Genomic DNA, 139,765 nt, shown 5'->3' with positions numbered 1-139,765 from the left:
CACTGCCCCACCAAAAAAAAAAAAAAAGATACTGAATGAGACATTTCATCAACTACAAAATAAGGATAAAACCAGTAGTACCTTCACAGGACTGCTATGAGGTTCAAATGAGATAATGTATATAAGGGCTTTATTTATCTAATAACAAAACATAAGTATGAATTCTTATTCCTATACTTAAGGAGCTGATAAGCAATTCTTTTTTCTACTAATATCTTTTTTTCCGTGTAAGTTGGGCTTCACATTGGTTTTATCTATATTCTGTCTCTTCTAAGAAGTCATCTGTGAACTCCCCAAAAGGAGGAGGACTGTCTAATAATATTGACTTTTCTCCTTCTATGTCACTAATGATTAGGCCAGGATACTGGATTCCTGAGTCAGTATGTATGGGGTGATAGAGCTGACTCATTGAGAAAAAGTTCATTCTATATGTTTTGAGTCACTTGAAGAATATATGACTGGCCACGTTCAGGGTGCCAACTATCAGCCTTGGAGACCCTCAGGTAACTGAGCCCGGCCACATCAGGTTCTGATCTGATCACCTAAATGACATCCTGAGGCAATTGTCTATTACCTGGGTATTTGTTGATTCTGTATTATCTATAAAACAAAAACAGCTGTCTCTAAATGGGAAAAAAACACCTTATTACCTCAGGATACTGTGAAGGAGGCTGATGAATATGAGTACTGTTAGAGTTAGGGAAACATCTCTCTAGAGAAAGTAACCTCAGAGCACAAAAAACAGAGCTAAGTTGTACAAATACGAACCTTTAAGCTATACTTTTTTTATATCCCTCCCTCTTTTCCTGGTAACCAGAATAAGCTTGACTAATTTTATCTTGAAGGAGGCCTTCACTATCGTAGAGATTTACTACCAATGTGGGATATTCTGATTAAGACTAGACCATAGAGAAAAACACTGTTCCACAGCAACAAACCTGGCATTTAGCAATTTCTATAACCTCCAAGGTTTGAATACTTCCCCATTTTCTTTTCTGCTGAGGACTGCTGCTGATTGACTTTGTACTCAAAGCAAGTCTAAAAAACTATAAAAACTCAATCTGTACCAAAAGAAGTTGAAACTGCTACTGGCCCAAGCAGTTTTCCTTAGTATACTAATAAATTTCTTTTCATTTTGGTCTGGTTTCTCACCTTTTGACCCTCCAAGTCATGGTGGATAAGATACTCCCTAGGGGGACCAACTTCATGTGGATAAGATACTCCCTAGTGATGTAGGAGGTGAAAACCTAAGACCCAGATAGATAATTCAGATATGAGCTCTAAGAGGGATTCAGATCCCATAATGGGAACAAAGGGAGCCAGGCCATGAAGACCTTAAATAAAATGACAGGCTATAGAAATTTAGACTAGAAATAAATGACAAATGAAGACGTTTTGAAACTAAGCCTGAGAATCAGAAAGAGACATGCATAGAAAAGGCTAAATTTGTCCCCATATTCATCTTATGACGTGTAAATCCCCAAAACACACCTCCACAGAAAAAGGTACCTGCTTCGGGGATTGGCTTAGGACCCCAGGAGCTCCAAATTAGGATAGGCCCTCCCCTGTACCTCCCTAAGGTGGAGATTATTATAATGAGACCGATAATCAATTTATCCATACTATAAATATAACTATCTTTTCTTTCACTATTCGAGAGATACCTTTCCACTATTCTGTTTCTCTCCCTGTGGTCACCCACAGTATTGCAATAAAACTTGGGAAACTGAGTCACTGAGTCTTATAATTCTTTTGGGATGACTCACGATCAATCTGACCCTAATTCCATCCCACATCACTAGGATCTCATGGAATCCAGGCTGGGAAGTTTCTCCAGTGGTACTGTTACTACATATATGCATGAGAACGATGGGTCATATACTGCAAAGATTAGGGGAAATAGCATTTATTAATAAGAAATAATAAGCAAGAAACTAGGGTGAAGCTAAACTAAGCCATTCCCCCATCAACTGGAGAGTGGCTGAGCAAATTATCAGTTTATGAATGTAATAGAATATTACTGTAAGAAATAATGAAAAGGAAAGGTTCAGAGAAATCTGAGAAAACTGATAAGAACTCATTCAGAAAGTGAAGAGAGGCAGAACAATTTATATAATAACAAATGACTATAAAAACAAACAACTTTGAAAGACTTAAGAATGCTGATCAATAACCAATTATGATTTTATAAAACTTATGTGAAACACACTACCTACCTTCTGAGGAGCAATTAGCTCCTGATATAGAATAAGATATGTGTGTGTTTAAATGTACACACATATAGAGAAATGCATATAGAGATATAGCTAGATAGATAGATATATATACAGAAACACAGATATCTATATATGTATATCTACCTAAACAGATATAGATATAGGTATATGTAAATAGATATACATAGCTCATGGTCAATTTTAGAATTTGTTTTGCTACGGGGCAGCTAGATGGTGAAGTGGATAAAACACTGACCCTGGATTCAGGAGGAGCTGAATTCAAATCTGGCCTCAGACACTTGACGCTTACTAGCTGTGTGACCCTGGGCAAGTCACTTAACCCTCATTGCCACCCCCCCCCAAAAAAAGAATGTTTTGCTAGATTATGCATATTTGTTACAAGGGTTTGGGGGATTTTATAAGAGGAAGGAGAAAATAAATTTTACTTTTAAAATTTAATATAATCTTTAAAAAATATAAATCTTAAAAAAAAAAAAAAGGAAATCTGGGAAGGCCTGAAAGATTTGGGTCATTCTCGTATAGAGAATCATGGGAAAGGAAACTACTTCTCCAAACCTGTGGCCAGAATCTAATATAAGGAGGCCAGTATCACAGGAAAAAGTATTCATCTGAGAATGACAAATAATTTACCACAGGGTTCCCATACCCATACTAATTATGGTTGAAGAAACACAATCTAGAAGGATAATATACCAGATAACTTAGTCAAGTCAAATCCATGAGAAAGAAACCTAGAATTGTTCTATCATGCAATCAATCCATGTAGAAGACTAGCTGACTCTGAGAAAAAAGAACTCAGGCAGGCAGGCCAGTCACAGGAATTAAAAACATTGGGGACTAGTTTCCTTTATTTTGCATCTAAAACCAGAATTAACACAATAATACTTGTAAACTTACCTTCTGTTACTGAAATCCCTCTATATTACCCTTGAAGCTTTGTAGAAAAATCCTTAAAAACACCCAGTGTTGTGTGCTGTTTTCAAGGAGGATATTGATGAATAAAAGAAAAGGCCTCCCTTCTTTCCCGTAGACTGTCAACTTGGATAAAGGGAACCTGGCCTAGAGAGGGGAGGGAGTGGGAGTGAAAAAGCAGAAAGGACAATACCCATTCCACTTTCTAGAGATTACTGGTTTAAAAAAAAAAAAAAAAGGTTGTGAATTAATGGTCCTCCATCCTACACAATACCATTGCTTTGCCCATAATGCTTCCCACTAGGGACCAGAGATCTTGCATTCTTGAAATTATAGAAATTTAGTGTCCAAAAAATATCTGAAAATAAAATCCAAAACTCATGAAACACATAAAACATGGCTAAGCCACTTTTTTTTTGGGGGGGGGGGGTCGCATTGCTGGGCAATGGGGGTTAAGTGACTTGCCCAGGGTCACACAGCTAGTAAGTGTCAAGTGTCTGAGGTCAGACTTGAACTCAGAGACTCCTGAATCCAGGGCTGATACTTTATCCACTTTCTTAATAAACATAAAATTAATTAGTAGAAGAGTTTAGTTCAGAATCCAGATGTAGTGGCTGAGATAGAATGAAAACCAATTACAAAACAAAGTTAGTTTGGTGTGGGATTCCAAGACCCAAATAGATTCTATCTCTTGAATTCTGACTCCATCTTACGCTGCCACATGTATTCTCCTCCACCTAGTTTTTCTATTATTTATCCATGGAAAACCAGATGGTTTTAGCCATCTATTGTTTCACAAATGCAGGTCCATTCCATGAATAAAAGGACAATGAAACCTACTTATCCCCTTCCCAACTGGACTGAAACTCATTCTTTCCCCCACCCAATTTGGAAAGTCCCTAATCTTTCTCCAATTAGAAATTAGATTACCTAATTTTGTAACCTGGTTTGTAACCTGGTTCTTATAATTGTTTTTAATACATAAAAATTTGTCTCACACTGTATTCAGGGTCTTTGGACTGACTGGGTAGCCTACTGACCCATTTACTATGCCTGTTTTGCTAATAAAAAACATAGCTTGGGTTGTTTCCCTTAGTTATTATCAACCACCACATGATTCCTATGTTGCTACTCCTTCCACTACAATGAAAATTTTAACCACCAGTCAATATTTCTGCAAAGCTAATCCAAACAAAATAATCATCTTTCCAAAAGTCAATATAATATACTACCAAAGATCAAAACCTATCTCTGACTTCTCATTTGGTATTGTGAGAAATGGGTAGTTGTCTCCTCTCAATGTGGATATAAGTCAGTTATACTCCTCCTGACCAGTTTGTAGGACAAAGGTCTCAGATCCCCTCCTCCCCTTCAGGCTAGCAAGGTCACATGGTTCAAGGAGCCCTGGTCTCAATAAAGTGCGCTCCAGAGTTGTGTACATATAAGGAAGTATAAAATCCACTCCTGAGTTATGCCCATACAAGGAAGAGGGGTGGGAATACTGCATTCAGATTAGCTAATTTTTGCACATAGATTGTAACCCTTGAGTAATCGGATCAATGATGAAAGAGGGGAGGGTCCATTCACATTAGGAACTACAGTATAAAACAGGGCCTGCAAGCCCCCTTTCTTGGCACCCACTAGCTGCACAGTAGGGTGCCTCCTTCTCATGAGAAGGAAATAAAGAGCCACTGCTGAGTTCCTGAGAATTATTGATAAAAGGATTGATTTTCCCTCACAGTATAATTCTTGTTTATCTTTCCATACATCGTCTTTAGAGTAGCTACTTGAAAGCTTTCTAGGGTTTTTCTAGCCCTCCTATGGTTCTTCTAAAACAAGATGTTCCAAAGGTTTTGGTGCCTTTTTAAGCTACTAGGACAAACCTTGCACTGTCCATCAGTTAATCCTCACTCTTACTACATGATACATCTACTTCCTTTTCCATTGTGAGAAATGATTATTTGTAACTGTTATGGGCCCAGAGCACCCCAGAAGTTCTCTGAGGTACATTAAGGAACCTTCTCCTTGAGAAGGTAAACCAAAGGACAGACACACCTAAAGAGATAGATGGAACCAGATTGGACTGAGCTAGCTTCAGGACCTCCACCCTTCATTCTAGTCTCCCTTACCCCAGGGGAGATAAATTTGGGTGTGGTTGCTTCCTTTGTATCCTAAGAGATGGCTTCAGCCACCCCTCACCCAATTCCCCCAGCCACCACCAGTCAGGGATGGTCCTCCCTCACTAAAGGAACTTTCCAGTCAGATGGTCACCCCCATCAGTCCTCTATAAAAGTACCTGCCTGTCTCCTGCTTGAGATTAGTATCTCAGAGAGACACTCTGCCATGCCTTTCTCCCCATGAGAAGTCCAAGGATTTCTTTCATAGTTTCCCTTCCCTTTCCTCTTCCTTAAACTACTTATTCTAACTGCTTTTGTGTGCGAGAGGGTGTAATTCTTTAAAGAGGAATTCCTAGGGACCCCAAACCTCTACCCCTACTCAAACCCCCTACCCCATTTTCCCCATGACATAACCAATATCTTGGGGGTTCAGTCCTGACTCCCTCCCCTACAACATTCTTTCAAAGTCCTGACTTCCCCTGTTCCAAAGTCCTTCTTAATAGGATAGAATTGACTCTCCTTAATCCTGGTCAGGCCCACAAACCTCTAGGAATTTGGTCTGGGGTGCTCTGCTAGGGAGAGAGATCTTTTGTTTAGGGAGGATTAAGCTCTCCTATTGAAGAGGCTATGCATTCTTTGAATACTTATCCCAAGGTTGGCGGTGGTCTGGTGTATCCCTTCATTTTATCATAGCCTACCTCCAAATTAGGTTGACCAATCAGATTTGACTGCTGCTCAATGGACCTCCTCTTGTCCAAAGAGCACAAAAACCTGAAGAAGTAGTCATACAGTCTCTTCTCTTTTTTCTTTTTGAACTACAAGAGGACAAAGAGAAATCTTTGTCAATCTCTTACTGGGTGTGCTTGATAAACTGATTATAATTTACCCAGAATTTTGCCTCTCATAATTATTTTATTCATCATATCATTTATACATGTAATCGATGGCACCTTTTTTTTAACCACTTCTCAGAAAACTAACAGTAGAAACACCCAGAATTTCACAGGATATAAAATCCAAACAAGGACAGATAAAACTCATGGCCTCTGATGTCCCATTCACAAATACACAAAAGTGCATTAGAGGGGCAGCTAGGTGGCGCAGTGGATAGAGCACCAGCCCTGGAGTCAGGAGTACCTGAGTTCAAATCCAGCCTCAGACACTTAACACTTACTAACTGTGTGACCCTGGGCAAGTCACTTAACCCCAATTGCCTCACCAAAAAATAATTTTTTTTTTTAAAGTGCATTAGAGATCCCAACACAAGAAAGCAAATTAGAACTCAACGCTATCACAGAGCTTTTGTTAGATAATACTCAGAACTGGAATATGCCTCTGAAAGAATATATCTCATTCAAATGGAACATGGTTAAAAGAGGGGAGGCACATAGGGTAGCACTAAAAAAGCATGTGAGCTAGTTGTGTGACCCTGGGCAAGTCACTTAACCCTCATTGCCCCACCAAAAAAAAAAAAAGCATGTGAGAAAATTGAGGAACCATAATGTTTTGACAAAATTCACTTTCCGCCCATTCCTTTGTTGAGCTATACTCAGACAACTTCATAACCTGACTTCAACCTACCTTTTCTCCTTTCTATGGCCCAGGTAATCTGGCCTATTTGCTGGTTCTCAAACATGACATTCCATCTTCCATCTCTGCTCCCATGCCTGAGTTGACTCCTGTACTTATTGTCTGACCTATGCCCCTTAGAATTCCTCACTTCCTTCAAAGTTCAGCTCATGTGCCACTTCCTGAATGAGGCCTTTCCTGATCCTCCCCATTGTTAACATCTCCCCACTGAAATTACCTATCCATTTACTTTGCATATATTTATAGGTATATAAATTGTTTTCCCCAATATAATTTTAGTTCCTTGAGGAAATGGACTACTTCATTTTTATCTCTGTATCCCTAGCACAGTACCCGGCACATAGCAGGTGTTTGATGCCATGTTCATATCGGATGATAAAGACCAAATCTAGAAAGGTATCAATGGGCTAGAAGAATGGGATGGATTCAATAATTTGAAATTTAACAGAAACAGATATAATGTTCTAGCCTTGATAACAATAACATGATAGGTTTTTTTAAATGAATGGTATACTAGACTGCATTAAGATGCAAAGTATTTGGGGGCAGCTAGGTGGCACAGAGGATAAAGCAGAGGCCCCAGATTCAGGAGGACTTGAGTTCAAAGCTAGCCTCAGACACTTGACACTTATTAGCTGTGTGACCCTGGGCAAGTCACTTAACCCTTACTGCCCCACCCCACCCCCCAAAAGAGTACAGGGAAACTTTCTAGTAGTTGAATAAATAGGAAGGTATGAAGACTGGAAAATAACCAGACAAGGACTGGTTAAAGGAACTAGGCACATATAGTCAGGGGAAATTAAGACATAGAAGGAATATAACTGTCCTAATTTTTGACAGGTTATCATAAAGATGAAGCATTCAAGTTGCTCTGCCTGGCCCCATCTGGCAGAACTGAGAGAAACGGGTGGACACTGCAGAGAGCCAGGTTTAAACTTGGTGGACATAAAAAATTCTTAATGAGGAAAGCTAACAAAAAGTGGAACGAGCTACCTTGGGAGACAGTGGGTTCACTCTTATTAAGGGTTTTCATGAAGATGGAAAACCCACTTGTTTGGGATGCTGCAGAAGGGATGCCTGGTTAGGTAGACAGGACTGGGAGTCTTTAAAGTGGTGTCTAGCTCTTTAGTTCTGTAGTTTTGTTATAAAGCTTGTTCTGCTTGGCCTTATACAACAGAACTAATAATAATCAGTAATTCTGAAAAGGACAAGAAATCTGAATAAAAATCACGAGTTATTATATTGACAAGGCTTCTCTTCATTACACTTTCTTTTATGCTGATTAAGATGCGCTCTCAGATTGAAATCTTTCTGACCATCAATACTTTCTTTTGTTGTTGTTGTTGTTGTTGTTGTTGTTTGGGGGTGGGGGGTTGGTTTTTTGCAGGGCAATGGGGGTTTAGTGACTTGCCCAGGGTCACACAGCTAGTAAGTGTCAAGTGTCCGAGGCCAGATTTGAACTCAGGTCCTCCTGAATCCAGAGCTGGTGCTTTATCCACTGCGCCACCTAGCCACCCCTACCATCAATACTTTCAACAATGTTTCTTTCTAATATGAATTCTCTGATGTTGAGTAACATGTGCCCTCTGAGTGAATGCTTTGCCACAGTCATTACATTTATAGGGTTTCTCTCCAGAATGAATTCTATGATGTCGAGTCAGGTTTGCCTGCTTGGCAAATGCTTTGTGACACTCATTACATTTGTATGGTTTCTCTCCAGAGTGAATTTTCTGGTGTTCATTTAAGTTTGCCCGCTTGGTAAAGGCTTTTTCACACTCGCTACATTTAAAAGGCTTCTCTCCAGAATGAATTCTTTGATGAAGATTAAGTTGTGAAAGGTAGCTATAGTTTTTTCCACATTCATTACACTTAAATGGTTTCAATCCAATGTGAGTATGCTGATGCTGAGTAAGGTTTGACCTCTTGGTAAAGGCTTTTCCACACTCATTACATTTATAAGGTTTCTCTCCAGAATGAATTCTCAGGTGTTCAGTAAGATTTGCCCACTTGATGAAGGCTTTCCCACATTCATTACACTTAAAGGGTTTCTCTCCAAAATGAGTTTGCTGATGTTGAGTAAGGTTTGGCTTCTTACTAAAGACTTTACTACATTCATTACATTTATAATGATCTGAACTCTCTTCAGAATGAATTATCTGATGTTCAGCAATGTTTACCCATTTGGTAAAAGTTTTCCTACATTCATTACATGTACAGGGTTTCTCTCCAGAATGATGGTCATGATGAAGAAGATTAAGTTGTGAAATGTGACTAAAGGCTTTCCCAAATTCATTATATATAAAAGGTTTCTTTCCTATGCAGGTTTTTTGACACTTAACTAGCCCTAAATTATCTTTGAAGTTCTTTCTATATATATCATATTTATAGATGTTTTTTACTATAGGAACCTGTTCTGTATCTAGGATTTGTCTCAGGCTGAAACTTCTCCCAAATTCATTAATCTTTTCAAAGCCTTCTTCATTACTGGAAATTTCCTCATGTTTGACAGTTTCTTGCTTCAAATGTTCATGATGGCCTGGCTGCCTTAATAATGTGCCATAACAGTGAAAGGCTTCTCTCAGTCTGAAGTTCCAGGAATTTTGTTTTTTGGGTCTTTCCATTATTGTTTGCTGAGGTGATCCTTCCACAGATGTTTCCCACTTTGCAACTGATGCTGAGGCTTTAGGATTGATGTCGGAATCTGAAAGAAGTTTAAAAATATAAATGTTCCCTGTGTAGAAGGAAACTGTTGCAGTGAGACTGGAATAATAAAATGAGAAAATAGCTGATTTAAGGTTAGCGATGCATTTTTCTCACAACAACCCTGTAAAATCACCATTTTTTAGAGCCTAGCTTCTTAAACTGTGTGTTGTGAGCCCATATGGGGGTCACATCTGTAAGGGCCTAAAATTCTAGCTGTGATGTCTAAAATCTAATGAGTAGTTGCCTTAAATTAGAAAATGTACAGCACCAATCTTTGCGCATTAATTATTTATTAAAGTATATTAGGGGTTAGTAAAGAGATAGATAAAGTATCCCAATTCTGCCTGTCCCTGCTGCTTCTGCCACCAAGCCCAAGTCAGGAACTGAAAAGGCCTCGCTCCTCCCTCCTTCTCCCAGAAGCCTCCTGTGAAACCGGAAACAGGGTCGTCCACACATATACAGTTCCAAGCTAATTGGTTGGCAGCTCTGATTGACAGGACTCACGGGGCAGCAAATATCACTTCCTGACACCAAGAAACCCCAGAAAAGGTCACTTCTGGACACTAAAGTGACATGCTTTCTTCTCATGGCCAGAGCTCATAATGTCCCTCCCAGCAGGGGGTGTCATTCCAATTCTCACACATAACTAAATGTGGGGGTTACAAAAAATTTGGCAATAGTAAAAGGTTACGTATAACTATTTTATATACCTATATACCCGGGGTCACATAAAAAGTTCTTGGGCAAAAAGGTGTCGCAAGTGAAAAAAGTTTAAGAAGCCCTGCTCTAGATGAGCAGTCTAAGATTCTCTTAGCCCCTGTTAAAAGGTCCTAAAGGTTTTGAAGAGAGCTTTTTCAATCAACATTTCCAAGGTGTTTTCTTCCTATATGAAAAAAAATGAGCTGCTGCTTACAAAAAATTCCTATCTCCTAGTTTTCCATTTCTTCAAATAAACAAGTACCTTTTGAGGCTTTACTCTCTAGCATCCATGGCACTTCCCCATGTTCCAACTGGGAGACCACATCTGGTTTGGAAGTTGAAAGCCCTGTTCATGGAAAAGAAGTGAAATGGATATTTGTGCAGTAGAAAAATCATTCCAAAATACAATCCAAGACTACATATTTAGAGAGGAGAGATTGTGCTAATTAGCCACAATTTAAAGGACTTCAAGGATACCCATGAAATACAGGAGGATGGGCCATAGGGCTGAGGAGAACACAAATCTCCCACCTGTGAAAACACTGCAGTGAGTTCTTGGCAAAAAAAAAATCTGGACACAAAAGGGCAAAGGAAGAGAAAAGGACAGTATCCAGGTGAGCAATGGGGGAAAGAAACTGCCCCGTTTTCAGTTCTATAATACAAAAGGATCAAGATTCTCTGGCTTCTACACTAAAAAATAAATTCAGTTTAATACTTTTGAAAGCCCATTATCTTTAAAAATGAATGATTCTGAGTCATAAGGAGGAAATTTACCAAGAAAAACCAAGTTCCTATAGTTCTCCAGCAACACATCTCTGTATAGGTCCTGCTCAGCAGGGTGCAGCTGTAACAGTTCTTCCCAAGTGAAGTCTGGAACCACATCCTTGAATGTCACTGATTCCTGAAACACAAACAAATTTCTGCTCGCCCAGGACCAGCTAGCTCCCTACATTACTCACAGGAGTGAGGTTGGCAGCTTTGAAAAAATGAATAAGGTGTAAGACATTGATCAAACATTGATCAAAGGTGTAATCCTTGATCATTTGTAATCTACTATATGTAGTTACCATATGCATTACTTATATCAGAATTGGGGTGGGGGTGGGGAATACAACAGAAGAATGTGATATGCCTCCTGCTTTTATGGAACTTAAAATATTATTGAGAAGCACTAAATCCCATGGGGGCAGCTAGGTGGTGCAGTGGATAGAGCACCAGCCCTGGATTCAGGAGGACCTGAGTTCAAATCCGGCCTCAGGCACTTGACACTTACTGGCTGTGTGACCCTGGGCAAGTCACTTAACCCTCATTGCCCCACAAAACAAAAAAACAAATGAGAACCACTAAATCCTGTTAGATAGCGGGAACTTACCTCTTATAATTAGTCTCACAATTCCTGTTGCTATTCAAGAATTCCCTTGGGACATACAGCATCCTATTAATTTGCTCAAATCCATCCTTATTATTTGTCTTCTAAGGAAAGAGGGTGAATTTTAAATGAGACATTCACCTTCTCTAAAATCCAAAGAATGAATGAATCCTAAGATGGATATGTTTAACACTAACATCAATCTCACTCCAAATATTCATTTCCAATTAAATACAACATAGCTACAACCCTCAAATCCTAATCGAAGATTATTTCTTATCCAATAGAATCATTTATCTCCAATGTAATTAGTATTTCCAATGTTTTCTACTTACAAAATATACTCTATGGTGATTAAAACAACTTCTTATCCATAATTCCCCTATCAGGAAGATGCTTTTCTCAAATTTTCCCATTTCTGTCAGAGTTAATACATAACAGGAAGAGGAACCCTCATCCCTACCCCTCTGAAATCGAAGTGTTGTATCAAAAAGTATGACTCCTCTCCGACTAAGATTAAAAGTTACTCTCGACTCATTTCCTTCTTTCTGAACACTCCTCAAATTCTGATTATTCCCAGTACAAATATATTCCTCAGTTGCCTCCACCTAAATCCTTGTTCTATCCAACTCACCTAAAACAAAGGATGAATATGTACTCTGCTCTAGCCTTCCTTCTGCTGCTACCTTCCTCTGTGCCCTGTGCCCTCTCCACTAATAGGAATTCTGACCAACCATGACCTTTTTCCTCATCTTTCCATATCATCTCAATGGAAGCTTGGTTGTCCCCAAACCATACCACATTTTTTAATGCCTTCTCCAGGGCAAACCTTAATTTTTTTCCACTCCAACAAATATAATGGAAAAATAAATCTGTTCTTCGTTGTCCAATACCAGGTCTAGACCACTTCAGAAAACTTCAAAGAGCCAAAATGCCATCAATGTACCCCTTACATAAGAGCAGATTGCAACTACTGCATGCAATTTTTGTCCAAAGATTTTCTTACATCCTCCAAAAAGGATCTATGCAACATGTTGAAGGATTTCCATTGTGAATTAAGATTTCATGGAAACAGCAAAACTTGGGATATCTCAGAATAATGCTTCCCCTGTTACACAAAGGAATGTGTACCAAATTAAATAAAGACACTCCAAAATCTGGGGGTTAAGTCAGAAAATGTCAATTATAGAATAACAGAAACTAGCCTCTTCCCTGTTAAATCAGTAAGTAAACATTTATTAAGTGACTTTTATGTGCCAGGATGAGGGTAGCTAGGTGACACGGTGAATAGAGTGCTCGACCTAGAGTCAGAAAGACTCACCTTTGAGTTCAAATCTGGACTCAGACACTTACTATCTATGTAACCCTAGGCAAGTCGCTTAACCCTGTTTGTCTCAGTTCCTCATCTGTAAAATGAGCTGAAGCAGCAAACCACTCCAGTATCTTTGAGACTCCAAAATGGGGTCACAAAGAATCAGACGCAACTGAACAACAAATGTGCCTCACCTCAATGGAAGTCTGGCTCTCCCTAAATCATGTCTTTGCCGTGGAAGAGCCCCAAATTCTCCTAACTCCCCCCAGACCCAATGGCATCTTTGGCAACCATGTCACCATGTACTAAGGAGATCAAGTATTTCCTGGCTGAAAAACCTTATGGAAACCTTTGGCTTCCTCATTATAGAAATTATTATATCAGTTAAACTTTTCAAGAAATGGTGAGATACAGAATCAATACCTTCACTTTATTATTCAATTTTCAGTTTCTTCAGATAAGTTGGTTGAGAGTTGCTGTATCAGGGGCAGCTAGGTGGCGCAGTGGATAGAGCACCGGCCCTAGATTCAGGAGGACCTGAGTTCAAATCTGACTTCAGACTCTTGGCATTTACTGGCTATGTAGCCCTGGGCAAGTCACTTAACCCCAATTGCCTTGCAAAAAAAAAAAAAAGAAAAGAAAAGGAAAAAAAAAAGAGAGTGTTGCTGTATCTCCAAGTAGTATCTTCTTATCTCGGTTCTAGTTTGGCTTTGATTTTTAACAGTTCTCTCCCTTCTAGCTAGAAAAACTCAACAAATCCTCGTTGACAATACATATGACATCATAACTTTATAGTTCCTCAACTTTACTAATTTCCTTTTCTTTCTTTTTTTTTAATTTTTTTTTTTTACTAATGTCCTTTTCAAAGAAAAAAATGCTATAATTTGTGGTGTGATGTAATTTACACAGTTACACAGTAAAATACAATGGAAAGGGGCAGCTATGTGGTGCAGTGGATAGAGTACCAGCCCTGGAGTCAGGAGGACCTGAGTTCAAATCGGGCCTCAGACACTTAACACTTAATAGCTATGTGACCCTGGGCAAGTCACTTAACCCCAATTGCCTCACCAAAAAAAAAAAAAAAAAAAGAATACAATGGAAAGAGCACTGGATTGGATTGGTAGTCAGGTGAGCTAGGTTCTAGGTTTCAGTTCTGCTACTAATTATTCGAGTGACCTGGCATTACTTACTTCTTTCCTCTGGATTCTGGATCTGTTTCCTCATCCATAAAATTATAGTGTTGGACTCGATGATTCCCTAAAGCCTCTACCAGTTCAAAAAGCCTAACAATCAAAATTAAAAATATGTATCAATGACCCCTGATAGAAAAAATGCTTCTTAACTTTGGCCTAACTCACTAGCTGGACAAGCTCATACCCTTTTACTATCAACTATAAGCAAGTGAATTACCTTATACACCTGAAACCTGGAGAAATATCAACCACTAAGTCTTTATTTAGCTCTTAAAAGATATAGGGTCGGGGCAGCTAGACGGCACAGTGGTAAAGCACCGGCCCTGGATTCAGGAGGACCTGAGTTCAAATCCGGCCTTAGACACTTGACACTTACTAGCTGCGTGACCCTGGGCAAGTCACTTAACCCTCATTGCCCTGCAAAAAAAAAAAAAAAAGATATAGGGTCACAGATTTTAAAAAGGAAGGAACATTAGAAATCACCTAGTCCACTGCATTATTTTGCAGTTGTGGAAACTGAGTCACAGAATAGTTAAGCAACTTGACCAAGATTACATAGATAACAACAGAGCCTGGAAGAACCCAGGTCCTCTAACTCAAAATCCTGCCCTTCTTCCTACTGTACAATGCTAGAGAGCCTCCGAGTCCTAAATATGTGTGTATGTATGTGTATATGTATGTATATAAATGTATAAGTATGTATATGCCTAATTGGAGAATAAGTAAAAATTTTCTATCTCCTATTTCTGTCCATATAGCACCTCTACTTAGATATCCCAACACTGAGAGACCATATAACTTCTCTAGGGTTAGACAGATAGGAAGTATCACAAACAGGACTCAAACTCAAAGCTTTTAACTCAAAAAATCAGAGCTCCTCCTATAGCAAACTGAAGTTAGGAGAAATCTGCAATGACAGAAGGGTCACGTGTGTGTGTGTGTGTGTGTGTGTGTGTGTGTGTGTGTGTGTGTGTGTGACTGAATATCTATAGCAACACAGTTTGCTCAAATAGCTCTGTGATTTCACGAATTTATAACTCCAGCTGTGAAGATTCCCAACCCATCCAAGCTTACCCATCCTTTGCTCCTACTATTCACATCATAGAATCTGAAAGTCGGAAGAAACCTCAGCAACCATATGTTCCAATCTATATGTGAAAGGAATCCCACTCTAACACACCTGACAAGTGGTTATCCAGTCTCTGCTTGAAACCCTCTAGGGAGGGGACAGTGCATCCCATTCTTGGGTGGCAGTAATTGTTAAGGAGTTTTTCCTGACTTCAAGACTAAATCTGCCTCTTTTGAATTCGTCTTCACATTGGTCAAAGGCTGTTCACCATCCTGGTTGCCCTCCTCTGGACCCTCTCCAGCTTTTCCTTCTTAAGTTGTAGCACTTGTGTCAGATGAGGTCTGAGAAGGGCAGGGGGCAATGGGACTATCTTTAAAAAGATTTTTTTTTTTTTTTGCGGGGCAATGAGGGCTAAGTGACTTGACCAGGGTAATGTAGCTAGTAAGTGTCAAGTGTCTGAGGCCGGATTTGAACTCAGGTCCTCCTGAATCCAGTGCCAGTGCTTTATCTACTGTGCCACCTAGCTGCCCCCTAAAAAGATTTTTTTCAAAGAAGAGAGCAGAAATCTCCAATATCATTTCCCTTTGGAAATTAGTACCAGGATGGAAAGATAAACTTCATTCAAAGTAATTGTAGTTATATTAATTACTGACCACACCAAGAGTTAAAACCAAAGAGTTTCTACTAAGAGAAATACATTTTTTTAAGAGAAATACTTTCACAATGATCTGGTTATATAATATGCACAGTTAAGTGTTTGATTTTTTTTCTTGTTTTATTTTATTTATTTATTTTATTTTGGTGAGGCAGTTGGGGTTAAGTGACTTGCCCAGGGTCACACAGCTAGTAAGTGTTAAGTGTCTGAGGCCGGATTTGAACTCAGGTACTCCTGAATCCAGGGCCGGTGCCTTATCCAATGTGCCATCTAGCTGCCCCTCTTGTTTTATTTTTTAATAAAGTTTATTTTGTAAACAAAGAAGTAAAATTTAATAAACTTACACTCTTTAGATGGACAAAACTTTAAAAACAGTAGCAGTTTGTGGAAAAAAAAACCAAAACAAACCAAGAATAAGCTTTATGTTTAAGTCGTGGAACACAGCACCTCAAATTTACACCAGCCCTACACTCCTGAGATTGTGAAACCCACATGTTGTGATAATCAAGTCACAGTTTAGAGATGCTGTTTCCAACATCTGACTTTAGCATCTCCTATCAAGTGAGAGATTCCTATTACAGAAGATTATTATTGCCCTAATCCAGGAGCTAGGTTCCTCAATGCAGCCTATGGATACATTAGCTTTTTTTGACTACCACATCAAACTGCTGACTTACTTTAAGCTTGTAGTCCACTAAAACCACCAAATACTTTTCAGAACTACTGTCTAACTAATCATACTTTCCCCATCTTATACTTTTTTTTTTTTTTAGTGAGGCAATTGGGGTTAAGTGACTTGCCCAGGGTCACACAGCTAGCAAGTGTTAAGTGTCTGAGGCCGGATTCGAACTCAGGCACCCCTGACCCCAGGGCCGGTGCTCTATCCACTGCACCATCTAGCTGCCCCCATCTTATACTTTTGAAGTTGACTTGTTTATACCCAAGAATAAGATTTTACATTTGTTTATATTGAATTTCATTTATTATATTGAGCCTAATTTTCTAGCCTGGCTATCCATTTGGATTCAGTGTTGTTAGCATTTTCAATTTAGTACCATATGCTAGTTTAATGAGTATGCCATTATATATGCCATCTATACCATTATATAAGTCATTGATAAAAATGTTCAATATTAAGGGACCAGAACAGACTAGTGGGGTGCTCCATTCCTGTCATAATGACAATAAACTATTAACTATTACTGTTAAGTGAGGCCATAAAACTAGTTCTGAATCCATTTGATTGTATTAACATCAAATTCATCTCTTCATCTTCTCAAGAACAATGAGACACTTGATCAAAAGCTTTGTTAAAATTAAAATTGTCTCTGTTGGAATCCAACTGTTTTATTAATATAGCTGATCTTAACTGGAAATCAAAGGAATGCTCATCAATTGGGGAACGGCTAAACAAACTGTGGTACATGATGGTGATGGAATATTATTGTGCTATAAAAAATGATAAGCAGGATGACTTTAGAAAGGCCTGGAAACACGTATGAAATAATGTATTGTGAAGTGAGCAGAACCAAGAGAACATTGTATACAGAGACAGCAATATTGTTTGATGAAGAACTATGAATGACTTGACTGTTCTCAACAATACAATGAATCCAAGGCAACCCCAAAGGACTACTGATGAAATACACTATCCACCTCCAAAGAAAAAACTAATATTGATGGAACAGACTGAAGCATGCTATTTTTCACTTTCTTTCATTTTTTTCCTTTTAATCAAGTTTCCTTGTACAAAATGACAAATATGGTAATGTTTTACATAATCATACATGTATAACCCATATATGATCGTTTGCTGCCTCAGGGAGGGGTAAAGGGAGGGAGGGAAAGAGAGGAAAAAATGGGAACCCAAAATTATAAATAAAAAATGTTTATTATTTTTAAAAAAGAAAAAAAGAGAAAAAATATAGCTGATCTTAGACTGTTTCAAAGACATACTATTCAATTGGTAGATGACTTTGGTGCTTCTTCCTCCCTTATTTTTTTGTTTTGTTTTGTTTTGGTTTTTGGTGAGGCAATTGGGGTTAAGTGACTTGCCCAGGGTCACACAGCTAGTAAGTGTTAAGTGTCTGAGGCCGGATTTGAACTCAGGTACTCCTGAATCCAGGGCCAGTGCTCTATCCACTGCGCCACCTAGCTGCCCCTTCCTCCCTTATTTTTGAGCACTTTACTATTTATAGCAGTCTATTTTTGCTACCTACTAACAATTTTAATAAAAAGATTGGAGAACATCCAGAGAAGGAACTGATGAAGTTCTAATGCAGACTGAAAGCATGCTATTTTCAATTTCTTTTGTGTGTATGATTTTTTTTCCTTTTGTAAACTGTAATTTTTTTTTTCAAACTGTTTCTTCTTTCGCAACATGGGGAAATAGATTTTACATGATTACACAGATATAATCTATATCAAATTGCTTATCATCTTAGGGAAGATGATGGGAGGGAGAAAATTTGTAATTCAAAATATTATAAAACATGAATGATAAAAATTGTCCTTACATGTAATTGGAAAAAATTAAATAACTATTAAAAAATGGGGGGGAAGGTTGGCGACAGAAGATCAATGACAAAAATAAGATTTTGTGGTTATTTATGAATTTGATTTCCCAGATCACCAGTAAAAAGTAAAAGTTGATTGTTACTTCTCAATGTCAAATATAAAAAAACCAGTCGGTCAATCAGTCTAGTCAACAAGAATTTATTAAGCACTATGTGCTAGGCACTGTGCCAAGGAAAAGAGATACAAAGAAAAACAAAAACATAGTCCCTGCTCTCAAGGAGCTCACATTCTAATGGGAGAGAAACCATACAAATAACTAGGTACATAAAAGACATATACAGTGTAAATGGGCCATAACCTCAGAGGGAAGACACTAGTGGCAGGAGGGAACAGAAAAAGTCTCCTACAGAAGGTGGAATTTGAACTGAGTCTTGAAGGAAGCCAGAAAAACCAGGAGGTGGCAGCGAGAACATTTGCAAACATGCAAAACAAATAATGTACAGGTATAACGTCAGGAGATGAGGAGTGTCATATATGTGGAACAGCCAGTAAGTCAATGTGACTAGATCAAAAAATGACTGAAGGGGAGTAAAGTGTAAGAAAACTGGAAAGGTAAGAGGGGACCAGGCTGGGAAGGGCTTTAAATTCTCAACAAAGGATTTTATATTTGATCCTGAGGGAGCCACTGGAGTTTAGTGAGTAGTGAGGTGACACAGTCAAATCTATGCTTTAGGAAAATCACTTTGGCAGCCAGATGAATCTCTAACTAAAACTAGATGCATTTTGGTTGCCCGCTTAAAACCCAAGCAATTTGCACTCATATTCAGAAGATTAATAGATAATGGTTATTCTTGCCAACAAATCATAATAAAAAGTCTCTGAGCCTCATTTTCATCATTTCTAAAATGACAGGGTTAGACTACAACCTCTAATGCTCTTCAAACAATAACTGTTAGCAGAAAGCACTTTAGTCTTAAGTTTGATTCTCTGGCTTTACCATGATCTGGTGAATTCTCTGAAGGGAAAGAAAATCCCCATAGTCCACATATGGCTCAAGGATCTTAAGGAAGAAAGTGGTCCCAAAGACTAAAATATAATTTCTTCAATTGCCTAATCCAGAAAACATGTTTTAAAATCTGTTGGAATTTATAACTATTAACAAGTTATGGGACAATCCTTTTTTCTTCACATATCATGGTTAGGATATCACCAGTGATTTGAAATTATAATTTTAAGACTACCATTTTGAGTATGACAGAGCACTTAGCTAATTTTCACCCTAGTCTTTGTTACCCAAATAACATAACATTTGTTCCAGTCTCAGTGAGTGCTTTTAAATCTGTTCCTTGGGGCAGCTAGGTGGCACAGTGGATAGAGCACCAGCCCTGGAGTCAGGAGGACCTGAGTTCAAATCCAGCCTCAGACACTTAACATTTACTAGTTGTGTGACCCTGGGCAAGTCACTTAACCCCATTTGCCTCACCCCAAAAAAAAAAACCAAAATCTGTTCCTTTCTTTGGCAATTTAGTAAGCTAGGTTTCTTCCTTTAACAGTTAGTTAAATGTCTTGTGTTACATAGCACACATTGTGGCACATATTTGGCACAGACTTCAATTGCTCTTTACTTTCTCAAATGTTGGTCTTATTATTCTAAGAATGACAAAGCATTTGTGATATCAAGAATTGTGGTTCATATTTCTTTTGTATCCCTCAAAAAAACTAGCGCAGTACTGTGTACAAAAATAAAAATAAATGAGGGCAGGTTAAGTAGAGAAGGGAACAGGACATGGAGTGTATTCCCTACTGAATCCATCATCAACCAGGATGAGCCCAGTCTCCTGGGAGAAAATAGATTCAGAACTCTGGACAGGACTTGGTTAGACACAGAAGCACTAGTAAAAAGGGATGAAAAGTGAATATATTAAGAACCAAGATGGCATTTTTGGGAAGAGAGATCCCATTCTACTCACCTGAAATCTTGCTGGTGGAAACACAGCAGGCTTTTCTTCTTTTTCTGTGTTCCTATCTTGGAGAAGGACAGAATCCTGAGAATGCAAAGCTACAGAAGACAAAGGACAGAAACAGGATCAGCCCCCAGGTCCCAGCAAATTCAGAGAGAAGGAGAGTGCTACCTATGGCTCTAGAGTTCTGACAATGTCTTTTTGGTGTAAGCAAGTTTCCAATGACAGAATTCTGGTTTGAATGCACTCATTTCAAAATTGCTTCTAATATTATATATCATATGAAAAGTGTGATTCTAGATATCTGTCATAGTTATCTCCCCATTCCACAAGGAAGTTTTTCTTTTCCTATTTCACAGAATATGAGATGATATCAATTTTTTTTTTTTTGCAGGGCAATGGGGGTTAAGTGACTTGCCCAGGGTCACACAGCTAGTAAGCGTCCGAGGCCGGATTTGAACTCAGGTACTCCTGAATCCAGGGCCGGTGCTCTATCCACTGTACCACCTAGCCGCCCCCCGAGATGAAATCAATTTTACTGAGTTTCTTATACAAGATGGCTTTATAGAAAATGTATGTCTTCTATCAAGGAGGAAATATGGCCTAGATAAAAGAGCATAGGATGATAGTTAAAAGCCCTGGGATCCAAGAGCTTAATTTATTTGTGTAACCCTTATAGCAAGTCAATTAACCATGCATACTATACCTGTTGTCTCAAATCCAAAACTGGGATAATCACATCAATCTTTCTTACCCCAAATAGCTCTTAAAAAATAAAAATTGTTATTGTTAAGCCTAATACCAAGACTGGTTGATAGATGGGCATGCTATAAACCTTGAGAGGAAATCTCTGTGAGAGTTTATGAGGCTTATTACTTTGATTATTTCCCCATCACTACACCAAAATGAACAGTACATGAAGAATTTCTTCCATTTTGTGGCCAATTGTTTGCATAGTCAAGTTATAAGGAAGTGACTAGGCTGGATAACATGAGACAGAAGACCAGAATTGAAAGTGAATGGTAGGGGCAGCTAGGTGGTGCAGTGGATAGAGCACCAGCCCAGGAGTCAGGAGGACCTGAATTCAAATCCAGCCTCAGACACTTAACACTTACTAGCTGTGTGACCCTAGGCAAGTCACTTAACCCCAATTGCCCTCACCAAAAAAAAAGAAAGAAAGAAAGTGAATGGTAGCTGCTTCCTCATTCCCCCCAGTCCTGAGATTTCCTTTCTCCCTAATGTGTTTTTCCATCACTACTGTTTCTCCAGGGCCTCTCTTCCTGGGTTGTTTAATCTTATTTCTCACACTCTAAAGAGATTTTGTTCTCTTATGGTACACTTAATTAACTCACCATCCTCCTTAAGTATTTGGGTCAAATCCTCCACCAGGGTGACCACCTCCTCAATGTTCTCCGGATGCTGTGACTTCACCCAAATCCTGATTTCACTGGGCAAGATGGTCAGGAATTGCTCCAGCACCAGCAGCTCCAGGATCTGTTCCTTTGTGTGAATCTCTGGCCTCAGCCACTGAAGGCAGAGTTTCCAGAGCTGGTTCACAGCCTCACGAGGTCCAGCTTTTTCTGGGTATGGAAAACATCTGAAGGTCTGGCGAAAAGCCTCCAGATTAAGTCTTTCTCTTTCAAAAATATTAACCTGTTCCCTAGGGAAATTTATTCTCAGCAACCTGTGTTGTTTATGTACATCTAGAATCTGGGAACTCAGAGAGACAGTCATCTTATTCAGGGACAATAGCTCTCCATCTGGGATCATCACAGTGGACTTGACATCTGTATCCCCATAAGAGAGCCAGTTTCCTTCAGTTTCAGGCTGAATACCTGCACACATTACTGAGGGATGCTGTGGGCAAAAATACAACATAGTTAACGCTCACAATCATGAAATTTCAGTTACACCATTGGCTTTATAGCTCCTACAAAGATTAAGAGATTTTCAAAATATAAATTAAATGCAAACTGAGTAAGGAATAACACTGAATCAAGTATACAAAATAACATATACATAGTGTATTATGGTTTAGTTCTCTACAGTTTTCTTACACCAACCACATAAGCATGGTATAACAAATATTATCTGGATAGATGAAGAAAACCGAGTAACATAGATATCTCCAGATTCCCAGACCAGTGCTCTATAACTTTTTTCTGAAATAAATACACACGTTGTCACCATTATATAGACATAGACATAGACACAGACATGTAGGGAATCACACAAACTGGATCTGCTTCTCATCACATTCATGTTACTTAATATTGAAAAATAAGTATTTTGGGGCAGCTAGGTGGTACAGTGGATAAAGCACCTGAGTTCAAATCCAGCCTCAGACACTTGACACTTAGTGGCTGTGTGACCCTGGGCAAGTCATTTAACCCCAATTGCTTCATCAAAAAAAAGAAAAAAAAGAAAAAGAAGTATTTTGCTTGGGCTATAAAATTCTATAAGAGACTGTATCTTCTTTCCTGCCATGGTACCTGGTATGATATTATTGGACATTATAGGTACTCAATAAATGTTTAATTTATAAATGTTGGGGCAGCTAGGTGGCACAGTGGATAAAGCACCGGCCTGGGATTCAGGAGTACCTGAGTTCAAATCCGGCCTCAGACACTTGACACTTACTAGCTGTGTGACCCTGGGCAGCTCACTTAACCCTCACTGCCCTGCAAAAAACAAAAACAAAAAACTTTAAGGGGGCGGCTAGGTGGCGCAGTAGATAAAGCACTGGCCCAGGATTCAGGAGGACCTGAGTTCAAATCCGGCCTCAGACACTTAACACTTACTAGCTGTGTGACCCTGGGCAAGTCACTTAACCCCAATTGCCTCACTAAAAAAAAAAAACCACAAATAAATAAATAAATGAATGAATGAATAAATAAATAAATAAATAAATAAATGAGTAAATGAATAAATAAATGAATGTTGAGAAAGAACAGGAGTTTGAGTATAATAATAAATCCAAAGCCATAACAAATCACACTAACCTACAAACAATGAACCATCTGAGTTATTTATAAAAAGAAAAAAATACTTGTTTAATAACAATTCTGGTTGTATAGTCATATATCAAAAACTGTCCTTATCAACAATCAAGAAACCTAATATTGGGGGGAAAATAAATTCTCCTTTACCAAAAATACCTAGATTGTTGGGCATTCCCAAGTAAATAGTCCCATGGCAGGGAAAGGAAATACTTTTTTGTTTAATGTACAATCCAGCAATTTCTAATTAGAATGTTAAAAGGGAACTCTTATTTGTCAGAGGGAAAAGGAGAACTATTTAAAATACTTTATGCACCCATAAAAGAAACAATTATTTCAAGTCACCAAGGAAACAGGAAAAAAGTCCACTTGTCCAATATTAATTCTGAGCCAGAAAACCTGCTTTCATTAAATCCAGTTGTTACAAAGAATTCTATTACAAAATTCGATCCAATTTAACAAACATTTGTTAAGTGCATGCTATGTGAAAGGAACCTAGAAGGTCCCAGAGGTGCAAGGACAGAAATGTAAGTCCTCTTAAGAAGTAACATTCTTGTGAGGCAAAACAATATGTATAAATATATAAATACAAAATTACATATAAAAAAAAGAAAGACAAATTCCTTTCAATTTCTATCTTTTTCTTCTGTTTCCAGAATATCAGGGCAATTTTCCCTCACAATTTCTTGGAAGATGATGTCTAAGTTCTTTCCTTGATCATGGTTTTCAGGTAGACCAATAATTTTCAGATTATCTCTCCTGGACCTATTTTCCAGGTCAGTAGTTTTTCCCAGAAGATATTTCACATTGCCCTCTATTTTTTTATTCATTTGGATTTGCTTTATTGGGTCTTGGTTTCTCATAAAGTCACTAACTTCCATTTGTTCAATCCTAATTCTTAGGCAATTGTTTTCATCAGAGAGCTTTTGTACCTCCTTTTCCATTTGGCCAATCTGACTTTTTAAGCTGTTGACTTTTTTCTCATGTCTTTCCTGAATCACCCTCATTTCTCTTTCCATTTTTTCCTCTACCTCTCTAACTTTATCTTCAAAGTCCTTTTTGAGTACCTCTATGGCCTGAAACCAACTTTGGATGTAGGCACCCTGACATTGACATCTTCCTCTGAGGGTGCACCTCGATCTTCATTGTCACTGAAGAAACTTTCTATGATCCTCACCCTTCTCTGTCTGTTCATCTTGCCTTTCTTTTACTTGACTTTTAGCTCCTTAAAGTGGGGCACTGTTTCCAGGCTGCAGTATCCCAAGCTTCAGAAGTCCCAGGTGGTATGATTTAAGGAAGATCAGGGTCTTCACTTGCCTGGCCTGTTCCCTGGTCCTTAGATGACCCCAGACCAACTTGCTCATCAACCAGCTTTGTGTGTTGTGGTTGCCAGCTCTGACAAGCCTATGCCCCTCCTCCACCTGGGCCACTGCTATTCAAATCTACCTCCTGGTTCCCAGCAGGGGTGAAAAACCCAAGTTCTGCCTCAGCAACAGCATAGACCCCTGTAGTTTCCCCCCTGCCCAGGGCTCAGCCCTCTCACCAGACTGTGAGCTTAGTTTCAGACGACACTGGTGCTTCAGCTGATTCAGAGACTCTGGGGGTCTCCTTCTCTGGTGAGGCCTTCCTGAGACTGGATCTGTGTCAGGGTGACTGTGGGGTTGGGTTCCACTCCTGCCTCAGCACAGCAGCTCCCAGCTCCCTCCTTCTGACCTTCCACGCCGTTCTTGGTTAGAAGATGATTTCAGCACATTCTTCTGTGGGTTTTGCTGCTCCAGGCATTGTCCTATGGCATTATTTGGATGCTTTTTGGAGCAATTGTGTCATGAGTTCAAGAACTCACTGCCTTTCCAGAAATACAAATTCCTTTTAAAAATCCCTAGTGGGGCAGCTAGATGGCGCAGTGGATAAAGCACCAGCCCTGGATTCAGGAGGACCCGAGTTCAAATCTGGTCTCAGACACTTGACATTTACTAGCCGTGTGACCTTGGGCAAGTCATTTACCCTTCATTGCCCTGCCCCCCCCTCCACCGAAATTAATAAAAAATAAAATAAAAATCCCTAGAAACTAGGGAGGGGAGTCAGAAAGGGCCATTGGGCAGGGGGGAGGGGCAGGGGGTGAATTCCAAGAAATCAAAGTATGGAGGAAGAGCACCTTAGACATGATATTCAACCTAAACAAAGTCAAAGAGGTGGAATATCCTGTACAGGAAATAACACGGCCAGTTTGGTTGTAATGTATCATGTGTGGGGTTGCTAATGTGAAACCTGTCTAGGAAGAAAGGTCTGAGCCAAATTGGGACAGAATTTAAGTGACAGAGCAGATTGACTTTTATCCTAAATGAAGTAGGGAGCCACTGAAGCTTATTGAAAAGGTGTGTCGGTGCAGCTAGGTGGCACAGTGGATAAAGCACCAGCCCTGGATTGAGGAGGACCTGAGTTCAAATCAGACCTCAGATACTTACTAGCTATGTGACCCTGGGCAAATCACTGAACCCTCATTGCCCCGAGAAAAGAAAAGAAAAGAAAAGAAAAAAATGTGTGACACTCTAAGAAAGGATTGAGTAAGGGAGAGATTGGAAGCAGAGATTCTAATTAAAAGGTCATTGTAACAGTCTAGGTAAAAGGTAAGGAAGGATTGGACTAGGGTAGTATCCTTATGACTACAATGATGCAGAAAGATCCAAGAGGTGTTATGGGAATAGAATCAATGAGACTTGCCAATTATTTGGTTTGGGGAGGAAGGCAGGAAGAGGGAGAGAGAAGAACTGAGGATGATACTGTTATGAGCCCAGACCACCCCAGAAGTTCTCTGGGGTACATCAAAGAACCTGCTCCTTAAGAAACTAATCCAAAGGACAGACACACCTAAAGAGATAAGTGGACCCGGATCAAAGTGGAGCTAGTTCCAGGACCCCCACTCTTCATTCCAGTCTCCTCACCCCTGGGAAGATAAGTTTGGGTGTGGCTGCTGCCTTTGTGCTGGGAGGAGAGAGAGAGATGGCTTGAGAGATTCGCAGCCACCCCTCACCCAACTTCCCCAGCCACCACCAATGGGGATGTTCCTCCCTCAATAAGGGAACCTTCCACAGTCAGATGATCACCTCATCAGACCACCATTGGACCTCTATAAAAGTACCTGCCTGTCCCCTGCTTGAGGAGATTGATATCTCAGAGCCACCCTCTGTGCCATGCCTTCCCCCCATGAGAAGAAGTCCAAGGATTTCTCTCTTGGTTTCCCTTCCCCGGCTCCTGAATAAACTACTATCTTATTCAATTGGTTTTGTGTGCAAGAGGGTGTAATTCTTTAAAGAGGAATTCCTAAGGACCCCAAACTCCTATCCCAAACCCCCCGTACCCTATTTTCCCTATGACAATACCAAAGTGACAAACCTGGTCTGTTGTGACCAGAAGGATGGCGATGCCCTCAACAAAAATATGGAAATTAAGAAAAAGGATGAGTTTAAAGGAAAATAAGAATATGCTTCCCTTTGGACATGATAAGTTTGAGATGCCCATGGGTCATCTTGCCCAGGCTATGTGGAACTAGAGCTCTGATCTAAGGAACCAAGTCCCAGAGAAAGGAAGATATGGGAATGAAAGCCTAAGTACAAAGGAGTTGACAAATTCTTATCAGACACTGGAGAGAAAATGTTGAGTGGATACAATTGGGGAAAGAAGGGAACATACAATAGAGGGCCTCTAACTTACTCTGTAAAGTATGAAGTGGACCTTTGTCAAGAGAGCTATGTAGAAGGAGCTCTGTTGAGGGGAACAGGGTGGTACCAAGGAAGGAGAAGGCAAGGGAAGAAGCATTTATATATCTCCTACAATATGCCAGGCACCAAACTAGACACTTTACAAATATTATCTCATTTGATTCAAACCTGAAAGGTAGGTATTGTTATTATTCTCACTTCACAGTTGAGGGCACTGAGGCAAATAGAAATTAAGTGTCACAAAGCTCACTCAGGGTCACACAGCTAATAAGAGTCTGAGACTGAATTTGAACTCAGGTCTTACTGAATCCAGGACCAGAATTCTATCGAATGTGGTAAAAATTATTTGTGGTAAAAATTATTGGAGTTTTAGCTGACTCATTTGGGAGGGGCCACACCTGGCCCACCCTGAAGTTACATATGCTACTGAGGTCAGAAGGAGAATTCTCCATAGGGAGTTTCCTCCCCCCTTTTGGGGGAGGAAGATTGACCGCTCCATGAGGGGAAGCTGAGGGACTTACGGAACGTGAGCTCTCTCTCTCTCTGGCTTCTGCCCTTCTGGTGGCACAAGCAACTGTAGACTTTGCAGGTTTTTGGTGAGTGAACACAGAAAACCCTATATTCCTTTGAATTAGCTTAATTGGAAATAATCTGGGGATTGCATAGGTTAAGTTTAGAGTTAAGAGAATTTATCTGTATTTCTTTTTCCTATTTCCTTATCTTTGATTTTTATTAGTTTCACCTTTGTTGTTTAATTAATTCCCAAATAATAAAATCTGATCCTTCTGTGAATTAAAGCTGTAAGGCTCCTTTCTTATTGGCCTGGGAGAAATATCTAAAAAGGCAGTTCAGAGGGGAGGGTGAACCTAAAGGTCCCTCATATTTCTGGGACCCCAGTATTTTGGCAAGTCACCCGATTAACACTCCGTATATCAAATTTTGGCCCTCACACTACCTAGCTGTTCCAACCCTGTGGCTTGAGAAGAAAAGATTTGGAACAGATACGATGAGTTCTACAATAAAAAGGAAAAAGATTACCTTGCAGCAGTAAAAGTACATATGACACTGTGAGAAATAATACTGGTGTGTTTTTCTCAGAGGAACCATATCCTGATTATATATTTTGTTATTTCCCTAGCTCCTAGCTTACATCCTACCACTGTGTAACATCAGGGACATGCAGGCTATACCATAAATCTTGCCCCCCCCCCCAGCTTGAGCTTATGGTTAACTCATGAGCTGAGCGTACTATACATTGTGCCATTCTCTGATTGGGTTAGATGTCACATATAGATCGTAAGTCCTGATGACCAGCCAGTGGGAGTAGGACAGAGATGAGAGGGGGTATCATACATTATACTTTGTTTCTTAACTTGTGGGTGCATTCACCATACGCGGTTGTGTTGCCTCTTTCTTGAGAAATTAATTGGGGTTTTTTGCTTTAACTCTCCTACTCCAGGTATTTATTTTGAGTTGAGTTTTGTCCCACATAACATCAGACAACAAAAATGTGTAGGACACAGGTTCAGCATAGATACTGACTTTTTCCAGTGGTGTTCAGCAGCACAAGAGTAGGTGGATAGCAAGATATAACCCAGGACTAGGGTTTGGTGAGGCAGGTGAGGAAACAGGACAAGAAGACAACAGAACTGCTTAATTAGAGGTTTGAGACTGACAAGGGAGGAAAGGGAGGCCATAGCCAACGTGATGGACTAGAAAAGCAGGGGGAGTAGACAGACTTGAGATGTGAGGATGAAGACAAAAAATGGTTACAGAATAAGGCAGAGGTAGCGATCGAAGGATAAAAAAATGATGGGATTTGTAGTAACAGGATAGCAGAGTAAGGAAAGAACCCTCTGAAACCCTACCAAATTTCCCCTACAAACAACTGGAAACCACCTGAGAATTGTTCCAGGAGCAGAGAAAGCAGTTTACCAGCCCTGAAGGAAAGGTTTGTCTTACTGGGGTGGGGGTGGGGGAGCAAGTCCCAAGTGCAGCAGCAGCAGCCACTGAAGCCAGCCAGCCTCACAGCAGGAGGCCTACAGCAAGGCTCTAAACCCAGGACAATGTACCAACAAGGCCCCACCCTCCAAGCGGGCCCCTAGGCAAGTGAGCAGGCTGAGCTCCACATCAAAGCCCCACTCCAGGACCCTACCAGCAGCACTAGCCACCAGAGAGGCCTCGACCCCACTGCTGACCAGTGAGGCCCTGCCTTAAGGCTGGCCAACAGTGAAGTACTGCCCTGCAGTCTATAAGCAGAAAGACTGTTTCCATAGCAACTCAGCAGCAGGGGGCCCCAATTCTGTCGCAGATCTGCAACACAATTTCTCCTCCAGGGTCGGCTATTAGAGAGACCCTGTTTCCATAGCAACCCAGCAGCAGGGACTAACAGCAACAATATCCCTCCTCCAAAGCCAGCCACCAAAAAGACCCTGCTACTATAGCAACCCAGCCCCACCCCTGCTGCAGGCCAGCAGCTAACTCCCACACCTAGGAGAGACTAACAGAGAGAATCCATCCCCCAATACAAGCAAGGAGGGAAGCTTACCCTACAAAGAAAGCAAGCAGCTAAGCCCTGAAATCCTGTGAAAGCCAACAGTAAAACCCAGAGATCCAGCACAAAAACTAGGGACACTGTAGAACTAGAGTCTAATTCCTAATAAAAACACCAAGTCACCAAAAAGAAAGGCTTAAAAAATTAGCCAAAAAAAGCTTGACTATAGAGATGTAATGGTGGGAAATAGGGTACGGGGTGGTGGGAGTTGGGGTTCTTAGGAATTCCTCTTTAAAGAATTACACCCTCTTGCACACAAAAGTAGTTAGAATAAGGTGATAGTTTATTTAGGAGCAAGGGAAGGGAAGAGTGGGGGGAGGGAAACCATGAAAGAAATCCTTGGACTTTTCATGGGGAGATTTGGCATAAAGCACATGGCTCAGAGGTACCAAATCTCCTCGAACAGGAGACAGGAAAGTACTTTTATAGATGCCTGATGGGGGTGGACCATCTGCCTGTGGAAAGTTCCTTTAGTGAAGGTGGACCATCCCCCACTGGTGGTAGCTGGGGGAATTGGGTGAGCAGTGGAGGACCATCCCCCACTGGTAGTGACTAAAGGAATTGGGTGAGGGGTGGCTACAGATCCCTCTTCAGAACACAAAGGCCGCAGCCACACCCAAACTTATCTCCCCAGGGTAAGGGAGACCAGAATGAAGGGTAGGAATCCCAAGCTAGCTCAGTCTGATTTGGTTCAGTTTATCTCTCTAGGCGTTATCTGTCCTCTGGTTTAGTTTCTCAAGGAGAAGATTCCTCGGTGTGCCCCAGAGAAATTCTGGGGTGCTCTGCGCCCCATGACAGAAAGTTATGGTGAGATACAGTAACAACCTGTTAAAGTAGTGGACTCTTTTCAGTCAGGGAATAGCATGCCCATATAAGGAACAACAAGGCAATATTATCTAGTAAACTAGGTCAACTCAAGAGTTTAAGAAAAGTAATTTTTTTCGGGGTTAGAGGAAGAACTGATAAAAAACCAGTTTGAGCTAACTCTCACCAGTGTTCTAGTAAAAGCAAGTAAAAGTTCAACCCTAGTCACTACTGTGCTTGCTTTATACACTTATTAATATTAACTTCTCCCATGCCTAAAATCTCCACTCCATTTTCCATCATGAGTTGCATGAATGGGAAGGGTAACATATCAAGGAGAATTTAGTTAGAATTCTTGGGGGGCGGGGGCAGCTAGGTGGAGCAGTACATAAAACACTGGCCCTGGATTCAGGAGGACCTGAGTTCAAATCCAGCCTTGGACATTTGACACTAGCTGTGTGACCCTGGGTAAGTCACTTAACCCTCACTGCCCCACAAAAAACAAACAAACAAACAAACAACTCTTCTGGGAAGATTGTGAATCTGAGCCAAGCAACCTATAGAGACTCAGGAGGGACTTACCAAGTCAGAGCTTAGGATAAATACAAGCTGAGCATTCTCAACACTGGCACTCACTAATTGTTTTTATTGTGGGTACCATTTTCATGAGAATGCAATAAAGGCTTTTGTCATCTGAAAGAACTTATTTGAGAAGGTGGTCTGCACCTGTTTCTTACAGTTACTATGGTAATAGGGCAGATCAAAGCATAAACTTAGAGGAGGACAACAGTGCCAAAATGGCTACATGTGAAGCTTCAAAGAAAAATGTAATTTGGTTTCAGGCCCCAAATCAGGTGGGACCCCTGAGTCTGCCAAATTCCATTATTTTATCACATTGGAGAGCTTAAAAAGGACTTTAAAAAGCAAATTAGAAGAAAAACTGTGAAAAGAATTGCGAGTAATGCAAGAGAATCACGAAAAGAGTCAATAGCATGGGAAGAGATATACAAAAATTTACCAAGGAAAATAACTCCCTAAAAATTAGAATGAGTCAAATGGAAAAGGATGTACAAAAGCTCACTGAAGAAAATAATCCTTTAAAAATTAGAATTGAACACATGTAAACTAATGACTATAAAACATCAAGATATGATAAAACAAAATTTTAAAAGTAAAAAATAGAAGAAAATGTGAAATTTCTCATTGGAAAAACAACTATCCTAGAAAATAGATCCTGGAGAGATAATATAAGAATTATTGGACTACCTGAAGTCATGATCTCACACAGGCAAAAAAAAAAAAAAGCCTGCACAATATCTTTCAAGAAATTATCAAAGAAAGCTGCCTGATATATATACATATATTTGAACCAGAGGGCAAAATAGAAATGGAAAGAATCCACTAATCACCACTGAAAGAGATCCCAAAATTAAAACTCCCAGGACCATTATAGTCATTAAAACCTCACAATCAAATGGAAAAAAGCAGAAATAGTAAACACATGCTTTTCAGGTCATAATGTAATAAAAATTACATCCAATAATGGACAATTGAAAGGGAGATTAAAAACTAACTGGAAATTAAATGATCTAATCCTAAAAAATAAGTGAGTCAAAGAACAAATCATAGAAACAATCAATAATTTCATTAAAGGAAATTACAATGAGACAACATATCAAAATTTATGGGATGCTGCCAAAGTGGTACTTTGGGGAAAATTTATATCCCTAACTGCTTACATCAGTAAAATACAGAGGGGGAAAAAAACAGATGAATGACTTGAGCATGCAACTAGAAAACTAGAAAATGAACAAAATAAAAATCACCAATTAAACAACAAACTGGAAATCCTGAAAATCAAAAGAGAGATTAATAATATTGAAAGAAAGAAAACCATTGAGCTAATAAATAAAACTAGAAGCTGTTTTTATGAAAAAAAAATAATAAAATAGATAAACCATTGGTTAATTTGATTTTAAAAAGTAAAAAAGAAAACCAAATTACTAGCATTAAAAATGAAAGGAGTGAACTCACCACCAATGAAGAGGAAATTAAGACAACTGTTAGGAGCTATTTTACACAATTATATGCCGATAAATGTAACAATCTAAATTAAATGTATGAATATCTACAAAAATAACAAATTGCCTAGATTAATAGCAGAAGAAATAAAACATTTAAATAACCCAATCTTAGAAAAAGAAATATTGAACAAATTATCATTGAACTTCCTAAGAAAAAAACCCCAGGACCAGATGTATTCACAAGTGAATTCTACCAAACAATTAAAGAACAATTAATCCCAATACTATATAAACTATTTGGGAAAATGGATGAAGGAAGAGTCCTACCAAATTCCTTTTCCCAACACAAATATGGTGCTGATACCCAAACCAGGAAGAGTCAAAACAAAGAAAACTATAGACCAATTTCCCTATGAATATTGATGCAAAAATTATTTTTTCCTTCTTTTTGGGGGGGGGGGCGGGACAATGAGAGTTAAGTGACTTGCCCAGGGTCACACAGCTAGTATGTTTCAAGTGTCTGAGGCTGGATTTGAACTCAGGTCCTCCTGAATCCAGGGCCAGTGCTCTATCTACTGCACCATCCAGCTGCCCCAATGCAAAAACTTTAAATAAAATACTACCCAAAAGATTACAGCAATATATTACAAAGATCATACACTATGACCATGTGGGATTTATACCAGGAATACAGGACTGGTTCAATATCAGGAAAATTTTCAGCATAATTGACCATATCAATAATAAAACCAATATAAATCATATGATTATCTCAATAGATGCAGAAAGGCCTTTGACAAAATACAGCATCCATTCCTATTAAAAATACTACAGGGGCAGCTAGGTGGCGAAGTGGATAGAGCACTGGCCCTGGATTCAGGAGGACCTGAGTTCAAACCTGGCCTCAGCAGACACTTAACACTTACTAGCTGTGTGACTCTGGGCAAGTCACTTAACCCCAATTGCCTCACACACACACACACACACACACAACATTTTTAATTAAAAAAAAAAAAACACTGGAGACATAGGAATAAATGGAGCTTACCTTAAAGTAAGTAACATTTATCTAAAACCATCAGCAAGCATTATCTTTAATGGAGATAAGCTAAATGCTTTTCTAGTACAATCAGGGGTGAAACAAGGATGCCATTCATTACCTCTATTATTTAACAATGTATTAGAAATGTTAGCTATAATATCTAATTGCTTACCACCTCAAGGAAGGAGGAGGGAAGAGAGGGAGGGAATGAGAGAGGGAAGAATTTGTAACTCAAAACTTTAAAAAAAGAGAAATGTTAGCTATAGCAATAAAAGAAGAAAAAGAAATTAAAGTAATTAAAATAGGTAATGAGGAAACAAAACTATCAGTCTTTGCAGACAATGTTATACTTAGAAAATCCTAGAGAATCAACTAAAAAGCTAGTTGAAATTATTAACAATTTTAGCAAAGTTGCAGGATACAAAATAAACACACACAAATCATCAGCATTTCTATATATTACCAATAAAGTGCAACAACAACAGATAGAAAGAGAAATTCCATTTAAAATAACTGTGGCCAATATAAAATACTTGGGAGTCTACCTGCCAAGACAAACACAGCAACTATATGACCAGAACTACAAAACACTTTTCACAGAAATAGTCAGATCTAAACAATTGGAAAAATGTTAATTGCTCATGGGTATGCAAAGCCAGTATAATAAAAATTACGATCCTACCTAAGTTAAATTTATTTATTTAGTGTTATACCAATCAAACTATCAAAAAAATTTATAGAGCTAGAAAAAATAGTAACAAAATTCATCTGAAAAACCAAAAGTTCAAGGATATCATGGGAATCAATGAAAAAATACAAAAGAAGGTGGTCTAGCAGCATCAGATCTCAAACTGTATTATAAAGAAGTAATTATCAAAACAATCTGGTATTGGCTAAGAATTAGAGTGGTGAATCAGGGGAAATAGAATAGGAACAAATTACACTAGAGTAAATGACTATCTTAATCTAGTATATGATAAACCCAAAGATCCAAGCTTTTAGAAAAAAAAAACTCATTATCTGGCAGAAACTGCAAGAAAAACTGGAAAATAGTATGGCAGAAAGAAGGTATGGACCAACACCTCACATTGTATACAAAGATAAGGTCAAAATGGATACATGATTTACACCTAAAGGGTGATACCTGATAGGAACAGGTGTGTCTGCCTCAGTTGGCAGGATACATTATTCAAGTCCTGGGGCCTTCTTCCCTCCATCTCCACCATTCCTACCTTTTTCCTGCTGAGTTAACAGTTAACCAGTAGAGCATGTTTCTCTCAGATAAGAACAAACTATGAAATCCAAGCCCTAAAAGCTTATTCCCACTCCCCAAAATTTCCCTTCCTTTTCTCTGCTGAGTCAACAGAGGTTTTCTAAAGTTAGAGAACAAAGGATTGTAAAATCTCAAGGTCTAGTGCTCCCACACGGTGGGGGTAGCAGTGGAGCCACATCTGCAGGAGAGTGGGGGTCTTACATGTTTAGAAGTGTCATGAAGAATGTGAACCCAGATGGAGGAGGGACCTTGTGTTAAATCTAGGATAAAAAGGAGGACTTCACTGGGACAAATCGTAGTACTCCTTTGGGGTGCTTGCCCATTCTTGCAAGACCGAGAATAAATGGCCTTCCTTCTTTGCATCAGACTGGGAGTCCTGCCTCAGTTTACCCATTTCTCACAATACCATAAGTAAATTAAGAGAGCATGGAATAGTTTATCTGTAAGATTTATGGCTAGGGGGTGCAGCTAGGTGGTGCAATGGATAGAGCACCAGCCCTGGATTCAGGAGGACGTGAGTTCAAATCTAACCTCAGACACTTAACACTTACTAGCTGTGCGACCATGGGCAAGTCACTTAACCCCAATTGCCTCAGCAAAAAAAAAAAAATTATGGCTAGGGAAAATGAAGATATAGAGATCATTACAAAATGTAAAAAGAGATCATTTTGATGATATAAAATTAAAAAGCTTTTGCACAAACAAAACCAATGCAATACAAATTCTAAGGAAAGCAAAAAACTAGAAAAGGATATTTGTTTGTAACAAATATCTCTGATAAAGGCCTCATTTCTCAAATATATAGAGAACTGAATCAAATTTATAAAAATATAAGTCATTCCCTAATTGATTAATGGTCAAAGGATATGAAGAGGCAGTTTTCAGACAAAGAAATCAAAGCTATCTATAGTTATATTAAAAAATGCTCTAAATCACCATTGATCTGAGAAATACAAATTAAAACAATAAGAGTGGTTGATATAGCAAAAAAGGAAAATGTTAGATGTTGGGTGAAATGTAGGAAAACTGGGACACTAATCCAGTGTTGGTGGAATTGTGAACTGTTCCAACCATTGTGGAGAGCAATCTGGAACTATGCCCAAAGGGATATTAAATTGTGCATACCCTTTGATCCAGCAATACCACTGCTAGATTTATATCCCAAAGACATACCAAAAAAGAGAAAAAGACCGGTTTGTACAAAAATATTTATAGCAGCTCTTTTTGTAGTGGCTAAGAATTGAAAATCAAAGGGATGCCCATCAACTGGGGAATGGCTGAACAAGCTGTGGTATATAATTGTAACGGAATGTTATTATGCTATAAGAAATGACAAGTAGAATGATTCCAGAAAAACCTGTAAAGACTTACATGAACTGAGGGATAATGAAGTAAACTCAAAACTTTAAATAAAAATGTTTATTTTAAAAGGGGGGGGGGGGGAGGAACCACGGCTAGGTGGTGCAGTGGATAAAGCACCGTCCCTGGATTCAGGAGTACCTAAATTCAAATCCGGCCTCAGACGCTTGACATTTACTAGCTGTGTGACCCTGGGCAAGTCACTTAACCCCCACTGCCCCGCAAAAAAAAAAATAACAGGGGGGAAAGTTCTCTTGAGTATGTGGGAAGCCAAAAAGGTAATGGACAAACTAATAAGAAAAGTTCTAGGAACAGCAGTGAGGAGGGTTTCAACAGGCATTCCTAAGCCTCAAAATATAGTTATAATGGCCTTCACACAAGCAGAGAGACAAATATTTATTATATTCTCAACTATGGTTTATGCTTCATTTCTCTACAGGAAAAAAATAAGTTCAGGTTAGTAAAAAAAAATTTTAATTATGATCTGAGAAATATTTCAGAGCTCTAGATCATGGAGGTGGAAATTATTGCTGATGATAAGATCAAGATGAGACCATTTCTGCCTGTGGTTTTTGTAAAGTAAATATGGAATTTCTAGGAACTGAAGATGATAAACTGGGAGACCACGATATATGAGAGGCTCTCAATTGACACAGCAAACATTTATTGAGTACTTAAAAGTGCCACAGTACAAAAATAAATATGCTTAAGTCAAGTGAGGGCGTCGGGGGAGTGAGATAGGACAGATTAGAAGTTTGTCCATCCTTTCATTCTTTCCCTTTCTACCAGCCTTTCTTTCTACCTCTCCTTCTTCCTGTCTCCTCTCTGTAAATCAAAGATTCTTCTGGACCTTTTGTGTGTAGGTGTGTGTCATGGACAAGTTTGGCAAACTAGTCAAACCTATGAAACATTTGTCAGAATATTTTTTAGATGTTCATAATTATAGAAAATGGTAAATTTCAGTTAGAACAGAGGTTCTTGACTTTTTTTGTGTCACAGTCCCCTCTGCCAGTCTGGTGATAGGTATGGACATTTTTAAAGATATTCATAATTAAGGAAAATGCTAAATTTCAGTTAGATCAGGGTTAAATAATCTTTTGCGTGTCGTGGACCTCTTTTCAGAACATTTTTAAATACGCAAAAATAAAATTCATAGGATTACAAAAGAGTGATATATATTAAAATAGTTATCAAAATATTTTTTAAACATCTGAGTTGGAGGTTAATGAATATGAGGATGTAGTTTGGGGGGTTTTCCCCCCATTCAAGTTCACAGACACACGCACACCAAAAAAATTATCCACCGGCCACAGAGTCCTTGCTCGAGACCGCCCCCTTTCCCCCCAAGCCCTCTTCTCCCCAGGGCTAGGTGTAATTGTCAGTCCCGGGGTGGGGGGAGGGGAGGGAAGAGGGAACCAAGTGGAGAAATCTGGAGCAGCGCCAAAGGAGACGCGAAGAGGGAAAGTACGGGAAGCAGATGAGGGCAAAAGTATCCATAACGGAGTTCGCCTCCGTAGCGTCCTCTCTGAGCTCAGGACGGCGTTCACAGTTCCTTGGGTGAACAAGAGTTAACTTTAACTACACTGTGTGGAACGACAGAGCTTCTCTCAGAAGCCCTGCTAGGAGGGTCCGCCGACCTGACCTCCCATCGAGGAGTTGGACGGGGGAAAGGAGGGAAGGGGTGTCGACGGCTGGGTCACCAATACCTGTAGTCTGTGTACTTCTGACTTGTCAGGGAGACTGACCGCACACAGACGCCGCTTCCGATCCGACATTTACGGTAACAGCGACGACAGAGGGCGGCATCCTCAAGTAGACTTCCGTAGTCTGATCCAGGATACGCAGACTCTCTTGGATCTATTTGTCTCACCATCGTCTGGGCACGCCCTTTCCCGGAAGTGAATCGTTTCAGAACCTTGAAATGGTGGGCATAACTGTGGAGATGGAATGGGAAGCCTTGAGTTCCAACCCCAGCACCCATTCTAAATTAATAGTAACATTTTATCCCTTTCAGGGCCTCAGTTTCCTTTTCTGCAAAATAAGGCATTTGGACGGCTTAATTGTTTTTCAGTCGTACCTGACTCTTCGTGACCCCATTTGGATTTTTCTTGGCAATGATATTGAAGTGGTTTGCTATTTCCTTCTCCAACTCATTTTACAGATGAGGAAACTGAGGCAAACAGGGTTAAGTGACTTATCCAGGGTCACACAGCTAGTCTGAGGCCAAATTTGAACTCAGAAAGATGAGCCTTCCTGACTCTAGGCCGGGCTTTCTATCCACTGCTCCACCTAGTGATCTCCAGCGTTGCCAGGATGAAAGTTACTGCAAGTGTTACCCTTGGTTATTTAGTTTATTGTACTGAACCTAGGGCAGCTAGATGGCGCAGTGGATAAAGCACTGGTCCTAGATTCAGGAGGACCTGAGTTCAACACTAACTAGCTGTGTGACTCAGGGCAAGTCACTTAACCCTCATTGCCCCGCAAAAAAAAAAAAAAAAGTAATCTGCTATTGTACTGAACCTGAACAGAAACAGGACTTTTGTATTGGACTTTGTAGGAAAATGTGTGTGTGTGCATCTGAGGCCAGGAGGAAGCTAAGACTTGACCGGGTGGATTACATAACTGGTACCAGTGAAACCTGTGACCACAAACCTATGTCTTATGCCCGTTGAATTTTCCTTTTTTCCATTACAGGTCAACCCATACATCAAACTCATGTGACTATATGTGCCATTAAGACCTTAATCTCAATACCTATGCAAAGAAACAAGTTCAAGTCTTTTTTGTCCCCTGTAAACACATGGAGGAATCAAGGCTGATAGAAGTAGAATGATTTATTTGTCCATGTTCATATGGTATTAGTGCCGGAATGGATACAGTGCTAGGCCTGGAGTCAAAAAAGACCTGAATTCAAATCCAGCCTCAAACACTAGCTGTACAACCCTAGACAAGTCACTTAAACTATGTTTGCCTCAGTTTCCTCTTCTATAAAACAGGATTATAATTGCACCTGCCTCCTGGTAAAGATGAAATATTTTGTAAAGTGCTTAGCACAATGTCTTGGCATATGTAGTAAATGCTTTATAAATACTAACCATCATTATTATTATACAAGTAGTAAATGTCAGAGGTAGGGCTCTTCTGACTCTTAAAATTCATGCTTTTTCTGTTACAAATTGAAGCTAACAAGAATCCACCTACAATAAATGGGAATGGCTTTCATAGGAAACCGCCGAAGTAATTTCTTTTTCCCAGTTAATATTTTGGGAGTTTATTGCTAAGATTAAAATAGCACCATTTATACCCGTACCAATCTAAAATGTTATCAATAAATAATAAATATTAAAATGTAATGTTTGACTTAAGATTTTAAATTTAGGCTCATAGATTCTAATTTCCAAAGATTTTACACTCAAAAGAAATGCACCAATAATGAACATTAGCTGTGTGATGATTAAAAATATGAGAGACAGTTTCTAGATAATTTAAGATTTTTTATTAATAAGGCTAACAAATTATTACTAAGAGGATGGTCAATGGAATTGGACACCTCTGTCAGGCCAAAGACCCAATGGTGGTGCTGCACAGTATTTTTATATCCTTGAAATAATAGGTGGACAATGGGGACCATGAATTGACCCCTGCACAGAGAAATTATCTACAGCCTTGGGCTATCAGTTCAAAGATTGTCAATATGAGGCTGGTCTGGGATGACCTCCCCACCACCACTGACCCCCCTTCCCCACTGTGGGTGGCTAAAATTAGCCTCAGGTGCCCCAGATGGAGCCGCCCCTCCCCTCCGTTTTAGCTGCAGGGGAGTGGGAGCCAGGCTAAACTGCACGGATGAAAACCCCAGGCCCCAGGCACAGCATGGCCCATGGGGAGGCCCCTGGCATGCAGTGGGGGGCACAACCCCCTCGAGCCCTGGACATGGTAGGCACGGCTCCCTCCAGCCCCCCAGCTGAGGCCCTAAGGCTGCCAACCAATTAGCTTGGTGGTTGTGGGCAGCCCAGCCCAAGGGTCCAGTGAGAAAGAAGGGTTTATATTCAGGAGTGGGGAAGAGTGAAAGGGGAATATAGTGAAGACAGAGGAAAAGGAGAAGGTCAGTTAGTATTGAAAACGGGCGTGGTAGGAGAAGAAGTACAGGACAGCTAGAGAGAAAGGAGAGTGGGGGTCATTACAGAGAGAGAAGTTAGAAGAGGGGAGGCTACAAAGAAAGTTAAGTGAAAGGAGGAGGTCTGTAGTGAAAGCAGGGACAGTAGGAGACAAGAGCGCAGGGGAAGAATGAAGGGATTAGCGGAGCAGTGAAAGGAGAGCAAAGAAGACTAGGAAAGATACTACAGAGAGCAGGCGTGGCTGACAATGAAAGGGAAGACTGAGAAAGGGGGCAGTTGCAGAGGACTGAAGGAGAGGCATAGAGTGAGGCATGGCTGCAGCAGCGGAATGGCCAGACACAGGCGAGAGAAGCGCAGGAGGCAGGGAGAAAGTTAAAATGCAGTCAGGTCATATTTCTCTTTGTATTTAACTCTAAGTTTGTTCCACATAAATAAACCCTCGTGCTTTAATTGAAAAAAAAAAGGCTCTTGCTTATCAATCTGGGAGAAGCAGTTGTGGGAAATTTTTTTTTTTTGCAGGGCAATTGGGGTTAAGTGACTTGCCCAGGGTCACACAGCTAGTAAGTGTCAAGTGTCTGAGGCCAGATTTGAACTCAGGTCCTCCTGAATCCAGGGCTGGTGCTCTATCCACTGTGCCACCTAGCTGCCCCCTAAAGGTTAATAATTCCTTTTTTTGGGTGGGGGGCAGGGCAATGAGGGTTAAGTGACATGCCCAGGGTCACACAGCTAATAAGTGTCAAGTGTCTGAGGCCAGATTTGAACTCAGGTCTTCCTGAATCCAGGGCTGGTGCTCTATCCACTGTGCCACCTAGCTGCCCCCTAAAGGTTAAGAATTCTTTTTGGGGGGGGAGGGGGGCAGGGCAATGAGGGTTAAGTGACATGCCCAGGGTCACACAGCTAGTAAGTGTCAAGTGTCTGAGGACAGATTTGAACTCGGGTCCTCCTGAATCCAGGAGGCACTTTATCCACTGTGCCACCTAGCTGCCTTGTGGGAATTTTTAAACGGCCCTTAGAGACTGGCTTAGGCAGCTAATAGCTTGCAGATAGCCAGCCAGCCAGAAATTAACAGATTAGGGCCCCGTTAATATAATTTTTACATGAATGGCAACCATGCCAGGACTTACGGGCCAGTTATAATTTTTCAGCTAGTTATAATTTTTCAGATAGATAAGCAGTTATAAGTTTACAGATTAGTTATAGTTAATAATTTTTTTACACCACCATGGAGAAATCTTCAATTATCTAGATCAGGGCTTCTTAAACTTTTTCCACCCCCAACCCCTCTTTGCCAGAGAAATTTGTATGTGTCCCCAGATATATAGGTATATAAAATAGGTATACATAACCTTTTACTTTTGCCAAATTTTTCCCAATGCCCACATTCAGTTACTTGATCCTATATGGGATCACAACCCACAGTTTAAGAAGCTTTGATCTAGATAATTAAATCTGTTTCCATCCAAGATTCTGTAAGGGCCAAATTTAATATGGGGAGTGTTAATTGTGCGGCTCGTTGTAACATTGGGGTAAGAAAGGAGATTAACAGCCTCTTTAAAAAAAAAGAGGGTTTATTAATGGGAACAAATTTAAAACACAAGTAAGGTTAATAGAACAAGGGACAAAGAAAAAGGGAATAAGAGAAGGAAAAATATACAATCCGCAACTCACCACCACCTAGAAATCAGCCATTCCAAAGAGCATCAGCTGCTCAGCGTTCTAGCATCTCACTTCCTCTACCACTCACACCAGAGTATGTTCTCTTCCCTTCTCTCTCCCAGAAGCCCCCTCTCTCACAGGAAACAGGGAGGCCACACACACACACACACACACACACACACACACACACACAGCCCCATGCTAATTGGCTAGCAGCCCTGATTGACAGAAATAACAAGCGGTTCTACAAATGCCAGCTCCCCCAGCTTCCGGATGCTGAAGCTCACCTGACTGCCCTCACCAGGCTTCCCGTCATTATAATTTGGCCAGGCCCCTGTAGACGTGTGGGTGTCCAGCACAAGCCAGCGCGCATGGGCGCACGCATCGGGGCCTCCAATCCCAGCCAAAGATGGGGTCACAGAAACCCCAAATCACAACCAATTCCTTACATTCTCCCCTTTGCTTCGTTAAGAAACACAGGAGTGTTTCCTTGATGAATCAACTCCTTGTGAGCTTGGTTTGGGCTTGACCAAGATGAAGAAATTCAACATAATCTTAACTTTCAAGGAGAACTGGACCTTGGAGTTGAGGGAAGAAAGGACTAAGAAAGAAGAGGAGAGCACTGGGTTGTCATCCATCCCAAGACATTATTTCTCACAATTGTCATAAAGTTACCACAAAAGTCCACAAATCACAAACATTTAGCTTTTCCATTCACATATATATGTTGTGAGGCCTAACCTGTATCAATAATGGTATTGATCTGCTATGAAGGAGCATGGCCAAAATAGTTCAATGGACTTGATAGAAGTTGAAGTTCTTCCTATTCATGAAAGGGACAAAGCTTTGAGAGGAATCAGGAAAACATGAGACTCTAAGCACAAATAAATAAAGTTCTACCACATAGCTAGGGCCTCACATCCAGAGCTTAGACCAGCTTGCATGGCTCTGATTGTTCTAAAAACAAGAGATGGATGCAGATTTCATGCATGCCTTTTAATTTCATGTAATCAAAAGGATCTCTTTTATCTTTTGCAATCATCTCTATCTCTTCTTTATTTAAGAATTTTTCTCTTAGCCATAGCTATGAAAAGGATCAGGAAGCAGGAGACAAGGAGAGGATTCATCCTAAGGAAGGAACAATGGGGAAGCTGTGTTAACATAGCTATAGTATAAGTGAAGGGAACAAATGTACTGGTATCCCCATTTTGGAAGGGAGGTATAGTGAGGAAAGCTATGGTGATGTTGTGGGAATGTAGCGAAATCCCCCAAAATCCAAAAGATTCAAACCTCCTAAGCCAAAGGGAAAATGACTCTCTCCCACCTCAGGTATGAAGTGTGGTAGGACATGACCCCAGTATGTTGATTAGCAATACTAAGGTCTGCAAGAGAATATGCAGGATTTGGTTGGATGCTGCATATCCTACTAATACCCCCATTATCAAAGATTCCCTCTTAGTTACCTGACCTGTTTTTGCATTTCCCCTTGCTTTGTAACTCCTTTCCCTTTCTTTGTTTTGTTTTGAAATGATACAAAAGACCAGGTATTCTCTTACTCCAGTGGGACAGTCATATTCCTCTCTCCTAATAAATCTCTTTTTATTTTACAAGATTTATGATGAGCCTCCAATTCTTTGGGTGACCTAGCCACCTGATCCAGGTCGCAAGTCCCTGCAACAGTAACATAATACCCAAAAAAAGTATGAAGGTGGGGGCAGCTAGGTGGCATAGTGGATAGAACACCAGCCCTGGAATCAGGACAACCTGAGTTCAAATCTGACCTCACACACTTGACATTTACTAGCTGTGTGACCCATGGCAAGTCACTTAACCCTCATTGCCCCACAAAAAAAAAAAAATGAAGGCTATGCACAACAGACAAACACAGGACCATTTTCATAAGACTTAAATTTTCTATACATAATTTTGTTTTGTTTCAATTGTTTTTCAGTCCAACACTTCATGACCCCATTTGGGATTTTCTTAGCAAAGATACTAGAATGATTTGCAATTTCCTTCTCCAGTTCCCTTTCCAGATGAGAAAACTGAGGCAAACAGGGCAAAGTGACTTTCCCAGAGTCACACAGCTAGTAAGTGTCTGAGGCCAGATTTAAGCTCAGGAAGATGAATCTTCATAACTTCAGGCCCATCACTCTATCCACTGTGCCACCAAGCTGCCCTTCTTTGCATAATAAGAGATTGTCAATTTCATGCACAGCCTACAAAGCTGTTTCCCACTGAAGCTACGGACCCCAGGTGGCAAGTTAACATAGGAGCCCTGCTCTTTTGAATTAGCTGAGCTGGAAGAGAGTTTGGGGATTGTATAGACTTAGGTTAGAGTTAGGGGGATTATCCCTATTTCTTTTTCCCTATTCCCTTGTCTTTGATTTTATTAATTTTACCTTTGCTGTTTATTTTATTCTCATTAATAAAACCTGATTCCTTTGTGGAAAAGAGCCTGTTAGGCTCCTTTCTTATCGGCCTGGGAGAAATATCTAAAAAGGCAGTTCAGAGGGGAGGGAGCTTTGGACCTAGAGGTCCATCATTATCCAGGACCTCAATATTACAGTGAGCCACTCAATTAACTCTCCCTATATTAAATTTGGCCCCCACAACAATCCATACATCAAACTCATGTGACTTTATGTGCCATGTTCTTCACCTACACACAACTGAACAAACCCAAACCTGAGTCAGGAATTTGTAGGGCTCATACCATGAGGGCAATGAACAAACCTCTGAAAGTCACACTTGGAAGCACCAAAAATTTGCAAGCCTCAGACTGAGCTGTGAAAGTAGTGGAAGGACATAAAAAGACAAAAACTGAGGCTACACAGTCTTTCTCCACCCCCTGTCCATAGAAGTGGGAAGAGTCCAACACTAACATCAAGTCCAAAGTCAAGAGGTAGACTGGGAGAGTCAGCAAACAAAAACAGAACCTGACCATAAAGAGTTACTATGGCAACAGGGAAGCTCAACACACAAACATGAAAGACAATGACTTGAAACATTTATAAACAAAGTCTTAAAAATGCAGATTAGTGGATAGAGCACTGGCCCTGGAGTCAGGAGTACCTGAGTTCGGATCTGGCCTTAGACACTTAACACTTACTGGCTGTGTGACCCTGGGCAAGTCACTTAACCCCAATTGCCTAACCAAAAAACAAAACAAAACAAAAATGCAGATTAGACATAAGTCTGACATTCTTAGGAGAGTTAGAGAGATTTTTTTAAAAAGATTTTAAAGCCAAATAAGAACAGTAGTAGAAAAATGGGAAAAGAAATGAGAGCTATGCAAGAAAGTTATGAAAAGAGAATTAACAGGTTTGTAAAAGAGGCACAAAATATTACTGAAGAAAATAACTCCTTAAAAATTAGAATTGGCCAAGTGGTAAAAGAGGTCTAAAACTTTACTGAAGAAAATAATTTCTTAAAGATTAGAATGGGCCAAATGGAAGCTAATGACTCCATGAGACAAGAAAAAATAATAAAAACAAGTCAAATGACTGGAAAAATAGAATATGTGAAATACCTAATAAGAAAAACAACTGACCTGGAAATTAGATGGAAGAATGATAATTTAGGAATCACTTGGGCTACCTGAAAATCATGAACCAAAAGAAAAAAAGGATTTTACACATCATATTTCAAGAAATTATAAAGGAAAACTTCCATGACAACTTAGAACTAGAGAGTAAAATAGAAATTGAAAGAATCTATTTGTCACCTCCTGAAAGAAACCTCAAAATGAAAACTCCAAGGAATATTTTAGTCAAAATCCAGAACTGCCAGGTAAAGGAAAAATATTACAAGTAGCAAGAAAGAAAGAAAGAATTCAAGTACTGTAGGACCACAGTCAAAATTACACAGAATTTAGCAGCCACCACTATCAAGGAATAGAGGGTTTAGAATATTATATTCTATAAGGCAGATGATCTAGGATTACAGCCAAGAATAGCCTATCTAGCAAAACTGAATATAATCCTACAGGGAAGGAATAAATATTTATTGAAATAGAAGACTTTCAAGTATTCCTAAATGAAGAGACTAGAGCTGAGTAGAAAATATGATATTCAAACACAGGACTCAAGAGAAGCATAAAAAGGTAAACATGATGGGGAAATAATAAGGTACTAAACAAAGTTAAACTATTTACATATTTATATGGAGAAAAGATACATGTAATCCTTCAGAACTTTTTCTTCACTAGGATTCTTGGAGGGAGTCTATTTAGACAGGGGTCTGGGTGTGATTCTATTATACAGGGATGATCTCAAAAGAAAAATGGAATGGTGGAGAAAAGGAGAAGGGAAAAAGGGAGAGGAAGGGAGAACATCTCATAAATGGGACATACAAGGAAGAATTTATAGGAAGAATGAGGCAGTGGAGTGGGGGAGTGGGTTATGCTTGATCCTTACTCTCTTCTGAACTAGTTCAAGGAAGGAAAAATATGTATACACACACACAGGCTCAGAAATTCATCTTACCCAACAAAGAAGTAAAAGGAGAAGAAGCTAATAAAAGAGGACTGGTGGGATAAGAGGAGGGTAGATTAAGGGAGATGGTGGTCAGAACTAAAACAGTCTTAAGGATTTTTGGAAAGAAGGGTTGTTGCTAGGCAACATTGTTCCCAATTTCCACCCAATCAGATTGTTCCTCACTCCTGTGTTGCTACAAACTCTGTAATCTATCACAATGTTTTTCCCCATCTGTAATGCTGCCTTCTATTCTGGATCCTCCCTCTGGATGTTGTTCTCCTTGTTCAGAGTCTTAGTAAAAAAGATGATAAATATAAGAAAATAGGATAGAAGGATACACATTTAGCAATAGTAACTGTGAATGGGATGAACTCTTTTATAAAACATAAGACAGCAGGATGGATTAGAAACTAGAATACAACAATGCATAATACAACTAGAATAGAACAATACACAAAAAAGTGTGTTTACAAGAAATACACGTGAAACAGAAACAGTTAAAATTAGGGTCTGCAGCAGGGTCTATTATGCTTCACCTGAAGCAAAACAGGCAAGGGTGGCATTCATAATCCCAGACAAAGCAAAAGCAAAAATAGATTTAATTAAAGAGGTAAATTGTAAAACTACATTCTGTTAAAAGGTTCCATAGACAATGAAGTAAAACCAATACTAAACATATATTCACCAAATGGCATAGTTAAGTGATTCTCAATAAAACTGTAAATTCCTTAAAAGTGGCAACCATCTCACATTCCCGTTTTATATTTCACTGTGCCTGACAAATTGGTAGATTCTCAATAAACAGATGGTTGGATGATTTTGAATCACTGCAGCCTGAACAGTATCAGAATCCCTTTCTATGCAGTGCTGGCAACCTCACTGCTAAGACACTAACTAGTCTTAGACAAGTAGAAATGTGTTTGATGTTTCAGGAATCCACGACATTCAATGATGTAACTTCAGACTTTATCTAGAAAGAATGGACCCAATTAGACTCTGTTCAGCAGGACCTAGATGTACTGCTGAAGAACTATAGGAACTTAGCTTTTCTTCAGAAATTTTTTTATAGCTCAAAATCTTTAGGTGGTTTTTTTTTGGTTGTTTTTGGTTTTTGGTGTGGACCATAGGTATAGAGCTAGAATAGAATTCAATAGCCATATAAGCCTAATCAGTTTGGATTCTGGAGTGACTTCTCCCTGTATGATATGATTATGGATTTGAGTCAGATTAAACTCTGAGGATGGGGTCTGGAAGGTACCCAGCCCTGCCCCAGTATAGTTCGTTTAGAAGTTTATTGCTTTGTCAAATTCTCACTGTCTCCTTTAAGTTTTATTGCCAATTAACAGTATTTTTACTTCTGCTCAGTCTCCCCACTTGTCAGCTACATATTAGTTTTGTCTGCAATCCATCATGTGTCAGAACCCCAGTCAGTAGGTCAGGGAGTTTGCCCACCAATTCAATACTCGGGACTCAAGAAGAAAGGACGGGGCTCGGCACAGGATGCAGCAATTGAGTTGAGACCAGATGTTAAGTGACATGTCTCTTTTTCTCAGAGCAGAATCCCCTTGACCCTAGGGTCCCAACAATGTGTTATTCTTTTATTCTTTATTCTATTTCTTTGACTTCCCAACATAACCGAAGATAAATTTTAACCCTGTCATCCTTAACAATGCTGAAGCACCTGAGTGACTCTTCCTGTTATTCAGGTTGAATATCTTTAGAGACAGGGGCCGGGAGAGGGGAGTCAGTGGGAACTGTGAGATCTGAAACATCTGACTGTCACTCCCCTGTTTCCTCTTCCTTTGGTTTGACCTTGTTCCCCCTCCCCTTTTCCCCCTTGCTCCTGGAACACGTATGCATGTCTCCATACATTGATCATGAGCTGAACAAGCATCCTGGGTGAGACAGGATTGGATGTTAGATTGTGAGCTCGACCTAGTGTGCGTGGGGACTTCCCCTCTGACCAGCATTCCTATATAAGGTTAAGGCATGTATTAGCTGGTGTGGTTCATGCATTGAACTTGCCCATTCCTATGGGAATGTAATAAATCTGTCTCTGCTTGACTTGGTGATCTCCTCGAGTTATTTGGGTAAACTGAGGCAGTTTGCTCCATACATCCCCAACACAAATATACAGGTTTTTCCTTTCCACAGACAGGACTTTCAATTTCTAAACCACATGATATCCCACTAGGAGCATGAGAAAGTACCATGGATTTTGGAAGTCAAAGCCCTAGGAAACCTTATCAATGTGAATAAAGACTAGAAGATGGAAATTTATTATTATTACAGGGAATAGATCAGCAGATCAGTCAGGGAGAAACTGCATCTAAAATGAAGCTGTCTTCAAAACCTTCCACAATGAAGGCCTGAGGCTGACTGTCTTGAATTCTATATATTGTTACAACTAAAATTAAGGTAAATCTGAGGCACAATTTGCCAATAGACAGGGTTTCAGCACCCTCAGAAAAGCTAAGACTCTGAACAAGGGGAACAACATCCAGAGGGAGGATCCAGAATAGAAGGCAGCATTATAGATGGGGAAAAACATTGTGATAGATTACAGAGTTTGTAGCAACACAGGAGTGAGGAACAATCTGATTGGGTGGAAATTGGGAACAATGTTGCCTAGCAACAACCCTTCTTTCCATCCTGTTTCTAAAAATATTCATTGTTTGAGTCTACCTGCAAGGATGGTTTAGTGATAATGGACCAGACTTCCTGGGATAACAGACCAGATTCCCTAATGTGCACCTGCATCCTTTAAAGACAACTGATTTCCTTGAGGCAAGAATAGAACAGTGATTAGCAGGAGAACTGGACTTCTAAACTAAACTCAGAGATAATAAGTGATTTAAAGGAAAATTGAATTTCCAAACTTAACTCTGACACATATGAAACATGATTTGGGAAGTTACAAAAATGTCAGCAATGATACTGAATGAAATCGATAAGAAAAAAAGGAGAGTCAGGGAAACCAATCAGAAGACTACTGACATAGTTTAGTTGTGAAGGAATGAAGATCTGTACAGGATGATGAGAGAAGGGGGTAAAGACAAGAAATGTGGTGAAGGCAGAATTGCAGTACTTGCAAACAATTTGAGGAGAGAATGAGATATCTAGGATGACACCTAGATTGTGAGCCTGGGTGACTTGGAGGATGGTGGTGCCCTCCACAATCACAGGATTGATGTTCATTGGTAGAACAGAAAAATAAGAAATGAATGACTTCACATGTATAATTGATATATTGCTTGCCTTCCCAATGGGGAGGGGAGGGGCAGGAGAGAGGAAGAGAATTGGTAACTCAATTAAAAAAAATTAATGTAAATTGGCTAATATGAAAATGTTTTGCATGACTTCGCAGACATAATCTATCAAATTGCTTGCCTTCTCTCAAAGAGGAGGGGAAGGAATTTGGAACTGAAAATTTTACAAAGAATGATTGTCGGGGAAGCTAGGTGGCACAGTGGATAGAGCACTGGCCCTGGAGTCAGGAGTACCTGAGTTCAAATCCGACCTCAGACACTTAACACTTACTAGCTGTGTGACCCTGGGCAAGTCACTTAACCCCAATTGCCTCACTAAAAAAAAAAAAAAAGAATGATTGTCAAAAAATGTACAGATAATTGGGAAACATTAAACTAAATAAATATATATTAAAATGAATGTAAAAATAAAGATAGAGATAGATAAAGGAATGGATGAATAAATGAATGGGAAAAGAAAAAGAAATGGATTTACATCCCACTTTTCACACTTATTAGCTGTGCCACCCACTGGTAAGTCCCGACTTCTCTGAGACTTAGTTTTTCCCTTTGTAAATCAAATTACTAGTATCAAAAATGAAAGGGGTGAAATCACCAATAATGAAGAGGAAATTAAGACAATTATTAGGAGCTATTTTGTCCAATTATATGCAAATAAGTTTGACAATCTAAATGAAATGGATGAGTATCTACAAAAATATAAATTACCCAGACTATCAGAAGAAATAAAATATTTAAATAACCCAATTTTAGAAAAATAAATTGATCAAGTCATCAATTAACTTCCTAAGAAAAAAATCTCCAGGACCAGATGGATTCACAAGTGAATTCTACCAAATATTTAAAGAACAATTAATCCCAATACTATATAAATTATTTGAAAAAATAAATGAAGGAGGGGCAGCTAGGTGGCGCAGTGGATAGAGCATCGGCCCTGTAGTCAGGAGGACCTGAGTTCAAATCCGGCCTCAGACACTTAACACTTACTAGCTGTGTGACCCTGGGCAAGTCACTTAACCCCAATTGCCTCATCAAAAAAATAATAATAATAAGTGAAGTATTACCAAACTCCTTTTATGAGACAAATATGGTGCAAAAACAGAGAAAGAAAATTATAGACCAATTTTGCTAATGAATATTGATGAAAAAATTTTAAATAAAATACTAGCAAATAGATTACAGAAATATATCACTGTGACCAGATGGGATTTATAACAGGAATGCAGAGCTGGTTCAATATTAGGAAAACTATCGGCATAATTGACCATATCAATAACAGAAGCAATAGAAATCATATGATTATGTCAATAGATGTGGAAAAGGCCTTTGACAAAATACAACACCCATTCCTATTAAAAAAACTAGAGAGTATAGGAATAAAAGGAGCTTACCTTAAAATGATAAGTACTATTTATATGAAATCATTAGCAAGCAAAGTAATGTGGAATGGAATTAAGGTGATCAAATTGATCATGAGGCATCCCAAAGGAATTACAAGACCCAGTGACTCAGCTTCCCAAGTTTTAGTGAAAGACTGTTGACCACAGGGAGAGTACCATAGAAAAGAAGAAAGGTATCTCTCAAATAGGGAAAGAGAAGACGGTTATATTTATAGTATTGATAAATTGATTATCAGTCTCATTATAATAATCTCCACCTTAGGGAGGTACATGGGGGGGGTTCATATCCTAATTTGGACTTCCTGGGGTCCTAAGCCAACCCCCAAGGCTGGTACCTTTTTCTGTGGAGGTGCGTTTTGAGGGTTTACACGTTATAAGGTGAATCTGGGGACAAATTTGGCCTTTGATGTGCATGTTCCTAAAGGCATATTTCAACTTGCCAAGGTCAGAGTCTGTGTTTTTGATCTCTTTTTTCTTAGGCCTGGTAAATATTTACCAGTTAGGATCTCTGTGACCTGTCTCCTTACGCTTATTTTGTGGCTGGTAATTAATGGAAACTGGACCTCTAGGTAACAATTAACAAGAACCTAGGCCCTGGCTTATATTGATGAGGGCCCAAGTCTTATTTATCAATCCCTTTCAGAACTGGGGTCCGCAAATTATCTATTAGCCTCTCAGAGCACAGATCTAAATTAAAGCTCAGGTCTTAGGTTTGTCTGTTAACCCTTTCTTTACCTCCTCCATCAAAAGGATTTAAACAGACAATTTTCAGATAAAGAAATCAAAATGATCAATAATCATACGAAAAAATGCTCTAGATCATTATTGATCAGAGAAATGCAGATTAAAACAATTTGGAGCTATCTCTCACCTTATATCTGTTAGAGTGGCAAATATAACAAAAACAGAAACTATTGGTTGTTGGAGGGTTTGTGGGAAAACTGGGACGCTTATCCACTGTTGGTGGAGTTGTGAAAAGATCCAACCATTCTGGAGAGCAATTTGGAATTCTGGCCAAAGGGCTATAGAATTGTGCATACCCTTCGATCCAGCAATACCACTGCTAGGTTTATATTCCAAAGACATCCCCAAAAAGAGAAAAAGACCTATTTGTACAAAAATATTTAAGGCAGCTCTTTTTGTGGTGGCTAACAATTGGAAATCAAAGGAATGCTTATCAATTGAGGAATGGCTAGACAAGCCGTGGGATATGATGGTGATGGAATATTACTGTGCAATAAGAAATGACAAACAGGATGACTTCAAAAAAGCCTGGAAAGACATCTAGGAAATGATGTATTGGGAAGTGAGCAGAACCAAGAGAACACTGTACACAGAGACAACAATATTGTTCGATGAAGAACTGTGAATGACTTGACGATTCTCAACAATACATTAATACGGGGGCAGCTAGGTGGCGCAGTGGATAAAGCACTGGCCCTGGATTCAGGAGAACCTGAGTTCAAATCTGGCCTCTGACACTTACTAGCTGTGTGACCCTGGGCAAGTCACTTAACCCCCATTGCCCTGAAAATACAAACAAAAGAAAAAACAATACATTAATCCAAAACAATCCCAAAAGAATATTGATGAAACATACTATCCACCTCTAAAGAAAGAACTGATATTGATGGAATAGATTGAAACATTCTCTTGTAATGGGGTGAAATGGGGTATGGGTTGGGTTAGGGGTTGGGGTTCTTAGGAATTCCTCTTTAAAGAATTATACCCTCTTGCACACAAAAGTAGTTAGAATAAGGTGGTAGTTTATTTAGGGGGAAGGGAAGGGGGGAAGGGAAACCATGAAAGAAATCCTTGGACTTCTCATGGGGAGATAGGCACATAGCTCAGAGGTACCAATCTCCTCAAGCAGGAGAATGGCAGGTACTTTTATAGAGGACTGATGGGGGTGGACCATCTGCCTGTGGAAAGTTCCTTTAGTGAGGGAGGACCATCCCCCACTGGTAGTGACTGGAGGAATTGGGTGAGGGGTGGCTACGGATCTCTCTTCAGGACACAAAGGTCGAAGCCACACCCAAACTTATCTCCCCAGGGGTAAGGGAGACCAGAATGAAGGGTGTAGGTCCCAAAGCTAGCTCAGTCCAAACTGGTTCTGCTTATCTCTCTAGGCATATCTGTTCTCTGGTTTAGTCTCTCAAGGACAAGATTCCTCCGTGTGCCCCAGAGAAATTCTGGGGTGCTCTGCACCCCAAGACACTATTTTTCCACATTCTTTCATTAAGTGACAAATAGGATCATGTTTTACATGATCATATATGTATAACCCATATCAGATTGTTTGCTGCCTCATGGAGGGGGGAGGGAAGGGAGGGAAGGAGGGATAGAAATTGGAACAGAAAAATCTAAATAAAAATGTTTAATCTGGAAAAAATAAAAAAATTTAAAGGTGGGGGAGGGGGTGTGCTGGGAAGGGTTCAGGAGGTATATATGTATTTATATACAGCAATATATATGTTGCACATATATGAGTTATTTAGGTCTTATTTATATAATAATTATATTTAAACAAAGTTGTCATATTATTTATATAAACTGATATGTATACATCATTTATAAAACAGTTATTTAAAGATGTAAAATACTAAGTTATATATAGTAGAATATATCTAGATAAATCTAAATGTAATAATGTAGAAATTATACATTATATATGTCATATAAGTGTGTGTGCATATGTTATATCCATGTTTGATATATGTATACAATATAATTATATATCACAAAAATAAAATTTTAAAAACAAACAACAGAAAAACAGGGATAATAATGCTTTCATTCCCACATTAGAGCAGGAAGAGACCTTAGAGATCATCTAGTTTAAGTTAGTCATGAAGAAACTGAAGCTTAGCGGGGTAAAATAGTATTGCTAATTACGAGTGGGAAATAGGAGCTGAATCTGAACTAAAAATTCAAGCTAAACATTTTCAGACTCTGCTTGCCTGTACTTGAAAAGACTGCCGGAAAGGGACTGACCCGGGGCATTCTGGGAATCGTAGTTCTGCAAGCTCACGGATGCGCTACAGCGAGGTTGCGCGCGCATCAGGATCGCCATGACTGACAATCCCCTCAGAAGTGGCTCAGGTTTTGCTTCCGGTGCAGTCGGAGGGACAACCCCCCCCCCCCCCAAACAACAAGTTTTAGAGGTCCAAGCATCTCGCTCCCCGCAGGATTTTCGCCGTGGTTGGACCCAGCAGCTGCGGCTGTGGGAGGAACTGCAGTTCCTCGAGCTTATTGCGACACGGGTATGATGAGAAGGGAAAGTAGAAGATAAACATTTCTATGGCGCTTTCCGGTTTGCAATGCGCATTACATATCCCATTTGACCCCCGCAACAGCCCTGTGTGGTAGGTGCTGTTATCGAAACTGAGGCAAACGGGTTAAGTAACTTGCACAGGGTCACACTGCTAGTAAATGCCTGAATCAGGATTTAAATTCAGGTCTTCCTGATTCTCATCTATCCCCTGGTCAAAAGAGAAGAGGGAAGGAAAAGACGGGATATTTCCCCTGACCCAGATTTGGGGGTAGATTTTATTATGACCGTTGAATTTGATAGAAGTAGATTTGCTTGGCTTAGGGCTGGTGCCTTTTGGCAAGTATGCCTCGTATTGCTTGTTTCCTTGGAGATTTAATTAAGGCCTAGAATTTAACCTGAAATTTTCAGGTTTCTTTAGAGGATACATAGAGTGGGTTTGGAGGGCGTCATGTTACAGATGAGAAAACTGAGACCCAGAGGGGCCTAGGTTCAGAAATATGGTGTCTGAAGAAGGATTTGAACCCAGATTTTCCTGACCATGCCCAGTAGTCTGTCATGGAAACTTCCAGTGAATAAGTCCCATCTACCAGTACGGTTTGTTCTGCAATTTAAAGTTTTAGAGAGTTACCCAGAGCCCTGTCAGGGGAGATTAAAGGAAATTTGCCCATGGTCTTCCATCTTGCTTGTGTCAGAGGCTGAACTTTAACCTGGGTTTTCCTGATTGATTCCAAGGCCAGTTCTATTCCGCCTGCCAGATGTCTCTGTCTGGCACAAAGTAAGCACTTAATAAATCTTTATTGAATTGAATTGGTTTCAGTAGACTCATTGAAAATTGCCATACCATTTACTGACCTTAAAATGATAATCAAAAGAGTGATTCCATTTTTTTTCAAATAACCTTTTACTTAGGAACCACAAAACTTATTGTTTCTGGTAAAGGATACCAGCTTCTCCAGTAGTAGTGGTTTTTAAATTATTGTTAAGAACAGTGTCAAACATATGCCCTCGATCATGTGCGCAGTTATTGAGCAAAACATTTTATATTGGTTTAGTTGATTGTCTAGTAGAGGTTTGCAAGTTGATTCAAGCATCTTTTTTTGTTGTGTTATGTGTGTGTTGTGTGGCATGTCTGTTGCCAACCCCATTTATTCGAAGGACATTTTTGGAGTTTCCACTGTGTACAAGGCATTGTGCCATATGCTGTGGCAGATCCAAAGAAGAAAAACATAAAGTTTCTGTTCTAGTGGAGTTTACAGTCCAGGCAAAACATGTATTTTTTCAGCTGTGAGCTAGGCTAGTGTGTTGAGATGCAGAACCATTTGTCTAGCTATATATGTGTGTTTTTATATAGAGGCAACATGGTTATACTGTAAAGCAGTGGTGTCAGACTCAGAAAGAAGAAAGCCACACATTAACATCTGTTTCGTATTGTATTTTTATATATTTGTTTAAACAGTGCCCAAATACATTTTAATCTGGTTCCAGCAGTGAGGTGAGTTTGACACCTCTGATGTAAAGAACACTGCACTAGGAATCGTGAAATCTATGTCACGGTCCTAGTTCTGCTTACCTGTTACTATATAACTGAGTTTCCCTATATGAAAAGAGGGAGAGAAGCCTATCCTCCTCATCATCAGAACCAGAAACTGCTGACCAACTGCCATACACATGTAGATGGGCACAGGAGCCCCCAGACCATTGATTTTTGCTTCTAGCTCAGTCCTCCTGGCCATCATCTGGAGAGGCAGCTTCTGCAGAGAGAGGTCAACCAGCCTACCCAAATGCTACCTACAGAATAAGCCAGCTAGCCTAACTGAAGGAGCAAGGCATCCCAAGGTGAAGACATGTGCCAGGAGGTCAATGGACTACCATTACCTTAATCACCATCTCCCCTCAAACCCAGGTCATGGAAACTGAGTATATTTTGTCCCAGGGGACCAAATATAGCTTTTGGTCTAACTTCTCACTTCCTCAATATACTCAGTTTCCACAGTCTGAAATATCCCAAATCTTTCTTGCTTTGGAGATAGGCTAGGACAGTAATCAGCCATCATCCTGGGAAGCAACCCCTGTGGTGATACCGCCTGGTAATTGTTCCTGCAGTTTCTAAAACCACAGCTACTGAAGACCCAGAAAAGAAAGTTCTTGTGACCAGAGTCCTTGACACCATCACATAGTTCAGCATCTCAAACTGATAGGATTTTATCAGTGCAAATGACGTTTAAAAAGAAGCATTTACCATTGCTGTGCCACTGTACCTTAAGGACCACAGGACTCTTCCATGTAACTCACAGCTGAAATCTTCCATATATGTTATTTCCCCAGTAAAAATGTGAGCTAAAAAAAAAAATGGGGGCAGCTACGTGGCACAGTGGATAAAGCACCAGCCCTGGATTCAGAAGGACCTGAGTTCAAATCTGGTCTCAGACACTTGACACTTACTAGCTTGTGTGACCCTGGGCAAGTCACTTAACCCTCATTGCCCTGCAAAAACAAAAAAAAAAACAATAAAATTTGAGCTCCTTGAGAGGACAGAGTCTTTTACTCTTCTGTTTATATTTCCAGCACTTAGCATTATGCTTTGTACATTGTAAGCACTTGATAAATGTTTTTTAATTCATTCATTTCCATCCCTGTGCCTTTGCATTGACTGTTCCCAATACTTGAAATTCATTCCTCTTTCTTACCTCAACCTTCTCTTCTTTCAGGATGCCGCTCAGGCACTACCTTCTACTCAAAGCCTTTTCTGATCCCTCTAACTGCTAGTCCCCTCCCTCTCAAACTACCATGTACTTCACATACTTTTGTATTCTCTTTATATTCTCTTCTCTATATATAATTAGATAATGGAATTGTCTCCTCCATGAGGATATAAGCTCCATGCAAATAGGGATTGTTTTATTGATTATATTGTGCCTATAGTACCTGGCAAATAGAAGGAACTTACTAAGTACTTGTTGATTATTGTCCCCACTACTAACCATAATATATTTCTTTCCACAGTACTCCCCATGAATGTATGCAGATGTCCAGCCTGAATCTGAAGGGAATTGATTTCCTCTGGGAATGCAACTCTGAAGCCCAGTGTTTCTGTACTAGATAGAGAGATGCTGGCCCTGAATAAGATGACATCCAGCCCCCTGTCCTCCCATATTCTGGATGTTCATGAACAAGACAGGTTAATAAAAGGAGCTCCTAAGGAAGAGACTACCATTCTAAGAAGAGGGAAATTCAATCCTGAGGCTTCTCGCCGGAACTTCAGATGTTTTCCATACCCAGAGAAAACTGGACCCCGGGAGGCTGTGAACCAGCTCTGGGAACTCTGCCTTCAGTGGCTGAGGCCAGAAAGTCACACAAAGGAGCAGATCCTGGAGCTGCTGGTGCTGGAGCAATTCCTGACCATCTTGCCCAGTGAGATCAGGATTTGGGTGAAGTCACAGCACCCAGAGAACATTGAGGAGGTGGTCACCCTGGTGGAAGATTTGACCCAAATGCTTGAGGAGGAAGGTGAGAGTTACAGAGGGATGGAGGAAGAGAGCAAAGTCTCTTCAGGGTATGAGAAGAATAGAAAACCCAGAGAAAGGGCCCCTGGGAAAAATAATAATGAAAAAGGGAAGATTGGTCAGGATGAGAAAGGAGGTGACATATCCTCTCTGGAGACAGTGAAGAAGAACCTTTTAAATACCACTATTGTTTCTGTGTCTTATGTCATCCAGCCCACTCCATTCCTTGTCGTTTTACTTATGCAAAATATGTGGTCATTTAATAAGAGCCTTCTTCATGGGTTGTTCTTAGGAGGGAGAAGGTATCAGAAGCAGTCAAAATATTCCTTCTTCCTATAAAACTCTCACAAGGGTTTCTTCTTAGGAACTGTGGCAACCCATCCCTAAATCAATACCTGAGCAATGAGCTCAATAATACTATTCTTCCTGTACAATATGTTTTCATTCCATAAGGCCCTTATGAGATAAATAAGGCAGATATAACTATTCCTAGTTTTACATATAAGAAAATTAATGGGGCAGCTAGGTGGCACAGTGGATAAAGCACTGGCCTTGGATTCAGGAAGACCTGAGTTCAAATCTGGCCTCAGACACTTGACACTTAACTAGCTGTGTGACCTTGGGCAAGTCACTTAACCCCAATTGCCTCACCAAAAAACCCCAAAAAACAACAACAAAAAGAAAATTAATGTATAGTGTTGTGGAAATTTATTTTGATTTGGGGACCCTACCTTTGGGCTGAGATTAGAAAGCCTTAGGCCCTCAGGGTCTCTTCTGTGTGGGAGGTGCTGGTTCCCCCCTCCACGCTTCAGCTGAGCCAAAAAGTCCCGGGAGCTGTACAAGACACAAGGTCAGACAGCTGGGGGGGAAAAGTCCCCAGCTCCCTCCGCCCTGAGCAGAGCTATCCGAGAGATCCTGGGCTTGTCCAGGCCGGGCTCTGATGTAGCCTGTGCTGAGGCACGTGAGGCTGGAGCACACACACCCCCACCCCCCACCAGCCACAGCTCTGGCTAGCAGATTAACTTGGTCTGTGGGGGTGCAGGAAGCCCCGAGATTTGAGTGGAGAGAAGAAAAGGTATATATAGACCTGGGAGTTAGACTCAGGGGGGGCGGCTGACGAGATTAGAAAGGTTGGAGCGTGGCAGACTAGAGACGGGGCTACAAGGACGCAGGAGAAGACGAGAAGGACTAGGAGCAGGGAAAAGAGAGGCCGAAGGGCAGACTGACGGAGCAGACAGACAGACAGAAGGTCGGTGAGAGAAACACAGGGGTTCAGTGGTGGCAGTAAGGAGAGGAAAGTTAGAAGCAAGGGGATTTACAAAGTGAAAGGGGCTCAGAGTTAGAATAAAGGACCTGAGTGCCCTAAGGCAAGAGGTGGCTAAGGCCCTTATTATATTAAAAAAGTTCCAGGCGCAGCAGGTGGGAAAGAGACACAGTGGAAAGAGACGCACCGCAGTGCAGTCAGGTTGTGCATTTTATTTCCCTGTATTCTTAATTTTAAATAGTATCTCATAAATAAACTCTGCTTTGATTATTTAGTTAAGAGGCTTCTTAATCCTTTGCTTATCAATTTTGGGAGTGGAGCAGTGTGGTAGAACTTTATAAACGGCCCATATTAAATTAATAGCAATCAGATAGCCAAATAGTCAAAAGTCCCCAGATTAGTCCCCACAAATTAGCCCTAGTCATCAAAAATATTTCTACAGTGTGATCAGTTGACTTGTTCAGGGTCATATAGCTAGAGAGTAGGTAAGCTTGGTTTTGGTCCTGCTTTCCAAAATCCCATCCTCCTACAGACTACATTTTTCTGGCTGATCAATACAAGATACTAACTTTATTATGAAGCCATTTTATGTAAGGAAATTGGTAAATTTGTTCATCCCACATTCTGTATAATTGAGAGTTGTCATTAAATATAGAGGATTCCGTGGCAAAGAAATTGTATTGAAGACAGAATTGTGAAATCATCTGTGTGTCGGCTCCTAAGCAAAATTCTGTCCCTGGAAACCTGCTGTGACCACAGGTCCAAAGTCAGGGTTCCAAGTGATATTGCCATTCTCTCTTAATTTTTCAAAGGTTGTGTCAGTTCTTATTCCTGTCCTTTTTTCTTCCCAGCTCCAAGTTCTCAAGATCCTACTCTTCTCCAAGAAGGAAGCATAGAGAAGGAAAAGTCTGCTGGGTTCCCAGTAGCCAGACTTCAAGTGAGTTGAAGTGTCCTTTCTTTTCCCTAAAATACCTTCTTGGTTCTCAGTGTAATAAAAGCTAGCATTTATATAGCATCTACTGTGTGCCAGGCACTATGCCAAGCACTTACAAATATTATCTCATTTGATAATCACAGAAAAGTGGGAAGTAGGTGCTGTCATTATCCCTTTTTTTACTGAGACAAATAGAGGTTAAGTGACTTGCCCAAGTAAATTGTATGAGGCCAATTTTTTTTTTTTTAGTGAGGCAATTGGGGTTAAATGACTTACCCAGGGTCACACAGTTAGTAAGTGTTAAGTGTCTGAGGTCGGATTTGAACTCAGGTACTCCTGACTCCAGGGCTGGTGCTCTATCCACCGCACCACCTAGCTGCCCCATGAGGCCAAATTTTAACTAAAGTCTTCCTGATTCTATGCCCAGTGCTCTATGGACTGTACCACCCAAGTACCTGAAATATACACATTTTTATTTGATTCCTCATTTTCATCTGTTAAAAGTACAACAGAGGGGGCAGCTAGATGGCGCAGTGGTAAAGCACCGGCCCTGGATTCAGGAGTACCTGAGTTCAAATCCGGCCTCAGACACTTGACACTTACTAGCTGTGTGACCCTGGGCAAGTCACTTAACCCTCGTTGCCCTGCAAAAAACAAAACAAAAACAAACAAACAAACAAAAAAAACCAAAAGTACAACAGAGGCAGCTAAGTGGCACAGTGGATAAAGCACCGGCCCTGGATTCAGGAGGACCTGAGTTCAAATCTGGTCTCAGACACTTGTCACTTACTAGCTGTGTGACCCTGGGCAAGTCATTTAACTCTCATTGCCCCGCCAAAACAACAACAACAACAACAAAAAAAAAAACAAAGTACAACAGTATACTTTCTAAATATTATTGATGCCCTTTAAAGAAAACCTCTCCCTTCTATGCCCTCCTGCTCCAAATAGAATAATTTTTTAAACTCCTGAAACTAAGTATGCATAATACCACAAAACAAATTATCACACTGGCCATGTTCAAATATGTATGTCTGATTCTGGATTTTAAATCTGTCACCTCTCTGGCAGTAGGTGGGTTGTATAATTCATTTTCAGTCCTCTGTACTCATGTTTTATCATTGCATTAATCATAATTCTAAAGTCTCTTTAAGTTGTTTCTCTATAGTGTCATTTTGTACAATTATTCTCCTAGTTCACCTCACTGCACTCTACATTGAATCATAGACGTCTTCCTAATTTCTTCTGAAACGGTTCATTTTGTCATTTCTCATGGCAATATAATATTATTACATGGGGGGGGGCGCGGCTAACGAGCCACCATATTTTCTTCATTACCTCATTGGTGGGCACCCCCCCCAAGTTTGCACTTTTTCACTACTATAAAAGAGCTGTAATGAACATTTCTTTAGATATGGGTCTTTTTCCTCTTTATTTAATTTCCTTAGGGTATAGATCTAGTAGTGGTATAAGTGGATCAAAGTTTGGTAATTTTGATATGCTTTAATAACTTTGATGAACTTAAGATACAGTTTGATAACTTTTGGGACATCGTTTCAAATTGCTTTCCAGAATGACCACAGAATGGCTCTACCAGCGATGTATTAGTGTGCCTGCTTTCTCATAGCCTCTCCAATATTTATCATTTTTGCCAATTTTATGGATGTAAAGTAGAACCTCAGAATTGTTTTAATTTGCATTTTTCTAACTATTAATGATATGAAGCATCTTTTCACCTGGTTAATGATAGTTTGGATTTCTTCCTTTTTAAACTGCCTGTTCATATATTTTGACCATTTGTTTATAATGGTATTTCCCAGTGCCTCTTAGATTTATAAATTTGAATTGATTCTTTATGTATCTTGGATATGAGACCTTTATCAGAGAAAATTACTTCACAGTTTTTTTCTTACCTGCTTTTTCTTCTAATTTTATATTTGTGCTATAATTTTTTACCTCATATAATCAAAATTGTCCATTTCATTTTCTGTGATTCTCCTTATCACTTGTTTAGTGATTATTCCTATACAGATCTGAAAAGTGATTTCTTCCATACTCCTCTAAAATTTGCTTATGTGATAAAATAATGGAATTTGGCAGATGCCCAGGGGTCCCACCTGATTTAGTATTGTTTGAGAAACCCACTAAGTACCTACTTGTGATGATTAGATACAGGCCACACCTGGCCTGCCCTGAGTGAAGTATACTGCTAAAGTCAGCAGGGGGACCACTCTCTCAGCCATCCAGCTTGAAGGACCTCCCTTTTGGGGGAGGGAGAGAAAATGTAGAAAAGAGACCGCTGAGGCTGGGAGCTCCTTTTCCTTTTGGTGAGCTTCCGAGAGCTGACAAGAGAGGGGCTGCACAGCTGACTTCCATAGAGACTACGGACCCCAGGTGGTGAGTTAATAGAAATGAAGCCAGCTCTTGTGAACTAGCTGAGCTGGAAGCAAGCTTGGGGATTGAGTCAGTCTTTGGACCTAGAGGTCCCTCATTTTCTGAACCCCAATATTATGGCAAGCTACAGTTAATAAGTGTCAAGTGTCTGAGGCCAGATTTGAACTCAGGTCCTCCTGAATCCAGGGCTGATGCTTTATCCACTGTGCCACCTAGCTGCCCCCAAATCTCTGTCTCCAGAGAATCTATATTCTAATATTTATTTATTTATTTAATTTTTGCAGGGCAATGAGGGTTAAGTAACTTGCCCAGGCTCACAGAGCTAGTAAGTGTCAAATGTCTGAGGCTGGATTTGAACTCAGGCCCTCCTGAATCCAGGGCTGCTGCTTTATCCACTGCACCACCTAACTGCCCTCTGGCCCAGATGTTTTTGAGGCAGTTGGGTTTAAGTGATTTGCCCAGGGTCACACCGCTAATAAGTATCCAAGGTGAGATTTGAACTCGGGTCCTCTTGACTTCAGGACTAGTGCTCTATCCACTGTACTACCTTGCTGCATATACACATATATACACATATACACTCAAACACATATGTGCAAGTCCATACTATGCTTATTTCCATTTTATTTATGGAGAGATTTGGACAATAATTACACAGATTGAGAAAGCGTATATAGATGGTTTGCAATTTGCATTGTTGTTAGGGAGTGTGATCATTGAAATCACAGGTGCATAAGAGTTTGAAGTATGGTAAACTCCTGTAGTAACATTAAAAAGTAGGAGTAGGGGGGCAGCTAGATGGCGCAGTGGTTAAAGCACTGGCCCTGGATTCAGGAGTACCTGAGTTCAAATCCGGCCTCAGACACTTGACACTTACTAGCTGTGTGACCCTGGGCAAGTCACTTAACCCCCATTGCCTACAAAAACCAAACAAACAAAAAAGTAGGAATAGGATGCAAGTCTTATAAAGGAAGGGAGTAGAGTAGAAAAATGGAGAGCCCCATGCTTAAGTAATCTAATAAACTCAGATTTGTTTTTTAGTGATGATAGCTTGATGTTAGCATTTTGGAGAGACTAATACAACTTTATATCATTTACAGAGAATGAAGGCAAGTGGAGAAAGAGTAATAGGTCAATGGCTTAGACCTAGTACTCAGGGAAAAAAGGCAGAATGACTTTCCCATTCTCTCTGGGGTAGTGGGATAAATTGAGGTTCTTCCAAGAGAAAAGCATTGGAAACAGTAGTAGGGTTAGGGAGAGCCAGGCTTCCCCTGAGGTAGTGAAGATAAGGTTCAGTGTTGAAAGTGTATTTTACCCCTTTTAGACTCGGAATTCCATAAGCACAGTGGAAGGGTATATTAGTAAAGAATGTGGAAGAGACCCTATATTTATTATTTATATCAGGTGATCTAACTAGATCAAGAGTTTGGGTGAAAATTTTTTTAAAAGTACAGGCTATATCTCATTCTTCTTCTTTTTTTTTTTTTTTGGTGAAGCAATTGGGGTTAAGTGACTTGCCCAGACAGCTAGTAAGTGTTAAGTGTCTGAGGCCAGACTTGACCTCAGGTACTCCTGACTCCAGGGCTGGTGCTTTACCACTTCGCCATCTAGCTGTCCCTTCATTCTTTTTTTAAATTTACCACCAAGTCTGACAAAAATGATGTACATGTTGAAATAATAGCAATACCTAACATTTATATAGTTCTTCAGTCAACAAATGATTTGGGGTTCTTTTGTGTCCTGAATAATGGTAGCATCACCCTCTGTATAATTCATTCATTTTCCCAGTGCTACCAACCTCCTGAGCTAAGACTAAGAACCTAGTCTCAGGAAAGTGCAAATGTATTTGATGTTTCAGGAATCAGTGACGTTCAAAGATGTGGATCCAGACTTCACTTGGGAAGAGTGGGCTCAACTGGCTCCTGTTCATCAAGACCTCTACAAGGAAGTGCTTCTGGAGAACTATAGAAATCTGGTTTTTCTTGGTAAATCTTCTCCATTTGACTCAGAATCTTTATTTAAGGGTGTTTTATGTCCTACTTCTCTAAAGAATGTAGAATATGGGGCAGTTAGGTGGCACAGTGGATGAAGCACCAGCCCTGGATTCAGGAGACCCTGAGTTCAAATTCGGGCTCAGACACTTGACACTAGCTGTGTGACCCTGGGCAAGTCACTTAACCCTCATTGCCCTGCTTTAAAAAAAATTTTTTTTAATTCTATAAAATAAAAAAAATTAAAAAGAATGTGGAATATAAGAAGGATTTATCTGAGTTTTGTCTTAAGTTTCAAAACTGGAGATTCTTAATCCCCTTTTGATCTATTTGATTTTTTTCAGCTCTATGTTCCATGGAGTAAAAAATCTTTGCCTTATAGAACTAAAAATGAGGCAATGTCATTACCTTATTGCTATTCCTGATACTGCCATTTTCCCATCCTTTGCTTCCCTGTGTTTAGGATTTTTTCCAAGGTCCCAGTGCAAGCACCTCTGAAAGTAGGGTACTTGTGGCCTTCTAGCAGAAAGGGCAAATGATCTAAGTACCTTTCTGAACCTAAACCAATTTCATGATCTATCCTCTATACATTATGGAAACACAATACCAAATACCATCAGAAGTTATTTGAACTATTCTAGGCCTTCTTAGCTTAGTCTCTTTTCTGACTATGATGAACTTTAAATTGTATTCTGCAATAACTCTTTTCCCTCAGAATAAATATCCATCTAACTTTTCTTCCCCTTGGCAGGGCTTTCAGTTCCCAAACCAGATGTGATCTCCCAGTTGGAACGTGGGGAAATGCCGTGGATGCTGGAGAGTGAAGCCCCAAGAGCCATCTGTCCATGTGAGTTATGAAAAAGGAACAGATGGATATTTACTACAAGCAGTCACTAAGAAAGTCAGGGAGAAAACATCTTTGAAATTTTGATCCAAGAAGCTCTTTTCTAAATGTTTCAGGACAGTGGGAAAGGATTGAGACTAACTGGTTTGATGCCTATATATTTTTGTTGTCATCTTTGTTGTGTGTCTATTGTCTCTGTTTACTCAATTCCCATTCCCTTCTTAATTTCCTTGGATCTAGCTTCAGTTCTCAATACTTGGTCGAAACTGTTTTTATAAGTCATCTGTGATTTTTTAAAAATTAATTTATTTTTGTTGCTGAGGATTAAGTGACTTACCCAGGGTCACACAGCTAGTAAGTGTTAAGTGTCTGAGGCCGGATTTGAACTCAGGTCCTCCTGAATCCAGGGCTGGTGCTCTATCCACCGCGCCACCTAGCTGCCCCTGTGATTTCTTTTACTTAAATGTAGGGGTATTTTCATGGGATTCATATTCAATCTCTCTTGTTCATTTGATGGTGATGAGCAAAATCACAGAATACCAGAGTAGAAAGGGACCCATACACCCTCTAATCCAACACATACTTGAAAAAGAAGGGAGCTAGCTGGCAAAGTGTATACAATACTGGGCCTGGAGTCAGGAAGACCTCAATTCAAACCTAGCCTCAGATACTTTATAGCTATGTGATCCTGAGAAAATCACTTAATCTCTGTTTAACTCTTTTTCCTCATTTGTAAAAATAGAGATAATAATAATACCTAACCTCCCAGGGTTGTTATGAGGATCAAACAAGTATTGATAATATTAATGCTATAATAAGATAAAGTAGAAAGGGCCAGTCATGAAATAAGGAGATTTTGAATTTATGTTGTATCCTACTTCCACCTGTGTCTTCTATTTGATATTTTGTCAGAATTTCCTTTGTTAAGCCCATGTCTTTGTTTTTCCTTTCTTCTTCTAAGCCTCATCATAAATTCCAAGCTTGTACTGAATAGTACAGATGAGGATAACGCATAGCAATTTTAATTTTCTAAAGCTCTTTTTTTTGGGGGGGGGGGCGGGAAGACAGTGCAATGAGGGTTAAGTGATTTTCCCAGGGTCACACAGCTAGTGTCAGGTATGTGAGGCCGGATTTGAACTCGGGTACTCCTGAATCCAGGGCCAGTGCTTTATCCACTGTGCCAACTAGCTGCCCCCAAGCTCTTTCTTTTGAAGTACATAATACAAAATCTATACTCACAGTAGTGGGAAAGAGCTCTAAGGTCAGCTTGGGAGACTTGTATTAAGTCCCAGCTTGTTGGCTTATTGGCCAGGTGACTATCACTTAACCTCTTTGAACCTTGATTTACTCATCTAAAAAATACTGCTAATTTTATTGGTATTACTGCTATCATACTTGTAAGAAATGTGTTTTATCAACCATAGTACATATATAGAAATATGACTTATTTCAGAATAGACATTTTTTCCCCTTCTTATTCCAATAACAATTTTCTTCTAGTAGAGGAGACATTTTTTTTCCATTTATTTCAGATTTTGATGCTGAGCCTGAAGCAAAGGAGCTACTTCCAAAGTTGGAAACTTCTGTAGAAAAAGTATCTCATAGAACAGTAATGGAAAGACCAATAAGACATAGCTCCTGGAACTCCAAATTAGGAGAAGCCTTTAAATTTCAAGGCCCATTAGTGAGGGAGCAGAGCCAACAAGAGAATCATTTAAAACAAGTATTGTTCACACATGAGGAAACTCTAAGTAAGGAAGAAACTTCTGAAAGTAATGAGTTTGGGAAACACTTCAGTCTGAGATCAGTCCTGATTACACAACAGAAAGTTCCCATAGTAAATGGTGTCTATAAATATAATATGCATGAAAAGTGTTTCAAAGATGAACTAACTAAATGCCCAAGAATCTACACAGGACAAAAACCTTTTACATATAATGAATTTAAGAAAACCTTCAGACATATTTCACAGTTGAAACTTCACTATACCCATCATTCTGGAGAGAAATCCTATAAATGTAATGAATGTGGGAAAGCCTTCACCAAATGGGCAAATCTTACTCGACATCAGAGAATTCATTCTGGAGAGAAACCTTATAAATGTGATGAATGTGGGAAAGCTTTTACACAAAGGACACACCTTACACAGCATCAGCTTACTCATATTGGAGAGAAACCGTTTAAATGTAATCAATGTGGAAAAGCCTTTTTCCAAAGGACACACCTTACTCAACATCAGCATACTCATATTGAAGAGAAACCATTTAAGTGTAATGAATGTGGGAAAGCCTACAGTTACATTTCACAACTTAATCTTCATCAAAGAATTCATTCTGGAGAGAAATCCTATAAATGTAATGAATGTGGAAAAGCCTTTACCAAATGGGCAAATCTTACTCGACATCAGAGAATTCATTCTGGAGAGAAACCCTATAAATGTAATGAATGTGAGAAAGCCTTCTCACAGAGAGCACACCTTACTCAGCATCAACTTATTCATATTGGAGAAAAACCATTTAAGTGTAATGAATGTGAGAAAGCTTTCAGCCAGGTTTCACAGCTTAATCTTCATCAAAGAATTCATTCTGGAGAAAAACCTTATAAATGCAACGAATGTGGAAAAGCCTTCACACAACGGACAATTCTTACTCAACATCAGAAAATTCATTCTGGCGAGAAACCCTTTAAATGTAATGAGTGTGGAAAAGCCTTTACTAAGCGGTCAAACCTTACTCAACATCAGCATACACATATTGGAGAGAAACCATTTAAGTGCAATGAATGTGAGAAAGCCTATAGTTATATTTTACAGCTTAATATTCATCAAAGAATTCATTCTGGAGAGAAACCCTATAAATGTAATGAATGTGGGAAAGCCTTCACCAAAAGAGTGATCCTTACCCAACATCAGAAAATTCACTCTGGAGAGAAACCCTATAAGTGTAATGAATGTTGTAAAGCTTTTACCAAGCAAGCAAATCTTACTCGACATCAGAGAATTCATTCTGGAGAGAAACCTTATAAATGTAATGACTGTGGCAAAAGCTTTACTCAAAAACCAAACCTTACTCAACATCAAAAAATTCATACTGGAGATAAGGGCATTGTACATGGTAGATGTGTAATCGATGTTTGTTGAATTGAAGCAAATTAAAATATTTTGCTGAAATCTAAGTAGCTTACATCTATAGCATCACCCTGATCTGCAAGTCGATAGTAAAAAAAAGAAAAGAAAAGAAAAAATTTTAATCTGGCATGACCTGTTTGTGATGAAGATATTTTCATTTTAAATAATGCTTTTTTTTTCAAACCATTCACAAAACATTCCCTAATGATGTTTTCTAGAATTTTGCCAACAATAGAAGTCAGACTTGATAGTTTCTAGACTTTGACCTTTCACCTTTTAAAAACAGTTTTTAAAAATATGGTCTGTTTATGTTTTTTGTCTTTATATCACTGTGATTTCTAGGGGAAAAAAGAATTTCTTGAGATTGGATATTCCCTTGAGAAAAACAATTAAGCACAAATATCCAATACAGTGACTGCTTCTGACAATATAAACAGTATTCTGCCCTGGTAGTTCCCACCTCTCTGCTGTGAAAAAAGAGGCATGTTGCATCATTTGTTCTCCCATTATCTGTTCTCTTTCATTTGTTCAAGGTTCATATTCCTTTTAGTGATTTTTAAAAACATTTGTGTTGTTCTTTTGGTCTTCATCTTAACCTTTCTAAAAATTTGCATGTTTGCCTTCCTTCTGTCCTGATTCTTCTCACATTCTTCAAAATCTTTCAAATTTCATTGATGTGGCTCAGTCAAATCTGTCAGTTCTTTTCATATTCTAGGATGTCATTCATCTGTATCTGGTGACTTGAACCTGTTGAGGGTAACCAGATGTTTATCCTCACTTAACCAGTTTTGTTCTATCCTTCCCAGTCCAAAGATCATTCTTCAGGAAGAAGGGACACAAAGTAAGAACCCAAACCTTATCTGTTACAATCGGCCCTTCATGTAAAGGTACAATCCTTTCTTTTCTTCCTTTGCCCCTAACGTAGCTAAAATAATACTTTTTTGTTTTCCTTAGCTCCAGCCTCAGCTGAAGCCCCAAACTGCCAACCTTAGCTCATTCTTTGCATTATCATTCCTGACATAGTTCTTATAGGATTATGCTACAATTTTATATTCAACTTCCATTACTTGACCTTACTTTCATCATTTATATATGTCTTTATTAAGGCTTTCCATTGATGTGTTCCTTATTCATCCATTTAAGCCTCTTTACCCTTTCCTCAGATTCTTATTCTCAAGAGCACTAACTTTCCCTTTAGTGTATTAGGAAATCAAGTACTATGTATTCTTTCTCTGAATTTTACAAATCTTTTCTCCTGAAATGTAAAATATACATCAGACTGACGTCTCGCTTTCATTTCCATTACAAACTCCTAGATGGAGTGGTCACTCCCAAGGTTCCTGTCATTTCTTTTGTTGCTTCCTGTACTTTTTGAAGGATGGATTGAACGTGAAAATAAGTTATAAATTTGTTGGCTTTTGTCAGAGAATACCAGCAGATGTTCAGTTCCCTGGCATTATTGTATTCTGATAACAGATTGTAAATTTTTCCTTATCTAATTTCTCTCTCTACTGTTATAGTATACATACACCCTTACTTCAGTGGACTTATGATCTCAGTGATACAGATATTCACCTGAGTGATGTAGATTACAACTAATCCATGCCTGCCCATCCTATGGGATTTTTGTCCACACATTCCAACAAGTTTGCCATAGTTTAGCATGCTGGGGGAGGGGGGGTCTTCCTTAAGCTCTCTTGATATCTCAACTATAACAATGGAGTTAGTGGCCTATCGATTGTCTTTTGTTCTTTCTGCATAACGAGACTATCTTTTTAGATGATCTAGTCCTTTGACAACATCCCTCACACTGCTTCTGCATTTGTAATGTGCCTGCTTGTGTCCACCATCTATTCACCATTTGGGCAATCCTTAATTTTAGTTCTTTGCAGACTGTAATGATCCATTACTCACAGCCATAAAATATCACCAGAAGAATATTGGTTTTAAAAAGTTGAGTGTTGGGGGCAGCTAGGTAGCACAGTAGATAAAGCACCGGCCCTGGATTCAGGAGTACCTGAGTTCAAATCCGGCCTCAGACACTTACTAGCTGTGTGACCTTGGGCAAGTCACTTAACCCCCATTGCCCCGCCAAAAAAAAAAAAAAGTTGAGTGTTTTTCCATTGAAAAAGCTTCAGTTTCCCAGCAGCAATCCAACTTTAAAATACTTTATATTTATACTTTAAAATGTCTTTACCTTAATTGATCATGTTCAAGTGCTCACTGCCATTTTTCTCCCCTCAGGATCTTGGATTTCTTTAACAGTATGTTTTCTTAATATATAATCACCCAAGGGGGCAGCTAGGTGGTGCAGTGGATAGAGCACTGGCCCTGGATTCAGGACTACTTGAGTTCAAATCCAACCTCCGACACTTGACACTTACTAGCTGTGTGACCTTGGGCAAGTCACTTAACCCTCATTGCCCAACCAAAAAAAAGCAAAAAAACAAAAGAAAATATATAATCACCCACTTTTAAAATCTTTTTTGTTCCTTTTAGATAAGGCATACCTTTTCAGAGACAAATTTTATGCCATCCCTCTGACTTTGTGAGCTTTATAAGGCAAAATTGTCTCAGTGTATTAACTTATGTGTGTATACACACATACATATATATATATATATACACACACATACATATATATATATACACACACACACACATATATATGGGTTTTGTTACTGACACTCTGTTGTCATTGCTGGCTCAAATATTTTTCCCATTATTTTTACTAATTCTGCTTTTCTTCCTCCTATATAGTACCTGCTTGCTGCTTTCTTTGATACTAGATTTGTCCAAACTATGTGGGTGGTTTTCTCCATTTCTTTTCAGTTTAAATAGTCTTTTGTATTTGATAAGCAGGTAAATGTGTTTTTACTAGTCCTTTTTAGAAGTAGCTTGGTGGTGTAGTACATAGAATGGTGGACTTGGAGTTAGAAAGACTTGAGTTCAGTTATTGTCTCAGATGTACTAGCTGTGTGACCATATGAAAGTTGTTTAGCTGATCTATGTCAATTTGCTCATCTGTAAAATAAGAAGGTTGGAATTAATGTACTCTGAAGTCCCTTCCAGCTATAAATCTATGTATGATCTTTGCCAAGAATTTATCATTCTTATATTTTTAGCCACAGTCTGGCTATCTAAAGTCTTATTAAATGCATCTGAGCTTTTCAGTTTCCAGATCTACTTTTCTCTTTTAAGTGATGCAGTATGTGCTTTTTTCCAATACTTTCAGCTAAAATTCATGCAAATTGCTTTCAAAAACAAAACATAACAAAAAAAACCCATAAAAATACAGAGGTTATATAGAAGTCTTGCCACTTTAAGGATAGTTGGATCACTCTGACCTATGGTAGCTGCTGATCTACTCAGTATTCCAAATTATAGTACAAAGTCTAGTGTCCCATAAAATGATAATCCATCACCATAAACATATATACAATGCAATGTGACCACTTCATCACAGTGAGACTAGAGTATATGATATAGATAAGAGATAGGGGCTAGGAGTTTTAAAATGAAATGTAATTATTTTTTCTACCCATATCAGTTCCTACATTTGGCAGCAAAAGCCTTTCCAAATGGATGATTATTTGGCAACCCGACATCTGTACAACACATACATCTTTGGACTTCAGTTTCCTCAGCTATAAAGGGAAGAGGTTTTATTTTGGTTTTGTGGGGCAATGAGGGTTAAGTGACTTGCCCAGGGTCACACAGCTAGTAAGTTCTAAGTGTCTGTGACTGGATTTGAACTCAGGTCATCCTGAATCCAGGGCCAGTGCTTTATCTACTGTACCACCTAGCTGCTCCCTGTACAACACATATCAAAAAAGAGGTTTATTAGAGGATGTTCTGTACAAATAGCCAAGGCCTTGGGAAAAGTAGCAGGGTGCTGCAGTTATCCAGGTATACATAGAGATTGGGGTGATGATAGAGCTCTTCAAAGATAGCTTCACAGCTTTCCTTTTTTTTTGTTCAGGGAAAGCTTCATCTCTGATATGTTAGGGATATTCCTACCTTTTGTTTTTGTTTTTGTTTTTTGTTTTTTTTTGTAGGCAATGGGGGTTAAGTGACTTGCCCAGGGTCACACAGCTAGTAAGTGTCAAGTGTCTGAGGCCGGATTTGAACCCAGGTACTCCTGAATCCAGGGCCGGTGCTTTAACCACTGCGCCATCTAGCTGCCCCCTTATTCCTACCTTTTAAAGGGTTTCAGGATGTTGGTTGATAGAGAAGAAAGTGTTATCTTCCCTTTTTGGGAATTTTGGATCTTTGATTATAATAATTGGTTGAGGGGGATGAAAATACAGGACTGGAGTGCTTCCCAATTTATTCAAGATTAGTGAGCAAGGGGAATTTGGAAGAACTTGCCTATGATTTTGTGTGCTGTAACAGTTAAAATTAAGGTAAATTGAAGCACAAAGTTCTAAGCATGATCAAAACAAGACACGCATTTCCCAATAAATAGAATCTCTGCTTCCTCAACAAATCCCAAATGAGGGAGATAACATAGTTTGGGGGAGTATAGAACAAAGAACAGGACTTCATTAGTGGGGAACAAGTTATTGGTTAAAGGAGCCTGACATCATGAATGGTGAGATCAGTATGATTGGTTACAGAGCTGAGGCATGGGAGACATAATGATTAGTTGGAAATTGGGAATGAGGATCTAGCAACAACCTCCCTCCCACCTGTGACTAAAATGTTCATTGTTTGAGTCCACCTGCAAGATTAGACGTAGTGAACCAGAATTCTTTGTTTAGCAAACCAGAGGTCCTTAAAGGATGGCTTAGTGGTATAAAGATACTAGACCAGACTCCCTGGTGTCCATCCACATCCCACAAGGATAACAGATTTCCTTTAGGTAAGAATAGAATAGTGATTAGTGGAAGAACTGGATTTCTAAACTTAACTCATTACAGGGCAGCTGAATTTCTGAACTGTTGAAAAACAGAACCATATCTTAGGTAGTCAGAGGACAAAATCAATTAACTATAAATAGGATCAATTCAAAGATCTGATCATTTCAGCACTATGGAGCTATTTGGGCCGAGGTGACTATGAAGTAATTGAAGAAATAGGGAGTTCTTTCTTGGCTGGTTTTAGGAATGAAAACAAAAGGCAAGAAGTAATTAATATTACATAGGCATACAAGGTAATAGCCATTTAATGTGGGTATGAGTATTCCAAAGCAGTTTTGCCTCTAAATTCCCTGGTCATGGCCAGGGTGGTGGCCTTTAGTTCTTTTAGGTGAGGTTTGAATACATGCTGAATGGAAGTACTTACAGCTTTTCCCCTTGGGATTGTACATATGATTGATGTTGCAGATTTTATAGAGGAAGGAGATCAAACTTCTAAAACACAAAAATCCTAACTGGGGAGAAGAGCCTTGGTGATCAATGTAATTATGTGTAAATGTGAATTGATTGCACTCATGTATTCTCTATTTAGAAAGAAGTCCTTGGCTATGTACTCTAAAAAGTCACTGACCCTCAGACCTCAGCAGAGAGCTACATGTAAGGGGAACTGCATAAGGCATCAAGGGAGAAAAGGACTTCCAGGGCTTTGCCAATCACCTTTCTTCCCACCAGAGACTATGCCCTGATGGTTTCATTCCCTTCATCTTCACAACTTCTACTCAAGAGCCCCATTATCCTGACTGGTGACTAACCTGGCCCATTTTTTAGGAAAGCTCTAATCATGCTTTACTCTCTACTTGCTGGCCTGTCTCCACACACAGCCTCATCAACATTCTTGGGGCAGCTTGGTGATGCAGTGGTTAGAACACTGGTCATGGAATCAAGAGGACCTGAGTTGAACTCACACCTCAAACACTTACTAGCTATGTGACCCTTGGTAAGTCACTTAACCCCAATTGCCTTAAACATCCAAGACCATCTCCAGTCGTCCTAATGTATATCTTGCCACTGGACCCAGGTGGCTCTGGAGGAGAGAGGAGGCTGGTGACCTTGCACAGCCCTGCCTCACTTAAATCCAATTCACTGAAAGTCATGGCATCACTCCAATGTCATGGTCCTTTTCAAGAATGAAGGACAAACAACAACATCAACCTTTGTAAGAAGGTTGCCCTGTGCTATCCCCTCCCATCCCCACCATTTTCCTCACCATCTTCAGTTCTGGAACCATGATCAAATAGACTTTGCCATTGTTCCTGAATAGTGTATGTCAATATACTCCCCTATTGCCACACCATCTTTTGTAACTTTCAGTGCCAAAGTACCCCTCTCTGGTCACCTATTAGAATGGAAGATCTTTATGGGCAGGAACTGTTTTGGTTGTGTATTTGTATCTCCAACATTCCACACAGTGCTTGCCACATAGTAAATACATGTATTCATGGATAGAGAAAAATAGGCAAGCCTTACATGGTTCACTGGCAAATTTTGTAAGTCATTTCTCAAAAAAAGGGGGGGGGGTGGAGACAGCTAGGTGGCTCAGTTGATAAAGCACTGGCCCTGGATTCAGGAGGACCTGAGTTCAAATCCAGCCCCAGACACTTAACACTAGCTGTGTGACCCTGGGCAAGTCACTTAACCCTCATTGCCCTGCAAAAAAAAATGTCATTCCTCCCACCACTTCTCCAACTATTGGTTGGTTCATGGAAGTAAGTTACTTCCTATCAGTTTTTATAATAGCAAATAAGATGGGGATGTAAGAGCACAAGATTTGTAGAAGGTAGACTATCCTGCTAACTATGTCAGTTGTAAGGGGACATATATGACCTGTCTTGATTATGTCAATATTTGGCCGGCAGACCCTTGGATACAGAAGAAAAGGGGACCCATGACAGCTTGGTAGTAAATAGGTTTTATTTGGGTTATCTGGGGAAGCTCACTCACAAGAGGGCAGCAGTGAGGGGCTGCAGGACAAAGCAAAATGGATCCCCACACCAACCCCAGGTTGGGCCAGGTATTACATAGAAATAGAACAAAGAAGGCATTGTGCCACGGATGGCCCAGGGTCATGTGCAAGTTCTCCAGTGAGATAGTTGGAGCTTCTTTGGCTGTTTATATTTACTCAGGGTAGTTTTCATTCTCTGGGGTCATGTTCCCAGGCTCTGGCTTCCACCATACACTCTACCCCTTACGACCTGCTCATACAATCTTAAGGGCAGTGTCTTCCACAAGGTTCCCAGAATGGTACACAAGCAGTTTTGTTAACATGGAGAACAAAAAGGAGCCTACCAATGAGTAACATTGGAGACACAATTCACAACAGCAATAAAAGCACAAGTCAGGAAACAACATGACTAATAAAAACATTGACTCCCCTAGGGAGGAAGAATCAATGGCATTTGGTGATTGGTGGGAGAATTGGATTTCTAAACTTATTACAGCTAGCTGAATTTCTGAACTACTTCAGAGAAAAAAGACATTTGGCTTGGGTAATTTTACAATACATTGAGGAAGTGATACAGAATAGAAATCGATTGCAAAATGGAATCAGAATAATTTGATTTTCTCAATTTCCCCCTTTTTGTCAGTGGGACACCTGTCACAATATTCCCTGGCTGCTTAGTGTAAGAACAAGATCAACCAATTACAATGCAAGCCATAGTAAGACTATCTAAAGCCATTGACTAATTGTAGAGAGGAAATTCACATGACATCAAGGTAACTTAGAGAACTCAGTATACAGATACAGTGAAACTAAAAGCCGAAGTAGTACAATTATGACTATCAATATTAACTGATATCAAGTCTTTTTGTATTTTAGTAACCCACTCCCAAGGTGCTTTTTGTGTGTGTGTGTGTGTGTGTGTGTGTGTGTGTGTGTGTGTGTGTGTGTGTGAGGCAATTGGGGTTAAGTGACTTGCCCGGGGTCACACAACTAGTAAGTGTTAAGTGTCTGAGGCCAGATTTGAATTCAGGTACTCCTGAATCCAGGGCCAGTGCTCTTTCTACTGGGCCACTTAGCTGCCCCTCCCAATGTCCATTTAATCCACATTTCTTCTTGGTTGTCCTATGTTTCATATAATCATCTGGTCTCTGGAAACATCTCTTGGGAAGCTCTGAAGGAGTCTCCTCTTTAGGACTACGATTTGCTTATAGAGACTCCTTAGGTGTTCCTGTTAAAATCTTTTGCAAAACAGATCTCAATATAAGTAAGTACAGCCTCTCAAATTTGACTTCTCCATTAACTAGTTCATGTGGCGAAAACTAGCTCAATCTTTTTGGTTCTTATTAATTAGATCTATAAGAAAAACATCAAATTAGGAATCCACAGTTTATTTGAAACTTAAGAGAATTTAGGTTTTTCATGCTCTTGTGGCTTTCTCAAAATTTTCCACTCCAAGTAATACCAATTCTTTTAGGAGGATCAGATGCTATTAATGATCTTGTTGGTTGCTTACTTGTTGTCCTTCATTCCTAAAGAGAACCAAAATGACATCACTTTGTTGGGGTCAAGGTACAGTGACTGTAGCTGATCAGACCAATATAAGCTTAGAAGACTCTACCACAGGTCAGGCACAATATATATGGACTTATTTGTGCCCAAATTGTGGTAAGGATCTAATTCTATAAATGAAAACATAGATAACTTTGCAGGGAGATGCTTTCCACCCCTAGTTTCCATGGTCACACAAATGAATTTACTTAAAAGGAATTGACTTTACTCCAATTGTAACAAAAGACCTGGCATTTGATGTATGAATACATTAATTAATTCCCAATTTTATACAGAAAGCAGTGTGTATCAAATAGGTTGTCTGTAGTAAAACATGTTGAATTAATCACCATATTCAAATGAAATAGATATTACACTAACATTGATTACTACTGTAAGATGATTGATTACAATGAAATTCTGTTCCTTAAAACAGAATAGGGGTGGCTAGGTGGCGCAGTGGATAAAGCACCAGCCCTGGATTCAGGAGTACCTGAGTTCAAATCCGACCTCAGACACTTGACACTTACTAGCTGTGTGACCCTGGGCAAGTCACTTAACCCCCATTGCCCCGTAAAAAAAACAACAACAAAAAAACAGAATAGGTTTCTGACTTTAACTTCACAAATTAATAGATTCAGATCTTTGCTTTACAAGCTTTTTTACCTTTGTCCAATTGTCCCCATATCATTCTGAAAGTGAGATACTGCAGGGATTTGATCTTGTACGTGACTAATGTAAGTATTAGCAAGTAAATAACAAGCCCAAGCACTAATTTATTTAGTTGTTTGGAATATGGAATGACTACACATTCAGATTGAAAACAGTAAACTCTTACACAGTTGCAGCTTCAGTATTGCAATGATGAACTATTGTTTACCAGCCCTCATTTAAAAAATTTGCTTTAAAAGGAAAAAGCAGATGCATGAGCATAACAGCATCAAACTGGTCCTCTGGGCCTAAGCCTAAGGATACAGAATGACTCAACACATGTATACCAGAATAAAGCATCCTTAGTTCTGTTTTATTTTAGGTAAGAGTCACAACTGACATACAATAATAATTGTACCTCATAGCCAGACTCAGATATAATCAGGTAGGAAACACTCCTGATCAAAAGGAAGTAACACAATGAGGGAAATTAGTCAATATGATCTTACCTCTCGCCACACTAACACCATCCTTTTAGGTTTTTCCCAGACACTGACTCTCATACCTGCAATTCAAGATTTCATTCCCTCTGAGTATCTTGGAGCATTTCTCTTGAATGATGGATTATTGAATTAATGACCCATCAGACAACTGTACCTGAATTGGAAACTCAAAATAATATCAATTACAGTCCCAAGAGATTTTACCTCAGATAGCAAGTTTCACTAATCACAGCTTAGGGCTAGATACAATTATTTTTACTCTCGTGGTATTGGAATAAGCAATAAAAGTTAACTAATACTCACACACCCAGAGAAGATTTCCCTTATCATCTTTCACTTGTTTTTCTTTTCCTCTTGAGTTTAAACTCATCCTGGTATAAAGATCAATTATTAGAAATCACTTCTATATTCTAAACTTGTAAATTCTTAGTAACCTATTCCATTACTTAGGAATTCTATAACCCATAACAAGCTCTTTTCCCAGGAATGATATGATGTATGACCTTGTCCCCAACAAATAGTTTCAAGAAACCTGGCAAATTTACAAAGTAAGGGGAGTCTACAAAATATTTTCCTTGTACCTTTTTCCACACAGTAATTACCAGTTTTTTCTTTATCTCCATAATTTTTCCAGTCCTTACCAAGTTTCATCACTCAGTAAGGGACCTAAGTGGCAGGATTTACCCAAGTTATTGTAGCTCATCTCTCCGGAAGTTCTCAGGATAGCTTGGGCTCACTCCTCCTACTTCCTTAAATAAGTTTCTTTTTTTGTAGGGAGGAAGCAAGATAGTTCTTAAATTAAAATTGAACATAACCTATTATAAAAATGAATAGGGGGCAGCTAGGTGGCGCAGTAGATAGAGCACCGGCCCTGGATTCAGGAGGACCTGAGTTCAAATCCAGCCTCAGACACTTGACACTAGCTGTGTGACCCTGGGCAAGTCACTTAACCCTCATTGCCCCCCCCCAAATTGTTTTGTAGGGGGCAGCTAGGTGGTGCAGTGGATAAAGCACTGGCCCTGGATTCAGGAGGACCTGAGTTCAAATCCAGCCTCAGACACTTGACACTTACTAGCTGTGTGACCCTGGGCAAGTTACTTAACCCTCATTGCCCCACCCCCCAAAAATTGTTTTGTAATAAACATTTTTATTTATAGTTTTGGGTTCCAATTTTTATCCCTCTTTCCCTCCCTCCCCTACCTCCTTTCTGAGGCAGCAAAGAATCAGATATGGGTTATACATGTACGATTATGTAAAACATTACCATATTTGTCATTTTGCACAAGAAAACTTGATTAAAAGGGGAAAAAAAGAAAGTGAAAAATAGCATGCTTTAGTCAATATCAGTTCTTTCTTTGGAAATGAATAGTATGTTTCATCAATAGTCCTTTGGGATTGTCTTGGATCACTGTATTGTTCTTCATGAAATAATATTGCTATCTCTGTGTACAATGTTCTCTTGGTTCTGTTCACTTCACTATACATCATTTAAAATGTCATTTTTAAATTAATCAGTACTTAACTTTAGTTTGTAAGACTCTAAGTTTGTAACTAAATGTTCCAATCAAACTCAATTACTCTGATTCATATAAACCTTCTCTCTTTCTTTGTGAACTAGGGAAGGGTTAATAATATAGATAGGCAGTTTCTAAGTGTCAGGTCTAATTTTTTTTCTCTGAAACAACACTGGCACAGTCCCCAAACCCAGCTTTTTATAATCAGTAAGATGACCTTCTTTTCTAGCTGTAAAACAATTTATCTGTCCTTCTAGGGGAAATGCTCTCAGTTCCCTTACTCCTTATCTATCCTTCCTTCTATACTCCCAAACCTGGCCACAGTTCAGGAATGTAAAAAGAAAGGATGAATCTTTCTAAAAATTTTTAAAGGTTCATGTTCTTTTTTCCCAGGAAAGTTAGTTAACAAGAAAGATAGATTTGCCAGCAAAGTGTTTTCCTTCTAAGCTTAATGCACACAATTATATTCACACAGACTCTGAGAAACACACAAACATGAGCACCAAAAAAACACAGAAACAGACACACAGCCTAAGAAAATTTTCCCCATTCCCTGACATAAGGCAGGGGTTCTCCTTAAAGAAAGAAAACCTTCATCTGGAAAAAATCCACCAACTCTACTTGGAGAAAATTCTCCAAGGATTTGAACACAAAGGCCTTCCTCACAGGGTTCTCTTTGGGGAACCAACAAGTTGTCCAAAGCTTTAAACAAGGCTCTAATTCTTCAAGGCCTTACCTGAGGTTTTTGTTGTTGTTTTGATAAATCATCACATTTACAATCCAAACAGACAAAAAGACAGACTGCTTTCTTGTTTCATGCATATTCTGATTTGACACTTCCTTTATCAGTCACCCCAAATTGATGGAAGAGGACCATGACAGATGTCATGAGGTGTAGTGTATTGGATTTAAGTAAGGGAGGGCTGTGCAAGGTCACCAGTCTCACTCTCTTGGGGAAAGTAAATAGGGACTGTCTGGTTTCAGTTTGAAGTCTTTGAGCAAAGGGCATTTTGCTTCTATTAATCGAGGGTCTCATAATATCCATTTGGATAATAATGCACTTCCATCAAATCCAGGTGATCCATATATTCATATTAACACCTCATACAAACTGAGACTTAGGAAAGACCTTAAATTAAAAAGGCCAAGGTCACACACTAAATCCTGGGCCATGGCTAATCATCTTGACTTTTGTCACTGGACTCCCTTGACTGGAGAAAGAGTAAGGCTGAAGACTTTGAACAACTCTGCCCCACTTAAATCCAATTCACACACAAGTCAACACATCATCCTCGTGATGTCAATGATCCTCTTTGAGAACTAAGGGCAAACAACAATGGCACATAATAGGTGTTTAATAAATGCTTATTGACTGCTGTGTCACATTTTTAATAGTTGCTTTTCTAAGGACAGCAAGTAGCTAAGAGTGGGGAATATAATGGAAACAAACAGGTAAGTCACCTTCCTCCCAACCACCAACCTGATTTTTGGGACTTTGGGACACTTCTGGAGGGCCATGTGTGAGGTTCAGTGCTAAAGGACTTGGTACTTTATGATGAGGATGGGATAGCAAACCCTGGGTATTACCTTGATCTACTCCATCACCCCAACATCCCCCAATGATGGTTAAATGATGCAATGATGGATAACGGGTGCATCAGTTTTTTGTTTTGTTTTGTTGTTTTGTTTTTTGTTTTTGTTTTTTTGAGGGGCAATTGGGGTTAAGTGACTTGCTCAGGGTCACACAGCTAGTAAATGTTAAGTGTCTGAGGCTGGATTTGAACTCAGGTCCTCCTGAATCCAGGGCCGGTGCTCTATCCACTGCACCACCTAGCTGCCCCGGGTGCATCAGTCAAAGTGGAGATAGCTTCTACTCTTGCTCCAGAACATGTGGCTTACAACTCTCTCTCTCTCTCTCTCTCTCTCTCTCTCTCTCTCTCTCTCTCTCTCTCTCTCTGACTTCCAATGTGGGATGAGGGGAGAAGCACTCTCTACCACATTGGCATAAATGACTATTTACATATGGTGAGGCATCTAGATGACTCAGTGGACAGAGTGCTAGACCTGAAAGATCAGGAAAACTGGAGTTTGAATCTAACGTCAGACACTTACTAGTTATTTGACCCTGGGCAAGTCACCTAACCTCTATTTGTCTTAATCCATTGGAGAAAGAAATGGCAAACCACTCCAATATCTTTGCCAAGAAAACCCGATGGACAGTATGGTCCACTGAACAACAATTTCCATGTGGTAACTGGAACAGCTTCTTTAGTCACAGTCACAAGGATCTAGTTGCTTCTGCTTTTTTCCCTGAGCTCAGGCAACTGAAGAATACTCATGGTAGAGACCTTCTTAGTCTTGCTGGCATCCTAGTCAATTCAAGAGGTTGAGAGTCTTCCAGTCAGAAATAACTAAAGTTCCTGTGTCCTTCACTGCCTCTTTGCTAAATTTCCTTTCTATAGTATCATTAAATAAACTCATTTAATTAAATGTTATGTGTTCTGTGAACATCTCCTTTCATTCCAATCCTAAACTACTTCTTTTTTTTTTTTTTTTTTAGTGAGGCAATTGGGGTTAAGTGACTTGCCCAGGGTCACACAGCTAGTAAGTGTTAAGTGTCTGAGGCCGGATTTGAACTCAGGGAGTCCTGAATCCAGGGCCGGTGCTCTATCCACTGCGCCACCTAGCTGCCCCCCTAAACTACTTCTAAGCCAAAACCACTTATGATTAATCCAAATGCATGGGAAGAAATGAAGGGGAAGTAACTTATTATCTCTAATCACTAGGGTACTAATGAAGTACATAGATACAGAGAATGAGGTAGAGTGGACATCATTTGAACCAAGCTCTTACCTGAAGCAATGAAAAGAAGGTTGAACACACACACATAAACACATACATACAGTTTGGCGTAGAAATACATTAAACTAAAAAGGGAAAGAAGCAATGACAAGAAGAAAAGAAAGAGAAGTTTCAAAAAGAAGGAGGAGTTAAGTAGGGAATAAACATAAGCAAAACAAACTCATTTCAAAGGTAGCTGATGAAGTGGAAATGAAAAGGAGAGAAATAAAGTGACTGGTGTACAGGCTAGGTGAAAAGATGAGAGGCAAAGGAGTGTAAACTAATTAGAGATCACTAGTGTTGATCACATTTCTTGCTTTTCACCATCTCATTCTTCTTTCTAAAGAGTGGGGAGGGTGACAAAATAAAAACATATAAGAGAATATGATGAGCTTATATTGAATTGCTTGAGTTTTGGTTGGGGAGGGAGGAAGAGAATTTGGAACACAAAGTTTTTTTAAAAACTGATGTCAAAATTTGTATTTACATGTAATTTAGGAAAAATAAAATTCTAAATAAATAAAGAGGGGGCAGCTAGGTATCGCAGTGGATAAAGCACTGGCCTTGGATTCCAGAGGACCTGAGTTCAAATCCAGCCTCAGACACTTGACACTAGCAGTGTGACCCTGGGCAAGTCACTTAACCCTCATTGCCCACCCCCCCAAAAAAATAAAGAGGATATGATGGACAGAAATGCAGATTTACAATAACCATGAACTTGAATGGGATGAACTCACCCATAAAATGGGCTGCAGATTGGAATAGAAAGCAGAATTCAAAAGTAACTAGTTTATAAGAAACACTTTAAATATAAAGATTCAAACAGTTAAAATGAGGGGATATAGCAGAATTTATTATGTTTCAGGCAAATTCTAAAAAAGCAGGAATGGCAAGCATTATTTCAGACAAGGCAACAGTAAAAATAGAGATGGTTAAAAGAGGTAAGAAGAGAAACTACACTATACTTAAAGACATACTTAAAGTATATGAAATATATATGTATGTTGTATATATTATATATTTGTGTGTATGTGTGTGTGTACCAAATAGCACAACATCTAAGTACTTAAAAGAAAAACTAATCAATATGGAGCAATAAATGATAAAACTATAATAGTTAAGATCTTTTAGATCTAGACAAAGCAAATAAAAAGATAAGCAGTGAAGGACCTGAATAGAATTTTAGAAAAGTTAAATTTGATATCTCTGGCAATTACTGAATGGGAATCTCAAGGACAATTGTGTATGCTTATATTTATACATGTGTTCACATATGTGTATATTTCTATATTTCTCTGTATGCATGTGTGTATACGTATGTATATGTATGTATATATGTATATTTGTTTATTTATTTATATGCCCACTGTGCATAGCACTTTTAAAAAAATTAAGCCCATGCTAGGACATAAAAACCTCATAAAACAAATGCAGCAAAGCAAAACTATTAAAATACATCTACTGATCAACAAAAATTACAATCAATAAAGGCCATTTGAAGAAATCAAAAATAGAGTATAAATAATGTAATCCTAAAGAACTGATAAGCCAAAGAACAAAACATATAAAAAATCATCAAAGAAAATAACAAGACAACATACACAAACTTTTGGGATGCAGCCAAAGCAATCTGTGGAAATTTATTTTGATTTGGGGACCCTGCCTTTGGGCTGAGATTAAAAAGCCTTAAGCCCTCAGGGGTTTTTTCTATGTAAGAGGGGCTGGTGCCCCTCCCCCTCTGCTTCAGCTGAGCTAAAAAGACCAGTGGGCTTTACGGGACACCAGGTCAGATGGCTGGGGGAAAAATCCCCAGCTCCCTCCGCCCTGGGGGGATCTACCCCAGAGATCCCAGGCTCGTGCAGGCCAGCACGGGCCCCTGGAGCCCCTGCCCGGCCACAGCACTAGCACGGCTGGTGGATTAACTTGGCGTGTGCAGGGGTACAGGGAGCCCAAGGTTTGATGAGGAGAAGGAACATATATACAGGGGAGAAGACAGTGAAAGAGAGAGGCTGGAAGATGGAGAGAACAGAAGGGAGGCCGGAAGATTAAGAACAGAGTAAGGAAGGGCGGACAGAGTGGGGACGCCGAAGCACTGGGAGAACGGAAGGAGAGGTCGGTGAGAAAGAAACACAGGGGTTCAGTACAGCAGTACGGAGAGGAAAGTTAGATGCAGGGGGGTCGACAAAGTGAAAGGGGCTTGGAGTTAGAAAAAGGAGCTGAGCGGTGAAAGCACAGGGAAGCTGGCATGAAGGAGAAAAAGAGTGAAAGTTGGAGAAAGCTGGAGCATACCCTAAGGCAAGAGGTGGCAAAGGCCCTTATTATATTAAAAGCAGACAGGTTGCATAATTTGCATTTCTTAACCTTTATCATTTACATTGATTTTTTTTTTTTTAGTGAGGCAATTGGGGTTAAGTGACTTGCCCAGGGTCACACATCTAGTTAAGTATTAAGTGTCTGAGACCGGATTTGAACTCAGGTACTCATGACTCCAGGGCCAGTGCTCTATCCACTGCGCCATCTAGCTGCCCCTACATTGATTTTTATAAATAAATTCTGCTTTGATTATTTAATTAAGAGGCTTCTTAATCTTTTGCTTATCAATTTGGGAGCGGAGCAGTGTGAAGAAATTTTTAAATGGCCCATATTAAATTAATAGCAGTCAGATAGCCAGCCAGTCAAAAGTCCCCAGATTAGTCCCCCAGTCAGATTAGGGCCCACCTAGTCAGTTAAAAATAACTCTTACATTTGAATGGTGACCGCAGCAGGACTTATAGTTCAATTATAATTTTTCTATAGATATAATTTTTCATATAAGTACAGTTCTATAATTTTTTCAGATTAGATTAGATATAGTTAATAATTTTTTTACAAATCCTTAAATGATATTTTAAATCTTGAAACATTTTTATAAACAAGAGAAAAATAAATGAGTTGGGCAACTAAAAAAATACTAGAAAAATCATAGAGACAGACAAGGAGAGTTTTGAAATCAACACATTGAATTTATTATTATTTTAAAATCCAAGTTATATACAATAGAAATTCAGACACAATCCTTTATTTCTGTTCTTTTTTATATATGCTTCATGTTTGCTAGTGCTCTTCAAGGTCAGATGAACCAAAAATAAAAATAATTAAAAGATAAAAATAAAAAATAAATTAATTTATAAAAGCCACAAATCAGTACCTCTCAACTAAATACAAAAACTGAAATTCTAAAAATTAAATGTGATAAAATTGAAAATAAAGAACTAAGAACTAGGTTTTGATTTTAATTAATAAGATAGACAAACCATTAGCTAATTCAATTTTTAAAGGAAAATCAAATTGTCAGAAATAAAAATGAAAAATAAGAATTTACAACCAATGATAAATAAAAGAAACTATCAAGAAACTACTTTGCTCAATTATAAGCCAAAAAAATTGGTAAGTGAATTGAATAATTATGCACAAAAATATGAAAAAAATTAACTGAAAAATAAACAGAAAAAAGGACACAAGACACACAGGGTTGTGATGGTAGTGCAATGTTAAATTTAATTATACTTGATTTCCTGTATTGTATACAATCTTTTTTTCTGTATAGTTGGAAAAGTATATGTTTGTCAAATTAATAAAAAATAGGGAAGTAGAAATGATTAAAAGTTCAGCATGACTTCACTGAACATGCAAGACTAACATTTTCTTTTCTGAAGTATAACTAGCCTTTTAAATTATGGCAATATATTAGACATAGGCAACTTAGAATTCAACAAAACATTTCAATTCAACAAACATTCATTAAGTCCCTACTATGGTTAAGGTTCTTCTCTCCAGTATGAATCCTCTGATGTCGTGTAAGGTGTGTCTTCCGGTTAAAGCCTTTCCCACATTCATTACATTTATAGGGTTTTTCTCCAGAATGAATTCTTTGATGAATTTTAAGCTGTGAAATCTGACTATAGGCTTTCCCACATTCATTACATTTATAGGGTTTCTCTGCAGAATGAACTTTTTGATGAGTATTTAGCTGTGAAATCTGGCTGTAGGCTTTCCCACACTCATTACACTTAAATGGTTTCTCTTGATTATGAGTGTGTTGATGTAGAGTAAGGTGTGTACTTCGGTTGAAGCCTTTCCCACATTCTTTACATTTATAGGGTTTCTCTCCAGAATGAATTCTTTGATGTTGAGTAAGTATTCCCCTCTTGGTAAAGGCTTTCCCACATTCATTGCATTTATAAGGTTTCTCTCCAGAATGAATTCTCTGATGATCAGTAAGTATTCCCCGATTGGTAAAGGCTTTACCACATTCATTACATTTATAGGGTCTTTCTCCACTATGGGTAAGTTGATGTTGAGTTACGTGTGCCCTTTGAGTGAAGGCTTTTCCACATTCATAACACTTAAATGGTTTCTCTCCACTATGAGTAAGCTGATGTTGAGTAAGTTGTGCTCTCTGGGTGAAGGCTTTCCCACATTCATTACATTTAAATGGTTTTTCTCCAGAATGAATTCTCTGATGTCGAGTAAGGTTTGCCCATTTGGTGAAGGCTTTCCCACATTCATTACATTTGTAGGATTTCTCTCTAGAATGATGAGCATGAAGATTAAGCTGTAAATCCTGGCTGAAAACTTTCCCAAATTCTTTATACTTCAAAGATTCCTCTTCTGCATAGATTTTTGGATATTCAGATAGTTCTGAATTATCTTTGAAGCTCTTGCCATGTATATCATATTTAGAGAGACTATTCACTAATGGAGTTCTCTGTTGTGTAATCAGCATTGAGCTCAGATTGAAGCTTCTCCCAAATTCACTGCTTTTAGAATCTTTAATTTTATTTAGATTTTCCTCGTGAGTGATTGTTCCTAGCTTCAAATGATTTTTCTGTTGGCCTTGCTGCCTTACCAACATGTCATAACATTTGAAGGCTTCTCCTAATTCAGAGTTCCAGGAATTATGAACTTTTATTGTCGCCCCGTGAGATGACTCTTCTAAAGAAGTTTTCCATTTTGAAAATAACTCCTTAGTTTCAGGTCCATTATCCCAATCTAGAAAAAAGCCATTTAAAAAAATATATAAATGTAACCTTTGCCAGGATAAAGGAATTTATTACCTTAGGAATGTAATAAAATGGGAGAACATGCTTATGATGAAATAATTCATTTTTGTATATATACTATTAGTATGAAAAAGCATTTCCTAACAATTTTGTGAGGTTGGTAGTAGAAATATTATTACCACCTTTTGGTAAATGAGGAAATTATGAATCAAATGGGGTTAATTCATTTGCCACTCACACAGTTTTTAAGGAATGGAGCTGGGATCTGGATAGAAGTCTTGTAAAAAAATCAAGTTTATGGTTCTTTCCCACTACAGTACGAAATGTAAGTTTTGTACTACTTGTTTCACAAAGAGTTTTGGAAAGTTAAAAAGATGATATTATTATCATAATTGACATCTGTTAATAAAGGGCTGCTATCCTGAAGAGGCTCAAAAAGGGGAAGAATAAATAGAATCATAGAGTAAACAAAGGAGATACTGTTGAAATATTATGAACAAGCGAAAGCAAGATAGGATCAGACTGCAAGTCCTCTACATATACCTGTATCTTTCTAATATACCATGCATAAAACTATCATATTAAATTTACTATAATAATAATGTTATAATATTATAACATGATTCACCCTTCCACTCAACCTACAAAGTAAATCAAAACTCCTAGGCCAAAGAAGGAAATGGGCTGCCTAGGCATATAGGTTCCTTAAGAGTAAAGATTATTCTGTTATTTGTATTTCTGTCTCCAACACTTCACACAGCTTAATAATGTTTACTGGTGGACTAATTTAAAGGAAGTCTTCAAGCAGCTGGATGATAATATAATGGCTAAGTTAACAGAAGGGATTTTGTTCAGGTATAGGTTGAACTATATGATTTATAAGGTCTCATTCAATGCTGGTAACCTGAGATTCTGGTCATACTAAATCTTCCTCGCCTCACTGTACATAGACAAACTGGACTTATCTCTGTTCCTCACACATGATGTTCCATCTCCTGTCTCCATACCTTTGCACCAACTGTCTCCCTTACTAGGAATGAACTTTCCCCTCATCTCTACCTCACAGAAACCTTTCAAGACTCAGCTCAAGTACCAATTTCTACATGAAATTTTTTCTGCCTCCCCCAATTGCCAGGGTCCTCCCTCTCAAACTACCCTATATTTTAACTATTCTGTATTTATGTGTTTGTATGTAGATTTACACACACACACACACAAACATACATACACACATATCCATCCCTTTATTGTTTCCTCTATTAAAATATAAGTTCTTATTGAGTGGAGATTGTTTCATTCACTGTATTTGTATCCCAAGTGCCTAGTACTGAATAGTGCTTGGTACAAAGTAAGTGTGTAATAAATATTCTGATTGTCACATGAGGCAGAAAGGCTGACTATGAAAATAATGAAAAGATCCCAGGATTTAAGTATAAGAAATGAGTGGGGACCTTTAAGAACAGTTTACATAAACTGCTGAATACTGAAACTGGGCTAAGAAGAGAGTGGGAAGTTAGAAAATGGAAGGATATAGGCAATTAAAAATCTATGCAGGACACGGAGCCAGTTAGCCTCTGCCCTTCTCCAAATACCTGAAAGGCTTAGGGGAGTGATTCCTGGGCCAACATTTCAAAGATGTTTTCTCCCTGACTGACCAGCTGATATATTGCTTGTAGTACATTCCCAGCTGTTAGCTTTTCATTCACTTACATAGACTGATGCCTCTTGGAGCTTCACTCTCTAGCATCCATGGCACTTCCATATGTTCTATCCAGGAGGTCACATTTGGTTTGGAAGTGGAAAGCCCTGATAATGGGGAAAAAACGGTAAATGGATTATTCATGCTGAAAGGGAATAAAAGTTATACAGTTAAATCCCTTTGATAGTGAATGAGTAGTGGAGGAAAAGAGAATATGCTAAGAAGGCTCAAGAAGTAAACAAAAGAATTTCTGAAGAATATTTCATGCTGTGTTCCCACAGACTACAGGGGGATAGATCACCTGTTTGATGTGGATTCAAGGAGACATCTAGGTCATTTGTTCCTTGTAATAAAAATGTACAATTCTCCCATACCTGGAAGTATATGAACTAGGTTCTTGACAGAAAAGTGGGACAAAGGTGAGTGTAGGATAGGAAAAGGGTAGAACTACAGAAAGAAATGAGTAAACAAAGTTGATGTTCAAATTTAGTCCTTACAGGGCAAAGATTTCTCACCTGGGAACACAGAGCAAAAAGAAAAAAAAAAATCCTGTGATTTGATTCAAAAAGGTTAAAGAATTTCTAGTTTATACAAACTAAGACAAAACTAACTTTGACATCCCAGAGTCTTTAAAAAATCCAAAAGCATGAATTTCGAGTCACATGGGGAAGATTTACCAAGAAAAACTAAGTTCCTATAGTTCTCCAACATCACATCTCGGCAGAGGTCCTGCTGAACAGGTTCCAATTGCTCCCACTCTTCGCAAGTGAAGTCAGGAGCCACATCCTTGAAAGTCACTGATTCCTAAAATAAACAAACAAATTGATGCTTATCTACAGTGAATTTCCTATTTTTTCCTTATAGGGGGAAAGAGGACAAATGAATAGGGCATATGTAAGATGATTCTGGTATTGTTAAGGTTACAAAATGATCCCAAATCATTTGTTTCTTGCATATCTACTGTGTGTTCCATTTTATGTCAGACTTGGTGAGAGACAAAAGAAAAATGTGGACCCCTGCTCTTTAAGAACTTAAAATGTTTTGAGAGCCACTGAAGTCCATTAGCCAATGACAAACTGCTTCTCATAATCTGCTCCTAATGCTTCATGCTGTTCAATGATACCCTGGGATAAATGGTACATGAGTCCTAGTAACTTATTTCCTTGTCTTTTAAAGGGTAGCTGTAAACTTTAAAGGAGTATGCAGTTTCTTCTAAAACCACCAAAAACTACGGACCTAATAAAACTTGTATTTAGTTGATTAATCACACCTCTAATATTAATTTCCAATTGAATACCACACAGAAACCACTCCACCATGAATCAAAGATTACTATCCAAAACACTGGAATTTTATGACTTCCACTACAAAAAAATAACCCTTTTCAGAAATAAAGGGAGATTTAAATAACTGGAAACATACTCATTTGTTAGTGATTGAGCATAAAAATAACAACACTACTAAATTAATTTACACATCTATTATCATACCAATGAAAATATGAAAATAACTTTGTACAACCATATAAAATTAAAATTAAATTCATCTGGAAGAGCAAAAGGTCAAGAAACTTAAGGGAAATAATGAAAAAAGTGGGAAGGAAGGGGGTCCACTAGTACCACATCTCAAACTATATTAAAAAGTATTAATCTTCAAAATTATTTGTACTAGTCAAAAAAATAAATAAGATGATCCAAATTAAGTGCAAAAGACCCAGAAGCAACTGAACATACTGTTGTCACATAGTGTTTGATAAACTTAAGGATGACAACTATTGGGGTAAGGACTCCTTATTTGATAAAATTGCTGGGAAAACTGGAAAGTAGTCTGGCCACAGTTGAAGTTTAGACCAACATCTCACATCATTTATCACAAAAAGCTCCAAGTGGATATGATCTAAATATAAAACATTATTTAATCTTTAAAAAAAAAAAATTAGAGGGGCATCTAGGTGGCGCAGTGGATAGAGCACCGGCCCTGGAGTCAGGAGGACCTGAGTTCAAATCCAGCCTCAGACACTTAACACTTACTAGCTGTGTGACCCTGGGCAAGTCACTTAACCCCAATTGCCTCACCAAAAAAAAAATAGAGAAAGGAGGGAAATATCTTCTGAAAATATGGATAAGGAGACCCAGCATGTGAAAGGGATGATCATAGGATACGAAATAGACAATTCTGTTTTATAAAGCTAAAAAGTTTTTCAAGATGAAAAAAAAAGATGAAGAGAAGGAAAAGGGCATCAGTGAACCATTTAAACATGCAAAGAAAAGAACAAAAGGAAGTTCCGAAGGATACAAACAAGTATAGATGCTATAGTGTTAAATTTTATACTAAAAAAAAATATCAAATTTGTAAAACATTCAGTTTTATCTAAAATAACTTTTTTATTATTTTACATATAAATGTGTTAACATTTAAGTTTTTAAGTTGAAATTTTTTAAAAAGAATTACTGAAAGTTCCATCAAGCAGAGAACATCATCAGACAATAGAATATTTCGCCACCAGGATGTGCTCAGCCTCCCAGGAGAAAACAATAGAGGTTCTGATTTCTAGAAAAGCCTTTGGTTGAGACAGAAGTCTCAGGAAAACGGAAAGGTTTCTACACTGATGACTATAATGGGAAAGGGAAAGGGTACTGCAACTCACCAGAAATTTGGTTACTGGAAACATTTCTTCCTTCTCTGTGCTTTCTTCTTGAAGAAGAGAAGAATCATAAGAACATGAAGCTGTGGAGAAAGGATAGGAACAATACCAACCCTAAGGCTCAGACATTTTTAGAGAGAATGTCAGTTACAACCTGGAGATCTGATATGGTTCCTGTGATCACAGCAAGTTTCCAAGGACAGAATTCTGGTTCATAAAAGATGTCAAGATATAACTATTCAATCTCCAATGCCATCTGAAGTGTGTAATTCTAGATCTTTCCATAGTAATATGCTCATTTAATGAAAAATTATCATTTTCCCCAAGTGATAGAATATAGAATGAATCAATTGGCTGACATCCTTGCACAAAATGGCTTTATAAGAAATTGAATATTTCTATCTATTAGAAAGTATAGTTTACTTATAATAGTAATGTGAAACAGAATAAATTTAACCACAACTTCGCTATGACAGAGGATCATACTGAACATCTGTATAACTGGGATACTTATATATGCTTTACTGCTTTGTATTCTCTAGAGCTGGCAAATTTCCAGACTAAGTAAGTACTAGTAAATGCTTGTTGAATGCCTGACCTCAAAGGGCCCTTAGAAGATAAAAAGAATTATTAATGCAAAATAATAAGCAGAACCCAATGCTCACTCATCATATTCATAGATGGGAATGCTATAAACCTTTGGCACAGAGGTGTCAAACACATGGTCCTCAGGCCAATACTGCCAGAACTAGATTAAAATGTAATTGGAAAATATTTAACAAAATAAATGAAAAATACAATAGAATATAGATAATGTTAATATGTGGTTTTCTAAGTTAATATGTAGCCTGCAGAAATCCTTATGTATATTTAGGCCCTATTTCTATTTCAGTCTGACATCACTGCTTTGGAGAACACCTCTGTGAAAGTATACAGAAAGTAAGAATAGTTTGTGCTTGATATTTGTTCTCTTAAAAGAATAAAGCTGTAAAAATGTTTCCTATTTTGTGGTCATGTGCTTTGCATCTAGTGAACCTGTAAGACACAGAGTTGACTGGATGTTATAAGAAAAGAGGACCAATATTGGGATTATTAAAAAGGTTCTTACTCATTGTCCTCAAAAGGCTAGGTAGTACCTGCTTCCTCATCCACTTCAGAAACTGCTTTCTCTCCTTCTCTTTCCTCCCTTTACAATTGTTTCTCTGAGGACCCCTCTGAGGAGCTGTGTTGTCTATTTTCCCCACTCACACTCTAAAGAGACTTTGCTTTTTCCCTCTATTCTTGTGCAGCTCTCACCTTCCTCCTCAAGGGTTTGAGTCAAATCTTCCACCAAGCAGACCACTTCCTCAATATTCTCTGGACACTGTGACTTCACCCAAGTCCTGATCTCACTGGGTAAGATGGTCAGGAATTGCTCCAGCACCAACAGCTCCAGGATCTGTTCCTTTGAGTGAATCTCTGGCCTCAACCACTGAAGGCAGAGTTCCCAGAGCTGGTTCACAGCTTCACGGGGTCCAGCCTTTTCTGGGTATGGAAAACATCTGAAGTTCTGGCGAGAAGCCTCTGGGTTAAATTTTTTCTCTCTTCCTAGGGCAATGACCTGATCAAGGGAGGTATCTACTTTCAGGACTCTGTTATGTTCTTGTACGTCCAGGTTTTGGGGGTTGAAGGAGATGGTCATCTTATTCAGGGCCAGCATCTTTCTACTGGGACTACCACGATGGACTTCAAATCTGCATTCCCAGTAGTCAGTTCTCTCCAGACTCAGGCTGAATATCTGCATACATTTCTAGGTAAAGCTGAGGGCATAGATAATGGTTAGCTGGAGAGAGCAAGGAGCTCCTGTCATATCCTCAGACCTCAAGGCTCTACAGAGATAGGGACATACAAATGACCCAAAAAGTGGGGCAGCAATGAAATATGAAGTTAAACAAGGCATTAAGCTCTCAGCATTGCTTCAAGTTCACACAATGGATCATAGCTATGAAGTATTTTAATTACAAAACAGTATCTTTACAACTACCCTACCAATTAGGTAGTACAAGTCTTATTTATATGCATTGTACAGATGAAAAAACTGAGATTCAGTAAGGTTAACTGCCTTAACCCAGGCCAGACAAGTAAATTGTCAGAACTAGAACTTAAACATAGATCTCTGCATTCCTAGTACCATGCTTTTAACACTAAACCATGTTGCCTCTACGTAGAAATATACATGTGCAGACAAATACACGAACTGATTATACCTCCCACCGGACCAGTTGCCCAGAACTGAAAATTATATCCATTTTGCCTGGTTGGTAAACCCTACAAGGGAGGAATCGATCTTACTTTTCTATGCATCTGCTATAATGCATCTGCTATAATTCCCCAACACAAAAGGTACCAAAAATGAATGCATGTCATTGGAAAAAGACATGCTATATAGTTGTTCGTATGACAGAAAGATGTGAGTTATTTAGGAAAGGCTTAAAGTACAAAGTTCCTTGGCAAGAAGAGGTAGCCTGGAATAGAAAGTTCTCTATCCACTCCCATATTGGCCTCCTAGGGCTAGAATGCCACTTCACATCTCAGAGCTCTAGGGCTAGGTTCTAAGCAATTCGCTAACATCTTAAACTACAGAGAAGATGCCAACTTGTATTGGTTGAGGGAACTTTCTGATAGGATCACAAGAGCCGTTGATCCTCTACTGGATCCAATATAGGATAGGATCACAGGCCCAGTTCCTAACCCAAATGGTCATAGATTTAAAGCTGGAAAAGACACTATCCCTTCTCCTTCCCCTACCAACGCATTTTACAGATGAGCTAACTGGGACTAGGAGAAGTTAAATGTCATGCCCAGGATTACACAGCTAATACGTGTCTGGGGCGGGATTTGAACTCCGGTCTTCCTGCCGGCAAGCGTAGGGTTCTATCAAAGCAGCACCAAAACTGTTTACTCCGCGTCCCCACAAAATATAGTATCATTTCAAAAATCAATTCTAGGCCTCACATTCCCAAAAGAAGAAGGGAGAAAAGCCCCCCTTGTCAAACCAGCCCCTGAGCCAGGAAATCTGCTTCCTTCCAATCCCTCAATGAAGCCCATTCCTTCATCTGGGCAAAGCACAAGTTCTTCCACGCCTCTCTCCCGTCTTTTCCAACTCTCCCTCTTCTCCCTTCCCTACCCCCGCTCTCTCTTCTCTCTCTATTCTATTGCTCGGGTCCGTTTTTCCTTCTCCTAGGGTCAGTCTGTGTCCCTTAGTGCGCGGCGCGATCTCAGGTGGAGACCGAAGCGATCGACATACGGCGAGCAGGTGAGGACAAAACTGCGCAAAGCAGAAGATGCCTCGATTGTAAGTGGCTCAGCTTTTCCCTGGGTTCAAGGCGAACTTCCCGTCGCTCCTCCAGCCACCAGCACAAACAGGAAACACACACACAAATGTACACAATTTGCGTGGAGTTCTGGAGCGGGGGAGCGAACTCCTGGGTCACAAGTATACCTGTGGGTTAGATCGATCTAATGTAACTCTTAAGACCGACCACACCTTCAGATCCGTATTGTCAGAACATGCGCCCGAGGTTGGAACTGCCTGAGCCCCACCCCCGTTAAAACTACAATTCCCAGAATCCTCCGAGTACTGTTTCTGAAGCTTGGAGGAGTAGAAAGCGTTCCGGGCGGGAATTGGGATTCAGAAAATCTGAGTTCCAGTGCCAAATCCCAGTCCGTGTAGTAGAAACCCTTGCTTTTCAGAAGTTCTTTGGGTGGATAGATTAAGGAATAGAAGAGAACGTGGAGAGGATAAGGAAAGGATTCTTAGAGGGTGCAGATTAGGGAGGCAGTGGTCAAGGGTAAATTAGACATCTGAGGAAGAATAGAGTAAAAAGAGAGGGAGAGAAGGATAAACAGTGAAGAAAATAGGATGTAGGGAAATATACAACTAATAATTATAACTTTGAATGTGAATGTGATGAACTCACCCATAAAACGGAAATGGATAACAGAATGGATTAAAAATCAGAATCTGACAATATATTGTTTTTTTTAAAGCATTTTAAAATGAGAGATATGATTAGAGTAAAAATAAAAGGCTGGAGTAGAATTTATTATGCTTCATCTGATGACAAAAAAGCAGGGGTAGCAAACGAAAGCTGAAATAGATTTTATTTAGAAGGACAAACAGGGAAACTATATTATGTTAAAAGGTACCATAGATTATGATGTAATATTTTTTTAATTATTATTATTTTTTTTTAGTGAGGCAATTGGGGTTAAGTGACTTGCTCAGGGTCACACAGCTAGTAAGTGTTAAGTGTCTGAGGCTGGATTTGAACTCAGGTACTCCTGACTCCAGGGCCAGTGCTCTATCCACTGCGCCATCTAGCTGCCCAGATTATGATATAATATTAATACTAAACCTATATACACCAAATGCTATAGCATTCAAGTTTTGAAAGGAAAAGCTGAATTAATTACAGGTGGAAATAGCAAAACTATAATAGTGGGGGACTTCAACCTTCCCCTCTCAGAACTACATAACTCTAACAAAAAATAAATAAATAAGAAAGAAACCAAAGAGATGAATGAAATCTTAGATAAACTAGATATGAAAGATACTGGAGAGAATTGAATGGGAAAATGATGTGGGATTGTTTACAAATCCCTGTGGGAGTCTAGTCCAAGTCCACTGTATTTTTCCAGGTGAAATCAAATAATATTGGAAGTCCTTACATACTGGTATGGAGAAAAAGGCAGAGCAGAGGTCTACCACTGTAAAGCACATAGCATCACAGGGAATGGACGACACTATCATAGCAGGGTTTGGGACTATAGGGTGCCTAGGGATAACATGATTATTAATCGCTCTAAGATCTTGCACAAAATGATAAACAGGTTTACCATCTGGCCCAGGCTTGGGTTTTTTAACTGGCAAAATGGGAGTATTGCATGGAGAGTGATGACATGGAATAATAATGCCCTGACTTTTCAAAGCCTCAATTATAGGAGTGATCCCTTCTATTGCTTCCTTAGACAATGGATACTGTGGAATGGAAGGGGGTGGTCCCCCTTTAACCTTAAAGGTAACAGACATGGCAGATTTAAGGAGCCCCACCTCAGTAGGGGATGAGGCCCATAAAGACTCAGGAATGTCAGAGGGAATTTTGGATATCTCCCCTACTGCTCCTTGAGCTTCTGTAAGTAAAATTGGTAATAAGTGAACAGTATCCTCTGGCAATTGTAGGGAGACAGCCCCATCTGGAGCACAAGATATGGTTGCTCTAAGCTTGCAAAGGCGATCATGACCTAATAAATTTACAGGGGCATCAGCCATAAGTAAGAATGAATGCTCCACTGTTAAGGGCCCCATAGATACCATGCGAAGGGTTAATTTTGCCACTCTTTGGGCTTTTCCCGAGACTCCTACCACATTCAAAGATCCTACAGTTCTACACCCAGGGTCTGGTTTGCTTACTAATACTGATTTAGAAGCTCCTGTGTCTAGCAGACAATCATAATACGTGTCTCCCACTTTGAGGGTCACATGAGGTTCATTACTCTGGAGAGGTGAATGGACTGGCACAAGTACATTCAAAAAATACAGATCTGGGAATATGTGGCTTTTATTATCTTTGTTCCATTCTTCCCCTTTGTCTCGTCTGTCCTGTGCCCCACTCTGAGGGAGACCTTGGTTACCTTGATTCTGGTTCTGTCTTTCTGTACCTCTCTGATAGGGTCTATAGTTATTCTGATATTGTCTCTCTGTATTCCCCTGAAAAGATCTATTTCTATTTTGATTTTGCTTGTAATTAGATTCTCTTCTCAAAGTCCTACATTCCCTCAATGAGTGCCCCTCCTTTTCACAGTAATAATACACCTTAGTGCCTTTGTTTTGGCATTTAAATGGCTGACTAGGAAAGGCTGGTGCCAGGATGCTCTGTTTAGGACCATCTGGACTTTCCTCATCTGAGTCAAAGACATAATTTTCAAGTTCCTTAATCCTATCTACTGTGAGAGTTATCCAGTCTGGACATTGTGTCAGAAAATATTTGCAGATTTCTGGCAGTGAATTATAAACAGATGTGTTGAGAACAATATAGGAATCTCTTAGATCTACCAGATCCAATCTGGTGTACTGTCTAGGGGCTTCACAAAGTCTATCGTAAAATCTGTTTGGTCTTTCGTTAGCCTCCTAAGATAGGCTTAAAAATTTCTGCCGGTTTTTGGGTTTCTAGAGCAAGATTCCATTCCCTTCAGAAGTGTTTCCCTAGTGTCTTTTAATTCTTAGAATTGCCTGTTATTATTATAATTCCACTCTGGATCCCTGAGAGGCCACGCCACAACGGCCGGACCCTTTCCAACAAGGGCATTTCCTGCTGAGATAATATCTTCAATCTCAGCCAGGGATAGTAAAGTTTCCATAAGGCAAGTAACATCAGCCCAAGTGGGTTGATATGCATTAAATATAATCCTTAACTGTGAAATTACAATGTTTGGATTTTTCTCAAAACTAGGGATGATTGTTTTCCATGCACTCAAGTCACTTGGTTTAAAGGGGATGTTTTCTAACTTGAATTGGCGCTCCGTTTTTGGTATGTTCTACAGCTTCCTGCAGGGGAGCAGTTTCTGCTGATCTGATTCTAAAGATTGGTCAAGATCTGTTTCTGAACTCAGGTTATCTCCAGCATAGGGAGCTGTCTTAGCATCTCTCTTGCCACGTGGTCTAACATGGTCATATCCTTTTTTTCTCTTTCCCCCTTATTATGAAAAAATACCACATCACAATATTGCTAAAAAACTGTATAATCATTAGAGCTATGATAATATTTTCACGGCAAAATTCAAATTTGGCTATAATACCCTCAGTAACATTGAACATATGCCCGGTGAGGGGGACAGACTCTCCCACTCCATTATACCAAAAGTTTTGTCCTACATAGATGAGGAAAAAGCCCATAAGACAATGAGAAAAGACTGAGTAGGTCATTTGATTGAATCTGGACATTAAGTAGTCCCAAAATGCTCCAATGAGGAAAAGCATGAGGGAGAAAAAATATTCAAACATGTTACCCTTCAAACTGGGCCGGCTTTACTCTTTTTTAATTTTAAAAAAAAATTTTTTTTTTTAAGTGAGGCAATTGGGGTTAAGTGACTTGCCCGGGGTCACATAGCTAGTAAGTGTCAAGTGTCTGAGGCCGGATTTGAACTCAGGTACTCCTGAATCCAGGGCCGGTGCTTTATCCACTGTGCCACCTAGCTGCCCCCGGCTTTACTCTTTAAAGCAAGGCTTTTAAAGGCTTAAAGCAAGGGAGATTAGAAAAATGAGGGAAAGTCAGTGGGGGGAGGGGGGGGTAAGAGAAAGTCCACCAAATTAGCTGGCTTGTGGCCAAACTAGGGAGGGTGGGAGGGTCCGTAAGGTCCCTTCGAGGTTGCCAATACTGTGAGGGCCAAAATTGGATATACTGAGCATTAATCTCCCCCTTTAACTTTCCCTTTTACATATACCTCCAGGCCAACAAGAAAAGGAGCCTCTGAGCTTTAGTTCATAAAGGATCAGGTTTTATTGCTTGGGAATTAATTAGACCACAAAGATGAAACCAATTAGGGAAATAAGGAAGTAGAAATACAGATGAATAGTCTTAGCTCTAAACTTAGTCTATGCGATCCCAGAGATTAAGCTAGTTCAAAGGAATTTAGGATTTTCCTTTATAAAACTCACCAAATCCCAAACTGCCCGGCAGGCCAAGAACCAGCATGCCCAAGACCCAGCACGGAAACACGTGCTTCTGAACTGCCACCATGAGCCCACCACTAGAGACTGCTCTCTAGACCTTTTGAAAGAGCATGACTTTTTGAAAGCCCCACCCACTGGAAATTGCCTTGCCTTCCCATGGAGTTTTCCTCCCACAAAAGGGGAGGTCCTTCAAAAGCTGCTTAGTAGCATGTGCAGTCTCAGGGTGAGCCAGGTGTGGCCCCCTCCCAAATGATTCAGCTAAAAATTTTCAATATTAATCTTTACCACAATTTTTTTTTTTTTAGTGAGGTAATTGGGGTTAAGTGACTTGCCCAGGGTCACACAGCTAGTAAGTGTTAAGTGTCTGAGGCCGGATTTGAACTCAGGTACTCCTGACTTTAGGGCCAGTGTTCTATCCACTGCGCCACCTAGCTGCCCCCACAAATAATTTTTACCACAAAAGAAATACACCTTTTTTCTTAGTGGTACATGGTACCATTACAAAAATTGACATTAAGCATAAAAACTTCATAGGTAAATACAAAAAGTAGAAATACCAAATGCATCCTATTCTGATCATAATGCAATAAAAATATATTTTATAAGGGATCATGAAAACACAGCTTAAAAATTAATTGGAGGGGGCCAGCTAGATGGCACAGTGGTTAAAGCACTGGCCCTGGATTCAGGAGTACCTGAGTTCAAATCTAGCCTCAGATACTTAACACTTACTAGCTGTGTGACCCTGGGCAAGTCACTTAAACCCCATTGCCCCGCAAAAAAAAAAAATAATTGGAGGAGGGCAGCTAGGTGGCACAGTGGATAAAGCAATGGTCCTGGATTCAGGAGGACCTGAGTTCAAATCCGGCCTCAGACACTTGACACTTATAGCTGTGTGACCTTGGGCAAGTCACTTAACCCTCATTGCCTTGCCAAAACAAAACAAAACAAAACAAAAAAATTAATTGGAGGGGGCAGCTAGGTGGCACAGTGGATAAAGCACCAGCCCTGGATTCAGGAGGACCTGCGTTCAAATCGGGCCTCAGACACTTGACACTTACCAGCTGTGTGACCTTGGGCAAGTCACTTAACCCTCATTGCCCTGCCCCCCCCCCAAAATACACCGAGCATAGCAGCCCACACATATAATCCCTGCCATTGGGAGAGGCTGAGAATGGTAAATATCTTGAGGTCAGAATTTCTGAGCTACGTTAGATCTAAAACACTAAATCTCACTAATCTGGTAAACCCCTGAGAGCAGAGAGGCACTAGGCTGCCAGGCTGCCTTGGGACTTCCAGTGAATAGCTGTGGCACTTTTAGAACAGGAAACTTAGTCTCCCCCCCCCAAAAAAATTCAAATTTTAAAACAGTTTGTGTATATATCTATATATATATGTAGGTTTTTGTGTATGTGTGTGTGTATGTACTGTCGAATATTAAAATATAGCTTTTGTATCTGCCTGCCTCCTACAAACAGATCAGAGAAATAATGTTTAATTTCTCCTACAAATCAGAGACAGAAAAAACATACCTGTCCTCCTATGAAAATAGATCAGAGACAGACAGAAAAAACATATCAATTTAATATTTTATTGTCCCAAGAAGAAAGTTAACAAAACATATGATCATGTGGAGACTTCCCTCCTAAGAGAGAAGCTTGGAGGACTCCCCATTTCTGAGGGTATATATGGTTTTAGTCCACTGATTACAGGGCATTGTCAGTTTCAATAGTATGATACAGAAATCAACCCAGAAGCAAAAAGTAGTTTAACAATTTCAGTTATAACAAGTATGGAGGAAATATAGAAGCATTATGATAAGACTACAGGATTCCAAAAAGGGGTTTGGCAAGGATGAGGATGCCCAGATGTTACCATAAGATAGGGACTTACTATTCTGAGGGAAAAGAAGTCATTAGGTAAGGTCTTTTATCTGTTAGCTTTCTGGATTCAGTTTGGAGTTCAGTTGAAAGACATTTTGCTCCTATTAATCCTATTAATCCAGGGTTTCAAAAAACTCCCGTTGAATAATAAGGTACCTCCATCAGATCCAGGTGATCCATATATTCACATTAATAATATACACACATATTTATATATACATATATATAAACATACACATATACACATGTATATATGTATGTGTATCCATATATGCATGTGTATATATACACATATATAGGTTAAGTTTTACAAGGTAGAAATAAAATGGATTTTTCTTGTGTATTTTAAAAAAATTATACTAATGCTTTTTTTCCTTTCAAAAATTGTACTCCAGACCCTGAAATGCTGAGTTCCAAGTGAGTTCTTACTTTATCTTACCTGGATCCAGACTCACCACACCATTTACCATTCATCTCTAAGCCATGCCTCAGTACATATTCTCCCCTTCTCTCCAACTTTACCTCAGATAGCTATAATCAAATCAACACTACAATTCTTGGAAAGGAATTTATATGATATGATATGAAAGGATATGATAATCAATGAACACTTTTCTCCATATGGGTCTTTCTTTATTAGAATGTAAGCTCCTTGAGAGTAAGTACTGCTTTTGCTTCCTCCTGATCCAGGAGATAGAGAATTCTTGGAATGGTTTAGTGGGTCTCTTTGGTTCTATTGTTCAAAATCTAGTAGTCTATACAAATCTGTATCTTTCTGTTGTTCTGTTATACAATCACCATAGGTTGTGTATATGATCTACTGCCCCTTGTAATGATGCCATTTACCAGCAGGTCTTTGAGGTAATCCATCACAGAAAAAGGATAGAGCCTTCCTAGAAAGGTTGGGAGTCAGTGAGTTGGATTCTGTGGGTTGCTTCCTGGACACATCCCACTCATGCAATGAGAACACACCTGTCTTCTTGCTGAGTTTCTGCCTGAATTCCTTTTACTCCTTCAGTCACCAGTGTCTTTGGAGTCACCAAAATTAACTTTCTCTGGCTCTTCCTCTGAAGTTGTTATTTACTGTCAACACTCACTCCCTCTTCTCCTATAAACCTCTGTAGGTTGCCTGGATGCTCAAAGTATGCACATATTAGAGCCTAGCCTGTTGTTTATAGTATCCTGTTAGTATCCTAAATAGGCTGCAATTGGTTCCAATTAGTGATGACACTCCACTGTTAGATGGTGGATCAAGAGATACTAGAGCCAAGATGTCCATTGTCCATTTGACAACAGCAACCTTTTTGGAGAAATTTCAAGTTCACCTTGATTTATCCCAGATATAGGTAGTGTTTTACCACTCATTCTTCCAAATACAAGCCCATTCAAAAGCTGTAAAAAATATTTCTCTCATACACACCACCTACTTCCTGACTGAAGGTGATAGACTATGCATTTTTGGACATGGCCAATGAAGGAATTAATTTTGTTTGGCCCTGCTTGTTTGTTTCAAGGGTTTTGATTTCCTCTTCATTTGCAGGATAGTGGTGGAAAAGATAGGAAGGAGAATGGCACTAGGGACAAAGTTATCAAGCCAGTGAGCAAGCGAGTGGGAGAACAGAAGGAAGTGCAGAAGGAATTATAAGACAAGGGAGACAACTTTGAAAGTTACATGTAAAATTTATTATGACTTAAAAAGAAAAGCAAGCTCGAGCTCATAGAGTTTCAGTGTTTCATGCATAATTCTCTCCTTCTGTTCTACTTTATAAAGGAATCCTAATTTTATTTTATTAGATTTGTCTGAATTTATTAAATTCAGAATTTAAGAAATTTGATTGTTTGTTTGTTTGTTTTTAGTGAGGCAATTGGGGTTAAGTGACTTTCCCAGGGTCACATAGCTAGTAAGTGTTAAGTGTCTGAGGCCGGATTTGAACCCAGGTACTCCTGACTCCAGGGCCGGTGCTCTATCCACTGCGCCACCTAGCTGCCCCCAGAAATTTGATTTTTTAAAAACGACTGGGACATAGTCATCACTTTTGCTCCATTGTCTAAGACAGCAGTAAAGTCTACATTCTCAATCTGTACCATTACTTCAATGAAGCATTCTATGAGTACAGATGAGAAAGAAGGAAGGGAGGAAGGAAAAAGGAAGAAATGGAGGGAAGGGAGGAAGGGAAGAATGAAGGAAGGAAGGGAGGAAGGAAAGAGGAAGAAAAGGGAGGGAAGAGGGAAGGAAGGAAGGAAGGAAGGAAGGAAGGAAGGAAGGAAGGAAGGAAGGAAGGAAGGAAGGAAGGAAGGAAGGAAGGAAGGAAGGAAGGAAGGAAGGAAGGAAGGAAAGAAGGGAGGGAGGGAAGGAGGGAAGGAGGGAAGAGAGGGAGGCAAGAAGGGAAAGGAAAGGAAAGGAAAGGAAAGGAAAGGAAAGGAAAGGAAAGGAAAGGAAAGGAAAGGAAAGGAAAGGAAAGGAAAGGAAAGGAAAGGAAAGGAAAGGAAAGGAAAGGAAAGGAAAGGAAAGGAAAGGAAAGGAAAGGAAAGGAAAGGAAAGGAAAAGGGAAGGAGGGAGGAAGTAAGAAATTTGTTAAATGCTTACTGTGTATCAGGCAAGGGAGATATAAATATAAGCAGCCAAGACAATGGCTGTCCTCAGGGAGCTTACTACATTGTGATAGGACAGCACAACACGTAAAGTGAAATTAAAATTGGAAAGCAAGCAAGACAGAATTTGGAGATGGCTAGGCTAAAGTTAAAGTTCACCTATCAGAATCCAGGATCCTAGGAGAGGGAGTCATTCAGGACCCAAAGCCTAGGGTGATGTGTCCATTAAAAACCCTAAGAGAGCCAGGTAGGAGAGTAAAGTTGTCTGTATTCCATGATACCTTAAACCAAAGGAAATCACCCATGGGAAGTTAAGGTGGCTGATGAAATCCCATGGCTTAAGCAGTAAACTCCTTTTGGCCTTCTTCCATCCAGAATGGAAGGAGAGGCCAAAGTTTGTAATGAATGACTGGCAGCAACTATCCCAGGTCTAAGGAAATTTGTGAGAAATAGATATTGTGGAGATGAGTTTGGTTAGTGCAGGGCAGTAGTCAAGGTCATCTGGGAAGGATCTAGGTAACCTAAATTAAAAATTCTAAATATATTTTCAGGGGACTAAACATAAAGACTTTCAGAACAGAGTAGAATCCTCTCCTTTTGGGGGGGGGGGCAATGAGGGTCAAGTGATTTGCCCAAGGTCACACAGCTAGTGTTAAGTGTCTGAAACTAAATTTGAACTCAGGTCCTCCTGAATCCAGGGCTGGTGCTTTATCCACTGCACCACCTAGCTGCCCCCAGAATCTTCTCCCTAACTTCTCCATGTAGAGGCAGCTAGGTAATGTAATAGAAAGCACCTGGGTCGTGGAGTTAGGAAGACCCGAGTTTGAATCCTTCCTTACATACTTACTAGCTATCTGACCAAGGAAGCAAGTACTTTAACCTGTCTACCTCATTTTTCTCATTTGTAAAATAGGAATGATGATAGGGCTGTTATTAGGATCAAATGAAATAATAGATTGAAAGATAAAAGATTGTAAGCTCCAAAGTGCTGTATAAATGTTAGCTATTGTTATTTCACTTCTGGGAGGTACACGGAACAACCTACTGCTGGAAAAAGTCACACAATGAACCATCCCATCCACTTCCTGGCAGATAGGGGGTTTAATATAGGATTCAGATTGTGACATACATATTTGGATATGGCCTATGTGTGGTTGCAATTTTTCTTTTGAATGAAGAGGTTTATTTGATGCAGGAGACTTTTTATTTTGTTTTTTTAAATATAGGGGAAGGGCTAGGGGTAAGAAGGAGGACAAATTATAAAGATAAAGGATTAAAAACCATAGAAGAGAACAGGGCAATGAGGAGTACATCCATGAGCAAAACAGCTTTGAAACTAACATGAATTTATTATATACTTTTAAAAAAAGAGGCAAGCTGTTCATAGAAGAGATTCTTGGATGTGTAATATATGTGCCCACATGGGTTGTCTAAATATATAGATGTGCCTTGTGGGTGGCATGAATAGATATGATTTAGTCTGTTCCAACTTTGCAAACAGAAGGAGCACCAAGGCCCAAGCTCACAACAACAGCACAGTAGCTGAAAGAGAAGGGCAAGCTGGCCCCATTGTTGCTAAGGCTAAGCATCTTGCCTCTCTTTTCTAAAAGGGGCACAGAGCTAGAGAATGTATAGGTATAACCATACCTATCTTTCCCCATAGATATTGGTAGTCTAAGAGATGATTAATTCAGAACAAAAGCGGCTTCCTTCATTCTCTCAAAAGAGAAGTTACTTCTTAGTTTACACTCAACAACTTAGCACCTTCCCACCAAATAGCAGTTTAACAAAAAGACCATCACAGATAACAAATATTGAGTTAACCCATTTATCCTAGCAAAACAGCAAATGGAAACTGGAAAAATACAGATGAGAATATTACCAAAGAATTCAAAGAATGAATGAACTCTTCAGCTGGGAGTGAGATGAAGTCTCAGCTAAAACCAGAAGAGTGAGAACACTCACTTAGATGAAGTCCATTTTCAGCAGCCTCTGAAATTTCTAGCAAGTCCAGGGACACAATGGGGCCGCCTTCATATATATCCTTCAATGCAAAGTCAGTCTCTCCTCCAAACTGGCTCCTTGGATTGTCCTCTGTCCATGCATACTTTCTGAAGAGTGTGTGAAAGCAACACAATGAGTCCTTTATATGTGTATTTGGCCAGTGCCAAATACTTTCTCTCTACCAATCAGGAGTCACATCTCCTTCTACATATGTTGCAGTATGCACAGCCATCCCAGGCTTGGGGGAAACTGGAGCTACATTTGCAATTCTCTTTTTCTGTTCTTCCTTAGATATAGAAATGCTCATGTTAATTGATGTTTGGCAAGTACAGAATAAAATAAATCAAAACAAATTACTGTTGAAATCTTAAAAGAAGCAGTCTGATGAGTATAATTCAACATAATAGAGCTGAAGAGCTTTCCTCCAGTAGGTAAGTCATGGCTTCTGAAGAATTTGAGACATAGCTTCAATGGGATTTGATACTCCAACTTCAGAAGGAGAGCATCACTGAACTAGTTATTCCTTTTCAGAAAAATTAAATGGAGAGTGAACCTCTTTCACTCTATGTTCTGTTGCTGATCCTACAAAGTTATAAGTAGGCAGTGTGGCATAATGCAAAGAACCCTGAATTTCTAGGCTCACAGGACCTGGGTTCAAATCCCAGCTTTTTGTCACTTTGTACTTGTGGTACTTCTAATCAATTACTCCAATTTATTATGTTCCCTTAGATTCTACGGCAGCTAGGTGGTACAGTGGGTAGAGCACTGACCCTGGAGTCTGGAGGATCTGAGTTCAAATGTGGCTTCAGACACTTACTAGCTATGTGACCCTGGAAAAGTCACTTAACCCCAATTGCCCCCAAAACATAGAGCCATCTCTACTCATTCTGATGTATACCTTGCCACTGGACCCAGATGGCTCTGGAGGAAAGAGTGAGGCTGGTGACTTTGCACAGTCCTGTCTCACTTAAATCCAATTCACTGCAAGTCATGATATCACCTCCCAATGTCATGATCCTCTTCAAGAATGAAGGACAAACAACAAAAACAAGTCAAGTAGATAAAGTTGTGGACTCAACATCATGAAGATTTGAGTTAGAATCTTGCTTTGGATTCTTACTAGCTGTGGGACCCAGTAACTTAACCTCTTTGAGAATCAGTTTTTTCATCTAGTAAATGGGATAATAATAGCACCTACCTCAGAGGGTTGAAAAGATCAAATGACATAATATTTGTAAAGCTGCTTTGCAAAGCCTAAAGTGATATATAAATCTTGGGCTTAGGGGCTGGATCTGTTATTTCATTGGGAACTCCTAGGTGAAGAATTCCTTCCACCATTACAAATTAGGACCCTTTCTGCAACTTTTACTCTTTTTTTTTTTTTTAAGTGAGGCAATTGGGGTTAAGTGACTTGCCCAGGGTCACACAGCTAGTAAGTGTTAAGTGTCTGAGACTGGATTTGAACTCAGGTACTCCTGACTCCAGGGCCGGTGCTCTATCCACTGCGCCATCTAGCTGCCCCCAACTTTTACTCTTAAGTCAGTTAGAAGTGAGCAGAACCAAGAGAATGTTGTGCACAGTGACAGCAATATTGTTGATGAAGAACTATGAACAACTTAACTATTTTTAGCAATGCGATGATCCAAGATAATCCCAAAGGACTAATGATGAAGCATACTGTCCAAAGAAAGAACTGATATTGATTGAACACAGACTGAAGTATGCTATTTTTCACTTTCTTTCATTTTTTTCTTTTATTTAAGTTTTTTTTACTACAAAATGACTATGATAATGTTTTCCATAATTGCACATTCATAACCCACACCTGATTGCTTACTGCCTCAGGAAGGGGGGAGTCGAGGGAGGGAAGAGGGACAAAATTTGGCGCTCAAAACTATAAATAAAAATGTTTATTATTTTAGTTTTTTAAAAAAGAGTCAGTCAACAGCATTTATTAAACACTTACTATGTGCTAGTCACTGTGTTAAGTATTGGGGATAAAGACAAAAATGTAGTGCCTGACCTCAAGAAGCTCACTTTCTACTAAGGAATACAAGCCAATGACTATGTCCATGGAAAATATATAAGGTATAAATGGAAGGTAATTTAAGAAGAGACTAGGGTAGGGGCAGCTAGGTGGTGCAGTAGATAGAACACTGGCCCTGGAGTCAGGAGTACCTGAGTTCAAATCTGGCCTCAGACACTTAACACTTACTAGCTGTGTGACCCTGGGCAAGTCACTTAACCCCAAATGCCTCACTAATGAAGAAGAAGAAGAAGAAGAAGAAGAAGAAGAAGAAGAAGAAGAAGAAGAAGAAGAAGAAGAAGAGACTAGGGTAGAGGTGAACCTGGAAAAGCCTCTTGCAGAAGATGAGAATTGAGTAAAAAGTCTTAAAGGAAGCCAGGAAAGTTAGGCATCAAAGATGAGGTCTCTGCAAATGCACAGCAGGAAGATGTAGTGTCTTGTGTCTGTGTAGATGGAGTGTAGAAGGCCAAAAGGAAAGGTGCTTAGAGGAGAGGAGTCAAACACGCAGCCTGGTAGACCAAGGGCTGTCCATAACATTCCTGGCCCAAACCACATTAAGGTGTAATTAGGAAATATTTAACAAAAGAACCAATAAGACATAAGATTATATGACATTTTAAAAAATTAAGTCAATGTGTGACCTACAGGGATCTTTACATATGGATTAGTGGCCCCTGGTTTCTATTTGAGTTTGATACCCCTGGCCTAGAATACCAAGAGGTTATGAGACTTGTCCAGCCCCACATAACCAGTATCTGTCAGAAATAAAACATGAACTCAGGTCTTCCTGGCCACAACTCCAGCATTTTCTTCATCAAACCAAGCTGCCTCTTATGAATGGTAGCTGTTGTTACAGAAACTTAAAAACAAGTTTCACTGTGTGGGACACGGAGGAGGGACAATCGGTATTATTATTTTTAGAGAAAAAGAGTAATAGGAAACTTCAAGCAATGAGGGAAAAGTTAGAACAGAACATCAATGTCCTATCCCTATGACTGGTTTGGCAATGACTGCAAAAGCAGGGAAGAGTAGATCAGAAACTAGAGAAACAAAGGGTGCCAATGTTCTGAAACCAAGTTCATCTTGGGATGTTTAAAGATAATAATCATGATGGTTAGCATTTATAACCCTTTAAGTTTTGCAAAACCCTTTATACATATGACCTCATTTCACCCTTCCAACAATCCTGGGAGGTAGGTGCTATTACTATCCCCATTTTACAGATAAGGAAACCAAGGCAGATGGCAGTTAAGTAACTTGCCTAGGATCACACAAATAGTAAATGTCTAGGGTTGGATTTGAACTCAGGTCTTTTTGAATCCAGGTCTAGCTTTCCATCTGCTGTGCTAATTATGTGTAGTTTGATACAAAATGGCACATATATACAATTGCCAATGCATACATATTCCAAAATTTTCATAAATTTTGGGTCTCATTGACAAAGATATTCTTTTCAGTAGTGCCAATAGCACCATCTATGCCTATTATGTGCAATTCAAGGTGGTGCAGTGGATAGAGCAATGGGCCTTGGGTTAGGAAGATCTGAGTTCAAATCCAACCTCAGACACTTACTAAAGTGTGTGACCCTGGGCAAGTCACTTGACCTGTTTGCCTCAGTTTCCTCATCTGTAAAATTAGAATAATAATAGCACCTACCTCCTAGGGTCATTTCAAGTATGAAATGAGATTTTAGATAGATAAATAGATTAGAGAGAGACAGACAGACAGATCAAGAAAGTTGGAGATGGCCCTGGATGTTTAAGGCAATTGGGGTTGACTTACCCAGAGTCACACAGCTAGTAAGTATCTGAGGTGAGATTTGAACTCAGGTCCTCCCAACTTCAGGGTCAGTGCTCTATCCACTTTGCCCCACTCCTTTTCTGGTTATCCAGAGAAGTAAAAAGAGGTATTTGGGGATGGCAGCATGGTGAAATAAGGTGAATAGAGTCCATCAGATAATTGGACTTTGTCTTGTATACTTAAATCTTGTATCTTTGCACATTATCTCCCTTTATAGTCTACTTCTTTCTACTAAAATAATTAAATCTCATTCTCTTGGGGAAGTAGATTTATGGAGAAATGACAAAGTTAAATGAAGATGGTAGATCTAACTGTGCCTAATTATAAATCTATCTCTTGTCTCAGAAATAGGTCAATTGGCATAGCAATTAGTCCCAAGAGTTACCCGGAAAAAAAAAAAAGCAAAGTATTTTTGTACTAGACCTTTGCAATGAAAAAGACAGAACAAAAGCAGCTAATGGGGAATTGATAGCCATGATAATTAAGGAAAGAGATAGTGAAAGAGTAACTAGCTGTCCAGATAAATTTCAATCCCCTAGCTCAGATGGTGTGCTGGTAAATGTTTTTAACAACCAGTTCTTGTAACATATTTTAAATTTTAATCTGTATTAACATCTTCTCTATCATTTTCTCAAGTCTAGACCAGCAGTGGCAATGGCAGAACCTTTTTCTTGACAGATTGCTAGAGATTTCTCATTCATTCACTCATTTATTCATTCCCAATCAATCCACAAGTATTTACTGAGAGTCTTCGAAATGGTGGGCATTGTACTTGGTGCTGAGATTTAAAGACAATAACTGAAAATCTCTACTCACAAGGAACTAACGGGAAAGACAAAATAATTTGGGTCAAGATTGAGAACGGTTTTAAAACTAACTAAAGCAGTTTGAATTTTTTTCTTGAGACAAGAGGTAACCACTAAATTCTACTGAGGACTGGAAGGACACAGTCAGATATGCCCATAAGGAAAATCCTTTTTCAGCAGTGTGGATGATGGATTGAAGTGGGAAGACCCTCGAGGCAGGGGAGGCCGGTAGGAGGCCGTCATATTAATCCAAGCTACAGGTGATGAACTAAAGTGTTAGTTGTGTGGAGTTTATCTGATGACCTGGGGTCTGTGAACTTTTAAAAAAATGTTTGTTTTGGATAAATAAATTTCAATGCAATTGTAATTTGTAATTCTACGTGGTTTGTTTTAAGCATTTAAAAACATTATTCTGACAGGGGGTGTAATCAGATTGCAAAAGGGGTCCATGACAAAAAAAGGCTAAGAACCCCTCATCTCTCATGTAGTCCAACCCTCCTATTTTTGCAGAAAAATGGAATAAATGATGGCTGCTGCTAAGAGTAGGAGCCGGGATCCTTAACTGGAACTAACACTGAAAAGAAAGTCCTCTAATTCCAAGTCCAGAGTTTTTCCCCAGGCTTCAGAAACGTTTGTGCCCGGAGGATTCTGGGAATCGTAGTTCCAGTCGAATCGGCTCGGGCCATTACCGTGGGTAGGGCGCGGATGCGCACGCATCGCTGTTGTTCTGCTCGTAATAGTCGGCTCTGCCTGCGGCGGCTTTGGTGTGTGGTCGGTCACACTGTGAACTCTGAGGGACACAAACCACAAGGTTTTGATGACCCAGACCCTCCTCCCCCGCTCCCCGAGCCGCTAACTCCCCGCGGGTCTCCAGTCGGAGTGGTCGGGTTCTGGCTGCGGAAGAGCTTCTCCCGTTAGCGGCTGCGTGAGGGCCTGGGGCCAGGGGAGGCCCGGCAGCGCCGGACGCAAACTTCGCCTCGTGAAGAGTTTTGCCCCCACCTGCCTCCTGTAGTGTCTTCTCGCCCTGGTTCTTCCTTTCGCGCCCCACAGTCTCTACCGAAGACCCAGCTGGGAGGGCGGCAGCTGCTCACTGCCCTGTAGAGAGGGGGCTGGGTGGAGAGACCGCGACTGTCCTCGAATAAGAGACACAGTCTCTGTCCTAGCGGAGTTTACATCACAAGCAAAAATGCATGCATTTTTCAGCTATGAGCAGCATGGAGTGGTGGGAGAAGGAATCTCTTTGTGTGTTTGTCTGCATGTGTGTATTTCTATTTCAAAAACAGCATAGTGTAGGTAAAGGGCACTGAGCCAAGAGAGATCTGAGTTTAAGTCCTGGGTGTCCGACCCTGGTTGTGATATTTACTTGTACAACTTTGGGTAAATCAGTTAACCTAACTCAAATCTCAGTTTCTTCGTCTGTACAGTGCAGATCATAAGACTTGTACTAACTAGCTCACAGGGTAGTTGGAAGGAAATGTGAATTAAAAAGCGCTAAATATAAGTATATACACATAAACCTATGTGTGTTTAACTGTAAACAGTTGTGTGTATCTGAGACTTTGCTGTGAAATTAACACCTTGCTTAACAATAGTATTCTACTGTTGCCCACTACTCACTTTCTGGGCTGTTTGTATGTCCACAGTCTCTTAACAATCTTAGGATCCTGAAGTCAGATGGTGTGTGACTAAGAAATCTCGGTTCTTTCAGTTAACCGTGATACATATATATGTGTGTATCTTTGTCCACAGCACCCCTCAAGAATGTATGCAGGTATCCAGCCTGAGGCTGAAGGGAACTGGCTCCCTTCTGGGAATGCAGAGTTGAAGTCCATGGTGACAGTCCCAGGTGGAGAGATGCTGGCCCTGAATAACATGACCATCTCTCTGGACCCCCAAATCCTGACCCTGCATGAACAAGATAGAGATGGTTCAAGGGCACAGGTAACCACCTTAGGAAGAGAAAAATTTAATCCTGAGGCTTCTCGCCAAAGCTTCAGATGTTTTCCATACCCAGAGAAAGCTGGACCCCGGGAGGCTGTGAACCAGCTCTGGGAACTCTGCCTTCAGTGGCTGAGGCCAGAGATTCACACAAAGGAGCAGATCCTGGAGCTACTGGTGCTGGAGCAATTCCTGACCATCTTGCCCAGTGAGATCAGGATTTGGGTGAAGTCACAGCATCCAAAGAACATTGAGGAGGTGGTCACCCTGGTGGAAGATTTGACCCAAATGCTTGAGGAGGAAGGTGAGAACTATAGAAAGATAGGAGAGAGCAAACTCTCTTAGGGTATGAAGGGAGGTCTCTAGGAGACAAATACTACTTAGAATATGGGTACAGGGAGTGAGAACTTTTTTAATCTTAAAGTTGATTCTCTTGTCTTATGTTATCCAGCTGGATCTGTTCCTTGTTACTCCCTCCTCGCCCCCACACCTTCCCACTACCTATTTGTATAGCATCTGGCAATAAAATGGGAGAACATTCTTTGTGGGCTGTTTTTTGTAGGGGTGGAAAGACAGAGAAAACAGTCAAATAGTTATCTCTTTTGTAAATTCTCACAGGGGTTCCCTCCAGAGTTATACTTTGAGTATCAATGAATCAGTAAACAATTTTGAATATTCCTCCTGTGTTCCTTGCACAGTGGTAGGGTTTGGGGATACAGATGCAAAAATAAGACAGTCCATATCATTAAAGAATACACATTCTACTTGGGGGAAATCAACATGTTCACAGATAAGTAGATAAAGGATAGCTACAAAATAAATACACAGTGATTTCAAGGCTGAGAAGAGATAATAAGTGGAAAAAGGGCTGCTTTGAAGAAAGTGGTACTTGAACTGAGCCTTCAAAGAAGATAGGATGGATATAGGAATTCTAAGAGGTAGAGGTGAGAATAGAGAACATTTCAGGCACAGGGATAGAGGAACAGGCTATACAAATGCACAGAGGTGGGAACTGGAATATCTTACATGGGGAATAGCCCAGTAGGCCAGGTTAGCAGGAATGTAGAGTGTGGGAGGGAGAGTAATATGTAATTGGTCTGGAAGATAGGCTAGAGCCAGAGAGTGAAGGAAGGGCTTTACATGTCAAACAGAAATTTATACACTGAAGAGTTTTGTTCAGGGGAATGACATAGTTAGACCTGCCCTTTAGGAATATCGATTCGGCAGCTTTATGAAGATTAGATTGGAGAAAGGAGAGAGTGGATGCAGGGGGACCAATTGACAGGCTCTTGCAAAAATCCACATAAATGATAATGGTCCTGAATTAGAGTTGTGGAGAGAAGGGACAAATTTAAGAGATGCTGAGGTTGAAACAAGAAGACTTGTAAATTACTTGGTTATGGTAGGTGAGTGAGATTGATGTGTCAGGGATGACACCTAGTATGCAAACCTATGTGATTTGAAGAATAGTATTATCTTAACAGAAATAGGAAAGTTTAGTAGGAACACTTAATTTGGGGGAAAGAAAAGTTAAGTTTTGAATATGTGGATTGGTTTTAAGAAGCCTATAGATAGGGCATTCAAGTGAAGAAGTCTTGGTGTCAGTTGGAAACATGGAACTCTGGAACTCAGCAGACAGATGAGGGTTTTTAAAATATATACACACACATACATACACATATATGTGTGTGTATACATACCACAAGCACACACACATATATGTCATCTTCATAGAGATGGCAGTTGAATTCATGGGAGCTGATGAGATCACTGAGAGAGAATGAAGAGGAGAGTGCCCAGATGTAGCCCTGTGGTACACATACCTGCCTTAGAATGGGACATGGAAGATGATACTGCAAAGGAAATTGAGAAGAAATTGGTTAGACAGTTAGAAGAAGGACTATAAAAGAGCAGTAACTCTAAAGGGAATGGTCAACAGTGTGACTGCTATGGTGAGATCAAGTAGGCAAAGACCTGTGAAAAGGGTATTGAATTTAGCGATAAAAATTTCATTAGTGACTTTGGAGAGAACAGTTTGAATCAAGTGGTAAAGATAGAATCCAAATGATATGGCATTAAGAAGTAAGTGGGGAAATGAGAAAGTGGGAGCAATGAGTTTATACAGCTTTTTCTAGGAGTACAGCTTTGAAGGGGAGGTGAGATATGGGACAATAATTGGGAAAGGTGAAGTGAGAATTTTATAAGTGTAGGGGAGATTTGGACATGGGGTATAGGAAGCAAGAAAGAATCCATTGGTGAGGAGAGGTTGAAAAATAGAGTGTATTATCAAGGGAACAAATTCAAGGAGAAGATAACTTCAAGGAAACTAACAGAGGGCTTGTTGTTGGCAAGGAAAGCAATCTCATCTTTTGAGACTGGAGCAAAGGAAGAGAGAAATGCTTTGAGTTGAGTTGAAATGTAAAGTTGGGGAAGGGAAGGAGCTAGTGATAGTTGCATTTATAAGGCAAGATCCTCTGCTGAGGAGGAAGGGAGTGATTGATGTGGGTGTATTGAGGAGTGGAGAGAATGTTTAGTATATCCTCTGGAGATTGGGTTAGTAAATCAGGAAAGAGTTAAAGGATTGTTTTGCAACTGGGAAGGTCCAGTTGAGATTGTATAACATTTTTAGTGGACCTAAACAGGATGGTTGTTTGACTTTTTCCAGTGACATACAAAAGCACCACAGTAGGAGCAGAAAAGGTGGATAGAGCGGGTAATCCAGAGGGGGAGTTTGGAAAGGGCTCAATAGCATTAGGACATTGGGGTATGAGATTTAAAGACAGTGAACTGGTTAACTAACTGGTTAACTGGTTAAGATTTTGAGGGGAAAAATAGGAGGCCAGAGTAGGGATAGTGGCCTGTAAAATCATGGGAAATAGAGTGACAGGAAGTTATAGTGAAGATAGAGAATGGATTTAGGGGACTAGAGAATAGGGTGAGGCACAGGGAGAGGTGGAAGAACAGAAAGATTCAAAAGAAGGATTTCAAAGTTATGGACTGTGGTGGCGGAAGGCTTGTGGATAATGGTGAAATCAAGGATTGGACTATACCTGTGGCTGAAGTGGAGTAACAATGTAGATTATAGGAGTGGTTGAGGCAGATGAACTAGGGAGAAAGGGCATCTGGGAATATCAACAAATCTAAATGAAAGTCTTCAGCATAAAGAATGGAGATGAGAGGAAGTCTTTGTGCCAGGTACTGAACTCTTTAAGAAAAAAAAGAATGGGGGTCAATAAATAGTAGCTACCAGGATGACTTGGGCTCTCTGGACAGAGGAAATCTCAAAAGAGGAAATGTTACCGAGTAAGGATGAGAGGGAGCTTACCTGGAAGTAGTAGAGATGAGCAAAAAGCAATACCTTCTCCTCAACCAGTATGTCAGTATGCAGGATATTGAGGGCAGTGGGGGTCGGGAGAGGAGAAAAGGTATGTATAGTACTATTGTGAATGACCAGACATGCAATATCTTCTGAAGAAAGCTAGATTTCTGTGCTAGCTAGGTGGATGGAACATGAAATGAAGTTTAATATGAGGGGCAATTGTTCAAAGCAAAATTCAGCTTTTGGAGGGCACCGGGAAAAGGTGAGGTAGAGTGGTATAGAGAGGTACCTGGATAGAATAAGACTGACATAGATGGTTTTGAGGGAGAGTGATGGCTAGGGCTCAGCATTAAATATTTTCATTTAGATTGCTTTTTGTAGGGGCAGCTAGGTGGCACAGTGGATAGAGCACCGGCCCTGGAGTCAGGAGTACCTGAGTTCAAATCCGGCCTCAGACACTTAACACTTACTAGCTGTGTGACCCTGGGCAAGTCACTTACCCCAATTGCCTCACTAAAAAAAAATTAAATAAAAAAAAATAGATTGCTTTTTGTCATTTAAGAACCCTATGAGGTGAATCAGACAAAATTAGCCTACTTTTACAGGTGAGAAAACTGAGGTATATGATCAGTTGACTTACTCAGGGACACACAACAGTGGTTAAGCTTGGTCTTGACTCCTTGTGTCCTAAGTCTCACACGTGCTATAACAACAATAGAGTATTTCCTGGCTAACAGAAAATATTACATTTCTTAAGGAATTTTCTAAAAGGAAGCTAGCAAATTGATTTATTCCATATTCTTAAAGTTCCTAATTACATGGGGGAAAAATCTATGATAGAAATATTGAATTTTACCCTCCAGGTGGCTCATTAGATTAGGCATAGAATGAGTAAGCCAGGCTGTATGTCTGATGTTTGAACCCAAATTCTCTCCTCGGAAATGCATTGTCACTATAGGGACATAAAGTTACGGCTCCATGTGGCATTGCCATTTTTCTGAATTTGTAAGGTCCTGGGCACTGATCTTATTTTCATTCTTCTCCATAGTTCCAAGTTCCCAAGATTCTCCTCTTCTTCAAGAGGTTAGCACAGAGAAGGATGGGATGTCTGCTGTCTTACCAATAGTCAGCTTTCAGGTGAGTTAAAATGTCCTTCTTTTCTTTTCCTACAGTGCCAACTTGACACTGGGCCTGTTCTGAGAGATGGTGGACTCCCTGGGGATTATTCTCTATTTCCTTTGCCCAGCTATCATTCGTTTTAATCTGTTAGGTGCTCACATAGTAACTTGGTGTAATGGATAATTGACCTAGGAGTCATAAAGACCGAGATTCAAGTTCTGCCTTCAATGCAAAATGGCTTTGTAATAATGGGACAAGTCATTTAACCTGTAGGTGCTCTAGGAACACTCTAAGACTATAAGTTGCAAAAAAGGTGCAGATCTACATTGGTACAGGTAGTTCCTAACTGGGAACTCCCTACACTGATGAAGCTATAGGTACATTTTTTTTAAATATGCTCAGGGGCAGCTAGATGGCGCAGTGGATAGAGCACCAGCCCTGGAGTCAGGAGTACCTGAGTTCAAATCCGGCCTCAGACACTTAATACTTACTAGCTGTGTGACCCTAGGCAAGTCACTTAACCCCAATTGCCTCACTAAAAAAAAAAAAAAAATATGCTCACTGGTGTGTGGCAGGCATTCCAAGGGATATAAAAGAAATGTAAAAAAGGTCCTTGGGGGGCAGCTAGGTGGCGCAGTGGATAAAGCACTGGCCTTGGATTCAGAAGGACCTGAATTCAAATCCAGCCTCAGACACTTGACACTTACTAGCTCTATGACCCTGGGCAAGTCACTTAACACCTCCATAGCCCTGCCCCCCCCCAAAAAGAATAAAGGATATGAGTTCTGAAAAAATGGGTACTCTGATTAGAGAGGATGAGAAAATAGATTGTAAGTGAAAAGATCACAGTTTCAAAAGAGAAAAGGAACATGCCCTTTGCAATAACCAGTATGAATATAGCATAGAAAGTTCCTGTTAAATAGTGGTGGGAGCTAGGTTTGAAGAGAATACTGAATACAGGCCATTTGTTTTTATTTTTATATATATTTTTTTTAGTGAGGCAATTGGGGTTAAGTGACTTTCCCAGGGTCACACAGCTAGTAAGTGTTAAGTGTCTGAGGCCAGATTTGAACTCAAGTACTCCTGACTCCAGGCCAGTGCTCTATCCACTGTGCCACCTAGCTGCCCCAATACAAGCCATTTGAATGAATCACGGAAGAGCGATTCAAGTATTTTGAGAAGGCAAATGAAGGGGTGAAAGGATGAGGAGGGATCCAAGTTAACGCTAGGATTTCTAACCTTTTAGACTAGAAAAATGGTGTTATTTGTTCATGGTTATGTCAGGCAACTGTATACCTATGTTAAGCTGTTAGGAATAGATTGACCTCCTTATCCCCATTTCTGGGCCCTGATCCTCCCACAGTTGAATTCAGTTCTCTTTGTATGGAGGTATATTGAGAGCCCCTGCTTCAGGAGGCCTCAGCTCAGCATTGATGCCTTCAGCCTTCCACTCCCTTCTAAGCTCTTGTCTTTGTGCATCTTTTCTCCACTCCTCAAATGGTCACTTTTTACAAGATACACATACAAAGTGTCCCTAAAACCTTGGTACCGTTTTAAATTTTAAAAGCTTAATATTGATTAAACTTTTCAAGCTTAAAACTGCCCTAACATTTTTGGGAGACCATTTATCACTAGCTCTGTTGGAAACATGCAATCTGGTTACTAAATTATGAAAATAGGGAAATGGTAAGGGAATCCACGGGTTCTGATGTTTTGTTATCCAAATGCAACTGCTGTAATAAAAATTACCTGTTCTTACTCTAGGCAGTGTTCTTGGAAATGTACTTAATTCACCTGATAATATTCAGACAAATTTCTGAAGAAAAAAGGAGTGCCCAGTAACTTACCAATGATTATGATTTCCAAGGAATTTTTAAACTTGTTTTGTGGATTTAAGCAATGACTTAAATGACAAGCCCAAGGCCTCTGAAGTCTCTTCCCCTTTCCCCTTTTCCTCTTGAAATGTCTGAGGCTATAAATGTAATACAAATTAAATAAATTTCTATATGTAAAGTGCTTTGCAAATCTCTGCAAATGTAAATGTGAACTACATCTAGTTTGAAGGCTCCTTTGTATTCTTGAGAGGTCAGGAGGGGGGCAGCTAGATGGTGCAGTGGATAGAGCACCGGCCCTGGAGTCAGGAGTACCTGAGTTCAAATCCGACCTCAGACACTTAACACTTAACTAGCTGTGTGACCCTGGGCAAGTCACTTAACCCCAATTGCCTCACTTAAAAAAAAAAAAAAAAAGAGGTCAGGAGAAAGGGAAAAAGATCTCCCAATACTTTGGGTGGATCCTCTGTGGTGCCGCTTATGTGAGACATGGACAAGTCTCTGAGGAGGGACTAAAGTGGATGATATGAAATAGATGAGGTCACAGTTCTATTTGAGTATTATTATAAATAATAGTTACTATTATATGAGGATTTTCTTTTCTACTAAAGATTTACTTGGTTGTGGCCAAGGCAGATGGTTGAACACGAAACTAACTAGATGCTTTCTGCAGAAAATACCTGATTGAAACATTTTCATGTAGAATTTTCAGAATATTACAAGAAGTAGTCCAACCTGGGATGAAAAAAGTAAAGTTTAGAGAATATTCATAATAATTTACTGATAAAGTTACCAGTGCCTCTTCATCCTAAGTATGGGCTAAGTATGCTAAATCTGTAGTTCTGTGAGTCTCCCTTTGTACTAATACCCAGTGTCAGGTGCTCCAGTAGAAGGAATGAAGTAACATGATGTCTAGTAACTTCATGTCTTGAGTTCAGCTCTGTTATGGCTTAGGGTCTTAGAACTCTTTGACGGGTTCTGAACCGAAGTTCTTTTATTTTGTTCCTAGTTTCCAATACTTTGCCTTGTTCCTCTAATGCTAAGATTTTTCAGCCATCTGTGCTTTATGCTGGGTTACCAGTCTCTATGATTTTACTTCCTGAATGTGAGAAATAGAACTCCAAAAACTTCTGGAACTCAGCATTGGTGATGTGTCAAAGGCTTATTTATTGTCATTCTCACGAGAATGGGCCATTCCCTAGTGGAATGGGCAACAAAATGGAGGCTTGCAAGCCTTTTTATCTCTTAATGCGACTGCCCCCTTCCCTTCTTCCCCAATTACTCAAGGATTACAATCCTCAGCCAAAAACAAGCCAATCGGAACACAGTGTTCCTTAGCCAATGGGGGAGGGGGCAACACAGGGACAACCCCATGACTCCTCCCCCACATAGACACATCTTAAGGAGCAGATCTGATTGTGACCAGCCTAGGGTTCCCTTGGATTATGTGATTTTGTTCCCTGGCAGTAATGAAACTGAGAGGAGCCCAACCCCCATTTGTGGATATTAGCTTCTAAGTACCTACTTCTATTCTAATCAACTCTCTGAGCTGAACCTGAGTCCACTCTTCATACATTAAATCACCTGTAATTAATTGTCATCCCAGACAGCTCCAATCAACTTGAAAGGAACCCACTTTTCCCCCACACTGAACAACAACCTTTGTTTGTCCTCCTTGAACTTACTTTCAGCCTCAACCACACTTTTGTTTTGTTTTGATTGGCCAGTCAGTCACCCTTATGCCAAAAGTGACAAACTGTCAGATTTTACTCTAGACTCTTTTTTTTTTTTTACACGGGGCAATGAGGATTAAGTGACTTGCCCAGGGTCACACAGCTAGTAAGAGTCAAGTGTTTGAGACCAGATTTGAACTCAGGTCCTCCTGAATCCAGGGCCAGTGCTTTATCCACTGCACCACCTAGCTGCCCCTAGACTTGAACAACATACCAGGTCCTGTTTCTAGAACCCACTTCTTTTCTGTGCCCTTAGACCCTGATCCATGTTACAGATGTGGGGCCCTATCTACTTGGGGCAATTGTACAAACTTCTAGTTCTTAAGGAGTCTTGCATTTCTTTCTCTTCATGCCATCTTTTTTTTTCCAGCCAAATTGGCCTACTTAACTATTCCTGGTACGGGACATTCCATCTCCTTTTCTATGCCTTTGCATAGGCTGTCCCCCTATTCCTGGAATGCATCCTTTCCTCACTTCTGACTCATATGTAGGGATCTAACTTCCTTTTCATCTTAATTTAAGCACTGCCATCCTGTTGAAGCTTTTCTTCATTTTTCATCTTACTCCTCTTTCCCTCCAGTTGTGAAACCCTCCTCCTCTCCCATCTTACCTTTATTTACTTTTTTACTTTATATTTTGTATCTGTGCTTTCTGCTTGCCCCCATCCCCCAAATTGTTCCACTTTTTAATTTGTATTCTCAGTGTCTAGCAGTGCTTGTCACATCAAAGGTGCTTAATAAATGTTTGTAGATTGCTTGACTGGTAAGAATCTTTTGAAAGTGGAATCTGTAAATTTTGATTTACAAATTGATGTTAAACACAAATATCCTGTTTCACTTGGTGTTTTGTGACCAACAAGATAGAACAGTAGACATTTTTCTGATGCACATAACCTCAAAAAACCTCTCCAAAATAAGATTTATGCCCAAAAGGTTGCAGCTGTATCCATGTTCTGAGACACCAAGGACCCCAAGGAGGTAACATACCAGAAAAAAGCTAGTCCCTAATGTGCTCATTCAGCACCTCCTTCCTTATCATCCCACAACACTCTGCCAGTGAAGCACAACCTGATCTATAGGCTTGTTTCTGGAGTTCACTTTGCAATTTCCTTGTTGCTGCTGCATTTTTTGCCAGTTAACTCCTACCCCCTAACCCTGCAACAAGTAGCAGAAATCAACTCTGCTTCCCACCCACCCCTTTGTGACAAATGTTCAAAAATATGGGAAGCTTGCTCTGCCTGAAGTAGCAGCAGTACTCGGTCAGACAACTGAAGAACAGAGGGAACTGAAGCAGGCTGCCATTGTGTGTGGGGCTCCACCAGACCTAAAGGAAAAGAGGCTGCCATCCATCCAAGGCCCGTTAATTCCCCCTACAAGTCACTTAGGGAAGAATCTGAGGCGAGCAGAAATTTAATTTCCCAGCTTAGAAGGAGACTGAGGCAGCTTTGAGGTCTAACCCCCAGGGAAACCATAAGCAAAGGGAAAGAGTCAGAAAGTAATGGGGAAATGGAAGGGGGAAAAGACTGACATCAACAAAGATCTCAGAAGGAAGAAAACTCAGAGATTGAGCAAAAGCATATAAACCAGCATGGAAAAATTTTCATAACAGAAGGGATTATGGTCTTTTGATCAGGTAAATGAGTCCAGAGTATAAATAAATATAATAAATATTTCGGGATAAGGGAAAATTTATCAATATGTAATGAGTACCACAGAGTATGCTGTGGATTCCCAGGAGAACATGGAACCACAGCAGGATGTTGCTGAATGACTCGAAAGAAATTTAAGAACTGTGAAAGTACATGAGCAGTAGACAGAATTGGCAGAACAGAAAAACTTGAAAAAAATTTGGTAGCAAGTTACACCAAAGAAGCAAAAGAGAGTTTAATTGATTGTGAATGCAAATACACAGAAATGGAAGACAATTTGGAAAAAGAGAAGCAAAACAGTAATATTAAAAGGAAATGTGGGGGCAGCTAGGTAGCACAGTGGATAAAGCACTGGCCCTGGATTCAGGAGGACCTGAGTTCAAATCCAGCCTCAGACTCTTGACACTTACTAGCTGGGTGACCCGGGGCAAGTCACTTAGCCCTCATTGCCCCATCAAAAAACCCAACCAAACAAAAAAACCCAAAACAAAACAAAACAAAAGGAAATGTGATCTCCAAAGAAGCAAAACAATTCAGTCTTGAAGATTGGATGTATAGAGATAATTTAAGTATTATAGGTCTCCTAGAAGAACACAAATCAAAAACCTAAATACTATAATGTAAGAAATAAAACAAAACTAACCAGACCTTCTGAATTTAGAAAACAAAGTGCCAATCAAAAGAACCTACAGACCACCTCCTGAAGGGAGAAAAATAACAACCCTCTATGCTATAAATTCCAAGACACAGTGGTTAAATAACAATTCTAATGACAAACAAAAAATTTTACAAGCAACCAGTAGAAAGATCTTCAAATATAAAGGAAAGGATATTTGAATAACAAAGCTGGTCTGCCCACACCCAAAACCACTGCAGAGAATGGAGCAATATGATCTAAAGGAGAGGAGCTCAAGGTAGAAACTAAGGTGACATGCCTGAGCCTAATCACTAATGAAAGAAAAGATGGTGGTTTAATAAAAGTGAGACAGTTGAAGCATTCCTACAACAAAACCAAAATGTAAGCAAATTATTGCTTTGCAAACACTCTGGGTAATAAAAATACAAGATAGGTGGATAAATACTGCAACCAAGGAAGGCAATAGAAATGTAACTGGGGCAAGGGGTGATGGTGTGGAGAAGGGGAGAAGAAAAAAAAACTAGAAAAAGAAAGACATCTGTTGAGTTAAAGCAACAACAAAATAACAGCAAAGGGACCAGTAAGAGATTTCTTTCTAAAAGTACACAAGGAGACAAGTACACAAAAATCAAACTGGCACTTAAATGGAGAAATAGTGGAGGAACAAGCCTAAAACACCATGTACCAATCCTTACAACACCTTGCCTACAGGTGAATAGTTGTTTTTGTGGGACTAAACTGAAGCATGGGAGGGTATCCAAAAAGGGAAAGAGGAGGAATAAAGTAGAGGAGAAAGTGATTAACCCTAATTAAGTCACTCATAAGCCATAAATACAGTCTTTCAGAAAGAAGAGGACTTACAGGAGAATAGGTAAAGTGGCAAGGGGAAGGATTGGAACAGGGAAAAGAGAGGGGATCTTGGATCTCGGTGTAGGTCCCACTGAAGAACACCCTATAAGAGAAGAGAGATGTGTAATATAAGATGAAGACATCACAGTGGGTATAATTTGCTAGGATTTGATGCCTAGAGGCCACTATTTCTGAGTCTCGTGCCTTCATGGACAGAATCCTGTCATAGGCAAAGGGGAATCAGAACTCCTGAGGGCAACTGACAGAAGGGTTGGAAGGGCATGGACCCAGAGAGGAGATTTCATGGCAAATGGGAGAAAAATGGTCATGGGATGTCAAGGAGTAGTAATGAACTGCACTATTAGGGACACAGGACAATTCCTACCTTGGGAAAATATTTCTATCTTCTCTATCTCTTGTAGGAATTAATACTTCTAAGAGTGAGGCACAACAGGAAAAAAGTGGGAGAGGGCAACATCTATAAGACATTAATGGAAACTATTCAGAAGAGGAGCTCAAAATGGGTACCTTAGAAGCTTTAATTCCATGAGGAATACATAGCCTAAAGAAGGAATAAAGTACATGAATAAAAGAATAAAATTCTAGATTATACGTCCTTTGTACTCGAAGATAACCATGACATCAGGTGGTGATATCATTTGCAATGAATTGGATTTAAGTGAGGAAGGGCTGTGCAAAGTCACCAGCCTCACTCTCTCTTCCAGAGCCATCTGGGTCCAGTGGCAAGATGGATAAGGATGACTGGAGAAGACCCAGATGTTTTTGAGGCAGTTGGGGTTAATTGACTTGTCCAGGGTCACACAAGTAATAAGTGTCAAGTGTCTGAGGCCAGATTTGAACTCAAGTCCTCCTGACTCCAGGGCTGGGCAAGACATAGAGGGAAGAGAAATAAGAAATAAAACAAGGGACAGAAATCTATTCTAGAAAAGGACACTTTAAAAAAAACCTTACGAATAAAACAATTTTAATAAGAGAGGAAGGGGAATTTTACTTGACTCCTTAACTGAGAGGGGGGGGGAAGGGATTAAAGGAAGAAAGAAAAGGAATTAAGTAAAACTAGGCAAAGGGGACAAACAGGAAGGAGAGAGCCTGAGGATGGCAGGAGAGCCTGTGAGAATAGGGTTGCCTTAAACTAGATAAGCAAAATTAACAAGACAAAGTGCTGCCTTTACAGAGGAAGAGGAACAAGGGGGGAAATAATTAGGGAAAAAACAATATTAGCAAAAAGTAGAAGAAAAGATAAACCTTACTCTTATAACTTTAAATGAGAATGGATTAAATAGTCTAATAAAAGGAAAAAGTGACAGATTAGATAAAAATAAAACCTTACCATAAACTGGTTATAAGAAACACGTGTAGGGGGCAGCTAGGTGGCGCAGTGGATAGAGCATCGGCCCTGGATTCAGGAGGACCTGAGTTCAAATCTGACCTCAGTCACTTGACACTTACTAGCTGTGTGACCCTGGGCAAGTCACTTAACCCAAATTGCCTCACCAAAAAAAAAAAAAAGAAACCTGTCTAAACAGACATAGAATAAAAATAAAGGACTAGAACAAAATTTACTTTGCATTAGATAAATCCCAAAAAAACAGGACTTGCAATCAAAGAAAAAACAAAAATTCAGAATAAGAGATAAACAAGTAAACTACGTTCTGTTGAAAGAAACCATATTCAGTGAACCCATATCATTACTGAACTCAATATGCTTCACATTCTTTAGAATTTAATTTTATAAAAGAAAAATAAACTGAAGTACAAGAAGACATAGACAATAAAACTATCATGGCAGGAGAATTTTAATGTCCTTCTCTCCATTTTGGATAAATCTAACAGGTAAACAAAAGGAAAAACTTGATTAAAAAGAGGGCAGAGAGTAAAATCAACAAGAATAGCAATTGAGGGGCAGCTAGGTGGCGCGGTGGATAGAGCACCAGCCCTGGATTCAGGAGGACCTGAGTTCAAATCCGGCCTCAGACACTTAACACTTACTAGCTGTGTGACCCTGGGCAAGTCACTTAACCCCAATTGCCTCACTAAAAAATAAAACAAAAAGAATAGCAATTGAACAAGGTAGAATTAAAACCAGAATTTTTTAAATTATTAGAATTTTAAATGCACTTTTAAATTAATTGCCACCAAAATTGAGAAAACAAAAAAGGAATATAGTACCTTCAGAAATATAATACTTAGACTAACAGAAGACCAAATAGAGATCTTAAATAATCCAATATCAGAAAAAGCAATAGAACTAGCTATAAAGTAACTACTGAAGGAAGGAGAAAAAACTATAGCCCTGATGGATTTACAGAAAAATTCTATTAAATTAAAAAAAAAAAAACTGTGTACCAATACTACACAAATTATTTTCAGAAATTGAGAAGGAAAACACTCAGAGTCCTTTTGTCAGACAAATATAATCCTAATACCTAAACCAGGAAAGCATAAATCATAGAATTCGATGAATATTGACTCGAATTTTAAAAATAAGATCTTGTCAGACTACAACAATACAGTCAAGAAATCTTTCATTGTGACCAAGTTGGATTTTTATAGCAGGATGTAAGTGTCATGGGGAAAATGGGGTGGGGGCTTGGGGGTCCTTAGGAATTCCTCTTTAAAGAATTACACCCTCTTGCACACAAAAGCAGTTAGAATAAGATAGTAGTTTATTTAGAGGAAAGGAAGGGAAACCATGAAAGAAATCCTTGGATTTCTCATGGGGAGAAAGGCATGGCAGAGTGTGGCTCTGAGATACCAATCTCCTCGAGCAGGAGACAGGCAAGGTACTTTTATAGAGACTGCATGGGGGGTGACCATCTGACTGTAGAAAGTTCCTTTAGTGAGGGAGGACCATCCCCCACATGTGGTGGCTGGAGGAATTGGGTGAGGGGTGACTGCAGATCTCTCAAGCCATCTTCTCAGGACACAAAGGAAGCAGCCACAACTAATCTTATCTCCCCAGGGTTGAGGGAGACTAGAATGAAGGGTGAGGGTCCCAGAGCTAGCTCAGTCGGATCTGGTTCCACTAAACTCTCTAAGCATGTCTGTCCTCTGGTTTAGTTTCTCAAGGAGAAGGTTCTTTGATGTGCCCCAGAGAACTTCTGGGGTGCTGTGGGCCCATAACATAAGGATAGTTCAACATTTGGAAAATATCAACATAATTATATTAAAAACAAAAATGTTATGGGGAAACCACGTGGGTCCTTAGGATTCCTCTGTAAAGAATTACACTCTCTTGCACGTCCTAGTTAGGAATAAAAGAACAAGAGAAACTAGCCGGGAGGAAAGTTTAAATCTCTTTCCTCCCCGACTAGACTAGGGAGCTCCCTTTTATAGGGCCAAGATGGTGCAACCACCCAAGTAAGGGTGAAATGTCCCTTATTGGGTGGTGGGTTGGAAATAGTCTTATGGTGAGTTGGTGGTGGGCAATTGCTCTGTTCCCTTCTGGTGCAGCCATACCTAACAGGATTACTTCATTTAAGGGGTGAGGGAAACTGGAATGAAAGGTGGTGGTGCCACCTATCTCTTTAGGTGTGTCTGTCCTTTGGTTTAGTTTCTCAAGGAGAAGTTTCTTTGATGTACCCCAGAGAACTTCTGGGGTGCTAGGCCCTGTTAACAAAAAACATCCAAAACTATATAATTATCTCAATAGATGAAAAAAAAAGCCTTTGACAAAGTACAATATTCACTTATGCTAAAAATCCTATAAAGTATATTGCTAAAGGGACCCTTTTTAAAGGCATCATAAGAAGTATATGCATAAGACCAAAAGCAATCATTGTTCAATGGAGATACAATAAGAGCTTTCCCAGTAAGTGCTTTAGCAAGAATGACCTGCTTTCCTTGTGATTTGTTATTTAATATAATTCTAGAAATGTTAGCAATATGACAAGAGAAAGAAATGAAAGGAGTAAAGATACTATCCCAATTTGCTGATGATATGATGGCTTACTCAGTAAATCTTAGGAAGTAAGCAGAGATAACTGATTGCCACAATAATTTCATCAAGGTTGCAGGCCACCAAAAAACAAAACAATGAACAAAGGATATGAACAAAGAATTCTCAAAAGAATTGTAAGCAATTAACGACCAAATGAATGGTCCAAACACTGACAATAAGAGGAATGCAGATCAAAATAACCCTCAGGTTTTACCTCACAAATTGCACATTGGCAAAAATGACAAAAGATGGGAAAGTCATTATTGAGGGACTGTGGGAAAATAGGAACAGAAGTTCATCATTGGTGGAGTTGTGAATCAGTAGAGACATTTTGGAAAGCATTTTGGAATTATGCAAATAAAGTGACTAAAATGTCCATACCTTTGACTCAGAAAGTCTATTACTAGTCTTATACCTCAAGGAGTTAATTAATAAGAAAGTCTCTATATACACCAAAATATTTATAGAAGCACTTCTTAGAATAGCCCCCCCCCCAAAAAAAAAAACCGGAAACAAGATGCTCTTCATTTGGGCAATAACTAAATAAGCTATGGTACTCTAATGTATTGGAATATTAGTGTGCGGAAAGAAATGATGAATATGGAGAAACATGGAAATATTGACATGCTCTGATGCAGAATGAAGTAAACAAAGTCAAGAAAAATACACACAACCACAACAGTGTAAATGGAAAGAACACAAAACAATCTAAAGTGAACATTACAGAATTACAAAAAGCAAGCATGCTTGCAAAAAAGAGACATGAGAAAATGCTCCTTGTGGAGGTGGAAGGTTGGTGGATGTGGCCCATGGTGCCTATTTTCAGACTTTTTTGATGTTTTTATCATATTGCTAATTTTTTTCTCTTTTTTTTCCTTAAAAAATATTGTTTGTTGTATGGGATGGTTCTCAGGAAAGTGAGGATGCTGGGAGAAATTTTGGAAATGTAAATAACAAAAGATATTAATAAAATTTGTTTAAAAAACTTCTATGTTTTAGCCAAATTGGCTTCCTTTTACTGCCCCCTTTGCTTTGGATTTCATCTCCCATTAGACTATCCTCCACACCTGCAGTTTTCTCACTCCTTATCTCTGTCTCTTGTGATCTTTAGCTCCTTTTAAGTTTCAACTCCAGGGCCTATTCCTAAGGGAGGTTTTTATTTGATTTGTATCTATTTTGCATTTATTTATCTGGTACATGTTGTTTACCTCCAGTTGATTGTAAGGTCCCTGAGAGCAGAGACAGTTTTCTTTCTTTATGTTACTATCTCCTACCACATAGTAGATACTCAGTAAATGCTTTCAAAATATAATTTTCTTCTCTCTCTCTCTCTCTTTTGCGGGGCAGTGAGGGTTAAGTGACTTGCCCATGGTCACACAGCTAGTAAATGTCAAATGTCTGAGATCTGATTTGAACTCAGGTCCTCCTGAATCCAGGGCTGGTGCTTTATCCACTTCGCCACCTAGCTGCCCTCAAAATGTAATTTTCTAATGACACAACCTAAATGTGTATTTCTTTTGGGTAATAATCTTTCCTTTGAGGATGATTTCTATAATTAGATTGTTAAATCTGTAGATTTAGGAAGGAATTGCATGCCTTATTTAATTTTCATTCTTAGAACTTATAAGACAAGGAATAAAGGTGAACTTTGGCAAATTAACAGGATTATATGTGTGCCATGTGCCCCTCAGAAGATCTTTTAGCACTACCAGGCACTAGTGACTGTTTTTGGGAAGCAGGTTCTCATTGGCTAACAGGATTCTGTGGTTCTTAAAGAATGCAACCTTCTTATAGAGAATATATTGCATTATCCTTTTTTGCCTCAAATATGACATAAAGTAATATATAGAAGGTAGATATGTGATAATAAATGATTTAGAATGACTACAGCCTGAACAGTGTCCAAGGCATTTCCTATAAATTCCTTTCACTGCCAGCTTCATGTGATGATTGATGTAGGGGTGATGCAAGATAATCCTAGAGAAGCAGAAATGTGTTTACTCTTTCAGGAAACCATCACATTCCAGGATGTGGCTCCAGACTTCACTTGGGAAGAGTGGATGCAATTGGACCCTGGTCAGCAGGACCTCTGTAGGGATGTGCTGATGGAAAACTATAGAAACCTGGTCTTTATTGGTAAATCTTTCCCTTTTTTTTTTTTTTTTTTGGTGAGGCAATTGGGGTTAAGTGACTTGCCCAGAGTCACACAGCTATAAGTGTTAAGTGTCTGAGGTCGGATTTGAGCTCAGGTCCTCCTGACTCCAGGGCCGGTGCTTTATCCACTGTGCCACCTAGCTGCCCCTTACTTATAACTTTTAAGAACCCATTACCGAATATTCTTCTGAAATCTTTTTAAGAACACTTTGAGTCTTCTTAGCATATTTCTTATTACTATTCAAAAGTTTGGTTCATACTCTGAAAAGACTCCTTCTCTGGTGTGAATGTCTACTCTGCATTTCTTTTCCGTGCATAGGACTTTCAGTTTCCAAACCAGATGTAATCTCCCAGTTGGAGCATGGAGGAGTACCATGGTTGATGAAGAGTGAAGCCCCAAAAGGCATCTGTCCATGTGAGTGAATGAAAAACTATCAAATGGGAATTAATAACCAACATCTGCTCAGGTGGGCTCAGATGCATGGAGCAATGTATAGAGGGCTGGGTCTAGAGTCAGGAAGACTATTCCTGAGTTCCAAACCAACTTCAGACACTTAATAGCTGTGTGACCCTGGGCAAGTCACTTAACTCTGCCTCAGTTTCCTCATGTGTAAAATTAATTGGAGAAAGAAATCTTTGCCACGAAAACCCCAAATGGAGTCATGAAAAGTCAGATATGATTGAAATAACTGAACAACAATATCACCTGCTTAGATGGTCATTCAGGGAGAAAACATTTTAAAGATGTTACTCCAGCAACCTTTCCTTAAAACTTTCCAGATTATTGGAGAAGGGGTGGAACCAACAGGTTTGAGCTGTTGCATATATTTTCATTATCAACGAGTAACGTGTGTCTGATGCCTCTAATCTCTCAACACTCATTCTCAGGATCATAGATTTAGAGCTATAAAGGATCTTAGAAGCCACCTCCAACTGTCTCATTTTACAAATGAGGAAACAGACTCACAGAAGTTAAGGACTTTACCTCTGGTTATATTCTTTTCTTTATACCCTGGAACCTGGCTTCAGAGTGCATTGATTTTTTAGAAGCTGCTCTTAAAAGGGATCACTGGTTTCTTCTATTTAAATCCTGGGATTTTTTTATAATCTTTATATTATATCTCTTTCCCTTATGAGATGGTATTGAGCAGAATCATAGAGTATCACAATTGAAAGGCCTTAGGAGCCATCTAGGTGAACCCATGTTTGAACAAAAATCCCCTCTATAACATAACCACTGCCTGTAATCCAGCCTTGCTTGAAGATTTTTTGTGAGGAGGAACATACTACATGCTAAGTAGTAGCCCATGTCACTTTTACCTTAGTAGTTCTGATTTACTTTATAGGTTGAGTAAAGACACTGGTAGGTCATGGATATAATGAAATGAGTGTTAAAATAAGTTTAATCTGACAAATTGTATGCAAGGGACTTTGGAAGGGTCCAAGTATGAGGTGATGAAATCCTGCATTCTTTCCAGTCTGGGCAACACTTGTTCATTTTGATTTCCTTAATATCTCTTTTGTTTATTTCTTCAACTTTTCAGTCTTGTCTTAAATGCCAAATCTCTTGAGAGGTGTCAAATTGTATATTATTTTTAACCTTCGAAAACTCTTTGTGAGATAGATTGTACAAAATCTTTCTTTGATTTAGTGGAGAAGAACTTTGAACTTGGATTTAGGAGACATGTGTTATGTGGTCAAGAACAAACCCCAAAAGAATTCTATTAAGTCGATTTGGCAGATAGGAGAACCAGAAAAAGGTGTGGCTAACTCACTGAAACCTCCAAGTTTTAACACTATATGAAGTTCAAACAAAGGTACTGCACTGGGCAGTTTCCCGATGATAAGGTATATAGGTTACTTGAGTCTAACTATTAATAAATAAGTAAGTCAGTCTAACTATTAATAAAGATTTGGGTGGAACCAAAACAAAAGTCTTTGGGTGAGGTCCCAATCCAAGCATTTCTTGCCACAAAGCTACCCTGAGGGTCTCTGGGGTCAGAATAATCCACACATGCTGAGTCAAACAGTACCAATAAATAATAAGGGATTTTCCCCACAGTTCACACCCTCACTCTGTTGCTTATGAACTATCAAAGTACTTAAGTACTTGCTTTGTAGAATATTACAATTGAAAGGGATCTCAATCCAATTATATCTAAACCTAAATCTGTGTAATATGCCCAAGGAGGCCTACTTTGAAAAGGAATCTGCTACCTCAGTGTTTTATATTCACTTTTGATCTAGGACTTTTTTTTTTTATACCTTATAGATCAGTCAGCTGTGAAATTTATCTTTTGATTTTTGTCCATGGTTTCATCCATGTAGAGAATTCCTGATATAGAAACTTCTTCCACAAATGCTGGTCAGAAATTCCACTATGATTAGGGATTTTCCTAGAGTTCAGAATGATTTGGCCATTGTCACATAGTCAGAATGTGTCTGAGGCAGGGCTTGAAGAACCTAGGACTTTCTGACTCTGACTCCTTCCTTCTACCTGTTGCACCATGATGCCTTTTAAAAACACATTATAAATCATCCAATACATATATAGAAGGCCTTTGGTTTTTTAACTACAGAAAATCATTAAGTTGTAGTTAAGTGTGTGTCATTTGAAATTATATGATCTTCACCATGGTGGAAGCAGGACTAGCGTGTCCAAGTCACCACCATACAGCTGTTTGTCTGCACGCAGGTTCTGCACACCCTCAAGGTGACCGGGCAGGAGACCATCACCCAGATCAAGGCCCATGTGGCATGCCTAGAGGCCATCACCCCCTAAGATCAGGTCCTGCTTCTAGGTGGCTCCCCGCTGGAGGATGAAGCCATCTTAGGGCAGTGTGGGTTGGAGCCGCTGTCTACTTTGGAAGTGGCTGGCCGAATGCTAGTAGGTAAAGTCCATGGCTCTCTGGCCTGAGCTGGAAAAGTGAGGGGTTAGACTCCCAAGGTGGCCAAGAAGAAGAAGAAGACAGGGCGGGCCAAGAAGAGGATGCAGCACAACTGGTGCTTTGTCAACATGGTACCCACCTTTGGCAAGAAGAAGGGCCCCAATGCCAACTCCTGAGCCTGAGTAGTCTGTTCCCAATAAAGCTGCTATGATTCAAAAAGAAAAAGAAATTATATGGGGTCTCCTTTCTCTGTCCCAAATTTAGGGAACTTAGCTGGGGTTTCTAATATATTGCTACTTATAAATTAGAGGCTTTAGCACCAATTTTGGGCATTAAGAATTTATTAAAGCATATTAAATATTAGTAAAGAGAGAGCATGTGGCTCAGAAAGTTCAGAAGGGAGAGAGTGGGCCACGTGGCTGCTTCTTCCAAATCCCAGGCCAAGAGAACATGTGTGAGTGTAAGTTTCCTGGGGGTCTGGAGGAGAGGCAGGCCTTCCACACTGCTCAAAGCTAATTGGCTAGCATCATTCAAATCTATTGGTTTACTGGACTTGAGAGTGGTCCATGAGCTAACTTCCTTTAGGTAGTCAGGAAGGTCAATCTACATTTCCTTTGAAATTCTCCTGATTCTGGGCTGGCCTTAAGAAAGGTCAGGCAAGGCTCTTTGGGTCCCCCAGAATTCCATTATTTTCTTACAAGTATAACATCTCAAATGATTGCATAAATACCCCCGATATGTTTTATTCTTTCTTTCTTTCTTTCTTTTTTTTTTTTTTTTGGTGAGGCAATTGGGGTTAAGTGACTTGCCCAGGGTCACACAGCTAGTGTCAAGTGTCTGAGGCTGGATTTGAACTCAGGTCCTCCTGAATCCAGGGCCAGTGCTCTATCCACTGTACCACCTAGCTGCCCCTAATATGTTTTATTTTTATGTCTGAATATTAAACCAAAATGTTTAATCTTAGTATGATTGACTCCTTGAAACTAATTGTGATAGGAACAACATCTACATCACACAAAGATAGTTTTTCCTTAAAAGGTATTGAAATTACTTCAAGATTTATCTGTTTAGGGTACCAAGCAAGGCAAGGCTTACATTATTGGTCTAGCTTTCAGATTCTCTTAGTACAAAAGTTGGTATATAGAGTAAGGAGCTTCTCCCTTGGGCTTAACACAGGATTTTAACCCTTATGCCAGCATGGCCAATGTAGAGACAGTGAAATTATACCCAGTTGAATCAATGATCTTTGCTAAATATCCTAAATATGGCTATGCAAGCTTCCTTTTGTTAACTGTTAGACGGTATACAAGTGTCTCATTTTATTCCAGTTCCAAAGCTGTACCACCAGCAAGTCACAACTGGCTTTACACTAGTTTTAGCTGTAAAAGTTTGATGTTACTGGTGGAAGAAAAATCATTTAGTACTGAAATGTCACTTTCCAATTGGTTCTACTTTTTAAAATGTGCTTCCCATATTGCAAGGTAAAAGCTTCTTTGCCTTTAATTTTTAGACTAAAGAAATTGCTCAGTGCTTCTCTACACCCCAAAATATGTAGTGTGGCAGACATTTGATACAGAAGTTTTTAATGCCTTGAATTATGAGATAAACTGGTATAATTGTTTTCCACACAACTGGGTATTTTAAAGAAATTAGTCTTAGAGTAAGTTTACCCTAATGGTTTTATGTAAGGTACTTTGGAAAAATTCAAATGTGTGTGAAAAAAAATCCTGTCTTCTGATCATATCCTGCTTTCACCAGGATTTGTTCATCTTAATATTTCTTCTCTCTCCTTTGTTTAGCCAATCAGTGTCCTTGTTTATTCCTTTCCCTTTTCAAATTACTCTCTGATGGCAAGACTGTTAAGAGAGCTGTCAATAACAATATATACCTATAAATAGTATTTTTAGTTTTCTAAAGCTTTCTCTTTATAAGGTACATAGAACAAAATATATTACTCATTGCTTTAGTGGGAAAGAGCTTTGGAATTGGTTTTAGGTAAACTATGTTCAAATCCTATTTCTTGGGGTAGCTAGGTGGTGCAGTGGATAAAGCACCCGCCCTGCATTCAGGAGGACCTGAGTTCAAATGCAGACTCAGACACTTGACACTTACTAGATGTGTGACCCTGGGCAAGTCACTTAATCCTCATTGCCCTGCAAAAAGACAAACAAAACAAATCCTATTTTTGTTCCTTATTAACTGTTTCCCTGTGGGTACATCATTTAATTAACTTCTTTGAGCCTCTCTCCTTCTAGAATAGTACAATAATAATTGTAATAATTATCACAAAGGGTTTCTGTGAGGAAAACACTGTTGATATTAAAGGAACTGTAGAAATACAAGTTATTTCATGAGGCATTTTCTGCATTTTGTTATTCAATTCTTGAGACAAGAATTTTATTTCTCCCAGCAAAGAGGATGTTTATATTTTCAAATTTCTTTCAGATTGGGACATTGAACCTGAAGCGGAGTTCATTCCAATGTGGGGAACTACTGTAGACAAATCATCTCAGGAGACATTAATGGAAAGAACTATGGGGAGTTCCTGGGACTCTAGACTGGAAGAAGCTTTTAAATGTTATGGTTCATTAGTGAAGCATCAGGGCCACCAGGAAGCACATTTGAAGCAAGTAACAATCACACGTGAAGAAACTTTAAGTATGGAGAGAGGCTCTGAAAACAATGAATTTGGGGGATGCTTTAGTCTGAGCTCAATCCTAATTACACAACAGAGAGTTCCTATAGTAAATCAGTCAATCAACAATCATTTATTAGGTGCTTACTACATGCCAGGCACTGTGTTAGGTCGTGGGGACACAAGTAGAATAAATGAGACAATGCCTAGTCTTTATAGTTACGACACGCATGGAAAGAGTTTCCAAGATAATTCAGAATTAAATAAATGTCAAAAAATCTACACAGGGAATTATAGATTGATGTATAATGAATTTGGGGAAGCTTTCAGCCAGATTTCACAATTTAATCTTCATCATGCTGGTCATTCTGGAGAGAAACCCTATAAATGTAATGAATGTGGAAAAGCCTTTACCCAAAGGGCAAGCCTTACTCAACATCACAGAATTCATTCTGGAGAGAAACCTTTTAAATGTAATGAATGTGGGAAGGCCTTCACCCAGAGGGCACATCTTACTCAACATCTGTTTACTCATAATGGTGAGAAACCTTTTAAGTGTTATCAATGTGGGAAAGCATTCATTCAGATCTCACAGCTAAATATTCATCAAAGAATTCATTCTGGTGTGAGGTCCTATATTTGTAATGATTGTGGGAAAGCCTTCACACAGAGGACAAACCTTACTCAACATCAGAGAATTCATTCTGGAGAGAAACCTTTTAAATGTAATGAGTGTGGGAAAGCCTTTACCCAGAGGGCACACCTTACTCAACATATGTTTACTCACAGTGGATCCAAACCTTTTAAGTGTAATGAATGTGGAAAAGCCTATAGCCAGCTTTCACAGCTTAATGTTCATCGGAGAATTCATTCTGGAGAGAAGTCCTATAAGTGTAATGAATGTTCAAAAGTCTTTCCCATGTGGGCAGAACTTACTCGACATTTGAGAACTCATTCTGGAGAGAAACCTTACAAATGTAACGAATGTGGGAAAGCCTTTACTCAAAGGGCAAGCCTTACTCAACATCACAGAATTCATTCTGGAGAGAAACCTTATAAATGTAATGAATGTGGGAAAGCCTTCACCAAGAGGGCCCATCTTACTCAGCATCAGTTTACTCATAGTGGAGAAAAACCATTTAAGTGTAATGAATGTGGGAAAGCCTATGGCCAATTTTCACAGCTTAATATTCACCTAAGAATTCATTCTGGAGAGAGATCTTATAAGTGTAATGAATGTGGGAAAGCCTTCACCCAAAGGGCAAGCCTTACTCAACATCAGAGAATTCATTCTGGAGAAAAACCTTATAAATGTAATGAATGTGGGAAAGCTTTCACCCAAAGAGCACATCTAACGCAACATCAATTTACTCATAATGGAGAGAAACATTTTAAGTGCAATGAATGTGGAAAAGCCTATAGTCAGATTTCACAGCTCAATATCCATCGAAGAATTCATTCTGGAGAGAAATCTTATAAATGTAATGAATGTGAGAAAATTTTCCCCAAGTGGGCAGATCTTAATCGACATCAGAGAATTCATTCTGGAGAGAAACCTTACAAATGTACTGAATGTGAGAAAGCCTTTACCCAGAGGGCACACCTCAGTCGACATTTGCTTACTCATAGCGGAGAGAAACCCTTTAAGTGCAATGACTGTGGAAAAGCCTTCACTCAGAGGGCATATGCTCTTCAACATCAGAGAATTCATTTGGGAGAGAAGTGCCTTACACCTAGTAGGAGCTTAATAAACGTTTGTGAATTGAAGTGAATTAAAATGCTTTCCTGAAATCTAAATAGCCTCTGAATACTGCGGTGATGTCAAACTCAAATAGAAATGGGAGCTCTGATCTGTACATAAGGGTCCCTGTGCCAGCATATTGACTTAGTTTTAAAATGTAATGTTATCAATGTGTTACTGTATTTTTATTTATTTGGTTCAGTATTTCCCAATTACATTTTGATCTGGGTGCTACACTCCAGAGCAGGTTTAACACCTTTAGTCTACAGCATTGTTATGCTCTAATAGTCTAGTTACCCTGTCAAATAAAAAGTGCTTGATAAAGCCACATCAGTTTTTTTCTTTTTCTTTCTTTCTTTCTTTTTTTTTGCTACACCAGTTTTTAATTAGTTTAACTTCCCATATCGGCTTATGAACTACCCACTACTAATGTGTCCTAGGATTTTTTTCCTAGAAATGGAAGTTAAGTTCATTAGTTTTTATAGCTCTGTTTGCAGGTCCTAAATTTAAAATAAAGTTAAATATAAAAATGTTACTATCAGGCTATCCACTCTCAACTGCAGTTACTTCTTGGATCTTCCTCTTACCCATATCATAATTAAAATAATTCTTTTGCTCTCCTTAGTGTTCATTGCTAGTCTTAGTTCATTCTAGGCTTTTTGCACTCTTGACACAACACTTGTAGGGCTGTCCTACTTTTTTGTGTTTAATTTCTTTCCACCTTCCATATTGCCTTTTTACAATGATGTGCATCCACACTAAGGCTTTTTCCTTTCCTCATCTCACTGGAAATTTCTTGTGTCTTCAGAATGTTACTCCTGAGAGCTTTATGTTCCTTATGGGCTAACTTTCTCTGCTAAGTAATAGGTCATTGGATCCTACTTATTTTTTCTTTCAACTCTTTGAAGTCTGTTCTAAAATCTTGGGTGCACACCAGATTCTGCTTGGCCTTCATTTCCTCCAACACAAACTCTGGGAGGGGGACAGCTAGGTGGTGCAGTGGATAGAGCACCGGCCCTGGATTCAGGAGGACCTGAGTTCAAATCCAGCCTCAGACCCTTGACACTTACTAGCTGTGTGACTCTGGGCAAGTCACTTAACCCCAATTGCCTCACCAAAAAACAAACAAACTCTGGGAGGGAGTGACCATTAGTCTCCAAGGTTCCTGTCATTTCTGCTTCAGAAGGTTAGTTGGTTCTTCCCCATTGGGCAAAATTAGGTTCAGATGACCAGTTTCCTTTATTGCTTCTCTACATTTTGAAGGTTGAAATCACTATCAATGCAAGTCACAAATTTATCATCTGCATTACTTTTGGTAGAGAGTGTTGATAGTTGAAGTTCTCTATTACTACCTCTTCCACACTTTTTATTTTTGTCATACTCCTCATCTAATTTCTCTCTTTGTCTAATACACAAGTGGATCTATAATCTCACTTATGTGAGCTTTCAACAGTGTATCTTATCCATGCCTACCAATCTTTAGGGACTTGTGTAAGTCTTCCCATAATTTTACCGAAGGTATTCTATGTAATGGGCTAGGGACCTAATTTAAATTCTCTGACATTGCTGGGATACTAGTGGAACACATAGGCTGTTCAGTTGTATCTCATTCTTCCTGCATGACCTGGACATCTGCTTTTTTACAAAGCCATACATGTCTAATGATATGGCATCATAGATTTAGACCTAGAAGGGACCTTTCTGCTAAGAGAAGGCTATGTTTCACTGTGAATGCTAAAACCATCAGATCTTTTATATAGAACTGGAAGGGACTTCAGAAGTCATCTAGTTCAATCCTCTGTTCTTTTATTGTAGAGATGTGGGCATTGAGATCCAGGGTCAGGGACAAGATTTGAACCCATGTCCTCTGACTCTAAAGCCAGTACTTGGAACTATCACACTGCATCCTACATCCTTTATACTAATGTCTTGTTAAAGCTTTTAATGCAGTTGATATTTTCTATTTTATCTTTTGTGGTTATCTCTATCCCTAGTTTGTTTAAGAATCATACTATATTTATTGATGCTTTTTTTACATTGCTGTCACTTCCCAATGATTCCTTCCTCCTCTCAGAGAACCTTTCCTTATAACAACAAAGCAAAACAAATATATTGGCTGTGTCTGACAACACAAGTTTCATTCTTTTGCTATTATCTACCGCCTGTCTGCCAAGAGCCATAGGTACATAACTGGAAGGGACCTCAAAGACCATCTAGTACATCCTTTACCCCCATTTTACAGATGAGAAAGCTAAAGTAGAGACAGGTTAAGTAGCTTGCCAAAGATCACTCAGCTAGCAAGTATCAGAGTTGGGGTTTAAACCTAGATCCTCTTTTCTACTGTTCCATGCTATTTTCCTAAGTCAAGATTTGACACCAAATTGGCCAGTTCACAGATCAGAAGGAGGTTCATGTAGGGGTCAAATTTAATATATGGAGAGTTAATTGGGTGACTCACCAAAATATTGGAGCTCCCTCCCCTCCAAACTGCCCTTTTAGATATTTCTCCCAGGCCAATAAGAGAGGAGTCTTACAGCTTCTTTTCCACAAAAGGACCCGATTATATTACTTGGGAATTAATTAAACAACAAAGGTGAAATTAATAAAAATCAAAGATAAGGAAATAGTGAAAAAGAAATACAGATAAATTCTCCTAACTCTAACCTAAGTCTATACAAATCCTAGCTCATTTCCAATTAAGCTAATTCAAAGGAATGCAGGGTTTTTGTGTTCACTCACCACACCTGGGACATCTGCTAGTTTCTTGCATCACCAGGAAAAACCGAGGAGAGAGAGTGGGAGAGAGAGAGCATTCTGGAAGCAACTCAG

At 39.4% G+C, this 139,765-nt stretch overlaps 4 protein-coding genes across 8 annotated transcripts; 2 read left to right on the top strand and 2 right to left on the bottom strand.

Annotated features, from left to right (window-relative positions):
• Positions 1–4,889: 4,889 nt before the first annotated feature.
• Positions 4,890–37,980, bottom strand: LOC122735384 (zinc finger protein 287-like). Its single transcript, XM_043976895.1, has 6 exons — positions 37,815–37,980; positions 21,687–22,191; positions 20,344–20,432; positions 11,033–11,159; positions 10,521–10,604; positions 4,890–9,557 (listed from the first exon to the last, which is right to left on the bottom strand). The coding sequence occupies exons 1-6, from the start codon at positions 37,881–37,883 to the stop codon at positions 8,389–8,391; spliced, it is 2,043 nt and encodes a 680-aa protein (XP_043832830.1). The 5' UTR covers positions 37,884–37,980; the 3' UTR covers positions 4,890–8,388.
• Positions 37,981–54,170: 16,190 nt separating this feature from the next.
• LOC122734931 (zinc finger protein 2 homolog) lies at positions 54,171–68,953 on the top strand. Its single transcript, XM_043976117.1, has 6 exons — positions 54,171–54,289; positions 57,304–57,807; positions 59,919–60,004; positions 64,254–64,380; positions 65,138–65,233; positions 66,763–68,953. Exons 2-6 carry the CDS (start codon positions 57,408–57,410, stop codon positions 68,367–68,369), a joined length of 2,316 nt encoding a protein of 771 aa, XP_043832052.1. The 5' UTR covers positions 54,171–54,289; positions 57,304–57,407; the 3' UTR covers positions 68,370–68,953.
• A 16,479-nt stretch (positions 68,954–85,432) lies between these two features.
• LOC122736116 (zinc finger protein 287-like) lies at positions 85,433–105,876 on the bottom strand. Of its 5 annotated transcripts, none has more exons than XM_043978182.1 (6): positions 105,812–105,876; positions 92,957–93,459; positions 91,664–91,743; positions 89,694–89,820; positions 89,028–89,123; positions 85,433–87,306 (listed from the first exon to the last, which is right to left on the bottom strand). In XM_043978182.1, exons 2-6 carry the CDS (start codon positions 93,441–93,443, stop codon positions 86,042–86,044), a joined length of 2,055 nt encoding a protein of 684 aa, XP_043834117.1. In that variant the 5' UTR covers positions 93,444–93,459; positions 105,812–105,876; the 3' UTR covers positions 85,433–86,041. The 5 variants fall into 5 exon arrangements, with proteins under 5 accessions (XP_043834117.1, XP_043834109.1, XP_043834091.1 ...); XM_043978174.1 differs by lacking the exon at positions 105,812–105,876 and adding an exon at positions 95,142–95,234; XM_043978156.1 differs by lacking the exon at positions 105,812–105,876 and adding an exon at positions 94,827–94,942.
• Positions 105,877–111,187: 5,311 nt separating this feature from the next.
• Positions 111,188–137,354, top strand: LOC122751595 (zinc finger protein 184-like). Its single transcript, XM_043998700.1, has 7 exons — positions 111,188–111,364; positions 111,495–111,740; positions 112,232–112,724; positions 116,788–116,876; positions 129,528–129,654; positions 129,992–130,087; positions 135,006–137,354. The coding sequence occupies exons 1-7, from the start codon at positions 111,188–111,190 to the stop codon at positions 136,964–136,966; spliced, it is 3,189 nt and encodes a 1,062-aa protein (XP_043854635.1). The 3' UTR covers positions 136,967–137,354.
• The last annotated feature ends 2,411 nt before the right edge of the window (positions 137,355–139,765 follow it).

Source organism: Dromiciops gliroides, chromosome 1 (genome assembly GCF_019393635.1).
Source record: "Dromiciops gliroides isolate mDroGli1 chromosome 1, mDroGli1.pri, whole genome shotgun sequence".
Classification (NCBI taxonomy): domain Eukaryota; kingdom Metazoa; phylum Chordata; class Mammalia; order Microbiotheria; family Microbiotheriidae; genus Dromiciops; species Dromiciops gliroides.
The sequence above is the reverse complement of the archived record's forward strand: the minus strand, read 5'-3'. Positions and strand labels throughout refer to the sequence as shown.

Coding starts and splice junctions, on each gene's coding strand:
- LOC122735384 (XM_043976895.1), bottom strand. CDS start 37,883: ATGTCGGATCGGAAGCGGCGTCTGTGTGCGGTCAGTCTCCCTGACAAG. Junction 11,160..20,343: donor TTCCACCAGCAAGATTTCAG/GTGAGTAGAATG, acceptor TTTGTGTTTCAG/GAATCAGTGACATTCAAGGA. Junction 10,605..11,032: donor TAGGAACTTGGTTTTTCTTG/GTAAATTTCCTC, acceptor TTCCATGAACAG/GGCTTTCAACTTCCAAACCA.
- LOC122734931 (XM_043976117.1), top strand. CDS start 57,408: ATGCTGGCCCTGAATAAGATGACATCCAGCCCCCTGTCCTCCCATATT. Junction 57,808..59,918: donor CCAAATGCTTGAGGAGGAAG/GTGAGAGTTACA, acceptor TTTTCTTCCCAG/CTCCAAGTTCTCAAGATCCT. Junction 65,234..66,762: donor CCCAAGAGCCATCTGTCCAT/GTGAGTTATGAA, acceptor CATTTATTTCAG/ATTTTGATGCTGAGCCTGAA.
- LOC122736116 (XM_043978182.1), bottom strand. CDS start 93,443: ATGCAGATATTCAGCCTGAGTCTGGAGAGAACTGACTACTGGGAATGC. Junction 91,744..92,956: donor TCAAACCCTTGAGGAGGAAG/GTGAGAGCTGCA, acceptor CTTTCTCCACAG/CTTCATGTTCTTATGATTCT. Junction 89,821..91,663: donor TTCCAGTAACCAAATTTCTG/GTGAGTTGCAGT, acceptor TGTTTATTTTAG/GAATCAGTGACTTTCAAGGA.
- LOC122751595 (XM_043998700.1), top strand. CDS start 111,188: ATGCGCACGCATCGCTGTTGTTCTGCTCGTAATAGTCGGCTCTGCCTG. Junction 112,725..116,787: donor CCAAATGCTTGAGGAGGAAG/GTGAGAACTATA, acceptor TCTTCTCCATAG/TTCCAAGTTCCCAAGATTCT. Junction 116,877..129,527: donor TACCAATAGTCAGCTTTCAG/GTGAGTTAAAAT, acceptor TTACTCTTTCAG/GAAACCATCACATTCCAGGA.